At 40.3% G+C, this 144,179-nt stretch overlaps 2 protein-coding genes across 2 annotated transcripts; both read left to right on the top strand.

The window, feature by feature from the left end:
* The first annotated feature begins 53,177 nt into the window (after window positions 1-53,177).
* On the top strand, window positions 53,178-54,463 carry LOC124612420 (SOSS complex subunit B homolog). The gene is made up of 2 exons (XM_047140625.1): window positions 53,178-53,287; window positions 53,482-54,463. Exon 2 carries the CDS (start codon window positions 53,650-53,652, stop codon window positions 54,265-54,267), a length of 618 nt encoding a protein of 205 aa, XP_046996581.1. The 5' UTR covers window positions 53,178-53,287; window positions 53,482-53,649; the 3' UTR covers window positions 54,268-54,463.
* A 155-nt stretch (window positions 54,464-54,618) lies between these two features.
* Window positions 54,619-141,575, top strand: LOC124612419 (solute carrier family 35 member C2). The gene is made up of 7 exons (XM_047140624.1): window positions 54,619-55,417; window positions 61,413-61,627; window positions 82,207-82,279; window positions 105,683-105,801; window positions 111,233-111,366; window positions 122,849-123,024; window positions 141,107-141,575. The coding sequence occupies exons 1-7, from the start codon at window positions 55,271-55,273 to the stop codon at window positions 141,419-141,421; spliced, it is 1,179 nt and encodes a 392-aa protein (XP_046996580.1). The 5' UTR covers window positions 54,619-55,270; the 3' UTR covers window positions 141,422-141,575.
* The last annotated feature ends 2,604 nt before the right edge of the window (window positions 141,576-144,179 follow it).

Genomic DNA, 144,179 nt, shown 5'->3' with positions numbered 1-144,179 from the left:
GGAAAGAGGTTTATCCGATTCGCAAGGTTTTGTAGAGTAGATATACGACATGGAAACCTTGCCTGCCGCTTACGAACCGCCGAACTTCAGCACGTGGTAAACTTAATTACGAGTTGACTATTCAGAAATTAGACATTAAACCAAGCACAAATGTAAAAAAATTTAATGGTGCAATACCAGAATGATTTTCCCACCACAAAATAAAATGAACTCGACAAGGCAGAAACCTCCCAACCATTTCAACTTACACGTGGTCCGTTCAGAAACAAACCGTTACAAACATTTCCTCTATGCTCACGAAAAAACTGATATTTTACTGAAATTATAACACACGAAACAATTAAACTGGTAATATGAAAGCCTATTGCAGTGCAGTAGTAGACTAGTAGGATCATCGGTTACCAAACATGAAGTACAAGACAAAAACGAAGATAGAACAGCATCTTCTACGAAAACATTGGAAATAAGAACAATAAAAAATCACACTTGCTCGAAAACACTACTATTCTCACCTTCACCCGAAGTTATACTGACTAGCTTTTCGTAAACATATTCCCTGCTGGAAATTCCACACCATGGTGTAAGAAAGGAACAAAGCAACTTCCGCACTTTTAATTTCAACCACCACCATCACCGATATTTTTAACAAAATAATTATGCTACATTCCGAAAATACATAACTACACACGCTTCAGTTAAGCTAATTCGACCTACTTCATATCAGCAGAAACTTTCTCTAGGAGCTACGACCTGTACTCACCAACCGCCAGCTGCAGTGTGTCCTTTCTCCACCGAGCTCCGCTTAACTACCGGTGCAACGGTAGCTACCAAAGGGGTAGGCTTCCGCCGCCAACCTGACGGACAAACCAACCTCAGACTAAAAGGTAAACCTCTCTGTCCAGGTACTGAGATCCTGTGCTACCCTCCAAACGAGAAACAAACATCACCTACTCCTAGCAGACGACAACCAACTCAGCGCCCCCCCCCCCCCCTCCCCACACACACACACACACACACACACACACACAAAAGAAACCCGAAACCACTCGTATAAGCACTCATTCAGTCACATTCGTGCACACAGAGGGTGGAGTGAAAGGAAAAACGTAATAAGTACAGGTCATGATTTCCTATGGAACATTAAAAAAACATCATATCATTTAATAAGGTTTAGTTTGGTTGCTCAGTCTTTCTGGGAGAATTAATAAATTAAACCGCAATCAGGCGGTGAACAGAATAGGATACACAGAATCCAGTGAGACAAGCGTCTTATGAAACGACTCCACAGAGACGTTTCAAACTCAACGGAAATGCCGCTGCTCTCGGTCGTTAAGAGGAGGCCGACGGACACTACGTTGTCCACGATGAGAGGTAATTCCTGAGATTTGGTATTCTCGACACACTCCTGACAATGTGGATCTCAAATATTGAATTCCCTAACGATTTCGTAAATAGAATGTCTTATACGTCTAGCCTCAATTAACATTCCGCGTTCACATTCTGTTAACTCTTATTGTGCAGTCATAATTACGTCACAAACCTTTACACATGAATCACCTGAGTACAAACGACAGCTCCTGCAATGCACTGTTCTTTTATATCTTATGTACGCGGTGCTACCGCCGCCTTTATATGTGCATATCGCTATCCCGTGACTTTTGTCATCTCAGTGTATTAATGTGCTCAGCAGTTGCGTTTCCCACAGGTGAATAGTATTTACATTTCGAAGAAAAGCGGAAGAAAAATAAAAGAAAAAAATGTTCAAATGTCTGTGAATTCCTAAGGGACCAAACTGCTTACGTCATTGGTCCCTAGACTTACACACTACTTAAAGTAACTTATGCTAAGAACAACACACACCCATGACCGAGGAAGGACTCGAGCCTCCGGCGGGAGTGGCCGCGCAGTCCGTGACATGACGCCTCTAACCGCGCGGCTACAAAGAAAAAGAAAATGTACATGGGTGAAGCCGTAGCCTTCACGGCGAGATGCAAAAAGCATCCAACAACATATTTTACGCGAGCTGTAAGGAAGGAAGCAGGTTGGGTTAAACGTCTCGTCGACATCGAGTTCATTAGAGACAGAGCTGAAGCTCGGATTATGTCAAGGATGGGGAAAGAAATTGGCGGTTCCCCTTCAAAGGAACCATCCTGGCATTTGCCTGGAGCGATTTAGGGAAATCACAGAAAACCTAAATCTGTAAGGCCGAATGCGTGTTTGAACTATAGTCCTCCCGAAAGCGAGTGCAGTGTGCTAACCACTGTGACACCTCACTTGGTCGTAAGCTGTAAGTAGACGGAGTAAATTCGTGTGAAAATTGCTTGCGAACGGACGAGAACACATTTCTACATGTGCTCAAGAAAGTGGCTCCTCATACCATGAAGCAGAACACACATATCACAATTGCTGTATCCGTAACAGACAAACTTGACAAACTTACCGTAACACTGCAGTTTCTTGCAACAAGAGAAAATTGTTCTAGTTTACAGTGTAACGCTCGAATACCTTATTGCACATCGACGAAAATTATACCAGAAACGTATGAAGCTATTTACAGAGCATATATCTGAAAGCATATGAGTGTTTAGTACGTACTATAGCCATTGAAAAATAATTTTATTAGTACGAAAGTTGTAGATTTTTTTTATATATCCTGGGGTACATCCTGGACGTACTTCACGCCTATTTTTTTTTTTTTTTTTTTTTTTGTAGCTCTCGGTTTCTCTTATTACTTTTTTGTGTTCGGGATGCAGCAAGTTATGCAGCACTTGATCTGCCCTCGTACATTTCTGTCAGTTTCTTTGTAGATGCGACGCACCATGTAAATTTCGAAGACATATTGATAAACATTAGATATCTGGAAGCTGCAGCGATGCTAGCGCTCCAAGCGGCTACATTTGCCCTTGCAGTAAACAGAAGACGAACGCTTTCTTTTATCAAATCTAAGGCGCGGCACTACCTTTGATCTAAGAAAATTTAACCAAACCTAATTTTGACAAAGTGCCTTATTACGCTACCGAATTTTATTTGGAAAAGAAACTTCGTCTAAGAAAATTTGATAGTGTAATGCCGACGTTAACACGGCAACACAAGTGGCTGCGTTTGGGATGATGCTGTGGCTGGGAGGCACGGTCTGCTGATGAATGGCGTCGCATTATGTTCAGCAATAAATAGCGGTTCTCCACTGACCTGGGTAGCCATCATCGGTGAGTATGGCGCCGACCTATAGAGAGGCCCTATTCTTCCAATGTTTTGGAGAGGTACATCGGTGTTACTCCCAGTATTTTGTTGTGCGGAGCTATCGAGATCGGGGTGGTAGTGACTGAAGGAACTCTGACAGCACAACAGTACGTCACGAGCCTCCTGCTTCCTTACGTATTGCTCCTATGCGACAGTATCGCGGTGCCATTTTTAACAGGAGAATGATCATCCACTCATGGCTGATGGCTGTGTGAACTATGTGCGTGATATTCAGGTTCTGCCATGGCCAGCAAGATCCCCAGCTCTGTTCCCAATAGGAAATGTGTGAGATCAGTCTGGACGTCAACTCCGGTACAGTACCACTATACAGGATATCATGCACCGATTACAACAGGTATAGGCCAGCTTGCCTCAGGAGAGGATACACCGGCTTTATGACACCGTTCCGAACCGAATCAGTGTATGCATGCAGACTAGACAGGGTGCAATTTCGTACTGGTAAGTGGGCTCGTACAACCAGGCCCTCTGCAAAAAATGGTTCAAATGGCTCTAAGCACTATGGGACTTAACATCTGAGGTCATCAGTCCCCTAGACTTAGAACTAATTAACCCAAACTAACCTAAGGACATCACACACATCCACGCCCGAGGCAGGATTCGAACCTGCGACCGTAGCAGCAGCGCGGTTCCAGACTGAAGCGCCTAGAACCGCTCGTTCACAGCGGCCGGCAAGCCCTCTGCAAATATGTAATCACTTAAATAACATCACATACGATACCAACCCGTGAAATTTCATTTCTTATATGAATACGATATATCTGTTCTTTCAGATATGTCGCAGTGGTTAACGGACCTGCCTACTAAGCAGGAGAGCCCGTGTTCGAATCCCGGTCCGGTACACATTTTCACTTGTCGCCGCTGATTCCGAGTAATGTCCCAGTGCAGCTTGTAAGGGGTTCATTACTATTCGCTAGCGCACTTGAGCAGATGTAATTTCGATGGATTGCTCACGCGCTGCCTGCGATATGGAATATCTATGCTACAATAGAATCGCAGGTCGAACAATGTTGGCAGTTAAGTCGAGTTTAGTAGCTCGCAGAGAGGAGTCGTGTTTTGTAGCTCGCGCAGGGCACTTGAGTTCTGGAGTTGGGCCGGTCGAGCAGAACGATGGCAGACTTTGTTACCGCGTGCATATGTTAATTGCCACAACTGATTTAACCACAATTGTAATGTTAAAGTCCTATGTAATTCCTCACAGAAAAGTTTCAATAATAACTTTTGTTCTGGAGAAAACTTTTGCCAGTCATTTATCTGAGTTTAAATATTTTACGAATTTTTCTTGTGCATGCTCATGTTGATTAAGCAAAAGAAAATCAGTTGTTTTCCTATAAATGAAAATCTAGTGGCCAGCATTGCACTGGACTGTGCCAAAAATTTCTTGTAGGAGCAGATATATAGACAGCGTTATCCGACAACATCATTGCGAGGTAAGAATTTTTCGGTTTATTCATGATGATTTCACAGGGCCATGACGCAGCGCTGCTGACGTCAAAACTTATTAATCTCGATATACTGTCAGTCTTTAATGGAAAGTCACATTAAAACTTGAAATTTTATTATTCGAAAGAATCTTTTTTTATTGGGAGCTTAAACGTGGTTTTTCCTGTTGGGAGGTTAACTAAATGTGACTATTATAGATATTTTTTCTGTTGGGAGGTTACAAGCTGACAGTAGTTATCCCTTCTTTTTCCTTTCCTTTCTCCCCCTGTTCACCTTCAATTTGCATATAATGTATCATAGCTATAGATTCTGCGTAGTGGCTGTCTTTCGGACATGTCCGAAATGCTGATTCACGAGTAGCCTTCCGAACTGTTTTCTTGGGGCTACACGTCAAAGACTCTCTCACTCGTTCAAATCGTTCTTCAGTCACTCTTGGTAGTCCTGTGCTCTTCCCTTTGTGAATGCAGCCGGTGTCTTCAAACTCATGACACCATCTACGGATGCTATTATCACTTGGAGGAGTAGAATAGAACTCACCCTGAAAGGCAGGTTGCCATGAACCAGCAGGCTCAGCCATTGCAAAATGTAAAACACAAAAAAATTCTTTCCACTAGCCGCCATCTTTGGAGCTAGTGCTTTCTAACGGAAAATATGTCCGAAAATGGACTGTGCGGCTGGTCCCAGCGGACGGCGGAGGTTCGAGTCCTTCCTCGGGCATGGGTGTGTGTGTTTGTCCTTAGGATAATTTAGGTTAAGTAGTGTGTAAGCTTAGGGACTGATGACCTTAGCAGTTAAGTCCCATAAGATTTCACACACATTTGAACATTTATGTCCGAAAGAACAGACACCACGCATTTATATAATTAGTCTAGCTGAGCAACGGATCCACCTTCCTCTCTTCGGATGCACAGATACGTTCGACCTCCTGCGGGAATCTCAGAGAAGCGAACATGGAGGAAGCGGATAGGTGACGCTCGATGAACATGTGGATCAGTGTCAGGCGTGCAGAGATAGTCGGCACAGTTGCGATAGCACCGTGTTCCGGATGGCGCAGTGGTTACCGCACGGGCTTCGTCACCAGGAGATCCTGCGTTCGAATCCCGGTCTGGTACAGATTTTCACTGGTCGCCGCTGATTCCGCCTAACGTCCCGCCGCAGCTGACAGCAGTGACCCCTTTCATTTACTTTCTCCCCCTACCCATCTTCAAATTACTTATAAAGTTTCATTTTTGTTTCCTCCTCCTGTTCTGAGTGCTTAACTTTTTTTGTCAACAGTATATAAGTAAATATCTTGTTCTGCATTATTGTTATCTCACTGAAAGCTACACTCCTGGAAATGGAAAAAAGAACACATTGACACCGGTGTGTCAGACCCACCATACTTGCTCCGGACACTGCGAGAGGGCTGTACGAGCAATGATCACACGCACGGCACAGCGGACACACCAGGAACCGCGGTGTTGGCCGTCGAATGGCGCTAGCTGCGCAGCATTTGTGCACCGCCGCCGTCAGTGTCAGCCAGTTTGCCGTGGCATTCGGAGCTCCATCGCAGTCTTTAACACTAGTAGCATGCCGCGACAGCGTGGACGTGAACCGTATGTGCAGTTGACGGACTTTGAGCGAGGGCGTATAGTGGGCATGCGGGAGGCCGGGTGGACGTACCGCCGAATTGCTCAACACGTGGGGCGTGAGGTCTCCACAGTACATCGATGTTGTCGCCAGTGGTCGGCGGAAGGTGCACGTGCCCGTCGACCTGGGACCGGACCGCAGCGACGCACGGATGCACGCCAAGACCGTAGGATCCTACGCAGTGCCGTAGGGGACCGCACCGCCACTTCCCAGCAAATTAGGGACACTGTTGCTCCTGGGGTATCGGCGAGGACCATTCGCAACCGTCTCCATGAAGCTGGGCTACGGTCCCGCACACCGTTAGGCCGTCTTCCGCTCACGCCCCAACATCGTGCAGCCCGCCTCCAGTGGTGTCGCGACAGGCGTGAATGGAGGGACGAATGGAGACGTGTCGTCTTCAGCGATGAGAGTCGCTTCTGCCTTGGTGCCAATGATGGTCGTATGCGTGTTTGGCGCCGTGCAGGTGAGCGCCACAATCAGGACTGCATACGACCGAGGCACACAGGGCCAACACCCGGCATCATGGTGTGGGGAGCGATCTCCTACACTGGCCGCACACCACTGGTGATCGTCGAGGGGACACTGAATAGTGCACGGTACATCCAAACCGTCATCGAACCCATCGTTCTACCATTCCTAGACCGGCAAGGGAACTTGCTGTTCCAACAGGACAATGCACGTCCGCATGTATCCCGTGCCACCCAACGTGCTCTATAAGGTGTAAGTCAACTACCCTGGCCAGCAAGATCTCCGGATCTGTCCCCCATTGAGCATGTTTGGGACTGGATGAAGCGTCGTCTCACGCGGTCTGCACGTCCAGCACGAACGCTGGTCCAACTGAGGCGCCAGGTGGAAATGGCATGGCAAGCCGTTCCACAGGACTACATCCAGCATCTCTACGATCGTCTCCATGGGAGAATAGCAGCCTGCATTGCTGCGAAAGGTGGATACACACTGTACTAGTGCCGACATTGTGCATGCTCTGTTGCCTGTGTCTATGTGCCTGTGGTTCTGTCAGTGTGATCATGTGATGTATCTGATCCCAGGAATGTGTCAATAAAGTTTCCCCTTCCTGGGACAATGAATTCACGGTGTTCTTATTTCAATTTCCAGGAGTGTATTTGATTTCATAGTTCGATACTTCACGCAATCCGTTTCATATTTGAGGTGACCATTGTAATGCAGTAACATGAATGTAAAATCTCAATGATTATATTCTCCTATTGGTCCAAATGTCTGCAAAAAAATTAATATCAAAGTTTTAAGACTTTGTAGCACTTATTACATTCAAGTCACAATTACAAATAATACCTCAAATGAAAGAGCAACTAAAAACGTTTTTCTTACAAGTGTCGGATCCTGAGCACCAAGACAAGAAACACCAGTTACAGTTGTTTCACTGAGAAAGAAAGGCCCGTCAACTTTCCACCAGGATGGAGAATAAAAAAAAAAAGAAAACATTCAATTTAGTTGGAGTCTCGTTGCAGTTCTATCATCCCGTGGGGATTTGCAGATCCCGGATGCCCTCATTGTGTGTATTCACATTTGCACTTAGGCTACGTGAAATGTCGACTCTTCACTCAAGGCAACACGGTCCAGAAAATCTTCACCCCTTGCAGTAGCATTTCATTTGCGAAGTAGGCACGTATACTCTAGTCTGTAGACTTTAGAGTTTGTAACAGCTGCAGACGGTAAGGACGTAGTTGTAAGCGTCGCCCTAAAATTCTCCACACAGACATGACTGGAAATGCTAATTCAGTAGTAGCCTTCAGAACTGATTTCTTGGGGAACACGCGTGAAAGACTCTCTCACTCATTCAAAACGTTCTTGAGTCACTCTCGGTCGTCTTGTACTCTTGCCTTTGCAAAGACAGCCCATGTCTTCAAACTGATGACACCATCCGCAGATGCTACTATCACTTGGAGGATTACAATGGAACTCAACCTGGAAGGCACGTTGCAAACTGTAAAACACAAGAAATTGTTTCCACTAGTCGCCATCTTTACAGCTAGTGCTTTCTAAAGGAACACAGGAAACGGTACATGTGCATGTGCACAAGTATACAAACACAACTGTTTGACTTGCTCTTTCATTTGATGCATTATTTATAAGTTTAATTTAATAAATGCTACAAAACTTTAAAACCCCGATATTCATTTTATAACACCCGTTGCGATAACAGAGCTGGCAGCTGTGCAGTCTCAACGGTCTTGCCGAAGTGGTAACACCGGTTCCCGTCAGATCACCGAAGTTAGGCGCTGTCGGCCTTGGCTAGAACATGGTTGGGTGACCGTCCTGTCTGCTGAGCGCTACTGCCAAGCAGGGTGCACTCACGCTTGTGAGGCCAATTGAGGAGCTGCTTAATTGGGAAGTAGCTGCTCCGGTCACGAAAACTGACAATCTCCGGGAGAATATCCGCATCCAGTGACGCCTGTGACTGAGGATGACATGGCGGTCAGTCGGTGCCGCTGGGCCTCCAAGGCCTGTTCGGACGAGTTTAGTTTTTTAGTGATGCAATCTCTCCATAAAATTATCCCAACTTAGTCTGCATCTCTTTTTGATAAAGGATATTGAAACTGTTCGACCTCGCCACAGTACTCGTATTTAGCTATTTACATGTTACGTGAAACATTTATCATCAAATATATCCCGATTAAAACAAACACATATTCCTCTGTTTGAGTATTTGAAGGAAACCGTCGCAAAAGTCGCGTTTACCAATAACTACGCTGTACCGGTATATCAATAGTTCCCGCTATGTATCAGGTATTTGCCAGACTTATCACCCTACTAACACCTGGTAAGTCTCCCCGACCAATCTCTGCTGAGCCTGGGAAATGTAAACATCGCGGAGCACTGCGACTGCTAGCGAGAGATTAGCTCGCCGTGCAGCTCTACATCGCCAAGTGGTGCAGAGGCACAAGTCTGTATCATAACACCTTCACAACTCTAGCTCGCCTCCGTTTCAAATGAGAGGGGACGGACAAGACGCTGTCTACGACGCGCACCCAGCTGCAGACGTCGCTGTTTCCACACTCGTGAAGTCTAGCTGCAACACAGAAGTAGCAGAACCTCTTCCATACTGGTGGTGGCGATGGTGGTGTTTTAGAACACCACTTCCAGATGGAACCACCACGTCACTAACTGTAAGTAACGCGCCAGCTGCAGTAGAAGTGCCTTCCACCATCCCTTACTGCAACAAAGCCATTATCCGACCCATCCTTTCAATCGCCACGTTGCTTGCGTATCTGCTGCATCCAGTTCCTGTCCTTCCCTCCAAACCCCTCAACGCCACTCAGTCCAACGCGCTTGCCGCATCCGCTTACCGTCTATTTTTCGAATCCTTTACCAGCTATCGAATTCCTCCTTTCGCTTGTGCCGTTTTTCCTGCGGATACGCAGGGTCCCCATGGTTAATCGGATGTGGCAATGTTAGTTGAAGGGGTGGCCGGATGCCCTTCCTATCGCCACCCCTTACCCCCCGGGAAGGAATTAATGTACCCTAACTGTCTGCGACTAGTGTAATCCATGGAATAGTGCGAAAGTGTTCAGATGTCTGCGAGCCGTGTAACTGAGGCGGGTCGTGGGGACCGGCCCGGTATTCACCTAGGGGGATGTGGAAAACCGCATAAAAACCACATCCAAGCTGGCCGACACACCGGCCGTCGTCGTTAATCCGCCGGTCGGATTCGATCCGGGGCCGGGGCGCCTACCCGAGTCCAGGAAGCAGCGCGTTAGCGCGCTCGGCTAACCTGGCGGGTCAACTATCGAATTCCTCCCTCGTCTCCTAATTTATATTTCCATCCCCATGTATTTTACACATTCCGAAAACTTCAGTCGCTTCCTTTAGATTTACCAATCATGCTACGAAACCAATACCAACACATCTCACCGAACCTACGCCGACACACCCTCAGTGTTGTTGATGTAGTCTTAAGTCCTACGACTCGTTTGATGCAGCTCTCCAAGCCACGTCTCGATGCGTAAGCTTTTCATCTCTGCATGACTACTGTAGCCTACTTCCTCTTGTACCTTGTTACTACAGACAAGCCTTAGCCTACAATTTTTAACTCCTACACTTCCCTCCATAACCAAACTGAGTTTTCCTTGATACCACACGACATGGCCTACCAGCTATTTTCTTCTATTAGCAAAATAGTGCCATTATGCACATTTCTCCCCACTTATAATCATTATGTACTCGGTCACACAGTTACCTTTCTACGAAAATTGTGAAACACTTCTACGACTTTTAGTGTATCGTTTCCGAATCTAATTCCCTCAGCATCCCCTGATTCCATTATACTACATTCCACGACCTCGTTTTACGTTTGTTGTTGTTCATCTTATGATCTCTTTCCTTAACACTTTACAACCTATTTAAGTGCTCTTCCAAGTCCTTTGCTGTCCCTGACAGAATTGCTGTGCCATCCACAAACATCAAAGTTTATATTTCTTCTCCCTTAACCTTAATTTCTTTCCTAAGTATCTTCTTGGTTTTCTTACTACTTTTACAATGTACGTGTGGAATAACGTGGGTGATATGCTAAAACCCTGAAGGCCATCTAAGCTGCTGCTTGTTTTCATGTCCTCAGCCTGTTGTAAATGGCTCTGAGCACTATGGGACTTAACAGCTGTGGTCATCAGTCCCCTAGAACTTAGAACTACTTAAACCTAACTAACCTAAGGACATCACACACATCCATGCCCGAGGCAGGATTCGAACCTGCGACCGTAGTAGTCGCACGGTTCCGGAGAGAGAGCTGGTGTTCATTCATCCGCTCCAGTCCGGAACCGCGGGACTGCTACGGTCGCAGGTTCGAATCCTGCCTCGGCATGGATGTGTGTGATGTCCTTAGGTTAGTTCGGTTTAAGTAGTTCTAAGTTCAAGGGAACTGCTGAGCTGAGATGTTAAGTCCCATAGTGCACAGAGCCATTTGAACCATTTGTTTCTTCATCTCCCCGGAACCCAATCTGACTCTCTCCCACTGTCTGCTCTTCAAACGCAACTTCCGCAGCCTCCTTCTCCTAGACAGCGAAATTCGATATAACTTTTATCTTTCCCAGCATATCAATTTGAATTTGAACAAAGGTAATGGAATGTAGTCGGATTAAATGTGGGCCTGCAGGGGGAATGGCATGAGGAAGTTGAGATGCTTACGGCAGTAGACGTGTTTTGATATTTGGACAGCAAAATAAGTGACTACGATTGAAGTAAAGAGAAATCACAACGCAGACTAGAAATAGCAAGAAAAACGTTTCTCAAAACGAGAACTATTTTATCATCTTCTGTACTACTATACAAACACAAGTCGTTGCTTATCGTTGTTACCATAACTCCCGAAAAGGTCTTGACCAATCTACTTCAAATTTTTACCCGTTACTCTAATAAACGCTCGGACGGACACAGTCTATACATTTTTAATACACAGAGTGCATAAGTTTATAAACAATGTATAACTGGGAAACACTGATAACAAAAATTTCCGTGTGCTATCTATTTGTTAACAATGTACAGGTTTTCTGTTAAAACCGACTGCGACAAAGAAAATCTTGTGCGGTGCCCTGAAGAAACGTGGTTTTGCTTTCCTCTCACAGTCAGTTTTAACTACAACAGGACGGCATGTAAACTATTAAACAAATTTCTTCTTTCATATATATTCTTCTCACTATATGTATTTTTAAACAAAAATTGTATGCACAAAAATATGCCGTTTGTTTTTCAATTCGCAGTCAGTTTTCACAGAAAAGAGGAAAGTTTATTTATGGCTTATTGGCTTATGATTAGAATACTACTACGGAATCTGAATTAGCAGTAACAATCAACAAGGCTCAAGTCAGAAGAGGAGGAACCCGAGATGGACAGAGAAAGGGGGGGGGGGGAGGCGGTGGAGGAAATGGACATAGAGAGCGGGATAGAGAAGACAGACAGAGAGTGGGGAGGATGATATGGAGGGAGACAGTGAGTGGAGGTGGAAAGAGAGAGGGGAGAGAAAGTGGTGGACAGAGAGAGGAGATGAGGAGGACCTTCCCACATACCAACACACCAATTCCAATTTCACCCCATCCATTATAACATCCTCCTGTTCTCACTTTATCCTGTCGCAGTGTAGATCATACAACTTAGCACAGTGATGTCAAGTGGTTTATTTATCTTACAAAGAAAACCAACCTTTTTTATTTACGTAAAAGATAACAACCATATTTAATATCTTCAATGCGGAATCATCTTTTTGATCATTTTAAAAATTGTTTAAATATTTTCTTATTCTGTAAACGCTTTAAATGCTATCGATTGAAGATCGGCATAGCACCGCTGCCAGGCGAAATAAATTATTGTTATTCTGGTCTCCAGTCCGAAGAATATGATGAGGCAGCGCTCTGCTCTACACTCTCCGGTGAAAGCCTCTTCATCTACAAGACAGCCCTGCAATTCACACTGAAGTGCATGGCAGTGGGTTCATCGACCCACTTTCACGCTGTTTGTCTACGAATCCGCTCTCTAATAGGACGCGGGAAAAACGAACACCTCAGTCTTTCCGTGCGAGCTCTAGATCCATTTCTCGCTATGCATGTGAACCCAGCAAATTATTTTGGCATTCGGAGGAGAAAACTGAAGACTGAAATTTCGTGAAAAAATTCTCTCCACAACGAAAAACGCCGTTGTTTCAAAGGTTGCCACTCCCACACACGTGTCATATGAGTGACACTCCTGTTTCGCGATGATACAAAACGAGGTGCCCTTCCTTGATATTTTTCGATGTCCTCGTGAATCACATATGGTGAGCATCCCACACCGCACAACAGTACTGTAGCAGAGGACGAACAAGCATAGAGTAGCCACTCTCTTTAGCGAATACGTCGCATCTTCTACGTGTTTTGCCAATAAAATGCAGTGTTTGTTTCGCTCTTCCCTTAGTATGATCTGTGTGACCGTTCCAGTGTAAACTGTTCGTAACTGTAATCCTTAGATGTTTAGCTGAACTGACAGCCTTTAGAGTTATGTGATTTTATGTGTAACCGAAATTTAACGGATTCCTTTTAGTACTCATATGGATGACATCACACTTTTCGTTATTTAAGGTTCAATTACTACTTTCACACCATACAGGTGCCTTGTCTTAATCATTTTGCAATTTGTTTTGATCTTCTGATGAGTTTACTACAAGGTAAATGACAGCAGCATCTGCAAACAATCTAAGATGGCTGTTCAGATTGTTCCAATAAATCATTTGTATAGATTAGGAACAACAGAGGACATAAACACTTCTTTATGGAATCCTCCACCAGTTTGCAGGTCTCCACATACAATTTTTAACATCTACACTTCCCCTGCCCCCTTACCAATCTGACGGCTCCTTGAAGCCTCATGATGCCTCCTCCCTTCTTTTAGTCGAGTTGTGCCATGAAAGTCTTTTCCTTACCAGTTCGATTCAGGATCCTTTCATTAATTATGTAATCTATCCGTCTAATCTTCACCATTCTTGTATACCACCACATTTGAAAAACTGCTATTCTCGTGTTGTCTATGCTACTTGCTACTTATCGTCCACGTTTCGTATCCACATAAGGCTACACGCCAAACAAATACTTTCAGAAAATATTTCCCATCACTTATGCAGAGAGTGAGTCATGTAAGACGTAACACCTTTTATTTCGTGACAGTTCCAGATACCGAAACGAGATTTTCGGCAAATGATAGTACGTTAAGAGACATGTACCTTTGTATGTGATAAAGAGTCGTAACTTTTTTATCGATCGAGGTACTGAAGCAAGCATGGTTTTTTTTGAATGGAAGCGTAGTCGGCCGCTGTGGCCGAGCGGTTCTAGGCGCTTCAGTCCGGAACCGCGCTGCTGCTACGGTCGCAGGTTCGAATCCTGCCTCGGGCATGGGTGTGTGTGATGTCCTTAGGTTAGTTAGGTTTAGGTAGTTCTAAGTCTAGGGGACTGATGACCTCAGATGTTAGGTCCCATAGTGCTTAGAGCCATTTGAACCATTTTTTGAATGGAAGCGTATGCTTTTCGTAACTGCATTCAATAGTTCTTGCAAAGACAATTACAGTGCTGTAGCGCTCTTTAATATTAACGTTGAAACCTCTCGCCGAAGAATACGAGAAACGTACTAAAATTGGAAAGCAATGCGACTGGAGTCGGCTACGATTGGAGTTGGCTGTTGCGGTGGGCTGATGGCAACCTCCGTCGTTATACGCAGCGAGACAGGCCTACATTACTAACAAGGGGAAGGCCTCAGACACGGCTAACCGATTCGGCTCAAATTTGGCAGGTCGCTTGTGTACAACCTAAAACGAATGAATCTAAGATATTTTGGGTCAACACCCCCGCATTTTTGAGAAAATCACCCCTGAAGGCTATGACAAGCAATCGACTCAAAATTGGCGGGATCAATACATAATTGTAAATAGAGCATTTATCATCATCAGGTATGGGGTCCGAAAACACATGCTTTTCCAGAAATCGAGGTAAGAAACTTTTACAACTGCCGCTTCTGTACCCTTATGGTGAACGCTTTTCGCTGATAGCACCTATAGCGCAACGGCTAAGGTAACTGGCTGGGACTAAGCTAACCCGGTTTCGAATCTCGAAGAAACCTAGCGGATGTTCTTTTTTTCGTTTGTATTTTTCCCTATCCCAATTGATAGGGATAGGAGGGCTAATAAGGTAAGTAAATCAATAAGGAATGATAATAATAAGGTAGGCAAATAAACTTCTCAAACCTCCTGGGATAGTAAACAAATAAAATGTTACTCCAGGTCACTTTACAACGGCTCTTCCAGTCACTGTTGCGTGTCCTCACTTTTCTTTGAACAACTAGATGGATGGTACTTGTCATATAAACATTCGAAACAAATATACTCACGGCACCAAGAACATCTAATGAATGCAACCTTTCGACAGCTACACTGTTCCTTCCGAAGAGTCGGCGGAAAACAGACTTGGTTTACATTTAAAAATATATCTTTTTCGGGAATTAATTTTGATGCGTACCACGCATACGATATCATTGCCTGAAAAATTGGTGCTGAAAGTTGGTTATGAATTATGCTGTGAATAGTTATTGTATCCGTACGGTTGTGCAATTCCCGCTGCGTTTCCAGAAGCACACTGCAATTCTGAAGCCTGGAAATAAAGTTTTTAACCTTGCTATAGAAATAAACATAACACGGCTGGCACGCACGTGTGCAGTTTGGCTGTATTACTTTTACTGTGCACGTCGGCTGACCCTCGCCATCTATAAACATTGTGTCGTATATTGTAGTATTAATTTCTTCACTCCAGGAATCCAATATTAGACAAAACTTGTTATCAGGAACGTATGGTTTTAAAACATTCTCAAGAAATGTTCTGTAAATCGAATTCGTCAGTTTTCCGGATTTGGAGCAGGTAATGTAAACATTTTTCAACGAGTCGGTTAAGCGATTGACCTCTTCTATAACCCGAGGACCAAATGTAACTTTCGTTTCTTGTAAACACAGGAAAACCTTAGGCAACACTTTTCCAGACGCTGTGATGGCATATGGAGCCCGTACGAATGTGATAGTTTGTTTTTACTACCAACTGCGACAAGGGTTCGTTTTTTTCCCTCATGCGATAACGTGCGTCGAATGTTCACCCGATACTCGCATCCTGTTTGATCGGTGTTGATCACATAATCACGATTAAAACCGGTCATAAGTGACGCCGTTTGCGTACTGAAAAGAGCCGCCACTTTCTGTACATCTTCTATATTTTGTACCTCCTTATGAGAGACGTATTTAGTGACGCGCCGTTGACGAATTTTATACTCCGATTTGAAATTTCTTGCCCAAGATAATGATGCAGCAAACGTAAAATCTTTGTTGGCCTTATACTGAAGTGCTGCACCTGCAGCCCACTCCTGAAGTATTCTCGTTGTTACATTCTCGTTACGACAACGAGATTCGATAAATCGGTCGTATTTCCACTTATTTATAGCCTGGTATTTGTCGTACCTTGTCCCTCCTTTAAAGATATCAGTTTCCCACAATTTCAAGTCCTTCTTCCTTTTCAGTGCTGTTGTTGCTCCATTCTTTTGCAGTGTTTGTAAGTTCCAATTTGGATGATTTCTGGCTAGCGCTACCGCCTTTACTTTTACTTCAAGGGGTATAGCGTCGTAGTTCAGTGGTTTAGTAACCGGTTCGTAATACTCATCGGCAACAGATGAAGCACATATTCCCAGTGACGTGGAGATTTCCAAAGTGTTATGACCATTTTGCGATTCACTAGTAGGGATATCTTCCACTGAATCATCTTCCGCTTCGTCTTCATGGTATAGTACTTCAGTATCAACAAAAGTCATTTCGTTCGTCAGCTCCAAAAATCGCTCGACGATAGCCGAGAAACAGAACTGCCTGCTTCCGGTAGTGCATTGATAATGCATCTGTCTTGCAACACTTTTACAAACCAAAACACAGCGTCGGTAACTTCCCGCTTGCCATCGTTTGTGACAGGCTCCCAACTATGTATTACAGCGCTAGTCGAAGGGTGTACATCCTCCATTATTCAGATTATGCACCTCAAAGACATGACACAACAAACAATAACTAGTTACTATGGCATAAACAGACGAGCTAATTACTCAAACTACATACAGTACTCGTCATGTGTTACTTCCGGAAGAACACTGTATTCATTCACAAAACGCATTTCATTCGGCGCATTAACGATGGAAAAACCACTACAAGTATCCGCGAGGTTCGCGGCAGCCTAATGACGGAAAACAACTCTTTCCGCTTGACTCCTATAAGGGTCGTGCTGGACACCTTCACTCTACCAGGTTCACAACTATGATACGAAGCAGAGGCAACCGGGACAACATCTCTCTCCGCTTGCATTCTGTCCCGTGCCTCGCTGTAAACAAGCGTCGCGCGGTTGGCTATCTGTGATCCCTCGTGAGGAATTCGCAGCACTCGGAGTTGTTTTCATGTGACAAGGCTTAAAAGTTTAATACTTTACTAACTCACGGCGTTAGGGAAACTAGTTTGCCTACCTTATTATTATCATTCCTTATTGATTTACTTTCCTTATTAACCCTCATATCCATATCAATTGAGACATGGAAAAATACAAACGAAAAGAATAACATCCACTAGGTTTCTTCGAGATCCGAACCCGGGTCCTTCGATTCCCAGCCAGTTACCTTGGCCGTTGCGCAATTTTTTTATTTTCTAATTTTGTTCGTTTTCGTTCGTTTCATCTGCTCGGTGCGGACGTCGCAAGACACCCGTTTCAGTTCGTCGTTGATCCATTAACTCAGGTTTTTTATTACAGAGGGCAACTAACCCTCTGACCGAACACGCTAAGTTACCGTGCCGGCGTTATCGGCACTGTCGGCGAAAAGCTTTTACCATGTGGGTACAGAAGCGACAGTTGTAAAAGTTTCTTTCCTCGATTTCTGGAAAAGTTTGCGTTTGCGGACCCCATATCTGATGATGAAAAATGCTCTATTTACAATTATCTACCGATCCCTCCAATTTTGAGTCGATTGATCGTCATAAACTGTAGGGTGATTTTCTCAAAAACGCGGGGATGTTGACCCAAAATATCTTAGAGTCCTTCGTTTTAGGTTGTACACAAGCGACCTGCCAAATCTGAGCCGAGTGGGTTGGCCGTGTCTGAGGCCTTCCCCTTGTAAGATAAATCCTCATTTTCTTTACGACATAGATACAGGGTCAGCTATGATTTTTGTTTATGGAACTACGGCATATGCTTTCTTCTGGCCACCAGATGGGGCGTAGGAAGACTATTTCAGATGTGTGTATGTTGCCGAGTTTTCGTGGAAACACGTACAGTTACGTCGTCCAGTTGTCGATTTAAACCCTCCCGGTTGCTGCTTATTTGTCAAAGGCGAAACATAAACGTCGAAGGTTCATACATCATAAAGGTAAACAGCACTATTCACGAAAAAGGAACTACTGTATTAACTTTCTTAGACTGGAAAAAACAAAAATTATTTCTGATCTGTCTTTGCCTGAAGAACATGAATGCTTCTTAAAGGCAGAACACATACTGTCGAACGAAGGAGTCTATAGATACTACTCAAAATTGTGATTACACCCAACACACTTTAAACAAACTAAACATTTTGTTCAGAATGACTCACAGCACCCACAAAACAAATACTCTTCTCAACGAAAAGTATTTTTACACTTTAATTAAGCATGTGCTCACACTGTTTATCATACACTGCAAGACATATTTGCAGATGCCGTTCGATGGATGAAGAGATGAAAGTACCCTACTGGCCATTAAAACTGCTACACCAAGAAGAAATGCAGATGATAAACGGGTATTCATCGGACAAATATATTATACTAGAACTGACATGTGATTACATTTTCACACATTTTAGGTGCACAGATCCTGAGAGATCAGTACCCAGAACAACCACCTCTGGCCGTAATAACGGCCTTGATACGCCTGGGCATTGAGTCAAACAGAGCTTGGATGGGGTGTACAGGTACAGCTGCCCATGCAGCTTCAACACGATACCACAGTTCATCAAGAGTAGTGACTGGCGTATTCTGACGAGCCAGTTGCTCGGCCACCATTGACCAGACGTTTTCAATTGGTGAGAGATCTGGAGAATGCGCTGACCAGGGCAGTAGTCCAACATTTTCTGTATCCATAAAGGCCCGTACAGGACCTGCAACATGCGGTCGTGCGTTATCCTGCTGAAACGTAGGGTTTCGCAGGGATCGAATGAAGGGTAGAGCCAAGGCTCGTAACACATCTGAAATGTAACGTCCACTGTTCAAAGTGCCGTCAACAAGACGTGACCGAGACGTGTAACCAATGGCACCCCATACCATCACGCCGGGTGATACGCCAGTACGGCGATTACGAATACACACTTCCAATGTGCGTTCACTGCGATGTCGCCAAACACGGATGCGACCATCGTGATGCTGTAAACAGGACCTGGATTCATCCGAAAAAATGACGTTTTGCCATTCGTGGACCCAGGTTCGTCGTTGAGTACACCATCACAGGTGCTCCTGTCTGTGATGCAGCGTCAAGGGTAACCGCAGCCATGGTCTCCGAGCTGATAGTCCATGCTGCTGCAAACGACGACGAACTGTTCGTGCAGATGGTTGTTGTCTTGCAAACGTCCCCATCTGTTGACTCAGGGATCGAGACGTGGCTGCACGATCCGTTACAGCCATGCGGATAAGATGCCTGTCATCTCGACTGCTAGTGATAACGAGGCCGTTGGGATCCAGCACGGCGTTCCGTATTACCCTCCTGCGCCCACCGATTCCATATTCTGCTAACAGTCATTGTATCTCTACCAACGCGAGCAGCAATGACGTGAAACGATAAACCGCAATCGCGATAGGCTACAATCCGACCTTTGTCAAAGTCGGAAACGTGATGGTACGCATTTCTCCTCCTTACACGATGCATCACAACAACGTTTCACCAGGCAACGCCGGTCAACGGCTGTTTGTGTATGAGAAATCGGTTGGAAACTTTCCTCATGTCAGCACGTTGTAGGTGTCGCCACCGGCGTCAACCTTGTGTGAATGCTGTGAAAAGCTAATCATTTGCATATCACAGCATTTTCTTCCTGTCGGTTAAATTTCGCGTCAATAGCACGTCATCTTCGTGGTGGAGCAATTTTAATGGCCAGTAGTGTACACTGGATGCTGTTACGTGTTGTGGCGGTTCGATAGTAAATACCGTCTGGCGCTTCATTATTGAGTGTTTCTTTCAGTGCTCCCCATAGAAAGAAATCAAGAGGAATCAAATCAGGCGACCTTGCCTGTCATTGTACTGCGGAATTCCGTCGTATTCACGATTAGAAAACTTTTCATTCAGCATTTGCGTTGCATTTCGCGAAGAGTGAGTTGTGCAGCCGTCTTGTTGGAAACCACGGATACTGTCGTTTATATAGTGGTACCTCTTCCAGAAGAATGGGTAGAAAGTTGGTAAGAAGTGTGCATACGCATTTCCATTGAACACCTCCGGAACGAAGTAATGTCCTACAATGGAATTTCCTATGATGACGCAGCACATTTTACACTATACGGTCGCTGGTGCTGTACTCCATAATGCCAACGTCCAGTAGTGCATGTTACCTGAATTGACATTACCGTTGTTCTTAAATATTGCTTCATCGATAAAGAGCGCAAGTTGGAGAAATGTAGGGTCATCTCCCAGGCGTTGCGGAGCAAACTGACAATATTCTGTTCGACGTTCGAAGTCACGTTCTCCGAGTGCCTGATGTGACAAATGATAAGGTGGAATTTATGTCGATGCGAGATGCGAATGACAAACGTCTGGCTAATCCCACATTTCTTGGCGAAATGTGTCGTGCCACCAATCGGACTGATAAGTGTCATAGCCAGATCAGCTTGTTCACGTGGTCTGTCACTCGCAGTCTTCGTCCTCGGCCTCTGACTTTGAAGCTGCCTGTTCGCACTAGTGACCTAATAATTCGGGCAAGTGTGTGGTGCGATGGACAGTTACGACCAGAATAGACATCCCTATACCGCCGGACCGTTTCGGCAGAGTTTTTTTTTTACCTTCGCCGTATTAAAGTAACATCTCCTCATTAGTGTACATGTCTGAGTGCAAGGAATGTTGAAGCAGAAATGACCTGCCAATACACGACATAATTCCTGCTAGTTCTGCAGTACAGACAAGTAAACAATCGAAGGACTTCATACAACTCCGTAGCGTGGCATGAGAATGTAACGTAATATCCGATTCGGGCCCACTTGTCTTTCAACTTTAGAATATTTCTCGGATTGTTTTGCCAAAAGCTTCAACCTGAAAATTAACAAACGTTATATCACTGAACTCGTCTTTTCAAACGCTTTCGGATGTCATTTAAAAGTATGTCAGTATGTCATTTTATTTTTAAAAAAGTCATATTTTCTTCAGTATCACAATCGATAGAAGAGTCAAGAATCTTTATCACGTACCAAAGTATGTGCCCTTTTGCGCACTAATGTTTGCCGAAATCTCATTACTATATCCGGATTAGTTTACGAAACAAATGGGGTGTTACATCTTACATGACTGACCCTCTATAAATCCGATGTTAACCGTTTTCTCTTTGTCTCAAAACTGTCGTTACTGTTGCCAGTTTACTTTACTTCTGACACTCCCAGTAATGGTAAAACATTTCTACTACTTCTAGTGTTTTGTTTCTTTGCGAAATTCCCGCAGCAGATTTAGTTCGACAATGTCCCATTACCCTTCTTTTGCCTTTGTTGGTACACTACTGACGAAAAAAAAGCAGAATAAGTGTCAATCGCAGCAGCGCGTAAATTTACCAGAGTACTAACGATATTAAAGAAAGACAGAGCTCCAGCTACCGCGGCTAGAAATACATGTAGCAACCATGTCAGTTAATGAATACAAAGTAAGTGCATATTACCATTTATTAAAGTACAATGGTTGGTAAACAAACTGGGGGGATTGCAGGATCGAAAGAGTGACATGGAAAGGTACTAGGCACACAGTCACAGCTCTTAACGTCCCCTGTTCACCTGTACGCCAATTCTCAAGATGCAACCACATAATTTCCAACTACCTTTAATTAAATCTGGGATAGTTAATATTCATTGAAATTCAATGTAGCAAGAATGGGGGTGAAAGCTTACGAATTTGCTCTGTAATGCACACTGTGAAGAATGCAATGTACTGAGTGCTGTTGGAGCAGAAATTACGACACTACTCTGAACAACTGGCAATGGGGCTTAATGTCGAAAATCGAGTTCGGTCCTGTCAGCAGATTACGTTGCAATTGATGCATTGAAACTAGTGGCTCTATCTATATATAGCTGCTATGAGCTCAAGTTGTTGCTAAGAGCAGCAGGTTGTTCTTGACAGTACAGAATAAATATTCATTTCCAACTATAGCTCTTGTCTCGAAGTATTCAATTTAGGTACATCTGCCACCTGTATCATTTTAAACACATAGGTTAGCTACACCGTGTACAGAAGTAGTAATTCAGAACACTATAAGACTTTTCCCAGTGACACATGGTAAAAAAATCCATGTTTGTCTTCCCAATTTAAAGTGTTGCGTTGTGTTAATAGAAATACCAGGTGTAACAGTATGAAATGAGAGTTAAGACACAAATGTGTCGACAGGCAACATTTGTTGTGAACGAGCCTTAATTTTTTTTTGTTTGGTTGGTATGACATCTGTCAAAGAGATTTAGTATACATCAAGTCATGGGACAAACAACAGCATATGTTTTCATCGTGTTAACAATGTCGAATTTTTTACCAGAAAGTGATGATTTGCGGAAAGCATTAATTTTTTGTTTTCACTTGAAAAAAGTGCTGCAGAGTCGCATCTAATGCTTGTCGAGGCATATGGTGATCACGCTCTGTCAGAAGCAACATGCAAAAGATGGTTTCAACGGTTCAGAAATAATGATTTTGATGTAAGAAATGAAGAACGAGGAAGACCACCAAAAAAGTTCGAAGCCGCCGAATTGCAAGCAATATTGGATGAAGATGATACTTCGAGTCGGAAGCAAATGGCAGCAAAGATAAATGTTGCACAACAAACAATTTCTGACCGTTTCAAAGCTATGGGAACAATCGAAAGGTGTGGAAAACGAATTGAATGAATTGAATGAAAGACACATGGAAAACCGAAAAATCATTTGCTAAATTTTGCTTCAAAGACTTGAAAGAAAATCAATTTTGCATCGAATTGTTACTGGTGATGAAAAATGGATTTATTTTAAGAATCCTAAACGGGAAAAATCATGGGTTAATCCGGGACAACCATCAACATCGACTGGAAAACCTGATCGATTCGACAAGAAGACAACGCTCTGAGTTTGGTGGGATCAGAAAGGTGTGGCGTATCATGAGCTTCTAAAACCCGGTGAAACTGTGAATACTAATAGCTACAGACAACAAATGATCAATTTGAACTATGCATTGATTGGAAAAAACCAGAATAGGCCAGAAGACATGGCAAAGTAATTTTTTTACATGACAATGCACCTGCACGCAAAGCAAAATTGGTTCAGGATACAATCAAAACATTTGGCTAGGAGCTGCTACCCCACCCGCCGTATTCACCAGACTTGGCCCCTTCCGACTACCATTTGTTTTCATCAATGGGACACGCACTGGCTGAGGAACACTTCGATTCCTACGAAGAAGTCGAAAATTGGGTGTCTGATTGGTTTGCTTCAATAGACGAACATTTCTATTGGCGTAGTGTCCACTAATTGCCAGAAATGTGGTCAAAATGTATAGCCAGCACTGGTCAGTACTTTGAATAAAATGTTTTTACTTTTCAATTCAAAATTGGTCTGCCTCTGATTTATCTTTAAAATGTTAGTGAACTTCATGAACTACTTTATAAATAACAGACGAGTTCACTGGCCACAAAACTTCGTACATTAACAAAATAAAATCAGAATAAGTAAAATAAAACTGTTTGTATTAAGAAGAGAGGGAGGAAGATTAAGATTTAAAATCCCGTCAACATCGAGGTCATTAGAGACGGAACACAAGCTTGTATAGTTTCAAGGATGAGGAAAGAAATTAGCCATGCCCTGTCAAATGAACCATCCCGGGTTTTGGCTGGAGCGAATCATGGAAATCATAGAAAACCCAAATTAGGATGGCAGGTTTGAACCGTCGTCCCCCCGAATGCGAGTCCAGTGAGCTAACCGCTGTGTCAACCTCTCTCGGTGTGTACATATGGAGGTTTGATACAAACAAATAAGGTGAAATATCTTTAACTGCCATATTGTAAATAACCACCAGAGTTCTTGAAAACTTATATTACTTTCGTCTCTTTCCTCTAAACTAATAACAAAGCGTCTGGTTGTCTCCCGTTCATTCAGAAAGCTATACAAATGAAAATACAACACTGTTTTGTACGCCTGATATGCAGCTGTCCCTAATTTACAATCACTTACTTTTTTTCTTTTCAAATTTAACAAGATGGAAATCATATGCAGCGTGTCGTTTCGCTTTATCGCATTACACCTCTGATTTGATATTCCACGGGTAACGTTGACTTTCATAAGCGCGAATAGTATTCCAGCAATTCTCGGTTTATATATTCCAGATCGCTCGATATAATCGCTACGAAAACTCACAAATGAAGCCTCCCTATTGTTAGCACACAGGGTCAAGAATGCACACATTAGTATGCTTGCGTAAGCTCGTATATCTGAAATTTGATTAAGCGTCAAGAGCCTGTACAGTCCTGATGCGTAAGCAATTTCTTTTTTGCTCAAGCATGCTTACGCAAAAAAATTCGATCATGTACGCAGTTGCGTGTGTAGCCCGCTCAACAAACCTGGGTACTTGTTCGACTTCAAATTATGTGAAAATCAGTTCCTGTTTCTTTCATGCACTGTTTCTTTTGTATAAGAGTAACTGTTTTCTAGTTTATCACAGTTAATGCAGAATACTTTCTAAACAATTTTCAATCATGTTGAACAAATTAGGGTGTATTGATGATTATAAAAAAGAATAATAAAAAGTCTTATGCACAAGATTTTCTAAAACGCTTCTTCAAATTCAGGTACCAGTTCAATCTTATCATACACATGTTAAGGAGATCAAATTTTTACCTTATATGTCTGATACGACAGCCGCGATGCTACTTCTATTTAATTCCGCTCTAAGTGAATCGTAAAGCAGAAACACATTATTACAACCTACATTTTAATTACTAAATTACTTTTTCTAATTAAAATATACAGTTTTCTATAATCTTGTTGAAACAGCAGTAATGTTTAGGTCTACTAGAAAGGTACAGACAAGTGCAAGTTACAGAAAAAATTAGTACAATACTTTAGAAACTTAAGGAGGTGCGTATCTAAATTCTGAAAAATATAAAGTGCAGGAAATTGGGAATTAATATTTGAGTCATACTAAATTGTACCCCAGAATCATAGTCTTTACCCCGTTGGATTTGTGTACCTTCAAGCTTCCTCTTGCATTCATTTATCTCTTACTGCTTCTTTGATAAATGTATATTAATTATGTTTATGTTTATGTCTATGTACCTTGGGAAAAGTAACTATTAAATTCCTTTTTTGTACCATGAGGTTACTAGGGAGGTTTTACATGAATTAATATATAATTGCTTAAGATAAATTATATCTGCCTTGCAATAAAATTATATACTTAATTCATCATTATATGTAAAGTTCTGGAAAACATTTTGATATAATTTCATAACCCTTTACTGATTATCGAAGTATCTTCTTTGAGAAAGGGAAGTGGCAATACGTAAACACTGTGATGGTGTTGACTACCTGAAAGAAACGGAACAACAATTTGGTAGGAACGGTTTAGAATCCACTAAAATCAGCATGACCGTTAACATAAAAATCTGAATCATCAGGGGGTGAGCAGTGTGGGACTTTCTTCCTTGAAGAACAGATACATAGAGGCCTCTCAGCAGTATGGACTGCTTTGGTTGTAAAGTGGGTACCCTTTTTCTTCTAACAAATTTCTTGATACGTGTCATCGTTAGTATTTATTGCTCACTAATGAATTACCATTTCATCAAAAACGTAAAGCACTTTGACAAGAAACTTCCAGCAGGTTGTAAACGAAACACGTCAAAGCCAAAATAAAGAGGAGCAGGGGATGATCTTTTACAGATGCTGGAAACCAATGTCGTTACGAACATGTACAATGTACGCCCTAACAGAATCGGTGCAACAAAAAGGTTCGACTATTCCATCAGTAAAAGGCACACAGTGGTCTTAATCAACCGCTTCAAACGGAAGACTCTTAGTTCACCATAACCTAGAATTTCACGTAAGGTAAGTTGGCTTTGATGTATTGTAAGGCACTGTCTGTTGCAACATAAAATGACTTGAAATAATCTGTCTGTTTTCATACCAGTCATTTCACTCATGTTTACCTTACAGCTCTCATTGCACGATTCAAGTTTTGAGAAACTATATCTAGCATTATCCACTTTTATTGAAAGTCAGAAACAGTGTTATTCACAGTGACGTAATACTGTTCTGTAGTGGACAGCTTTCACTTAGTAATTCCACCAAATGTCACGCGAGAAATGTGCTTAACTTATTTGTAGCACCTATTAAAAGTGCGGTAACTCAATGAAAAAACGGAATCAAAATTCCTCGATTCGGATTACTACTTTGTGCAAAACAGTTAAAGGACCACTTTTTCGAAACCCCGTAATTGTCTCCCATTGCGACACATGAGTTTTAAATTTTGATGAAAGGCGTCTGCTATCTCCGTCTGTACCTGCTCAAAAGCAATGGCGCCCTGCGACGTCATCCTCTTTCCCAGTGACACTCCATGTGGTTGGTAGGCTCCTATGGGACCAAACTGCTGAGGTGACTGGTCCCCAGGCTTACACACTACTTAATCTAACTTAAACTAACTTACGCTAAGGAAACACACACCCAGACCCGAGGGAGGACTCGAACCTCCGATGGGGGAAACCTCGCGATTCGTGGCAAGGCGCCATAGACCGCGCAGCTACCCCTCGAGGCGGTGACACTTCATACAGCAAAGTGTCGACACACGCGAAAAATAAAAAAAAAAAAGCAAGGGCTCAGAAGTTCACGTGAGGTGTACTGTGGTTAATGATGGAACACTGGCACCAAATTTCACCACAATTCTGCTCAGCGTCTCCGTGGATGCGTGACACGATGGAAAGGTCACCGCACCCCCTCTTAACCCCCCTCCCCTTTTCACCCCTTCATCTGGCACGTCCGTGATGAAGGTCAGAACCGCGACGCCCAGAGTGGAAATCATGCGGTTTTCTTATGGGTGGGCGAGGAAAACGTGTAAGACACCCTGCCGCTTAGAATCAACAGTGGGTGGCATAAAGTGCGTCAGTGAAACTACCCCCTTCCCTTGGGAGGTTGATTTCCATACATTTCGCAGTCTTAAACGACACGATGTGTAACAAAAGGACGACACTATTCACCAACTTTGAGTTCTTGACCACCTTTGACACTGGTCACCGCCCTTGAACGATCCAACCCTTCTCTAAGGACGTCTTAGTCATGTAAACTCACTGAACGTGATCACACACCTCTGGAGTGCAGTGCGACCGAATCTTTTACTCTCGTGTATTGCGTTGAACCACTAGGGACCATTCAAAACTATTCGACGACATTGAACGTGCCCTGAAACAGCAAGGGAAACAGCAAGGGTGTTTATGCTTTTTCAGTCCTCCTGTTTCGCGCCTTCCTGTGGTGTGACCACTGGGGGAAGGGGGACATTGACCCAAGCCTGAATAAAACGGCAAAGGGTCCTCTCTAGGACCCCCTCAATAGAAACACCTTCAGTGACACCCCACTTCCTTTGTTGAACAATTTAAAAATGTACGTGTACAGAGACAACCTGTCCGGTAGTCAGGCGCTTGTAGATAGGCAACACCTTCAACACCCCTACATTTTCAAATACCCACTAACAGGTACAAGAGTTGCAGCATAGCCTGCGTACGCACACCTAGGACTCTCATCATGAATGTCTCTGTACAGGAACATTTTTAAGGTGCTCAACAAAGGTGAGCCTGTGGCGCTAGGTTGTCTTACAGGGACCCTTTGCCGCTACGTTCACGCATGTGTCAATGTGGGAACACTCCGTGATCACGTCACAAGAGGGTGCGAAACGGGAGATTTGAAAAAAGCATAAAAACCCTTTTCTGCATCAGATCACAGTCAAATTTAATCGAATGGTTTTGAACAGTCCCTAGTGGTTCCACCCTGCACACCAGAGTAAAAATTCGCTCTTTCTTCAGTCAAAAGAGATTTGATTCGTTCAATGCAGCTGCTGCCCCACGATGCCCTAATAGAAGAGATGAATAGCACTGCGAACTGTCGTTTTCGACCGCTAAATGTGTGGGAATCAACGTTTCACGGGAAGGGGCCGTTTCATTGACGCACGTTATGCCATTGTTTGAGGCCTTGCCTCGTCGATTTTGAGGCGCAGTGTGCCTGAAATGTTTTCCTTGGCCACCCATAAGAAAACTGCGTGATTTTAACGCTGAACGTCGCAGCTCTGACCTCCAACGCGGAGGCGTCAAAAGAAGGGGTGAAATTTGTGTAAGATGCGGTGTGGCGATCTTCCCATCGCGTGACAAGTCCACGGTGGCGTTGTTCAGAATTATGGTGAAATTTGGTGCCAATGTGACATCATTAACCCACATTACAGCTCACATGAACTTCTGATAGTGTTCTTTTTTTTCGCATGTTTCGACACCTTGCTGTTTGAAGTGTCACTGCCGGCCGGGATGGCCGAGCGGTTCTAGGCGCTACAGTCTGGAACCGCGCGACCGCTACGGTCGCAGGTTCGAATCCTGCCTCGGGCACGGATGCGTCTGATGTCCTTAGGTTAGTTAGGTATAAGTAGTTCTAAGTTCTAGGGGACTGATGCCCTCAGAAGTTAAGTCCCATAGTGCTCAGAGCCATTTGAAGAGTCACTGAGCCCGAGGGTGACGTCTCAGGGCGCCACGTTTTTACACTACCACAGAGGAGCGTTGTAGGCACCTTTTTTTGAACCAAATTCCAAACTTTTGCTCTCAGTGGGAGACAATTACAGGGTTTTGAAAAAGCGATCCTACAATTGTGTTGTGCAGTATACTTTCACCTAAATGATGATTTTGTAATTAATTTTAACTCATTAAAGCATCAATATTACTTCCAAAAAGCTTTGCTCTAGCAAAGTCCAATTTCTGATTTCTACTCCCCTGATCAAACGCAACTATTTAATTTGTATAACATCATTCAGTGTAATTCTTATTTGTGCCATTTTAGTGTCCCTTGTTTCTGTATATTTTTAGCCCTTCTACCCTCAAGTCAACCTGGTTGAATCAACATTTATATACACAGTTTGCATGGGAACAAAACTGGCCATCAATGAGGAACCCAGGTTTTCTTTTCATGCACTGAATTTTAGATAAAAATAGTCTTCAAAGTAATACAGAATTCCGTAAAAGATACTTCGAAGTAAAAGACATATACTAGGACAACTAGCTTGGTTGACGCCGTAACAACGAAATCGTGAGCTATCGTTGAAAAGTAGCTGCCTCAGATGAAGGTGGGCTGGGAGTATCAGAAGTGACAGGCATTAGTGGTTGATCTGACAGTAGATGGCACATTGTTTTAATTGTGAGTAATGGAATGTTGGCAGCACTAGCAGCCATATTTGATTGATTCAGATAATTGTTTTATTTTTGCTGGAAATTAACAATAAACAAACATTCTATAAATTTATAGTTTGTTATTCAAACCTTTAGTATTATTAAATTATTAATGAAAATGGGCAACACGTGCAAATAACAAATAAACATATGCAAATAAAAATACAAAACTGGGTTATATTACTCTAGTCCTAATTTGATTATTGGCATTCCTCTTTTTCTAGATTTTTTTGCGTGGTATCTTTCACAGTGCTCATTCCATTGTTCACACATTCAGCCTTCATTCGGCTAGTGGACTCACTTTGTTGGCATAACTTTAGGTGAAAACAGTGTATTGCGTATCGTGTTACTGCATGTTGCAGTTCGTAGTTTGCCTGCTTCCTTTCTACTCTCATTATGGCGTCGGTTGACTAGAAGCCGGCCGGCCGGTGTGGCCGTGCGGTTCTAAGCGCGTCAGTTTGGAACCGCGTGACCGCTACGGTCGCAGGTTCGAATCCTGCCTCGGGCATGGATGTGTGTGATGTTCTTAGGTTAGTTAGGTTTAAGTAGTTCTAAGTTCTAGGGGACTGATGACCTCAGTAGTTAAGTCCCATAGTGCTCAGAGCCATTTGAACCATTTTGAACTAGAAGCCGTTCCAGATAGAGTTGTGTTTTTTTGTGAGTATTTGGCGTGTGCTTTCGCAGACTTTGGTGTTTGGCAGGAGAACCTTCATTCTGATGCCTTCTGTGCAGACGTTTTCTTTCGTTAAGACGCAAGTCACTCTAGAAGGAGCTGTCTTCCCGATGCCAAGGACTTGTTTCATATAGAAGAACTCTTTCTCTAATGCTATGAGCTCACTGACTTTTAGTATGTCCCAGATTATGAGAACCCCGTAAATTGCTAATGGTGCTACGGCCGTTTTAAATAGTGTCACTGCCGTTTTATTGAGAGTTTTTGAGGCTGTTGGGTCTTGTGAAATGCTTTTATTGATACTGCTAGTCTTTCTGTTACACGGGTGTTGAATGAGGTCAGTGTTGTTTGCGGAACAACTCCGAGATATTTGTACACTGGTACCACTTCTAGTTGTTTATTTTAAAGGGCCACTGTGTCTTTCGGTGAGAGTCTACCACCTCTTTTGAAAATCATCTCTTTGGTTTTGCTGTGGCTTATTTGTAGATTATTTTCCAGAGTCCTTGACGTGAGTGTCTGTAGTACCTTTTGTAGCTCTTCTTTGTTTTCTGCACCTATTACCATGTCATCCGCATTAAGTACGACTCTTGCTGAGTTGTTCGTAATGTTCGTAATGATTTTTGTGATATCTTCTGTCATGCTGTGGAAGTGTTGGACTGTTTGGAACTCATTGTAGTATTCCTTTTTTTTATTTGTTAAGTTCCTTGATACGGCGGACTCATCAGGTATTTGGATGTGGTTGTATCGCAGGCTGTCTAAAAGTACTTTTTTAATTTGGTGTGTATCACTAATAAACAGTCTGAGTGTTTTTCTTCCAATAGCGTCAAATGCTTTGCTATAGGCTGTGAGTCGTGGCGTGCTCCTGTAATCCAAGCTACTGGGAGGCCGTTGAGTGGGAGAGATCCTGTAAGTCATCTGCGTATTCGGTCGTTTCCTGAGCTCAGAGGCGTCCGTGTTGCCTTCATCGTGCTCTGGACCAGCGACGATGGCATTGCGGGGAATTTCGGCGAGTATCGCTCCCGAAGTTAGAGAAGAGGGTCCCAAATCCTCGGGAAACCGAAACAATGGATAAATGATTCCTGGGAAACCTCAATATACCCTCACACATAATAGAGCAGTAGAAGTGTAATTCAGGACAAAACGACATCAACCAAATTGAACAGTCTCATTAATACGACCACCTGTCACGAGCCTGAATAACCACCTTTTGCGTACAGGAAGGGGGTCAGTGAGGTTATGGAAGGTACCAACAGGGATATGGAGGCATGCTGACTCCAGTGCTGTCGGCAACTGCAATAGGTTTCTCGGTTGAGGATACATAGCACGAATAGCCCCACTGAGGTGGGCTCACAGATTCTGATTGGACTTACATCCGGAGAGTTTGATGGTCAGCGGATATGGTAGACACAATGCGGTCATCGTCGAACCACGCACATACTGAACAAAACCGCCACAGAGACTCGGTATGATTCAAGAGGCCTTTAAGGAAGAAGGCATGTCCCGTGCAATGGTTTTCACGTGGCACACGACCACTCTGGTAGGCCATCACCAAGCCGAACGGACCACAATGTGGAGAGAGTACGGGAACTTTTAAACAATGACCGTCGTCTTAGTGTGAGCGCTCCGCCGCCTGAGGGATCGAGTTCGCCGCATCCGCCCGGCGATCAAGGGCGATTGGATCCTCCACCACGACAACGGGCCCTCTCACACGTCGAGCGCCGCCGCTGAAGTTTTGGTCAAGTTCAACGTGACTAAACTGCCGCAGCCACCCTACAGCCCCAACTTGGCTTCAAGTGACTTTTTCCTCTTCCCCTGAATCAAGACACGCCTAAAAGGGAAGCGATTCGACTCCATCGACGCCATCCAGCAGGCTTCGACGACAGCCCTTGACAACATGACGCCCGAGGCCTTCCAGAAGGGCTACGAACAGTGGAAGAAATAAATTCCTAGCTCTGAGTTAAGTGTTGAAACTTTTGAATCACACCCTATACACTGCAAGCTGTGTGATATGTTGCATTGTTCGCTGGTAGAGGCCATTGTGCTGCGGAAAAGCAAATTTCATTCAAGGATGGGCGTGATCCCCAAAGATAGATACATGTTTGTGTTGATCCATTGTACCTTCCATAATGACGAGATTACCCAAGGAGTGCCACGAAAACTTTCCCCAGACCATAACTCAAGCAGGGTGTTTTCTTTCAGTCGTTTCACCGGTACACGGCAACGGTCGCCTGTCTCATGAAGCATGAAATGTAATTCATCTGGAAAGGCCGCATTTCGCCACTCAGGCGACGTCCAGTTGCGGTATTGGACTGCAAATTCCAGCCTTCATTACTGGAACGAGAGTCAGTATGGGTGCATGAACGAGGCGCCAGCTTCGGATCCCATACGCAGCAACATTCGCTGAACGATCGTTGAGGAGACTGTTCGTAGCCCCTGGGAGCTCAGTTGCTCAACTGTTGCACATCTGTTCACTCTTACACATCTCCACAGCTGACGGTCACCACTGTCATCTATGGCCTGCCACAATTGCCTCGGCGCCGTTTTTGGATAGCGCTGTCTTGCCATGCACGGTATATTTTAACCCTGGTGTCACGCAAACAGTTAAGGAACTTGGCCGTTTCGGAACTGCTTCCACACTTGGCCAGAAAGCCAATGATCATACCCTTTTGGACATCAGATAAATAGCTCCGTTTCCGCATTACAACAAACGTACTTTTTTCCACGTCCTCCTGGCATGCTTTGTATACCCTCCACTGCTAATGCTGCCACCTGCCGTCTTTGAGTGGTTATTGCACGTTGACCTTGAACATCGATGGTGGTCACATTAATGTGATGGGACCATGTCAGCTAAGAACATCCAGAGTAGGTGTGGAATTGGTATCTAAGAATGGGGGCTCGATTAAATGCCAGAGGATAAACTTAGGTAGGTATCAATCTCTATTAAAAATATCAAATACACTTGTCTCTAAGCAATTGCCGAAAGATAATAAAAAGCTCACAAACTTCTGTACCTACTCATATGATACATAAGTACGGTGTTTTTAGGACGTGCCACACCTGAACATGGGCCACTGACAAGCCACTTAAAGCAACCACGTGACTTACACTTTACTGAGTCGTGCAGTAGTGGCCAACTGCCAGCCACTGACAGTTGTTTCTTGAGTGCGACATCCTCACTGTGTTTCTTGTTCTGTTTTGTAGGAGCATGCAACCTTTGTCAAACGTGGCTATCCCCGTGTCGGCAATACTGTCCCCCACAATTGATGTCGGTGAACAGATAGACTTGGTCTTGCTAGACTTCAGAAAAGATTTCATCAGTGTACTATATCGTCAACTAATAACTAAGATACGATTATGCGAAGTATCTCTGCAAAATATCTTCGCAGATACGTGATTGTCTCGAGGATTTTTAGACTCATAGAACCCAGTAGCCTACGTTACGCTCGACGACGAATCTGCAACAGGTGCGAAAGTAACATTTGGTATCTTCGAAGTCAACGTAATAGCACAGTGATCTTAATATAAATAAACATACCGTACTATCTGACAGTCAGCAGCGCTATCAGATTTGTTGCTGATAATTCAGTTGTGCACAGGAATAAATCATCGTTAGACGGTCGTAAGGAAATACGCAGAGATTTGGACAACCTCCCCACTTCGTGTAATGAGTGTTAACTCCCTTTAACGTGGTGTAAATGCAATGCAGGCTCGGTGAATGGGGAGGAGGGGGGGGGGCAACTATGCCACCTCACAAAGTGGCAGTTTTCTGGGGTCGGCAATATATTATACTTTAATATGGTCCAAAAAGATAAATTAAACAAGACAGTGGATGTTTTGGTTACATGAAGAAGTGTGAGAATAAGCTGGAAGTACAAATCATGAATAAAATCTTGTGTCTTTTTGGAAATTATCTACGGTATTGTGGAACAGATGAGAAATGAAGCGCTGGCTCAAGTTTGGGTACGTCTTTCAAAACACTAAAGCGTGCTAGTGGCAGCGTTGCCAACTGAACAGAAATGTACCTATGTCAACTTGAAAGGTCCTACAGAACCGAGAAACTTATAATAAAGAAATAAAGATAAATGTCAGAGTATGATGACCTAACAGTTCCTCTACAACAACCTTAAACACCTACAGCAGTATCGCTGAGAAAAATACTTTGTGATAAATAAGTAAAGAATAAGTAAAGTGGCCGAGCGGTTCTAGGCGCTACAGTCAGGAACCGCGCGACCCTCGGGCATGGATGTGTGTGATGTCCTTAGGTTAGTTAGGTTTAAGTAGTTCTAAGTTCTAGGGGACTGATGACCTCAGATGTTAAGTCCCATAGAGCTCAGAGCCAATAAGCAAAATATGCACTGGCTGTCACACACCATTGTTTTTTCAAACCAGACATGGAGACTGGCCGGCGTTTACACGTGGAAAGATGCGCGCAATCCTTCCCCTATCACTCCCTCTCCATTGGATCTACCATTAATACCATTTACACTGCTCTTCCTCTTGCCACGCTCCTGTAAATTAATTTTTTCTGTATTGTCTATAACTTCTTTTTAAGTTTTCCCGCATTCCCCTTTCTTTATCGTTGTTGGAACCGTAATCAGCAGATATTAATAATAAGCTCATATGGGAGAAACGTATCAAAGCTCATTTTGGAACGGAAGCAGCTCAACTGCACTGCACGAACGTTATCCAGTTCCGACGTGTCCCAACAACTTTATTTAACTTTTAACTCTTAATTTTCTCTGCAACAAATATAAATGCTTTCAAGCCTGCTTCTTTTGAGCCATAAATAGAGCTCGTGGCATGTCAGAGGCCACGCCGTTTTTCCTTTATGTACTTCGGACACACTAAACAGGCAGTGGCGATCTATACACTTCTTTCAACAGATTTATATATATGTCATTCATTGTCCTGCTAGGTTCCGCTTTGGTCAGCGGAAGTACCACCGATATCAAAGACTTTGCAGTACTCAGCTGTGGTGACTGCAAAAGGTCTCACGCCGCACGCCCCCTCCTGCTCAGGGAAAGAGAAAAAGTGAACACACTTTAGCTACATATTCTGCGAGTGACAAAAATTAATTCTGGTTGATGTAATTAATTTTGGATTTATAACTCAAAATGTATTACACAGTAAACGTTTCATTTCTGTTTCGCTGATTAGTGATACCTGGCTCTGGTCCTACAGACATATTCACGTCAAAAAGACTTACAAGTGGGTGAAGTAAGTGTGATGTGTGAAAATCATGGATGAAGGACGTTGTGAAAGAGGTTGACTGTATCTGAAAAGACAAGGAGGGGTGTGGGCTGGTCGCTGCTTGAATTTTTCGCTCGGATAGGCAAAATCCCTGTGCTCTGTCGTTGGTAAACGTGAAATGATACCCATAACAAAGATGAAGATATCGTTGTCGTCCGATTACAGAATTAGCAAGGAATTTGTTCAAAATGGTTCAAGTGGCTCTGAGCACTATGGGACTTAACTGCTAAGGTCATCAGTCCCCTAGAACTTAGAACTACTTAAACCTAACTAACCTAAGGACATCACACACATCCATTCCCGGGGCAGGATTCGAACCTGCGACCGTAGCGGTCGCGCGGTTCCAGACTGTAGCGCCTAGAACTCTGCCACCCCGGCCGGTCAAGGAACTTTTAGAACAAGTAACATACTTTGGTCTCCAAAATTAAAGCAACAAACCGTTATTTCATACAAATTGTCAATCAGATGTCCGTACTATCGTCTTCTGCACGGAAGATGGCATTCCAATCAACGGGCAACCATGCCAACGCTGATGTCAAGGTAGCTGTGAAAGGAGGTAGTGTTTGCCGGGTTGCCCCACATCTACGATCGCTGTGTACATTCGCAGACAGTGCAGTATGGCACAGAGAAGATACCTACCAGACTTTCTGCGATGGAGGGCCATGGAAAGAAAGGAAGCAGGACAGTCGCAAACTGATGTGACACGACGGCTTACTGTGAATCGTTCTGTTGCTTCTCGGATGTGACGGCAGTTTATAGAGACCGAAACTGTATCCCGAAGACCAGGGTAGGGCCGACTACGTGTGACTTCAGAAGAGAGGACAATTACTTGGCTCTAAGAGCACGACAGTACTGCCTTAGTACTGCACAGCAACTGACGTGTGAGCTGCCAGCATCCACTGGACGTGTTGTACCGAGGCAAAACGGTGTGCAGAAGACTTGGCAGAATGGCCTTTGTTGCCGGTGACTTGCTGTATGTCTACAGCTGACGCGTCTTCACAGAAGGGAACGTCTAGGGTGGAGTCATCAACATTCCACCTGGACGCTCGGACAGTGGACCAATGTTGTTTTCATAGATGAGTCCCGATTTAGTCCGGAGCGTGATTCTCGATGGATTCGCATCTGAAGGGGACGTGGAACACGATTTCGGGACCCAAACATTGTGGAAAGAGACCGATATTGAGGAGGATCCCTAATGGTGTGGGCAGAAATTATGTTTACCACTCGAAGTCCTCTTCACGAAATTGTACAGGTGAATCGGCTGGGTTTAACTGCTGTCAGGTATCGTGACAATGGGACCTCATCTACGGTTGCTGCGAGGTGCTGTGGGCCCAGATGTCGTACTGATGGACGATAATGCTCGACCTCATAGAGCACAGGTGGCTGATGTTTTCTCGGAAATGGTAAACGTTGCACGCATGGCGTGGTATGCTCGCTCTCCTGATTTGAATCCCACAGAGCATGTCTGGGGAGCACCAGGGACACGGCTTGCATCACGGCATCATCCACCAGCCACTCTCCAAGACTGTGAACAGCTCTGCACGAACAATGGGCGTTGTTTGATTACATCATTCACAACATGCCCCATTGTTGTCAGGCCTATATTGCTACCAGAGGTGGTCACACCCCACACTGAGCACAATTAACCAGTTGTCGGAATTCTTGTGCAAATCCGTTATGTTGGAAGAAACGAAGAACATTTTTGTCTACCGTTATGCATGTTGCGGTTGTTTACGTTCTGCATTCGTTACATTGTTTCTACTTTAGTATCACCTGTTCACACTGTTTTGTGGCAAAATAAACGCAACCTTGTAAAATTTCCGTTTGTTGCTTTAATTTTGGACACTAGAGTAGTTTAAATGTTTAGGGAATAATACCACGAAGCAAAATGAAATGAGACAAAGACCTAGAATCAGACGCACGGGAAACAAATGAAGGACTAAGATTTGTTGGAAGGATTCTGGAGAAGTACGTTGCACATGTAAATAGTACTACAGAGAATAAGCTTGTGGGATCGATTCCAGAATGCTGCTCCAGGTAATGTGTACAAAGTAGGCAACGAACTCAGAACCATGCTGCTATGATTGTTAACAGGTCGGTACTGAAAGTACGAAAGTACGTAACAGACATGCTCTGGGAACTTGAGAAAATACTCGCGAAACCCAGTGGAATAAAATAAGTAATTTACTACATCTAATCAGCCAGCAATTAAAAACACTTTCTGATCAGACATTAAAAACAGTTTATTACGGGATAATTTTTGCACAAATTAGTAATGGGGCAGAGATATGGGGGGAGTGCTGCTAACAAACATTTTAACAGAATATTAACCCTGTAGAAAATAGGAGTCAGAATTATCTTTTCAAAAGCATACAGAGACTCCTGCAGGGAAATAATTGTAAATCATAAATACCTCACCGTCAACTCACTGTATCTTTACAGATTATTATACTTTTTGCGACACATAGAAACAAATCGACCAAGTGCTGTGATATGCATGTCTATAATATAAGGAAGACTGCTACTACAGAGAAATAACTGTGCTAAAAACAACAGACCATACTCCATGCATTAATGCCCATATGTGGTATAATAAACTGCCAAGCTCTATTAGGTGTCACAAAGGTAACTTATTTAAAGCGAAATTGAAGTTATTCTTGACTGATCAGTGCTTATACTCTTTGAGTGAATATTAATATTAAACTAAATCGAAATGTCTGTACATTTAGTCATTTAAAATCGGAACATAAGTAATAATTATGTCGTACTATCCAATTCTGTTGTCTCTACTAGGTGCGCTGATATTTGTACCATGTATATGGTATCACTTATGCATACATAAAATGTATTTGCTCTCTGTTTGTACACAACTTGTAAACTCTGTCGTCTTATTAAGTACACATACACAGGGTGGCGTAGTTAAAAGTAGCCTGCCTACCCTCTGATTGGGAATGTCATATTTCGATTTCTGAAATGGAGTAAACAGCTACAACAGGGGACAGTTTTATGCAGTAATCAATTGTTAGCATTATTCTGTCAGTATTTCAGTTTATTTCATGTGTGAAGTTAGACGTTACTCTTTGTGGTCTGCAAAATGACCTTCTCGATAGAAGAAAGAACTGAAATTGTGGAAGCATATTAAAAACTAGTTCGATTGAGGAAACTCGCGAATTTTTTTGGGGTCAAGTATCCGAATAGAGGACTACCAGCAGAGAGAACAATATAGTGTCTGTATAAAAATTAGAGTACCTATAGATAGATCTGTGCAAAATGAAAAACGACGAAGAATTCCTTCAACTCGCACACCAAAATTATTACAGACATTCACCGAAAAATTATTCGGAGCCAAAAGAAGTCTACTCCTGAATTGGCCCTACAGGCGAATGTAAGTAGGGGAAGTTGCAAGCGGATATTGAAATGTCTTAATACGAAGCCATATCGTGTCACGGTTGTGCAGCTCTTGTATTACTGAAGGACAGTCAGATTCGTGCAGGTCACGTGGCTTTTGAATAACACCAACGATGCTTTGTTAGACCCTTTCCATTACGTTATGAGTGTTGAAGCATGGTTTCGTTTTTCCGGTCATGTGAATTCACAGAACACGAGGTACTAGGCAACGGAAACTTTAACACTGTGTGTCAGCGACCACTCCATGATGGACAAATCGGCGTTTGGTGCGGTGTAACAGAAACGCACATCATTGTACCAACAGTATTTTACCTTGCCCTCAACACTGCTGCATTTATAGAGATTTTTGACTTATTTTGTGCTCAACTCATTGAATATGAAAGATAATTCTGCTTCCTCCAGTAAGATGGGGCAGTATGCCACATGTCTAAAGTACGATCCTAGAACGAGTCTATGGTGTCTTCACTGAGGGGTGAAACATTTATGGCCACCACGTTCACCGGATCTAACAAAATGTGATCTTCTTGCGGAGACTCTTGAAGAGGAAGGTCTAGGAAACAAATCCACCACAATAGTGGAACTGAAAGACAACATCAGCCCTAAAGTAGCCACTATCAATTTCCGAACTTTGCGGCGGGTCTATCTGAATATGCTTAGATGTGCGCAGCTGTGTATTGATGTTGCAGGGGATCACTTTAAATATCATCTATAAATGTATTTTTCATTCTAAATAAATGATATGTTCATTTTAGCTCTTCGTTTCCGCAATTTCATTGCATTTCCTTACACGGGCTACTTCTGTCTGCGCCTCCCTCCACAGGGTGTTACAAAAAGGTACGGCCAAACTTTCAGGAAACATTCCTCACACACAAAGAAAGAAAATGTGTTATATGGACATGTGTCCGGAAACGCTTACTTTCCATGTTGGAGCTCATTTTATTACTTCTCTTCAAATCACATTAATCATGGAATGGAAACACACAGCAACAGAACGTACCAGCGTGACTTCTAACACTTTGTTACAGGAAATGACCAAAATGTCCTCCGTTAGCGAGGATACATGCATCCACCCTCCGTAGCATGGAATCCCTGATGCGCTGATGCAGCCCTGGAGAATGGCGTAGTGTATCACAGCCGTCCACAATACGAGCACGAAGAGTCTACATTTGGTACCGGGGTTGCGTAGACAAGAGCTTTCAAATGCCCCCATAAATGAAAGTCAAGAGGGTTGAGGTCAGGAGAGCGTAGAGGCCATGGAATTGGTCCGCCTCTACCAATCCATCGGTCACCGAATCTGTTGTTGAGAAGCGTACGAACACTTCGACTGAAATGTGCAGGAGCTCCATCGTGCATGAACCACATGTTGTGTCGTACTTGTAAAGGCACATGTTCTAGCAGCTCAGGTAGAGTATCCCGTATGAAATCATGATAACGTGCTCCATTGAGCGTAGGTGGAAGAACATGGGGCCCAATCAAGACTCACCAATGCCTGCCCAAACGTTCACAGAAAATCTGTGTTGATGACGTGATTGCACAATTGCGTGCGGATTCTCGTCAGCCCATACATGTTGATTGTGAAAATTTACAATTTGATCACGTTGGAATGAAGCCTCATCCGTAAAGAGAAAATTTGCACTGAAATGAGGATTGACAAATTGTTGGATGAACCATTCGCAGAAGTGTACCCGTGGAGGCCAATCAGCTGCTGATAGTGCCTGCACACGCTGTACATGATACGGGAACAACTGGTTCTCCCGTAGCACTCTCCATACAGTGACGTGGTCAACGTTACCTTGTACAGCAGCAACTTCTCTGACGCTGACATTAGGGTTTTCGTCAACTGCACGAAGAATTGCCTCGTCCATTGCAGGTGCCCTCGTCGTTCTAGGTTTTCCCTAGTCGCGAGTCATAGGCTGGAATGTTCCGCGCTCCCTAACACGCCGATCAATTGCTTCGAACGTCGCGACACCTTCGTTCTGGAAATCTGTCTCGATACAAACGTACCGCGCCACGGCTATTGCCCCGTGCTAATCCATACATCAAATGGGCATCTGTCAACTCCGCATTTGTAAACATTGCACTGACTGCAAAACCACGTTCGTGATGAACACTAACCTGTTGATGCTACGTACTGATGTGCTTGATGCTAATACTGTAGAGCAATGAGTCGCAGGTCAACACAAGCACCGAAGTCAACATTACCTTCCTTCAATTGGGCCAACTGGCGGTGAATCTAGGAAATACAGTACATACTGACGAAACTAAAATGAGCTCTAACATGGAAATTAAGCGTTTCCGGACACATGTCCACATAACATCTTTTCTTTATTTGTGTGTGAGGAATGTTTCCTGAAAGTTTGGCCGTACCCTTTTGTAACATCCTCTATATGTATCGTGCAGGCCTGCATGCAGTCACTTATACATATATAAACTGCATCTGCTCTGTTTGTGCGGAACTTGTAATAAATTGCTATGACGCCTACAAAAGTCATGAGTGGTGGTCCATGCAAAAAATAGAATAAATAAAATAAAACTAAATAAAAAAATTCAAAGAACGATGAGCGACAGTTATGTAGCGATAATCGTTTATCTCATTTTGGGATAATGATAATAAAATAATCATAAACATTTGTCCACATTGCACTTTATATTCTCTAGGGATCATGAGAATAAAATAATAGCTAATATTGGTGTGAATTGTAGTTCACTTTACAATGGTTTGTGGATTAAGCATGTAGATGTAATGAACGTAACTTATTGTTGACCAACATCGGATCTACCAACTGCTACCATATATGGCATTCGCCTCTTGTAAGCCTATGAAACCAAACTTGAAAATATGACTATACTGGCTAATCAGACTTTGACAGAACAAACAGTTTACCAGAAAGTGGAATCCAACAAGTTTATAAGGATCTGGGTACTCTGAGGTAGCTGGATTAGAAAAGTCTGCCGGCCGTTGTGGCCGAGCGGTTCTAGGCCCTTCAGTCTGGAACCGCGCGACCGCTACGCTCGTAGGTTCGAATCCTGCCTCGGGCATGGATATGTGTAACGTCGTTAGGTTAGTTAGATTTAAGTAGTTCTAAGTTCTAGGGGACTGATGACCTCAGATGTTAAATCTCATAGTGCTCAGGACCATTTGAACCATTAGAGAAGCCTATGGATGTTTCATTCCCTTATATATTTTAAACAGGGGTCTTCCTGTCTATATATTTACAGTATACTAATTTACAGGAATTTGACGGCCATACCACATAAAGTAGCGTCGGCACAAGCAGATCTCCAACAGTAGCAATGATCTTGGCACGGCTGCTTCGTGCGTGTGCCTCTGCCAATCATGTAACGTGATTTTGAATAAGTCTCTATGATAACGCCACTATGTTGTTGCAGCTCTGTAGACGATATTGTTTTCGCTTGCAACCAATTGCGCTTCATAGTTGAAAGCTTTCAGGAGTCTGTTTTGACCAACTGCACCTCAGTTCCACATTGAACTGTGTATTTTTTCATCCAGCTTGTTGAATTTTTATTCGAAACTAGCTTAGCGCTCGTTGCTTCGCTCGCGTAGACTGTATAGTATGCGCATTTTTTGTTTGTTTTGTTTTTCTTTAATCGATTTTTTGTGTGTTCACAAATTGCAGTATCGTCTAAACTTTTAACACTAATTAAGGCCATAGAAGCATGGGCTTTTTCTTATCCACTTCTGACAGAAAAGCGCATCTGGTAGCTGGAGTCAGAGGTCTTCGTTAATCTTGCCTTTTGAGTTGTTCAAAAAAATGTTCAAATGTATGTGAAATCTTATGGAACTTAACTGCTAAGGTCATCAGCCCCTAAGCTTACACACTACTTAACCTAAATTATTCTAAGAACAAACACACACACCCATGCCCGAGGGAGGACTCGAACCTCCGCCGGGACCAGCCGCACAGTCCATGACTGCAGCGCCTAGACCGCTCGGCTAATCCCACGCGGCATTTGAGTTGTTATGATGATATTTCCATAGAAAATTTCATCCCTTAGTAGGGGTTCATTTTCCAAGTATTTTTTATTTCTAACGGAGAAGACAAATACCAGTTTTAATATATGAAGCTTTAAAAATGCTTCAGTAGTACTTTAATAATGATGTGTCTCCAAAAAAAAACTTTCACCCACTATTTTACCCCCTTAGTAGTTGAATTTCCAAACGTGCGGGAACTCACTTTTTTTATTTCTGACTGAGAACCCAAATACCAATTTCTGTAGTACTAGCTTCAAAGTTGCCTTAACGCCACATATCTTCAAAAAGTCTTTCATCTCCTAATTCATCGCCTTAGGAGTGGTATTTCGAACAATCCCTTCCTAACGATACCTACAGTGTAAGATCCACACTCTCTCGAAATTTCAAGTTTCTATCCTTGGCGGTTTGGACTGGGCGATGAAGAGTCAGTTCAGTCTGGGCATATTTCACATCCTCAGCGGCTGAATTTCTAAAAACAGTGAAACGCGTATATTTTCATTTCTAACCGAGAGCCAAATACCAATTTTCAAAGATCTAACTTTAAAAATGCTTTCAAAATAAATTATTTTTGTGAAACATTTCACCCTCTATTTCATTCCGTTAAGAGGTTGAATTTACAAAAACAGAGAAATACCTTTTTTTAAATTTCTAACAAAGGAACCAAGTATAAAATTTTCATAGGTTTAGCTTCAAAAATGCTTGCATAATGAAATATGTTCACAAAACATTTCATCCCCTATTTTACTCCCTTGCGGGATGAATTTCCAAAAGCATGGAAACACGCATTTTCTAATTTGAAACCAAGATGTCAAGTGCCAATTTTCATAGATGTAGCTTAAAATTCTTCATTAGTTCTTTAATAATGATTTATTTTTTTTAAAAAATTTGACTCACTATTTCACCCCCATAGGGGTTAAATTTCCAGAAATGCTGAAACATGTATTTATTTACTTCTGTCCGAGAAACTACAGTAAAATTTGCTCAGATCTGTACGTGTACAACTCGGAAATCTGCCCAAACCATACAAGTATTTCAGTTCCGACGCATTCAGTGCACTTTTATACGCTGATTTTTTTGCCTAACGCGGAAACTGAAAGCAAACCTTAGAACATACTTAATAAAAATGGCTCTGAGCACTGTGGGACTTAACTTCTGAGGTCATGTCTCCTAGAACTACATAAACCTAACTAACCTAAGGACATCACACACATCCATGCCCGAGGCAGGACTCGAACCTGCGACCTTAGCGGTCGCGCGGTTCCAGATTGTAGCGCCTGTCATTTTCTCACACTTCTTGTTCTGTTCCTGAATCATGACCGTTTTCATGAACAGAATCCTCAGTCTCTGAGTCAGCACTATTACCAGCCTGTAGCGCCTAGAACCGCTCGGCCACTAAGGCCGGCCATACTTAATAATTCACTGTATAATGCGGAAAAGAGCTTATACAGTACTGCTGTGTTACAGTTCATTAGTTATTCACGACTCTACAAGGACGTTACTTTTAACACGTCTGTTACGCGGCGCAAAACCAAGAAAAGAGGTCCAGCGCGGCGCTGGTGGTGTGGACTGAGCTCTGCGCAACAACGAATAAGTTACGCTCAGTGTCGGCACAGTACAACAAAGGAAACAGTTCGTTCGTCGGCACTCTGCTTGTTGGCTTTGTCTTTCTCCTCACTGTTGACGCACGGCGGCGCATATAGGAACATTGTTGCGCATCTACCAACAGTCTGCTGCAATGTGCACAGTGAAAGAGGTGGGTATTGTTCTGTTAAACAACGGTTTTGCCCGGCAAGGTCATTATTTTCTGCCAGTTTCAGTTGACTAGTAGCACTTTAAGAGAGACAGTAACATGATGTCAAACAAACGGTATGTGTCGTCAATTCTTAACGAAAAGATTAAAGTAATCAAGACGAGTGTGAAATACAAACTCTCTGTGAGCAAAATTATGTTGCGTCTCAAATGCGGTAAAACACAAATTTATAAGACTGTAACCCCTCGTTAGTCGCGCGAAAATTCGTGACCGTCACTCGCGCGCATGACTGGTGTCATCCACAAAGCAAGCGGTCTATTTGTATATGGTTCAAATGGCTCTGAGCACTATGGGACTCAACATCTATGGTCATCAGTCTCTATTTGTATACTTTGAACGGTCTTTATGACTGGTATTATGATTTTTTATTAAATCTAAATATAATACATTTAATATTTGTACATAGTATAATATATTCTAACGTTTGAAACAATTTGACCATTCGAAGAACAATATCTTCAGCAGAATTATTGGCATTACATGGCCCCTCTTGTTGCTGTTCTAAATTCAAAGTGTAAGCTGTTTTTACACCAACTAAAGCAAACACTTTTAACCCATACTTTGCTGGTTTGCTAGGAATATATTTCCTGAACGGGCCGTTTCCTCTAAATGCCAAAAGCTGTTCGTCAACAGTAAGATATTAACTAGATGAAAAATATTTTTGGCCATTGTTCGTGAATAGTTCAAGTACCACTCTGATAGCTCTGATAGCAGCCAACTTGTCAATCTCTCTGCCAACACCTCTACCACGGATATTATCAAACCTCAGACATCTCAACAGAAACCTTAATCGGTTTCCACTTATGCATAAATAACACGATTCAAGTCCGTTTCCCTTTGAGTTCTCCCACAATTTCGATATACTCTTCCTAGAACATCTGAAAGATCCTCATAAATATAACAAAGCAATGAAAGCTCTAATCTCTATCGCATCTGTTTCTTTAGCGTCCGTTTCCCTAGAGAAGTTACCACGAACTTAATTGATGTATATATTAGGGCATGTTGCGATAATGCTTATTATGTTTTCATCGAAGAACAAATTCAGAATTTCTATTTCTGTGTTTTTATACGAGCTTGACTTTTTGGTCCAGGAAAACGCGTAACAAAATTACTAGATCTCCTTTTAACACTGGTAGGATATTCACTTTTCCTCCGTTTAGTTATTCCATCTTTCCCTAAAAACAGCATCCTCTTGAGTTACTTCTTCCTGTGATTCATATTCTCATTTTCTGACACTTCTTGTTCTGTTCCTGAATCATGACCGTTTTCATGAACAGAATCCTCAGTCTCTGAGTCAGCACTATTACTGTGAGCATCTTCATCACTCAGCTCATTGAACCATTCCAACCATACATTAGGGTCTCTGCAGAGGGGTATCTGTTGAGAGGCCAGACAAACATGTGGTTCCTGAAGAGGGGCAGCAGCCTTTTCAGTAGTTGCAGGGGCAACAGTCTGGATGATTGACTGATCTGGCCTTGTAACATTAACCAAAACGGCCTTGCTGTGCTGGTACTGCGAACGGCTGAAAGCAAGGGGAAACTACAGCCGTAATTTTTCCCGAGGACATGCAGCTTTACTGTATGATTAAATGATGATGGCGTCCTCTTGGGTAAAATATTCCGGAGGTAAAATAGTCCCCCATTCGGATCTCCGGGCGGGGACTACTCAAGAGGACATCGTTATCAGGAGAAAGAAAACTGGCATTCTACGGATCGGAGCGTGGAATGTCAGATCCCTTAATCGGGCAGGTAGGTTAGAAAACTTAAAAAGGGAAATGGATAGGTTAAAGTTAGATATAGTGGGAATTAGTGAAGTTCGGTGGCAGGAGGAACAAGACTTTTGGTCAGGTGATTACAGGGTTATAAATACAAAATCAAATAGGGGTAATGCAGGAGTAGGTTTAATAATGAATAAAAAATAGGAGTGCGGGTTAGCTACTACAAACAGCATAGTGAACGAATTATTGTGGCCAAGATAGACACAAAGCCCATGCCTACTACAGTAGTACAAGTTTATATGCCAACTAGCTCTGCAGATGATGAAGAAATTGATGAAATGTATGACGAGATAAAAGAAATTATTCAGGTAGTGAAGGGAGACGAAAATTTAATAGTCATGGGTGACTGGAATTCGTCAGTAGGAAAAGGGAGAGAAGGAAACATAGTAGGTGAATATGGATTGGGGGGAAGAAATGAAAGAGGAAGCCACCTTGTAGAATTTTGCACAGAGCATAACTTAATCACAGCTAACACTTGGTTCAAGAATCATAAAAGAAGGTTGTATACCTGGAAGAATCCTGGAGATACTAAAAGGTATCAGATAGATTATGGTAAGACAGAGATTTAGAATTAAGACAGAGATTTAGAAACCAGGTTTTAAATTGTAAGACATTTCCAGGGGCAGATGTGGATTCTGACCACAATCTATTGGTTATGAACTGCAGATTGAAACTGAAGAAACTGCATAAAGGTGGGAATTTAAGGAGATGGGACCTGGATAAACTTAAAGAACCAGAGGTTGTAGAGAGTTTCAGGGAGAGCATAAGGGAACAATTGACAGGAATGGGGAAAAGAAATACAGTAGAAGAAGAATGGGTAGCTCTGAGGGATGAAGTAGTGAAGGCAGCAGAGGATCAAGTAGGTAAAAAGACGAGGGCTCATAGAAATCCTTGGGTAACAGAAGAAATATTGAATTTAATTGATGAAAGGAGAAAATATAAAAATGCAGTAAATGAAGCAGGCAAAAAGGAATACAAACGTCTCAAAAATGAGATCGACAGGAAGTGCAAAATGGCTAAGCAGGGATGGCTAGAGGACAAATGTAAGGATGTAGAGGCTTGTCTCACTAGGGGTAAGATAGATACTGCCTACAGGAAAATTAAAGAGACCTTTGGAGAGAAGAGAACCACTTGTATGAATATCAAGAGTTCAGATGGCAACCCAGTTCTAAGCAAAGAAGGGAAGGCAGAAAGGTGGAAGGAGTATATAGAGGGTTTATACAAGGGCGATGTACTTGAGGACAATATTATGGTAATGGAAGAGGATGTAGATGAAGATGAAATGGGAGATAAGATACTGCGTGAAGAGTTTGACAGAGCACTGAAAGACCTGAGTCGAAACAAGGCCCCGGGAGTAGACAACATTCCATTAGAACTACTGATGGCCTTGGGAGAGCCAGTCATGACAAAACTCTACCATCTGGTGAGCAAGATGTATGAGACAGGCGAAAGACCCACAGACTTCAAGAAGAATATAATAATTCCAATCCCAAAGAAAGCAGGTGTTGACAGATGTGAAAATTACCGAACTTTCAGTTTAATAAGTCACAGCTGCAAAATACTAACGCGAATTCTTTACAGACGAATGGAAAAACTGGTAGAAGCGGACCTCGGGGAAGATCAGTTTGGATTCCGTAGAAATGTTGGAACACGTAAGGCAATACTAACCTTACGACTTATCTTAGAAGAAAGATTAAGAAAAGGCAAACCTACGTTTCTAGCATTTGTAGACTTAGAGAAAGCTTTTGACAATGTTGACTGGAATACTCTCTTTCAAATTCTGAAGGAGGCAGGGGTAAAATACAGGGAGCGAAAGGCTATTTACAATTTGTACAGAAACCAGATGGCAGTTATAAGAGTCGAGGGGCATGAAAGGGAAGCAGTGGTTGGGAAAGGAGTGAGACACGGTTGTAGCCTCTCCCCGATGTTATTCAATCTGTATATTGAGCAAGCAGTAAAGGAAACAAAAGAAAAATTCGGAGTAGGTATTAAAATCCATGGAGAAGAAATAAAAACTTTAAGATTCGCCGATGACATTGTAATTCTGTCAGAGACAGCAAAGGACTTGGAAGAGCAGTTGAACGGAATGGACAGTGTCTTGAAAGGAGGATATAAGATGAACACCAACAAAAGCAAAACGAGGATAATGGAATGTAGTCAAATTAAATCGGGTGATGCTGAGGGGATTAGATTAGGAAATGAGACACTTAAAGTAGTAAAGGAGTTTTGCTATTTAGGGAGTAAAATAACTGATGATGGTCGAAGTAGAGAGGATATAAAATGTAGACAGGCAATGGCAAGGAAATCGTTTCTGAAGAAGAGAAATTTGTTAACATCGAGTATAGATTTAAGTGTCAGGAAGTCGTTTCTGAAAGTATTTGTATGGAGTGTAGCCATGTATGGAAGTGAAACATAGACGATAACCAGTTTGGACAAGAAGAGGATAGAAGCTTTCGAAATGTGGTGCTACAGAAGAATGCTGAAGATAAGGTGGGTAGATCACGTAACTAATGAGGAGGTATTGAATAGGATTGGGGAGAAGAGAAGTTTGTGGCACAACTTGGCTAGAAGAAGGGATCGGTTAGTAGGACATGTTTTGAGGCATCAAGGGATCACAAATTTATCATTGGAGGGCAGCGTGGAGGGTAAAAATCGTAGAGGGAGACCAAGAGATGACTACACTAAGCAGATTCAGAAGGATGTAGGTTGCAGTAGGTACTGGGAGATGAAGAAGCTTGCACAGGATAGAGTAGCATGGGGAGCTGCATCAAACCAGTCTCAGGACTGAAGACCACAACAACAACAACTAAACTCTGTCCGAGGTTTTTTGCATTTGACATTTCTTCCACGATTTAAAAATAAAGAGAATACTAGGTAACATGGAAGGTAACTCCAATCAGTTTCAATGCGTCTAAATTTACGCATATGAAAGATCGATTGAATCTAGGAAAGCAATAAAGTAATACAGACTTAATTTGCTTCAGATTGTGGCAGCAGAGCTCGCGCAGATGACAAGTGTCCTCCAGACTATAATAATATTTCATAAACAATGTATCTTTCGTAGCTGAAAGCCAACAATGATTGGAGCTAACAGCCGGAGAGTTAACAGAAAGGCACTGAAAATGGCACGAACTCAATCCAGCCCTGTCGTTGATAATTGCACGGGAAAGTCATGTGGATGACGAGTGTCATCCGCGCGAGCAACGGAGGGTTAGAAAATAAGGATAAGATTTGGAACGAGTGTATGAAAGGAACTGGCAGATCAAAAGAAAGGCGAAGAAGCCCGGAAATGAAGAAATTAACGAAATAGTGTGGGAATGGTTTGTATGTGGGCGGACAAACAACTCACCTTTATCTTGACCCATGTTTGCAGAGTGAGGCTCAGAAAGTCGCTAAAGAGCGTGGAATTACGGAGTTCAAGGCATTCACAGGATGGGTCTACAGTTTCAAAGCTAGGCACAACATTGTGTGGGATGAAGTGTGTGGGGAAGCTAAAGATGTACAGGAAAGTGTTGCAACAGAATGGAAGACAGTACTGTCCAACTTAATTGTGAATTATGACCCGAAAGACGTGTTCAGTGAAGATGAAAGTGGACTATTTTATCGCGGGCTGCCTTCAAAATCGCTAGCAATTCGAGGTGAAAAGTGCACCGGTGGAAAAATGTCCAAGGAAAGACTCACTGTAGTGCTGTGTGGAAACATGTTAGGCGAAATGGAGAAGCCACTGGTGATTGTAAGGGCGGCAAACCCGCTTTGTTTTAAACCATAGACGTCAGTAAGCTTCCAGTCACATGGCGAAGCAATAAAAAGGGGCGGATGGTGAGTAGTCTTATGGAAGAAAGGCTGGGCGCTTTCAATGCCAAAATGAAAAAAGGAAATCGCCTAGTTCTCCTTTTCCTAGACAATGCAACCTGATATCCGAAAGTAACGTTATCAAACGTGAAATTGGCTTGGTTCTATCCAGGTTCAACCAGCCTCACACAACCCGTGGACTAGGGGGTTATTTACACATTCAAGTGTCATTATAGGCGATTACTGATGCAGTCTCTTACTCTTAGTGTTGAAGAAGCCGAAAGTGCGTTTGCTCTTACACGGTCAGTTTCTGTCGCAGATGCAGTAAATTGGATTGGCTTGGCAGTAAAGGAAATAAAACCCGAAACTGTCACCAAGCGCTTCAACAAAGCGGGGTTTGGGGGCCAAGAAGAAGACGCTTCTGTGGCCGTCGAAGTTCAAGAAAATGCAGCAGCAGTTGCTGAATTAACGAAAATTCGAAATATTTCATATAGTGCAGATGAGTACATTCGAAGTGATGACTTTCAATCAGTTCACTCCACTTTCACTTCAGCAACAGATTTAATAGAAATCTGTATCACAGAGGATGACGAATAAGAAACAAAGGAAGAAGAAGAGGATCAAAATGATGTCACTAGAAAAATTAATACGCCTGTAGAAGCCATTGCATGCATAAACGATGTTGTGCAATTTGCAGCACACATAAATTCTCCAAACTTGGAACCATTTCCTTCCTTGACATGAGGCAAAAAAAAAGTGAAATGTAAAGAATATGAACATGGGAATAGTATGCATGTACATACAATAATAAACGAATTTTAAGCTCGAAGAAAAATATAGAAATGTCGTGTTAGTCATCAATTTGTGTAGTAGTCCAGTGTTCCATTGTTCAATATGCAGTAAATGAACATCTACTGTACTGAAGTGAAGGTACATTTAAAAAATTTTACCGTACTTTTGTGCGTGATTCCTGGCAAACTTTACTTAGCCCAGTAGGTTTTGTGTAATCCGGAAACTTATACAATCTGGAAAATTATTTTAGTCCCAGGCGATTCCGTTCTGAGCAAGTTTTACTGTACCAATTTTCGTAGATCTAGATTCAAAATTGCTGTAATAGCGACGTATTTTTAAAAATCCTTTCATCCCCTATTACATTCCCTTACGGGTGGAATTTCGAAAAATCCCTTCTTTAACGACGCGTACACTATAGGATCAACACCTACTGCAAATTGCTCGTGTCTGTCCTTAGTGGTTTGGGCTGGGCGGCAATGTCAGTGAACGAGTCAGTCAGTCGGGACATTGTCTTTTATATATAGAGATTGTGGAGCTGGCGTGATACAAATCACATAGTCCACATACCTAGTACAACACTACATAATTTGCCAAAGGCTCAAATTTAAAGAATTCTGTTTCAGATCTCTCCATATAGATTTCTGACAACAGTGAAGACAGTAGGAATCCATTGTTAGACCATCTGTTTGACAGGTTGCATATGTTTTGAAAAATAGAGCAGTTCTGCTGTAAAAGCAGGTTTACAGCATCTATAATGTTTACTTGCTCATTCGGATTAATGTGTTGTGTAGTTGGGCGTTGTGCTACTCTATCAATGTACTCACCCCTTTACAGGGTACATCAAATGAAAATAGTTTTAACCGAAATGTTAAGCTGCTCTAACCATTGTCCCAGCTATCTTTAATACTGAATGTGACTTTGAAATTAAATTAAAAAAAAAAAAAGAATTTCTTGTTATCTTATTAGCATTTGGTGCTATAAGATGCACTGAGGCATGAACGGCTGCAGCTATTGGACGGCCTGGAAAGATGTCTTAATGGTGGTATATGTCTTTTAACTGACAGTGTTGTATGAGGGTTCGGTAATAACGGGAGGCGCACGAAAAACCGGCCCCGGGTGCATACTGCTCGTCAATTACCAACGAATTGTCGCCCACCATGAGCAGATACAATAACAAATACATAAACATGTAATAATTAGATAATGAAGAAATAACAAATAAACTAAAGCAAAGGTCTGAAATTTATTGAATTGATGATAATTGGCGGGCGACAATTAGCAGTCTAATACTCGGGGCCGCTTTTCCGTGCGCCACGCTGTATCAGAGCCTTTCTATTTTGGAGAAAATATTGGTACACTTGACCGATAGTCCTTTTGCTTAATCAGACATCGCTGTGGTCCTTTTCTCTAGTTCTAGAATTTTATGAATTTAAAAAAGTCTTATACTTTCATCATGTACACTGTTTGATCCAATAACATCAGTGTTCCCTCATCGTCTCTCTCTCTGTATGTGGCTTCGTAAGCTGATTGGTCAGATACAACACGGCGCCTTGAAAGTTCAGCATTCTTCACGCAGAAGCGGAGATTAATGCGGTACTTTAGCTCAAAATGTTTAACATTTCCTGTGTTTCACTGAGCTTACAAGATACACAGGAAGTCTAAAGTATTGCGGTAATGGAAATACAGCAATAACGAGATTAAAAAATTATTTCAATGCATCGCAAAAACGGTCTCGGTGGTGGGTTCAAATGGCTCTGAGCACTATGGGACTTAACTACCCTCCAAGCAAATCACTCTACGTGTGGTTGAGAATAGAGCGAACGAGTCAGTTTTAATCGTCAAATACGTGCACGTAACAAAGAAAAGCATTTGCTTTTTCAAGTTACTGTAAGTAGTTTTTTAACAAGACGTAAGCAATATGCTCACACAGTCGTTAAATTCTGTTTTTGATTGCAATTAAACATGTAGTGCCGAGCTTAAAATTTTTAGTTTAATTCAGTTCCGTTATTTAAGTGGAAATTCCCACACTACGAAGTACTCAACTGCCCGGCGACTAATGAGCGTGCAGCAGTGCGTGCGCTTGCGACGTTCCGCACGAGGACAACACACGAACGCTGCCGACCTTTTCCGAACTTACTGCTGTATTGCACGGAGCAGCCAATCATGCGCCAGTTCGTTGCTGACCGTCGTGGAGTTCGGATAGCGCGGCATGTGAAAAGGCAGGGAAGACGCGAAACTTGTGGCTCTAAGATAAGACTTGAAAATGAAGTGACATCGGACATTTAGGTGATTACGATCGCTCTATCACAGTGTCGTAGTGCATTTTTAGAAGTTCTTACTGATATTAAAAAAACTAATGTACAGTAAAAACACGTTTTTACGCGGGTTGATTTTAAAATGTGATAAACAGTGTACACAAGTCTAAATTTTCCCCCTTTTGTGGCTTCGATAAAACTGAATACTTTCTGTACTTGTTTCAGCCCGTGCCCCCAGAGGAGATTTCCAGTAACAGCCATGTGCTTCTCGTTGTAAACGTGTTGCAAATCGGAGAAAAACCTGTGGAACAAAACTGCTACGTGTGGTGACTGGTGTACGGATTAGCGTGTTTGAGTTTCATAGGGAACAAGTGTTATGCTGAACTAGTGACAATGGAATTTATACAGATTAAAGACATAAGGCCAGGTATGAAAAATTTAAACGTTGTGTTTATTGTCCTCGAAGTTGGTCATACTACCGTCACAAAGGAGAATCGTGAAGTGCGAACATTCAAAGTTGCGGATGCCACTGCCTGTGTTAACGTATCCGTGTGGGATGAGCCTGGACAGCTGATCGCTGCTGGAGACATTATTCGACTGATAAAAGGTTATGCCTCGGTGTGGCGTAATTGTTTAACCCTGTACTCAGGAAAGAATGGGGAGGTGCAGAAAATAGGTGAGTTTTGTATGGTGTTTAATGAACAGCTAAATATGAGCGAACCAAATCCAGCATTGACCTCACAGCTGGTAAATCAAAATTCTGCATCTCAGAATAACAACATGAACAACTCGAATAGTGCAAACAGCAGTAATGGCGGGTTAATAAACAGGCATTCTGCATCTGCTCAGGCACAACCTACACCTCAGATGAACTCAGTGGCCCCTGCTAAAAGCACCTCATCCAGTTCAAGGTTTTCAAACGAGCAGACTAGCAATAACAAATCTCAGGGCAAGGGCAATCAGAGAGGGAAGGGGAGCCACAGAAACGGTTCTCGAGGGGAAAGAAGATAATACAGACCACAGAATTCCTGGACCTTTGCCTGACAATAGACTGACAAACCATTTGTAACTGTGAAATCATTAACATGAATTGTAAATTGCCTTCAGTGTACAGGTAGATGATAAATGCATCTACTACTGTAGTAATAATTTCGCAAATTAATTGTACATTAATCGAAAAAAATTCAATATATTTAGCTAAACGAAACTTTTACGTTCACAACCATTTCATTTTGTTTCCCCTGTCCTTTTATTTACCTACGTCACCTTCAACATGTAAACTCGTAATTAAATGTAGCTCTTTATGTTGTGTGTGTCACATACGTATCATGTTCCTGACGAATAGCTTGAAAGGCACATTGCAATTTACGCAGTTTTCCGCCATGTTGATAGCAGGATGAAGAACCACTTGTTTGCCATCAAAAACTTTCACGATTATTAATACTTAAAACTTGAGATACGCGAAATATTTTACTAGCAGTGAAAGGTTTCTATTATAGAGCATTGTGCTTTTAATCGACGTTGTACCGTGCGCAACACGTCCCACGCTCCACATACGACCGCCATAGTGCTGTACCGATGATGAGAATTCTTAAATAAGAAAGAGGATACAGATGTGAAACAGTTACCAGAAAAATATTTACTTTATATTTTTTAAACATTTTCAGAAGCTCAGTTGGTCGATACTCGTGTAAAAGAAGTCATTAATTTGTTTGTACTACTTCCGGTTAACAGTATGGCTGTCAGTGTGTTGTGACGTACGCGATAATGCTTGCAGAAAGCAAGGTGATAGATAGGCGGACCTGTCCGCAAAGACATGCTTGGTTCGTATGTTTTATTTGCAGCGAGGTGATTTCTGTATTGCAAGATTTATTTTAGGAGAAGGTTTTTTTAAAGCGTCGTTAAATCACTTTCTATCTGTCACGCTGTCTTAAGAGCATGAAAATTAGGCTGTTTACGAAAGTTGGTTATGCCCAAGTTGGCTGTTGAAGCTGTATGAGAGAATAACCAGGAAATGATGATGTTTAACGTGTACGAGGGACATAGTGCAAAGTTTTTTAATGCTGGTTGCTGCTGGGTTGCCTGTAAAACACTGTTACTTATTTCTGTGTATTTCGCATTTTCCATTGGGCTAACGTTTTATCAGCGATCTATTTTACAGGTAAAGATGTTAAGCATTTCCTGTAGGTTTTGTTACTATCTCATTTAAAGTTTGTTGGATCATTTGAGCAGGTAGTAACGATCGCTATTCATAAGATTTATAGTAATAGTTCCGTTTACTTAAACAAGTGTCAGATTGCTCCAGCGATGTCATATGTTTGCCGAATATTATTTACCAGATGACACCAAGTATAATGACACACATTTATTTGTTAAAATGTGATATTTCCTCATAGCTTTTGTTAAAAGGGACCATGTGTGAAACTGTCACACCATCTTGGAGAAAATGTGGAAGTAACATTTTCAGAACTGCGTGATTGAAAAATAATTCTGTGGAATTTTCATACGCTTATGTATTGTTAGTACAAATGTTTGACTATTTTGTAATAACTGAACCATTGTACATTAAGAAATGACTTGTGATTATAGTATTAATAAAGCTATTTTTATGCCATCTTGTGATTCAGATAAAAACTTTGTCAATTACACTTCATTCATAAATGAATGCACCTGGATCTTTAGTTTTGCTTCAGCCCTCTTTCCATGTCCTCCATATTAAAGAAAATGTCTGTAAAAAAGATCTATCATCTTGAAATGTGCTATTGGACCTGAAATTAGTGCTGTTGTAACACAAGACTTTTTACACAAATAAATAGTCATAGGTGGGAGTGATGCCTTTTAGTTACTAGAATAACAAGATTTTCTTTTATTGGTGCTATAAGCTTGGTGATAATGAGTTACAATTTAATGGCTTTTGGAGAAAAGGTGGGAGGCTTAAGATATGTTTCAGTTGTTTATCATGGCATATTTTTTTGTGATCGTGCATTTTCGCGGGTCTGCTAATTTTAAATTTTTGAAAGGTGGAACTCTGTGTGTGTGTGTGTGTGTGTGTGTGTGTGTGTGTGTGTGTTGTACTCATGTGGGACGGTTGCTTTGTTATCAGTAGGTTTTGAAAGGTGGGGACTAGTGTAGCAGGGGATACAACCCGTCGGCTTTGGACAATGACGTCACAAGTGGCCAATCGAGAAGTGATTCTTCTTAGTGTTGTAGCTTCCTTCAGTGGCTGATAAGTGTTTTTTGGCTTTTTTTAAAAAAAATCTCACGAGATAGAATAAACAGATCCACTTTACTAAGCAATCAGTAAAAAAACGAAACTGAAACATAACAGCAAAAGCGAAAATGGTAAACTGCTCTCTGGCGACTTGTGACGTCATTGTCCAAAGCCGACGGGTTGTATCCCCTGCTGCACTAGACCCGAAAGGTGGAACTGTGTGTGTGTGTGTGTGTGTGTGTGTGTGTGTGTGTGTTTTTGTACTCACATGGGACATGTGGGAGGATTGCTTTGTTATCAGTAGGCATAATGTTAGATCTTCTTTAATGAATTCTTGCTTGGATTACTTGAATTGGCTGAAAAATTACTCCAGAGGTCAGCAGCCATGTTTATAACCTTTTACTATGTGAGCTATGCACTTACCCTCTCCATCAAAGCAATTCTGTACGGCAGGAAATCTAAGACAGATTGTTAATGAGTTTAATGACACATGTATTTGCACCTTCCCTGATGTTATACTGTCGTTGGTCTGTGGTAAGTTTTACAGGCAGAATAGTTGCAACTTCTTGTTCCAAAAAAGTCTGTTATTGTATCTTTAAGATGCTTAAATCCATCAGAAGCACCAGAGCCTGTTGCCTTGCCTAACAGATTCAAGAAGACTTTGATGTGATAACTTACCTTTAGAAGCTGAAAATGTTTAATACTACCAATAGAGACACGTAAGTGACGACATCGTCCTAGCTCTTGGAACTGTTAACTTCTTTCTCGGGGAGAGGAGAGGGGTAGAATGGGAAGATGGTCACCGATACCCCAGGATGAGAAGGACCCACCTATAGTCAAAGCAAAGCTAGGATATTGTCATCACTTTTACTTAAGTGTGTGTGTGTGTGTGTGTGTGTGTGTGTGTGTGTGCATGCATGCCAGCATTAGTAAACAATTCACCATCTGAAGGTAGATATTGGCTTGCAATTCTGCATCTTTTTCATTAGTTTTCTCGACAAATTTCCTTTTACGCAGATATTGTGGCTAACATTATTTTCACAGATTCTGATTTTATGAAGATGAGTTCTTCAGAAACAAACAGAATATTTGGACACACTAACTGTGGCTATTGCTGGAAATGTGACTGATTTACACTCAAAAAATTTGAAGGAAAAACACCTGCTGTGTCACAAGACATTAAGCATTGCAGGCCCTGAAGATCCATCTTGTTTTCAGATGATTGGCAAATAATTTCATCATTCCTTGTGCTTCAGTTCCCAGTGGTCCTCTTATACAAATAATTTAGTTAGGTGGTGAAACAGTTCTGACGAAAATGAAAATTTATACAAAAAGTTACTGCTTCATACTCATTTGTACAGGCTTGATGCATGGATGATTTACCTTCTATAAAGGCATATTTTGCTCTGTGGGTGTATGGGGTTGAAAGCATTGCACTTTATAATGAAAGAAAAAGCTTTACTGGAGGCAGGTGTTTTTTCTTTGTATTTTATGAAATTTTGATAACTTCAATCAACTCATAAGAATCTTCCACAACAGCTAGAATGTAATCAATATGAGTCACTGTGTTCTTTGGGAAAACTAAGTGCATCATGTTTTCTTTGAAGCTGCCCTACTTAGGAATGCTTCAATGTTGTCCACACATTGTAAAGTCAATTATTTCTACTTTTCATGGTTAGTGTGAAACTTGTTTATATTGTACTCTCAGCTGAGGTGATGGTATCCAGAGTGAAACAGCTGTGAACCAAAAACATCACGTCTTAACAGGTCTTTCATCTGGGACCAACAGGAACTGGAGAAAGGGGAGTGCTGGCAAAGGCTACAGTTTGGAGGACAAATCTTGCAGAAAAACTGGCTCGTTGAAGGCAGTGCACAAGCCAGAGATGAATGAAGATTAGTGTTCTGAATATTATCGATTCAGGTAGCTAAGACTGTTCTATGAAACAAGATTGTTTACTGTTATTTTGGAAAGGAAAGCAGGTAGATAAAAGTAGAGCAAAAATAGGGAAGAAGGACAAATGAAGCATGATGGAAATATGCATTATTGTGATAATTTCTGAGTTTATTTACTGTGTTTACTGACTTTCCCGTGATCCCACAACACAACTCTTTGTTAGGCTTCATCTGGTTGTGGCTGTCATTGCCTGGTGGCCAAAGTTATCTTCTTTTGATCATCATTCAACAGTTTCTCATTTCTTCTTCTTGTTTCATGTGTGCTGGAAAAGTAACTGATTTAAAATGATTACTTTACCACTAAAAGTATCATATTTGATTGATTACATCCATATGGACTTCAGCAGTCTGAGCAACTATTTTTGAGATTGTTGCTATCACCCAGTCACTTAAGCCCCCTGCAATTGAGCAGCTGTACCTTTTTTTTTTCCATCGCTTAATGTTCTGTAATTTGAACATCTGTCCATAGAATTGGTGGTTTAATTTAACAGTGTGGTATGATTACGGAGTTTGTTGTCTCAGAAACATGAAAGTTGCGAACAGATTACTTTCTTGTTGCACCAGAATCCCGGACATTCTTCATGAAGCACTACATAAATTAAGGGTACATTTTCAGTTACATGAATGTAATCAGTTCAGTGTAAAGTATATTTTAATGATTCTCATTTTGATTACTACAAGAACACTCACTGATAAGGAAATGCTACCTGTGGTAGTACTACAATAAATACTGACATGCATACCTTTAGAAAACAATAACATCAAATGCGTATTGAACTGTTGGCATATAATCTATAACTGTATGATTGTTTTGTCTTGAGATGCACACGTTAAACAGGTGGCTAACGCATTATCATGACTAATGCATCACATAGAAATGGCAACAATGACAGCTTCATTGTTTTGCTGGCATCATCTTAATGCCAATTATCACAACCAGTTATGTAACTGTAGTGCCACATTTTTATGCTGTAAAGCCATTAAAACGTAGGTTTAATGCAATTTTGGAGCATTCAACATTGATAACACACAAACAAGTTTATAATTATCATTCTTGGGTGACAATATTTCATGCATGGTATGGAACTATTTCAGGTAACAAATTATCAGAAGGAAGTGCACATGAAGAGTTATTCATTTCTGACATAACTGTCGATGTGCTTGTCATAGGATTCATCCATTAGCCGCTTTATGCTCCAGTATAGAGCACAAAGCATAATTCTTTCTCCTGAAAAAAAAAAAGAAGGAAAGAAAGGTTGGATGGTAAAGAAATGACTTCCACATTTTTAAAAATTTGTATCACTGTAAACTGCAAACCTATTGCACCCAATAAGTTTATTAAATAATTGCCTTTCATACAAGAAGTCTAGACAAAGGTATATTCATCTGACTGCTCTCAGAAATAACCTTAAATACAAGAAACTTCATAATTAGTCAGTGGGCTAAACACAAAAAGGAGTAAAAGTGTGGATTGTTGCAGATTAAACTAAGTATTCTAATGTGCACAGAATCAAAGTCTGATAAGCAAATAAAAGTTTAGTCAGAGCTGTACATTTTCTTGTAGTGTAATATTTATCTGTGGCTGTCTCTTCAGTATTTAACTTAAGGTGAAATATTATTTGTAGATTTTAAATAAACATGTCTTCAAGGAAGACTAACCCCACCACCAGGCACATACATTTTTTCATCCACTTCAAAAGTTTTTCAAACAGTTTTTATGTGGAATAAAACAAATGAAACTTTGCAGGAAAGGAAAAGGTAAAAAAGTTCCAACAGTTGAAAATAATTTGGCAATTTCAAGCAATTTTACTTGCTGTTTCAAGTTACTACATAAAATATTTTAGATATATGTCGCATGTGGAATGGATAGAACTAGGTATTTACTTTGAATTACATTGCCACAACTTGCTTTGGTTATTACATTAGGTAGTATCAGGGATTATATCTCCCTCATCCAATTTATTTCCTGTAAACCTATGGCTCATTCACACCCACCCACCCTGGTCAGATTTTCACATGTGGTTTCCTGTGTAAACTCAGGCACAAAGTGAAATTTGTAGACTGAACAAGATTTGCAATCTCTGGAAATCATATGACATGAATTTTACTTTTGTTTAGATGTGCAATAGCAATGTGAGAAGAAAAAGTAATTATAGAATTTTGTAATATCCTAAGTAGTTTTTCATTATGTCATGGAACATTTACTGATGGCAGAGGTACATACCTGCTCAGTAGTGTAGCATTCCTCTTCACCATTTGTAGGCTGCTCAGAAGAGGCCATACCAAACTACTTCACAAAAACTGAATTTTAGCACCAAAGTTATGTGGCATTTTGTACAAACATTGTGATTTTTCTCTAGCTTTGCACACTGTATTAGATGACAGGCAATCTTGTGAGACCTTTACCTCAACAATTCCTGTCTGACACAAACTGTGACTCAGTTTTCCAAGAAATTTTTATGTTGAGAGTACTTTCTCTGCATTTCTTTGTACATTTTAAAGGAAGATAATGTGCTATTTTGATATGTTGTGTAAACACCCACATACTCTTGTGTAACTTCCTTTCTGTAAATAATAAAAATCAGTTACAAGTGCATCATGCATGTCTGTGATATGTGTGTTGAAAAGTTTGAAATTAGTCTTGTAATAGCTTTTTAAATGAGTTTGGTATGTAGTTGCTTGCATTTTAATATTCTTACTGCCAGATTTTTTTGCATACAGGCAATTCCTTAAGTAAAATTCAGGCTTTTGATATTTTTGCCGATCACTGTTCATGGGTGCACCAGAGAAACATTTTGTTTGAAGAATGCACCAAACTGCCACATGGCAGTAAAAGACTAAATTATGGAAAAGGACAGGACAATTGCTTTACTTTCCACTTATAAAAAATGTTTTTTACTGTGTGTTTTGCCATGTAGTATACCATAATCTGTGTTGTTTTGATTGCAGCAAAAATTAATTTTGACTTTATATTAAATAAAAATTATTGCAGGTGCTCAACTTTCCCCTGTCAGTGGTTGTAAGCCATCTGGTAATAAAATTCCTTTTGGCATGGATTTCACGGTATTTATGGCAGTGTTACACATCACGGCCAAGGATTACACTTAACTGGACTTTATATATAACAAAATTATGCCCTACTGGAGTTGCAAGTGGACTGGATATAGCATTTTCAAACTGGGGTCTGTCCCTAATTACTGTGTCTTTGTAAGTGTAGTTCTTAGCATGCACTATTACTGTATCGTATTTTTACTTTATGCAGTGGAACAAAACTTTCATGTATGTACACGAACACATTTTATTGATATTGAGATGTGTGGGAAAGGTTGATAATTGTTTGTAGGAAATATGGTGCACATGTCGAAACTTCTGTATTTTTAGACACACATTTACTCCAGAACACACTTTAAAAAATTAATTAGACTAAAGGAGGTTGTTATATTTCAGGTTGTGCCAACAGGCATAATCATTTTCATCTTTTCTTTTTCGTATGTTGACCTCTGCTATTAAGTTGTCGTAAAATTCATTCTTCATTCAGTTGGTGAGTACCTTGTTTGTTAACTGTTTAGATGTTTAATAGTACATTTTATCATTTTGACTTGGCTGTGGATTCGTGATGGGATGTTGTAAATAATTACTCAAGAAACACATGTGTTTCACAAAATGTTATTTTATTCTACATGTTGTTGGTTTTAGATTAAAAGCCCATTTTCTAGTCTTACTCCTTCAACTAATTTGTTAACATCTTCTGGTGTGCTATGAATCAACAATCTACAACTTCCATAGAAATTAAGAGGTATCTCTAAATACACCAAGCTCTTCTAATACACAACAAAGAAAAAAACAAACTTTTATGAGATGTTGGAGTACTGTCTAATATATTACATATTTACAGGGGGAATATAGACTTTCTCACAATACAACATTGATAATGGGATGCTATTTGCTACACAGCAGAGAGTAAAGGTTGTTTCAGTAATTCAGTGTAATGCCCACAATATTTAAGGCTGGAGTTTTGGGTAGGCATTATATAAGTGTGTGGTGGTAGGGGGGAGATCAACTTGGTTTCTCTTAGCCATTTTGGTAGTATCCAGAAGGGGTAATTAAGGAAAATGTGTTGGGCCATTCAGTAGCAGTTCTGTGTAGCTCTTCATCTATATCTGCATGACAACTGTGCAATTCACACTTAAATGCCTGACAGAGAGTTCATTGAATGACTTTTTTATTCTGTTCTGTTCCACACTCTAACAGTGCGCAGGGAAAACAAAACTTAAATCTCTCTGTGCAAGCTCTAATTTCACTTACTTTATTACAGTGATAATTTTTCATTTGGAGGAGAAAGTTGATGATTGAAATTTCGACATGCTTGTCCCTGTTTTGCAGTAATACAAAACAAACTGCCTTTCTTCAAACTTTTAAGATGTCCTCTGTCAATGCAGTCTGGCAAGGATCCAATACTGCACAGCATTACTCTAGCAGAGAATGGGCAAACAGTGTAGGCAGTCTCTTTAGCAGACTTGTTGCATCTTCCTAAGTGTTCTGCCTATGAAACACACCCTTTGGTTCGCCTTTCCCATGACATTATCCATGGGATTGTCCCAATTTAAGTTTATTGTAATTGTAATTCCTGGGTATTTAATTGAATTGGCAGCCTTTAGATTTGTGTGATTTATCGTGTAAACAAAATTTTAACAGATTTCTTTTGTTACTCATGTGGATGACATCACACTTTTCCCTAGTCAGAGTACATTGCCACTTTTTGCACCACACGGATATCGTGTGTATGTACTTTTGCAGTTGGTTTTGATATTCTGATCACATTGTTAGAAGGTATAAGACAGCATAATCTGCAAACAATCTAAGAGGGCTGCTTGGATTTTCTCCAAAATTGTTTATATAGATTAGGAACTAGGGCTATAGTACTTCATTGGGGAACACCAGATATCACTTCTGTTTTACTCATTGTCTTTCCATCAGTTGCTACAAACTGTGACTTTCGTGACAGGAAATGATTAATCTAGTCGCCCAACTTAGATGATACTCCATAGGCACACAATTTGATTAGAAACTACTTGTGAGGAACAGTTTCAAAAGCATTCTGGAAATCTAAAAATATGGAACCAGTTTGAGATCAATAGCACTCATTACTTCATGAGAATATATAGATAGTTGTGTTTCACAAGAGCGGTTTTTTCTGAAACTGTCTGACTATATGTAAACAGATCATTTTCTTTGAGGTAGTGGATAAGGTTCAAACATTGTGTTATGTCCCAGAATTCTACTGAAAATTAACATCAGAGATAGTGGTCTAAGCATTTGTGTGACCTGTTCAACTTTCCAGTCTTTAGGTACTGATCTTTCATCAGATGAGTGACTGCTAACTATGGAGCTATTATATCAGCATACTCTGAAAGGAACCTGACTGGTATACGCTCTGGACAGGAGGCCGTACCTCTCATTATCATCACTATGGCACATTGAAGGTATTAATTGTCATTTGCTACAGATGCCCTTTACATGCAGCTGGAATCTCTTTGGATTTTCTGTCTGATTTCTAAACAGAGTTTCATTGTAGAAACTATTAAAAGCACATCACATTTAAATCTGTACTAAATTTCCAGCTACCTTAAAACTTTGCCAGTCTTTGGGATTTTGAATTTTTTTTTTTTAATTTGGCATGCTGCTTTTGTTGCTTCTGTAACAATGTTCTGACCTATTTTGTGTACCACAGTAAATCAGTTCCATCTCTTAGTAATTGATTTGGTATAAAACTCACAATTGCTGTTGATAGTATTTCTTTGAATTCACTCCACATCTGGTCTGTGCTTACATAGTCAGTTCATAAGGAATGGAGACTGTCTCTTAGGAAGGCATCAGTTGCATTTTTATATAATTTTTGAAATATATATATTTTGCATTTATTTTTGGTGGGTTTGGATGTTCTGGTATGCAGCGTCGCTACAATGAACTTCTAGTCACTAATTTCTGTACGCATCATGATGCTCCCTATTTGCACAGGATAATTTTTTGCAAAGAAGTCAGGTGTGTTTTTGCAACCATTTACACTTTGAGTGGACTCCTGGACTAATTGCTAAAAATAATTGTCAGAGAAAGCATTTAGTACAATTTCAGACATTTTATGCTTACCACCAGCATATTCGTGTAGTATGTAAAGAAATATGAATGTTTTAGTTGGACCACTTTTTTCGCTTTGTGATAGACGGCACTGTAATAGTCACAAACATATGGCCCACAATTTTAGATGAACGGTTGGTAACAGGTAGGTTTTTAAAATTAAAATACAGAACATAGGTACGTTTGAACATTTTATTTCAGTTGTTCCAATGTGATACATGTACCTTTGTGAACGTATCATTTCTGAGAATGCATGCTGTTGCAACGTGATTACCTGTAAATGCCACATTAATGCAATGAAGCCTCAAAGTGATGTCTGTCAACTTCAGTGAATTTGGCAATACGTGTAACGACATTCCTCTCAACAGCGAGTAGTTTGCCTTCCGTAATGTTCGCACATGCATTGACAATGCGCTGACGCATGTTGTCAGGCGCTTTCGGTGGATCACTATAGCAAATATCCTTCAACTTTCCCCACAGAAAGAAATCCGGGGACGTCAGATCCGGTGAACGTGCGGGCCATGGTATGGTGCTTCGACGACCAATCCACCTGTCATGAAATATGCTATTCAATACCCCTTCAACCCCACGCGAGCTATGTTCCGGACATCCATCGTGTTACAGTGAAACATCTTGTAGTAACATTGGTAGAACATTACATAGGAAATCAGCATACATTGCAACATTTAGATTGCCATCAATAAAATGGGGGCCAATTATCCTTCCCCCCCTAATGCCACACCATACATTAACCCTCCAAGGTCTCTGATATTCCACTTGTCGCAGCCATCATATATTTTCCTTTGCCCAATAGTGCATATTATGCCAGTTTACGTTACTGCTGTTGGTGAATGACGCTTTCGCGCTAAATAGAACGTGTGCAAAAAATCTGTCATCATCCCGTAATTTCTCTTGTGCCTAGTGGCAGAACTGTACATGACGTTCATAGTCGTCACCATGCAATTCCTGGTGCATAGAAATATGGTACAGGTGCAATCGATGTTGGTGTAGCATTCTCAACACCAATGTTTTTGAGATTCCCAATTTGTCTGCTACTGATGTGCGGATTAGCCGCGACAGCTAAAACACCTACTTGGGCAGCATCATTTGTTGCTGGTTGTGGTTGATGTTTCTCATGTGGCTGAACACTTCCTGTTTCCTTAAATAATGTAACTATCTGGCGAACGGTTCGGACACGTGGATGATGTCGTCCAGGATACCGAGCAGCATACATAGCACATGCCCGTTGGGCATTTTGATCACAATAGCCATACATCAACATTATATCGACCTTTTCCGCAATTGGTAAACGGTCAATTTTAACATGGATAATGTATCATGAAGCAAATACTGTCCGCACTGGCGGAATGTTACGTGGTATCATATACTTAAATGTTTGTGACTAATACAGCGCCATCTATCACAAAGCGAAAAAAGTGATCCAACTAAAATATTCATATTTCTTTACGTACTACACGAATACGTAATAAAAAATGGGGGTTCCTATTTTAAAAAACGCAGTTGATATCCGTTTGGCCTATGGCAGCGCCATCTGATAGGCCAATCATAGTGCCATCTGATTTCCCCCTTCAAGCTAGACGAGTTTTCGTTCTTTGTAGTTTTTTCGTTTGATGCTTATTTCGTGAGATAGTAACTATATCATCTGAGTACAAAAATGAACCAATTATTAATTTATTCCTATTGTCAAGTATAACTTCTACCAATAGTAATTCATAGGAAGTACTTACTTCAAATCTCACTTCAAGATAAACTACTTCTAAGAGCAACAGAAACGCTACCACCAACTGTATTTAATCTATCCTTTCTGAACACCATTAAGTCATTTGGAAAAATTTTGGCTTAGCTTATCTCTGGCTTTAGCCAGCTGTCCGCACCGATAGAGAGATTAGAGCCCACACACAGGCATACCGACAATCCTTCTTTCCACGAACAATACGAGACTGGAATAGAAGGGAGAACCGATAGAGGTACTCAAGGTACCCTCCGCCACACACCGTCAGGTGGCTTGCGGAGTATGGATGTAGATGTAGATGTAGATAATGATTTGAGCTTCAGTGTTTTAGTGACTTTAGCTTTGGTTCTTTTGCAACACAGCTGTGGCATTTTACAACTATAATATCATACATGTTTACTAGACATTGTTTTTTCTTGTTTTGGTCCATACTATCTCCAAAATAAGAACAGCAAAGAGCTTGCAGTAGAAGAGATGTTTTACAATATTGAAGAAGACATGCACTCTAGAACCAGTGTTTAGTAGACTATATTTCTTGTTTTGGTGTAAGGTCCTGTCCACTAAGTCTGTAAACGGAATTTATTTACATATTGTACAACTGCACAATACATGAGGTGTTGAGGAACCTATCTTCAAAGTCTATAAAGGGGATTTAGTTATACCTGTATAATTTGTGTTGAACACATTATCTGTAAATACTGTGAAAATTATCAAAACAGATGTAGGCCGTTGTGTAGTGGATTTTCATTCATTCACTCATTGCTCATGACTGGCTGATAATTTTCAGCAGAGAGTATTTTATAGACAGACAGACTGACTGACTGAGAAACATATTACATCTGCGTTCATACTACATTTACCATGTTACATTACACCAAGGCTTAAATACAGTGTACAGGGTGTTTAAAAAAGTGACACTCATTCCTCCAGGAGGTAGTATTGGTCGGCACTAGAAGAAAAGGTCGCATAATTAAATGTCTGGAAACCAATACCTGCTTAGATATGGGCTTTTTTTAGCTGTGGCAAGTAGTGTGTTATATTTGATAGCACAGATGACAAGGATTGTGAGAGATGGCATAACAAATTACCACAATACGCATATATGGACAGATGCAAATTCTTGAGAAATCCTGGAAGAGAGGCATCAGCATTGCTTCATTACCAATGTAGGGACAGAAATTGTTGACAACTTACTCATGTCTGTGCAGAAAGTTTAGGCACAATCGGGCGCCAATCCATTTTCTGGACTGTGCAACAGTACCTCGCCACAACATTTCATATGAGGAAATATGATAGCAGGGCCGCAGCATTAACCAGACCTGAGTCCCTGGATTTCTGGCTATGGGGACATTTAAAGCCATTTCTGTTTGGCCAATCCATCGGCAAGAGTAACACCTTCATCACTGATACGCCTTTCAGGGTACTTGCACTTCCCTTGATTCTTTGCTTGATTATGCACATCTATTAATCATTGCACTGCACTGAATATACTGCAAAGAACTGCTGAAGGATATGTCAGGATACTAGGTAACCAAATGCAGCACTGCCTGTAGGGTCTACTTCTACAAAACAGGCAGATGGGAATGAGACGACAAATTGGCCTACACTTCAGCACACATAGGTTTTGCGATGAATCATTAAGGGAACTTTTCTTGTAGTCTTGACCAATTTTTAAATTTTAATTCCACTTATTCCTTGATTGGGTTTGGTAGCTTGTTGAGAGAGAGAGAGAGAGTATATTATCATAAGGTTGTGCCATACAAGAACTTGTCTGCTGAACTATTTGGGTGGTATTTTTGCTATACATCTCACTTCTTTTTTCGGGATTAAAAATAATCTTTTTAAGAAGCTAGCTTGTGCACTTCCCCGTATGTTCGATGAGTGGGATGGTTATGGGAACTTGAATCCATAATACATTGTTCTGAGAACTTTATCATTCACAACTTTTACGGTTTTGTGTATAAGGAAGAACACTCTGCTCTCTGTTTATTTTTTCACATAGTGCATCTGTGTGTTCCCCCATCCCCCTAAGTTAAATGCTTATCTATAATGGTTCTTAAAATGTTCATGGTGCTTAGTCCCTTATTTGCCTCTCTATTTATTTGAATACTTAAATTATACATTTCACTTTGTTTGATCTGAAACATTACGTACATTGTTTTAGAATGATTTATAAAAATATTGTTTTGTATTAGATTCTGATTTTGTTTTCAGTGTTCAGGAGTGCTTCCTTTCAAATCTCATTATTTGTTTTAGCAACACAGATAATTATTATGTCATCAGCATACATTGTAAGTTTCTGATTTATATAGTCTGGGAAATCAGTTTTGTTGGCGATAAATAGTATTTGTCCAAGTATGAATACGGAACCTTGGGGCACAAAGTGTCTGACAGTTTGTATGTAACTCAGATATGTACTTTATTACATTCCCCCCCCCCCCCCCCCCCCCCCCACTATTAAATCTGATATCTGTGCAATGTTTCATATTCCTAATGTATGATTTGACTGAGTCATAACATTTCCCCAGAATCCCATACTGATATAGTTTCTCAATTATCTGTGAATGATTCAGTACTTTAGACATTCCGTGAAGATCCCACAGGTCTTTTGTTCCCTGTCATGTGAATTGAGAATATGACCAGTTAAATCTGTTGATGTCATGTTGTGACACTTGTAGTATTTTAAATTTGGTTGTAATATTTACAGTTTCTTCATTTCATAGATTTTTTTCAAGGGCGGAGATCAAAGCTATTGGCTTGTAGTTTTCTAATTCACCTCTGTTTCGTTTCTTAAATAGTGGCTTTAATTTGCCTACTTTTAACAAATGTGGAAAATTACCTTCCCCTACTGCAGCATAAACACAAGTGCTACTGGTTTTTGTAGACTTTCCCCACGTTCCTTTATGAGATGTGATGTAACACCATCCAAGCCAGATAAATGTTTGACTTTTATTTGGTTTATTAGGTATGAAACTTCTTTATCAGTTGCTGGGATGAATATAATGATATGGTTTATATGTGAAATTGGTAGCATTGTTCTTATTTCATCTTCAACAATTTCAAAATATCAGTAGCCATTTGTTGGCAGAACATGTAACATAATAATAATAATTAAATAAATTAAAAACCTAGTCCCATTTAGTGTCTGCATCATTGTCCACATATACTGTTTCCTCTCTTAACATCTTTTTAATAGAATAATGTTTTGTTAGTTAACCTGTCCTTTCTGCTCCCATACCTTGTGTTCAGTCCCATCAGTCTTTATGTTAATTTCTATCATGATTGCAAAATGGTCTGCTTGTGTGGGGTTTATTATCCGGGTGTCATAGTAGCATGAAGATCTATTTGTTATATGTGATCAATAGAATTTCACTGTGCTTAGTTACTACAGTGGTTTTATCGTTTTTTGTAAGTATGCTGTAAGTCCAGGGTTGTCTGCTTTTTTTCTCGTCTCTATGTTCAAATCCCCAATAATTATTTAATAAACATATTTCTTTGAAAACTCTTTGTGTTGTACCACCCAGCTATTCAAAGAATATTGGTACAGTTCTAGTAAACAACATGTCTTCCCTGCAATTTTTATTTCCATTATTTTGGAGCTCATTTCTCCAGAATATTTTGTGATATTTTGGATGGCTTAAGTTGATTCATAGCTGTAGAAAATAGGAGCCCCACCATCTTTATGCAATGTGTTGCAAAAACTAGTTATATTTGTATAATTCTTCAATTTTTGGAAGGAAATTTCCACCATTTGACAGTTAATTGTTCATTTATTGTACACAATCATGTTTTCAGGCTTTTTGCCATTCTCAAGTGCATGTTAAAATGTTAAAATATATCTGAACTGAACTGTCTGTGACATTTCATGGTTGAAAAAACATATTTTTGGTCTTACAGAGGAGTGTCCAAGATACATAATAAGGCTGACATCGTGCACAATGGGAAACCATTAACATACATTGTGGTGTACTTAACAGCAATATATTAACTATATTATGAAGAGTATAGTCGTTACTCACCATGAAGCGGAATGGTGAATTGCAGATAAGAGACAGCAAAAAGACTGTCACAAAATGAGCTTTCGGCCAGTAAGGCCTTTGTCAAAAATTGACAAAACACACACACACACACACGGAGAGGCAACCGGGTGGGGGTAAGGAGGAGATTGTGACGGGGAGAGGGAAGGATAGCAGGGTAGGGGTGAGGAATGGTAAAGTGCTGCTAGTGGTAGTGTGCAGGGACAAGGTGGAGAGAGTGTAGGGCAGCTAAGTGTAGATGGGAGGTTAGGCAGAGGGTGGGAGAGGAGGGGTAAGTGGAAAAGGAGAGAAGTAAAAAGACTGAGGGCTATGTAGTGGTGGAATGGGAACAGTGAAGGTGATAGATGAGTAAAGACAATGACTAACAGAGATTAAGGCCAGGAGGGTTACCGGAAAGTAGGATATATTGCAGGGAGAGATCCCACCTGTGCAATTCAGAAAAGCTATTGTTGGTTGAAAGAATTCAGATTCCCCAGGCTGTGAAGCAGTCATTGAAATGAAGAATGTCATGTAGGGTGGTGTGCTCAGCAAGAGGTTGGTCCCATTGTTTCTTGGTCACAGTTTGTTGGTGGCCATTCATACAGATAGACGGCTTGTTGGTTGTCATGCCCATGTAGAATGCAGCACAGTGGTTGCAGCTTAGCTTGTAGATCACACACCGACTGGGTTCACAGGTAGCCCTTAGCCCCGCCCTTGATGGGATAGGGGATGTTTGTGACTGGACTGTATTAGGTGGTGGTGGGAGGATGTATGAGACAGGTGTTGCATATAGGTCTGTTACAAGGATATGAGCAATGAGACAAGGGGTAGGGAGCAGAAATTCACAAGGATATTGTGTAGGTTTGGTGGACGCCAGTCTACCACTGGGGGGGGGGGGGGGATAGTGGTTAGCACATTTCTCATTTCAGGGCATGACGAGAAGTAGTTGAAACCCTGGCGAAGAATGTAATTCAATTGCTAAAGTCCTTGGTGGTACTAAGCCATGACGGAATGCTCTTGTGTGGGCGAATAGTTGGACTTTGGGAAGTGTTGGGTGACTGGATAGATAGGGCACAGCAGATCCGTTTTTGTACAAGGCTGGGAGGATAATTACAGTCTGTAAAGGCCTCAGTGAGACCCTCAGTATATTTCGAGAGGGATTGATCCTCACTGCAGATGCAACAGTCTTAAGTGGCTAGGCTGTATGTAAGGGACTTTTTGGTATGGAATGGGTGGCAACTGTTGAAGTGGAGGAGTTATTGCTGGGTGATTGGTAGGTTTGATCCGGACAGAGGAACGGATGTAGTCATCCTTGAGGTGGAGGTCAACATCTAGGAAGGTGGCTCATTGGTTTGTCTAGGACCAAGTAAAGCGAAGGGGGGAGAAGGTGTTGAGGTTCTGGAGGGATGTGGATAGGGTGTCCTCACCCTTGATCCAAATCATGGAGATGTCATCACTGAATCTGAACCAGGTGAGGGGTTTAGGTTTCTGGGTGTTTAAGGAAGGATTCCTGTAGATGCCCCGCAAACAGGTTGGCATAGGCTGGTGCCATGCGGGTGCCCATAGTCCTGTCCTGGATTTGGTTGTTGGTAATGCCCTCAAAGGAGGAGTAATTGTGGGTGAGGATATAGTTGGTCATGGTGACTAGGAAGTAGGTTGTTGGTTTGGAATCTGTCGGATGTTGGGAAAGGTAGTGTTCAATAACAGTAAGGCCATGGGCATTAGGGATGTTAGTGTAAAGGGAGATGGCATCAATAGTGATGAGCAAGGCACCATGTGAAAAAGGAACAGGAACTGTGGGGAGTCGATGGAGGAAATTGTTGGTATCTTTTATATTTATATAGAAGGGAGGTTACAGGTAATAGACTGGAGGTGTTGGTTTACAGGAGCAAAGCTTCTCTCAGTGGGGGCACAGGAACTGGCCACAATGGGGCATCCTTGGGTAGTTGGATTTATGGGCTTTATGAAGCGTGAGAAGGTATGAGTGCAGGTAGCGGTGAGAAGGGAGATGGACTCTGGGGAGAGGTTTTGGGATGGGCCTGAAGACTCGAGGAGAGACTGGAGATACTGCTGGATTATTGGAACTGGGTCCCTGTGGAAGGGTTTGTCGGTGAATGAATCTGACAGCTGGTGGAGTCCTTCTGCCAGCTAATTGTTGCAGTTCAAGACAACAGCGCTGGAGCCTTTGTCGGCAGGTCAGATTATAAGTTCAGGATCAGTTTGTAGTTGGTGGAGTGCAGTTCTTTTTGCGGATGTAAGGTTAGTTTGCATGTTGAGGGATTTTGGGAATGATGAAGCGGCAGAGTTCACGGTTAAGAAATTCTGGAAAGTTAACAGTGGATGATTTGGAGGCAGTAGGGGTGGATCACGTTTCTCTGGAGGAGTGAACTCAGTCTGACACAGTTCAACATTGATCTTTGGTTGAGTCTGATTGGTAGGGTTGATGGCGAAAAAGTGAGCAAGTCAGTAACGCGTTGGTCCATCTCTTGCCCTTATGCAAGCAGTTATTCAGCTTGGCATTCATTGATAGAGTTATTGGATAGCACCCTGACAGATAATATGCCAAGTTTTGCCCAATTGGTACATTAGATTGTCAAAATCCAGAGCTGGTTGGAGCACCCTGACCATAATGCTCCAAATGTTCTCAGTTGGGGAGAGCTCTGGCAACCTTGCTAACCAAGATACGGTTTACCAAACACAAAGGCAAGCGTTACATACTAAGCCATGTTCAGGCAGTCATTATCTTGCTTAAATGTAAGCCCAGGATGGCTGATGGTGAAGGGCAACAAAATGTGATGTAGAGTATCGTCAAAGTACTGCTGTGCTGTAGCGTGCCACAGACAACAACCACAGGGGTCCTGCTGTGAAAAAAGATAACAACCCAGTTCATGAGTAATGGTTGTCATGCTGTATGACTGGTGACGGTCAAGTTGGTATCCCACAACCGTCCGGGTTTCTCCAGACATACCTTTGCTGCTCATCAGGTCTCAATTCGTAGCGCAACTCATCACTGAAGACAATTCTACTCCAGTCAGTGAGATTCCAGACCATAGGCATGTCTGGAGACTCCCTGAGCAATGATGGGATACCCACCTGACTGTCGTAGGCCACACAACCCGACAACCAGAAGTGGTCATCTAAGGTGCCATTTCTTTTCATAGCTGGACCTAGGACCCCTTTGGTTGTCATCCACAGCACTCTTTAACAGCACAACGGTACGTTGATGATTTTCTATACACCATTTTGTTGCTCTTCACGGCTAGCTGTCTTGGGCTTGTATTTCAGCTAGATAATGCCGCCAAATATGGTGACAGTTCGTGCTACTTGCCAAATACTACCTAAGCCAGCATCATCTCCATATCTCTCCCCAGCTGAGTATGTTTTGAACATTGTGGGCGGGGAACTCCAACCAGCTTGGGATTTTGACGATCCAGTGCACCAATTGGACTGAATATGGCACAGTATCCATCAGGAGGACGTCCAACAACTGTCAATGAACGCCAAGCCGAACAACTGCTTGTATAAGGACCAATGGTGGACAATGCGTTATCGGCTTGCTCAATTTATGAAGCTTCTTCTCTTGAAATAAATCATCAATTTATTCTCAATTTGTGTGGTTTTTTTTTAACGTTCTGATTTCCATCCCATTTGAATAACTTGTCCTTGTTGTGTCTTTTTTTTGTGTCTTGGAATGTATGTTGAACAAGGCTATGGAAACACTTTAGATGCATTTTAGAACTCATTTCGTACAACTATATGTAGTGTGTCTATCATGGCAAACACACAGGGAGAGAAGGTGAAAGCAAACCACACCCAACTCACATCTGGATAAGTTGGGTGTTACGTTAACTGCAGAACAGTATGCAATACTCCACAGAAATGAAATGTTTCCAAACCCATTTCCATATAACATATTCTCTGCTTCTCTACTTTTTTGTGTGTGCACCATGTATGTGTATCATTTCTTTCTGTTGTACTGTGAATTTTTCTGGCAGAAACTTTGCAACATGTTGCCAATCTTATTTGTCAGTGTATATATAGGTTTTCTCAGTGTGATTAATCATGTGCACAATATTTTGGTGAACAACCAGTTGTCTTCTTCAGGTGTTGCAAGTAACACTTTTATGCATACTTGCTACCTAGGCTCCAACCAGAAGAAGATGAACGATTTACCCCTCGAAATATTGTGCATAAATTGTAACACCACCCAGAAGCACACCACCACCAATGAATGAATACAGTTTCTGTTTGTAAAGATAAGTGATTTTTTTAAAGTGGAAAATGACAAGTTACATTTTTGAGTTCGCATTAAACTGCTGGTCCCTCTATAACTGACTGGGTTAGTCAGTTCAGAGGTTGTGGGGAGGCAGGGGCATACCATCCCCAACAAAGAATGTGTCTGGTAAAACACCATGGTGTTCAAACTAAGCTTTGGATTGAGGACTTCTGCCATTATACTGACACTGTTGTCACTGTTTCAACATCATGATAGTTAATCCGTGTGTGCTTGCAGATAGGACACAAAACGTTATATTAATTATTTATTTGGCTCTATATTTGCAGGATTATACAGCATACAAAAAATATTGGGCCAATTCTCAAAAGCTACACACATTTCTTTTACACTAAATTTCTCAACAAGAATAATTAATTAGTTACATATTCTATAAATACTATTTTTTCTTCTGGTGTTCTAATAATGTTCACCATTTTTTTTTTTTTTAACTTCAATTGATTGTTTGCAACAAACTTCATAAGGGAATAAATATACTGTGAAGCAGTAGTCACAGTGCCCAACTACTCAAACAGATGTCTGCAAGATGATAGTGGGTGAGCACACATGTTATTCTTACAGCATGTTTTTGAGCAGTGAAGACTTTCTTGCTTAAAGAGGAGTTACTGCGGAACATCATTCCGTATGACATAGTTGATATATTCTGCATATTTTCATTCAACAAACTGATTTGCCTCTCCCCAGATTTGCAATGTAGCGGAACTAAGTTGTTTTAGAAGTTCCAAAAAGCTGTTCTTCCAGTTTAAATTCTCATCAGTATGGACATCTAAAAATTTCAAAATTTCCACCCTTATTATTATATCCTGATCCAGCGGCAAGGAAAGGGTTTCTGAAGAAGAGAAATTTGGTAACATCGAGTATAGATTTAAGTGCCAGAAAGTCATTTTTGAAAGTATTTGTATGGAGTTAGCCATGTATGGAAGTGGAACATGGACGATAAATACTTTGGACAAGAAGAGAATAGAAGCTTTCGAAATGTGGTGCTACAGAAGAATGCGGAAGATTATAAGGGTAGATCACATAAGTAATGAGGAGATATTGAGTAGAATTGGGGAGAAGAGAAATTTGTGGCATAACCTGACTAGAAGAAGGGATCGGTTGGTAGGACATGTTCTGAGGCATCAAGGGATCACCAATTTAGTATTGGAGGGCAGTGTGTAGGGTAAAAACTGTAGAGGGAGACCAAAAGATGAATGCACTAAGCAGATTCAGAAGGATGTAGGCTGCAGTAGGTACTGGGAGATGAAGAAGCTTGCACAGGATGGAGGAGCATGGAGAGCTGCATCAAACCAGTCTCTGGACTGAAGACCACAACAACAACAACGTTATTATTTCTTCACAGTGTGGTACACTTATCATTGGTGTAGTACCTCAGATGTACAGTACTGAATATGTTGCATCTTTTTGAAAATGAGAGTGAGGTCATTCACAGAAAACCAGTCAGTGATACTTGTAAGAACATTTTTACCATGTCTTCTGTTGCTGTGTGTATGCTTGGATTGATAACAGTACTAGTGTCATCTGCAAAATCAACTAATTCCCTTTGTTATATACTAGCCAGAAGCTTTTTTTACATATATTAAGAACAATAGCGGACTTAAGACTGAGCCCTGGGGATTTCTCCCTAAGAAGAAGACACTCCTCTGATTACATTTGTTGAACTACTATGTAAAACTTTCTGCATTCTTTTGGTTAGATATGACATTTCCATTGGTTGGCTGTACCATCAATCCCATAAATCTCCGATTTATCTAGGGAATGCAGTGTTCACACAGTCAAATATCTTAGATAAGTCACATAAAATAGCAACCAGTGGTTTTTTGTTATTTAATGCTTGTAAAATTTCATGAAGTGAACATGTAAATAGTGTTCTCAGTTGAGCAACTCTTCTGAATTCCAACATATGATTTACTGAGGGCATGCTCATGTGCCATACATTTCTTTTTTTGAGTCATCAGTTTCTGACTCGTTTGGTGCAGCGTGCAACGAATTCCTCTCCTGTGTCAACCTTTCCACCTCAGAGTAGCAATTGCAACGTACATGATCAGTTATCTGCTGGATGTATTCCAGTCTGTGTCTTCCTTTACAGCTTTTACCCTCTGTAGTTCTGATATGCTAAAAAATGCATAATAATCTATTATTACAAAATAATGTTATGTTTTTTCCTTCCAAGGTCTCCCTAACTTTGTTGCATTACCAAGTATTCCTATACCTATTGTTAAATTTGTTCAGTGTCCATAACTGCTCTCTCTCTCTCTCTCTCTGCAGATTTTAATTGTGCATTATATAGTTTGATAGTTTCAGAAATAATGTTGTTTGTGTCTGTTGTACAAGTACTTGAATTTTTTATGTTGTATATCTGCTAGGTACAGATTCATTTGAGGTGGTGCAAGTTGTGTTATTGTCTAGTTTCTTCTTTATATTAATTATGTTCTGTAATATGGAAGTGGAAGGATCTTATTTTTTTAAAGTGGTTACTGAAATGAAGTTCTTTGATCTACTCTTTCCATTGGTTTGATGCAGCTTCCACCAACACAAGCATCTGTATTCGAGCACTTAAAACATTCTAAGGAATTTTTTCCCACCAGTGTGCAAGTTTTTCACACAGTAACACAACTATGAAAAAGTGTTTTTTTGTTTTGTTCATAAACAAGCTGTGCAGATGGAATGTTCATAAGGTGTATTACGTTTTAGAGGAGTCACTCTGGAAATTTGTGGTATGGTTACAAGTTACAGTGGTGTCAGTAACTCAAAACAATTGTGTGTTGAATGTGATGAAACTTACTCGGTTGACATGTTCCACATCCACGAGGATCTCCTCAGCACGGATCTATGGAACGAAAAAATAATCTAATCTAATCTAATCTGGAGAACATATGAAACAGCATAAATAAAAGTTGTGTATCATCTTGTGTCTTATCAACTATACCTTTCTTTAGTAAAGTTGTACACATGGAAGAATCCTGGAAATACTAGAAGGTATCAGATAGATTATATAATGGTAAAACAGAGATTTAGGAACCAGGTATTAAATTGTAACACATTTCCAGGGGCAGATGTGGACTCTGACCACAATGTATAGATGTGTAGATTAAAACTGAAGAAACTGCAAAAAGGTGGGAATTTAAGGAGGTGGTATCTGGACAAACTGATTAAACCAGAGGTTGTACAGAGCTTCAGGGAGAGCATAAGGGAACAATTGTCACAAAGGGGGGAAAGAAATACAGTAGAAGAAGAATGGGTAGCTCTGAGGGATGAAGTAGTGAAGGCAGCAGAGGATCAAGTAGGTAAAAAGACGAGGGCTAGTAGAAATCCTTGGGTAACAGAAGAAATATTGAATTTAATTGATGAAAGGAGAAAAGTTAAAATGTGGTAAATGAAGCAGGCAAAAAGGAATACAAACGTCTCAAAAGTGAGATTGACAGGAAGTGCAAAATGGCTAATCAGGGATGGCTAGAGGACAAACGTAAGGATGTAGAGGCTTATCTCACTAGGGGTAAGATAGATACTGCCTACAGGAAAATTAAAGAGACCTTTGGAGAAAAGAGAACCACTCATATGAATGTCAAGAGCTCAGATGGAAACCCAGTTCTAGGCAAAGAAGAGAAAGCAGAAAAGTGGAAGGAGTATATAGAGGGTCTATACAAGGGCGACGTACTTGAGGACAATATTCTGGAAATGGAAGAGAATGTAGATGAAGACGAAATGGGAAATACAATACCGCGTGAAGAGTTTGACAGAGCACTGAAAGACCTTAATCGAAACAAGGCCCCAGGAGTAGACAACATTCCATTAGAACTAGTGATGGCCTTGGGAGAAATTCTACAACACTTCATTGAGACCAATGCTTGAGATTGTCAGGTAGCAGTTTCTGGTGAACAGAAACTGTCGGTATCCACACGGTGATGCTCTTTTTATGTCAGCCTCATCCAGAAGTGGCGCATGCACTACTGAGTTGCATGAATATGGAAAACGGCAGGACATCCAGAGCCCTGTACCAGGAGCTGAAATGTTTCCTGCTGTGTGTGTGGGCAGAGATAATGATGGTTTTGCTGCTGCTGAGCAACACCGTAGCTGGGAACCAAACCAAAATTGATTGTTATATAAATCCTTTGTTGTTCTGTGGTGAAGCTACAGTTCAAAATTTTTGTTTCCTCTTTATCAAATTGCAAGAAGCATAGGATTCCATGTGGTACTTAGTCGGATCCCAAGTCCCTTTCTACAGAGTTATTTGCCATGCGAATGTGTATTGCCTCCTGTGTTACATAGTCCCAGAAGGGTGAAAGTCAGGCTATAATTTTTGTCTTCTCATATATTATTTGGTTTCCTTTGCACAATTTATCTGGTTGGCCCAGGCGAGTATGACAGTGATTTTCATCACATGGATCTTAAACTGCACGACATGTGGCCAAATGTAAATCATTCAACACTTACATGAAATGTTGTAATTGCCATATTTCCTAATCCTGAGATCATCTATGAGATGACCCAACAAATTCCTCAGTTTTGCAGGAGGATGAAGGAGACGACATATTTCATGTCTGTTGAGGACTCTTCACTTCTTGTTGAAAAATTGCCATTATTTTTCTTTCTTTTTTTTCTGCTCCATTGCTTGTTATAAGTTTTCATTTTTGGTGGATGATGTCCATGATAAAATTCTATGATGTAAAAAGTTTTGAAAGTGGGAGAGCTACAGATAGTACTAAAAACCTCTGAGAGTGGGTTGTAAGTCATGCCTGGATGGCTTAGTCCATAATAGAAGTGCCTAAAAAATTCAAGGTTCCAAGCAGTTTTCATTTGTCGGAAGTTTCAAAACAGTGCACATTCTGCTTCAGAGTGAAATCTTTTATATGTATTGATTGTCATCAATATATGACTGCCTGCTAAGTGTTCACATAAACAACTTAAAAATATAAGTACACAATAGTTACCATGTGTTTTATACACACACACACACACACACACACACACACACACACACACGCACACACAATACTGATTGAAAAACTGTTTGTTGGGTAGGAGTTGTCAGGCAAATATAATTTTAATAATGTTTGTATTGTAGACAATAGCAACTATTACTAGCCTTTACTTATTTAGTTGTGTCCATAGTAGCTAAGTCTAAAGAGCATGACTTATGACTTATGAAATATTTATTTGTGTTATACTGCTGTTACTTGTCACATTGTGTTCTTGTTCTATTATAACTGAATGCATGGGTATTTCTTCTTGTGTGTGGATGCTCAGCTCAATTATACTTATGTATGTTTGAATTCATTATATGGCATACTGAATTTTTGATGCAACAACAAACATAATCAATTTTTGACAAAATAATGTCAATGGATAGGAAGAAATCTATACACGAAGTGGCGACATAGAATGCATATAAAAGATAGTTATTCTTGTGCAAGCTTTTGGAGCCAGCAGAAAGGTAGAAAAGGGGCAAGGAGAGGTGTGAAGGAAAATGACAAGAGGTTTAGGAAAGGGGGTAGGTTTTGGAAAAGTTACCCAGAACCGCAGGTCATGGGAGACTTACCAGACAGGATGAGAAGGAAAGACTTTTCCAACTGATTGAGTCTTTCAATTTCATCCCATCTGGTAAGTCTCCCCTGACCCACGATTGTGGGTGACTTCAGAAATCTACCCCTTCTCCTAACCCTCTCCTGGCTCCAAGTTTGCATAAGTATAAACTTCATGAAAGGTGTGTGTTCCAGCACCACTTGGTAAGTAGACTTTCTTTTTCTGTCCAGTTACATTGAATTTTTGGTGTGTACTGTTTCTTAGCACCAGTTTCAAATTAGCTCACTACTTACTTAGTAACAAGTGAAGCGTATAAATTCATCACATTTTTTCCCCATATTGTCTAGACATGTTTATTGGCAATATGAATAAGAGATTACATCTTATAATGTGAAAGTAGTTAGAAATTTTTTTGACCTATCATTTTGTCTTGTTCTCTTTGCTTGTAAACCTGATGAGAATGTTTGAAGAATAACACAATTTTATGGGAAAATGACTATGTTACAGATGTTATTAAAAGTGGCCATATAATATTAATTACTGATGCATGTGCTCAAACACAAATTGTAACCCTAGCTGAGAAACTAGAGCAATACATTGTTAAATTTCTATCTGAAATTTGAAAATTGTGAGAGTGTCAGTTCTGTAATCAGCATCATTAAAGAAAAGTTTCATAAGAAACTGTCACATGGAGATAAATAAAGGTGCCCCACAATGCCTTCGAAATCACTTGTCTGTGAAAACACTGATCCAAGACAGTCATGGTGGTATTGTTGGCTCTATGTGCCAAAGCACTGTCCTGCGGAAATAACGTGTGCTGTTACTGATTTTGAAATACAGTATATACAGTGTTTACACCATCTGTATGTAGTGCTCACTGTTCATTGAGCCATTAGAGAATGTGATGAAGATATGCCAAAGTGACATTGAATACCAAGCACCCACTTTTTGTGGAAGCAGAGGGAACTCGTGCAGCAGATGGGGGTTCCCCATAATTCAGATGCATCAGTTCTTTGCATACACATATCGATCAAGGTGGAACCTTCTGACCCAACCAATCATTAAGTTTTTCCCAATGTTGAGTTAAAGATGACATAAACTATTGAAGAAAGTTACATGTTTTCCATTGTCTTTAGAAAACAACTCATGAAGAGCACAAATCCTGTAGAGATACACTTCCACAATGATGTGTGGGCACCATAGATGGAGAGACCAGGCTGGCTAGCCAGACGTCTCACATTCATTTTCTGTGGCTTGCACCTGTATCAACATTTTCGATGTGGGCACCTTTGGCTGCAGTTCCCACATTTACTGTCTCCTGTAACTTGCCATACAGCTGCTTGATGGTGGATTTGTTTGGTAGATATTTACCATACTTTTTTCCTTGTGAAGATGTTCTGAGTCCCGGCTTATCTAACATGTGGTAACGAATATGCTCTGCTCTAATGCATCATGTTTCTTCCTCAATTAAACAAGGAATATACATGCAATAAAAAAAGAAAGATTCTTCCACAAGGCTGCATTGCTTTTTGAACACATTTCTTGTTATATACAGGCCCTCCATTTCTCTGTGGATGGCATATTTCACATGTACTGTAGTATCTTAGGTCATGGAAGCTGATAGATGAGTTGAGTGATTCTTGCTTAAAAAAGTTGGAGCAGCCCAAAAAGAAAGTAAGCATGTGTCTTAGAACAGTCATTCTTGTGACACTTTCCCTATTTAACTTTTCATATACTCAGTCTTTCCTATGTGCCGCTGCCAATCTCTGTTTGTGCTATTCTGGCCTACTGCATTTCAGATAAAGATTTAATAATCTTTTTTTTATTTATTTTTTAGTTTACCAATTAGAAATGCTTCATTTCATTTGTTACATTAAACAAAACTTCAAAATGCTTGCAGATTTCATGCATTCAGCACATATTGTATAGCCTTCATGGGATGCTTGATATCACTGCTACTGAAACTTCAGTTACATGTGTAACCTCATTATACTGTTTTTATGTATTTGTCCATTGTTATCTTCTATGCAGTGGTGGTAATACTATTGCTTTTCCTTTTTTGCAGGTATACAATGACAAAGTCAACCACTATACTTTTTATTTTAGGATTTGCACTCCTCTTCCGATTAGAGAGTAAGGTAATTATCTTTATAATAATTGAAACATGATGAAAATTACAAATAAGACTAAGGGAAATTATTTCATACAAATAGTTTAGATTTGGTGTTTGCTTATGTAATGACTTGAAACAAATTCTTCACATAGTATTTCTCTTGTGGTAATGTTCCTACATGCAACTTCTGATGCTGTTTGAGTTTCTGAGACTGCCGATACTTTTTTTTATATCATGGAAAGCATATTCAGCTTATTCGATCTTTCACTTTCTTATTTATCCATTTACTGAAGAATGAAGTTGGCATATCTGTGATTGTGTAAGCACTTCTATAAAGAAGAAAGTAAGTTATGTTTGCCCCAAGAGTAAACATATTACTTTTGCTCTCAAAAAGAACTTATGGATTTTTATGCATCTTGTTCCTTACAGAATTTATCTTGTGATTTCAAAATAATATTCCTGTTAAAAGTTTTAATACTTGATAGTGGCATGTAATTTTGAAAATAATTATCCTCCTTTCATTACTGATCAGGCTATTTTCAATAGATATTTAGTCGAAACTGAAGACTAAACAGTATTAACAAGACAATGCACAACCTTATCATCGACTATAACAAAAGGGAAACATTTATTATTTTATTAATAGCTGCTAATTTTTTAAGCAACTGTAATATGCAGCATATATTTCAGAATAAAATTCAGTCAGTTGCACAGATATTTTTGTTTTGCCTTACATTTCTCAACAAATTGTCATCTTCAGAAGCCTACAAAATTAGGGATATTATAAATCATTGGACCGTGGCCATACATTTATGTAAAGACTAAGAAGTGTATTACAGAAACTTACTTAGTGTTAGTTTAGCAGATGTCAGTATCTTCTTCACAGGAGCATGACAAGTCCAATGTCACCAAGTTGCTCTTTATACGTAATGCAAACAGAACACAGCATGTTGTTATCAATGGAGAGACGTCTACAGACGTTAAAGTAACCTCTGGCGTGCCACAGGGGAGTGTTATGGGACCATTGCTTTTCACAATATATATAAATGACCTAGTAGATAGTGTCAGAAGTTCCATGCGGCTTTTCGCGGATGATGCTGTAGTATACAGAGAAGTTGCAGCATTAGAAAATTGTAGCGAAATGCAGGAAGATCTGCAGCGGATAGGCACTTGATGCAGGGAGTGGCAACTGACCCTTAACATAGACAAATGTAATGTATTGCGAATACATAGAAAGAAGGATCCTTTATTGTATGATTATATGATAGCGGAACAAACACTGGTAGCAGTTACTTCTGTAAAATATCTGGGAGTATCAGTGCAGAACGATTTGAAGTGGAATGATCATATAAAAAATTAATTGTTGGTAAGGCGGGTACCAGGTTGAGATTCATTGGGAGAGTCCTTAGAAAATGTAGTCCATCAACAAATGAGGTGGCTTACAAAACACTCGTTCGACCTATACTTGAGTATTGCTCATCAGTGTGGGATCTGTACCAGATCGGGTTGACGGAGGAGATAGAGAAGATCCAAAGAAGAGCGGCATGTTTCGTCGCAGGGTTATTTGGTAACTGTGATAGCGTTACGGATATGTTTAGCAAACTCAAGTGGCAGACTCTGCAAGAGAGGCACTCTGCATCGCGGTGTAGCTTGCTCACCACGTTTCGAGAGGGTGCGTTTCTGGATGAGGTATCGAATATATTGCTTCCCCCTACTTATACCTCCTGAGGAGATCGCGAATGTAAAATTAGAGATATTCGAGTGTGCACGGAGGCTTTCAGACAGTCGTTCTTCCCGCGAACCATACACAACTGGAACAGAAAAGGGAGGTAATGACAGTGGCACGTAAAGTGCCCTCTGCCACACACCGTTGGGTGGCTTGCGGAGTATAAATGTAGATGTAGATGTAGAGAAACCTCCAGTTGACAAATTTCTCAAACCTGTGGTATATAAAATATAATGTAATATATGTCAAAGTCTTTATATAGGACAGACAGGGAGGACATTTTTTAGGAGCCAGTTTCATGAGCAGTTGCTCAACAAAGGTAGCGAGAATAATGTATATCAACTTTTGCATAACATCTCAACATCAAGAAACACCCTTCTCCTTCCAACCCTGTTTAACATGGAAATTGTGCATTTAGTTGACAAGGGCTCAAAATGAATCTTTCAAAATAATTTGAATTGTATAAACATTCCTACCTAAATTAAAAAGATTAGTTGAATGATCAGCTGCATTGGAAAAAGGACACGATTTTGATTGTACAGCATCTCTTATAAAATGTGGAAATTACCCATACCTTTTAGGTTATGTATAATTTCCTTATATACCTTAAGGGCATGGATCGAGCGACCAACCGTCCAACAAATTGGATGTGTATAGGTATTTTGGCCTGCCTACTGACTGACTTTTTGTGTCTGGCTGTTGATTGGGTATGACCACCCGGCAACCGACCTCACACCTACCACTTCACATGATAAGTTGTGCCGAGTGTAGCACTTTCATGCCAGCTTTCCAGAAAAAGTTCATCTTTTGTCACAGCGCATGAGATTTAATGCTGTTCTAATATGCATGACTGAGTGTGAAGTGAACAAAACTTTAATGGCAGTTTTTGGAGAAATTTAAAGACTGCAGATGTTTGTATGACACATTGCGTGAGGGGAACAGAAGGTCAATGGGCTTTTATTCATAAATTATATGACTTTTACTCTCCTGTGTGGTGCATGAAACCATTTTTTTAAACAAATCCATTATGATTTCATATACCACGTAGAGAGAGTAAAAGTTATATATTTTACTAGTAAAAGTCCATTGCACTTCGGTAATTCGATTTTTAGGTTTTATTTCCAATACTTAACTGAAATTAAATCTAAAAATGGAGAGTCAGATAGATTAGATTTTAGATTTCATTTCTGATGCATATCGGGAATAAAATGTGAAAACCAAAATATAGACAGTCTATTTACTTTTATTCATGCAATCTATTAGCCTCATTTTCAAAAATGTTGAAGAAATCCAGCCATTATCCAAGCCTTCTGCTGTGAATAGCATAGTACAGAATTAATTAATTAATTATTTTATTTATTTATGTATTTTTTGCAGTTGTGGCAGCTGATATACGCTTAATTTTCTTTGTATGTGTTGTCTTATTTATTAGATGATGTGTGCCACCACCATTTGTAGTATTTCTTCTTCTGGTTTGGCAAACTCCAGTTTTTGTTTCTGTGTAAAGCCAAGTGGAATCTCATTCAACACAACCTCATGAACTTCCTATAAACAATTTGCCACCAGTGGTAGGAACAGGACGATGATGTAATCACTGAATTCAGTCGGTCGGGACGTGTGTAGACTGCCATGAAATTGGTCAGTTGATAAATTGGTGTGTGTGTGTGTGTGTGTGTGTGTGTGTGTGTGTGTGTGTGCGTAGGGGCCTTTAGCATATACTTTTTATATGCTTTTATATATGTTCTTTGCTGCTGACACAACTACTTGACATGTACATAGATTTATGATTTATCTATTGTAAATTACCAGTATGTCGATCTGTGTTTACAGTAATCATATAAAATATGTACAGATTAACATGACATGGCATTCTGCTTCTGTAAAGAAGATATTGACATCTGCTAAACCAATATTAAGTAAGTTTCTGTAATACAGAAAACTGTAGGGCCGGAGTTTAATGATATTATAATATCCCTATTTTTTAAGGCTTCTGAAAAGACAATTTGTTGAAACCGGTACAGCTAAATAAAAATATCAGTACAAATGAATTTTATTCTGAAATAGAGAAAGATCAGACTGAAACAAGAGGATAGATGAACTGAGTTTTACAACCACTGATTTCTTTTCAACTACTCAAAAGAAGGAAAGATAAAGACAAACTTAAAAAAATATTATATAGATTGTGGTGTTCAGCCCTTCAAAATTATTTGCCAAAGATGATGAGATTATACTTGAAGGTACCTACAAAAAGTGAAAATGATTGGGAAGAATGAATATTTGCAAATCAGATAGTCCAAGGGTATCTCTGAAGTGGGGAAATGAGCTACAACAAAGAGAAATGAATAACAGTTGAATGAAAAGAAATACTTTTAGTAGAACATATAAGATAAATAATCAGCAAAGCATAAGGGAATGGAGAGAGAGAGAGAGAGAGGTATTAGTTGACAGTACTATTATGAGAAAAGGATGAATAGAAACATTGCTTGCAGAACGAAGTATGCAGTAATAAATACTGTTGTGTTGATTCCAGTCATGTAGTTGTGAAAGTTTTCCACATTTCTGCTGTTAATAGTATGTGATTGTTTAAAATATGAAACAGTTTCCCATGTCTGTAATTTGATCATGTTTCTACATTGATACACATCTATGTAACCGTAGGATTATGGCCAGTCAGTTTAATTAAATCTCTTAGTTTGAACCTTATATTTTGTGGTTAATTGGTGTATTTCATTAAATCGCTTAGTTTAAATCTTATACTATGTGGTTAACAAATGAACCTGTATGGAGAATGGTGGAGTAGGTATACATATCAAGTTAAAACGTTAGAGTGTATGTGATGTATGTTCAGATTGCTTGTATAGCAGGTCCTTGTACAGTCTAGTGCCGTGGTATCTTGGTACTAAACAGGCAGCATTTGAGACACTATTGTGCTGAATTCAGCCAAAAGCATCTTGCTTTGGGGAGATATTATGGAATATCTTTAAGTCAGGAAAAAGGTAGTTACTGCGCAAGATTTTTACTTTTATGTGAAATGCTGAAGGAATGTATTTGCATCACATCACAAACTGAACAAGTACACTATTGTACTTATCACAAAGTCCACAGATTGTTAAATTACAAGGGGACAGAATTAATGGCATGTAATCACCTGTGGGAGACAAACTTCCAGTGGTCTTGATAGGCAAATTGAAAGTAGAAATAACTGGGCATTTATTGACAGTATTGGACTTTGACCCCTTAAAGGTAAATAGTAGCCAGCTCTTCTGTCTCCTTGTAATGTTATAGTTTTTTAAGTGAATTTACCTTTTCATACAAAGTCAAAAGATTTCCATGTCTTATGTTTCACCCACTTAGTTGTATATTTGCTCAATACACAGGTATCAGATTCTGTCTCTTCTGTGATGGAATTCCTATTTTCTATAATTGTTCACACATTGGTCATCAACACAATGTTTCTTACTGCAGATATGGTAATAGAAACTCCATAAACAAAGAACTTCTGCCTACGGAGATTCAAGTAGTAGTAGTAATGAAAATCCCTGTAGGTGATTTTCACTTAATCTGAATATGTACAGGGGTATCCTGTTTTTGCAATGTTGGTACAGGTACTATTCACAATTGTGTAGTGAGCTGCATTCAGTGTAGTAGTTATGGAGAGTAGTAGGATGACTTCAGTACCTCTTTCACCTTTCAGCTTGGCACTGTTGTAGTACTTCATTGCTTTGAAATAACAGAGATACAAATTATGTATCCTATCACTGATCCCTTCTTTTAGTCCTGTTGTACCAAAATTCCCCCCTCCCCAGTTCGGTTTTGTACCACCTCATTAGTTATTTGTTCTACTCTCCAGTGTTTTTCTATAACACCACATTTCAGAAGTCTCTTTTCTCTTCTTCTATTTATTGGCCACATTTTACTGCCACCCATTTTACACTCCAGACAAATACATTGGAAAAAGACTTCTTTACATTTCATTTTATATTTGAAATTAACAAATTTTCTTTTTCAGCAATGGCTTTTCTTGCTATTTGCAGTCTGCATTTTGTGTGCCATCATCAATTATTTTGCTTGAGCCATCATCAGTCATTTTGTTCCTGCAATAACAAAATTCAGCCACTACTTCTAGTGTCTCAGTTTGTAATGTAATTCCCTCAGCTTGTCTGATTTAATACTACTATGTTCCATTACCCTTGTTTTACTTATGTTGATTTTCATCTTATAACATCTTTTTGAGGTACTATCCATTCTGTTCAGCTTATCTTCAGAGACCTTTATTGTGTGTGACAGAATTGCAGGCAGTGTTATCAGTAAACCTTACAGATTTTATTTCTTCTGTCTGAGCTTTTATTCCCTTTCCAAATATATCCTTGGTTTATTTTACTGCTTGCTCAGCATACAGATGGAATAACATGAAGGATATTGTACGACCTTGCTTTACTTTCTACTCAGCTAGTGCTTCCCTTTCACGTTATTCGATGCTTGTATTTATTTGTTTGTTCATTTATTTATTTAGCAGGTTCCATGGGACCATGCGAACCATAGCTGCTTGGTCAAGGAATGAATCAGTATGTTGTTTACAGAATACTGATTAGAAAACTGTAAATGAAAGAATTAATGAATCATGAAAGAAAAGTAAGAGATTATACAAATAAGAAACACATTACAAACAAAAGTTCTCATATACTGCGAGAAATAGGAGTATGTTGTAAGGAAGATTTCTGACTTTGTTTTGAGTTTTGGGATTTAACGCTCAATTTTTCAGTTATGATTGAAGCCTATTGAAATTTCAACTTGCTGGATAGTTAAAAACATTCTGTGCCATCCTTAAGGAACTGTTATCCAAATTAATATCTTGTCTGTCTTGTATTCACTGAGTGAATGTATCTGTTTTTTGTGAATGAATCAGTGTTGTCAGTAACAAATCCTATGATGGAATATGTGGCAGAGTTAAAATTCAAAGTCAACTGAAGTTTGCGAATTGACACTGCATATTAGTCTGACTGCCCTTTTTTGGGGCAGAAAAATTTTTGGTAAGTGCACAGAGTTGCCAAAGAATATAGCACCATATGAGAGAATAAAGTGAAAGTAAGCAGAGTGAACAAGCCTTCACATTTCAGCATCAGAGACAGAGGAGATCGTTCATATTTTGAAGACAACATTTAGTTTCTGCACATGATCTTGACTGTGATACTTCCAAGAAAAATGTAGGATGGAGTAATGACATATTATGAAAAAGGATAGACTGCTACTCACCTTATAGTGGAGGTGTTGCGTTACAGACAGACACAACAAAAAGACTGCTAAGCAAGTAAACTTTTGACCAAATGGCCTCCTCCTGATGTAGACAAAACACACACACACATACACATGCACGCGCACGCTTCGGTGGCTGGTTGTGTGTAATTGCTTTAATGTGTGTGTGTTGTCTACCTCAGAAGAAGGCCTTTTGGCTGAAAGCTTAAAAAGTCTTCTATCCATTCTTAGTTCTGAGAATTTGAAATGGTTGAATTTACTGACTGTTTGGTTAGCTTATGACAGCAAAATTTCAATTTTTCAATAGTCCTGTATAATTGCAGTCTATTTTCTGTACAAGTAACAGGAAACCGTTTGCTCCCTATATTTACTTGTGCTACGTTCAGAATTTCAAACAGTGTGTCCCAGTTAACACTGTCAAAAGCTTTCTCAAAATCTACAAATGCTATAACTTAAACTTAGTTTTGTCCTTCTTAAACCTACCTTCTAAGATAAGTTGTAGAGTTGGTATTGCCTCACTTGTTCATGTATTTCTCCAGAACCCAAACAGATATTTTCCAAAGTGGGCTTCCATCAGTCTTTCCTTTCTTCTGTAAATAACTCTTGTCAGTATTTTGCAACCATGACTTATTAATCTGATGGTTCATTAATATTCACAACTGTCAGCAGCTGGAATTATTACATTCTTCCTGAAGTCTGAAAATATTTTGCCTGTCTCATATATCCTGGACATCAGGTTAGATAGTTCTGATATGGCGGGCTCTCCCAAGAATCTAAATAATTCTGAAGGAATATCATCTACTCCAGGCACATTCTTTCCACTTATGTCTTCCAATGCTCTGTCAAATTTGGCTTATAAAATCACATCTACCGTCTCATCTTATTTACTTCCTCTTTTGTTTTTATAGTATTGTCTTCAGGTTTGTTTCACCCCTAGCTTTCTTTCCTCACCTATTCTGTCTGTCCATTTTAGCTTACAATATGTTTCTATATAACCATTTTTCAAAAATGTCTTCTTTCTTTTTGACTGTCAGTGATTTGCTGCCATACAATATTACACTCCTGATGAAACACTTACCAATCCTGTGTCATAGTGTTTTTGGTACTCGTTGTTTTGTCATCAAACATTTCACCTTTTCAGAAACTCGTGTAACCATAGATATTCTGCTCTTTATTTACTCCAGGCAGCGTCCGTTTTTTTCTCCAAACTTTCCAAGTACTAGGACTTTATTAGTTCCAAGGTCTTTTCTTCCAATGCTAGTGTTATGAATCATTCATGTTTTCCAATTCTCGAGACTTTGATATTTAATGTGTTTGTTCTTGTTCCCTACTCTTTTTCCCTAGTTTTATTATCCTCTCCTCCATAAATTGTAGTTCTTACACTAATTCTACCAACATGGCTTGATTATCTGCATAATTAATTGCCTATATCCTTTTTCCTCCATTTGTTACATCTCACGCTTTTCTGATGCTTTTTGTTGTATAATCAACATTGACATAGTTCTGCAACACAGAAGTCATGAACTTGGGGTCTGTTTTACTATGCATGCCATCTGGATACTCTTTCCCAAGACTGGTTTCCCAGAAATTTGTAACATACAGTGTGTATAGGTCTTATCAATCACCTAGCCTCAAATTGTGGTAATTTTTCCTGTCCTGTTCTTCTTGTTTGTCTTTCCATTTCATTTCTTTGTTTTATGTTTTTCTACCATTTTGCTTGTGCTTGGTCTACCTCCCCTCCTCTTGTCTTGTTTACAGCACATTGCCACCCGTCTATGGTTTGCCTGATTTGCACAATACTATGTATGTTGGTTCAATATTCACTGGTTTTTCAAATCTCAGCCAGTACAGACAATTCTGTCCTCCTACCCACCTTCTCTGGTGAGTTCTCTTTTCCCGGTAATCTGAGTGATTTTTTCTGCTTTGCTAAGTCTTTACCATTATCTTTTCCTTCAAACCTTATCTCTCCTGCGGAACAGGCCCATGTTCAAAAAATTAGCAAATTTACACTATTCTAACTAGCACCTCACTCCAGCTTGCACTTGTAGCAGTAAGTATTTACTGCCAGACAACTTGTCTGGTGTAGTGCTAATAAATTATGTTGTTGTTGTTGTTGTTGTGGTCTTCAGTCCAGAGACTGGTTTGATGCAGCTCTCCACTCTGCTCTATCCTGTGCAAGCCTCTTCATCTCCTAGTAATTGCTGCAACCCACGACCTCCTGAATCTGCTTAGTGTATTCATCCCCAGGTCTCCCTCTACAATTTTTACCCCCCACACTTCCCTCCAGTACTAAATTGGTGATCCCTTGATGCCTCAGAACATGTCCTACGAAGCGGTCCCTTCTTTTAGTCAAGTTGTGCCCCTAAATTCCTCTTCTCCCCAATTCTATTCAGTACCTCCTCATTAGTTACATGATCTACCCATCTAATCTTCAGCATTCTTCTGTTGCACTACATTTCAAAAGCTTCTATTCTCTTCTTATCTAAACTATTTATGGTCCCTGTTTCACTTCCATACATGGCTACATTCCACACAAACACTTTCAGAATCGTCTTCCTGACACTTAAATCTATACTCGATGTTATCAAATTTCTCTTCTTCTGAAACACTTTCCTTGCCATTGCCAGTTTACGTTTTATATCCTCTCTACTTCAGCCATCATCAGTTATTTTGCTGTCCAAATAACAAAACTCATCTACTAATTTAAGTCTTTCATTTCCCAATTCAATTCCCTCAGCATCACCTGATTTGATTTGAATATAGTCCATTATCCTTGTTTTGCTTTTGTTGATGTTCATCTTATATCCTCCTTTCAAGACATTGTCCATTCTGTTCAACTGCTGTTCCAGGTCCTTTGCTGTCTCTGACAGAATTACAATGCCATCAGCAAACCTCAAAGTTTTTATTTCTTCACCATGGACTTTAATACCTACTCCAAATTTTTCTTTTGTTTTCTTTACTGCTTGCTCAGTATACAGATTGAATAACGTCAGGGACAGGCTACAACCCTGCCTCACTCCCTTCCCAGCCACTGTTTCTTTTTCATGCCCCTCAACTCTTACAACTGCCATCTGGTTTCTGTACAAATTGTAAATAGCCTTCCGCTCCCTGTACTTGATCCCTGCCACCTTCAGAATTTGAAAGAGAGTTTCCAATCAACATTGTCAAAAGCTTTTTCTAAGTCTACAAATGCTAGAAATGGAGGTTTGCTTTTCCGTAACCTATCTTGTAAGATAAGTCGTAGGGTTAGTAATGCCTCGCGTGTTCCAACATTTCTACGGAATCCAAATGGATCTTCCACGAGGTCAGCTTTACCAGTGTTTCCATTTATCTGTAAAATATTCACATTATTATTTTGCAACAATGACTTATTAAACTGATAGTTTGGTAATTTTCACATCTGTCAACACCTGCTTTCTTTGGGATTGGAATTATTACATTCTTCTTTGAGTCTGAGGGTATTTCACGTGTCTCATACATCTTGTTCACCAGGTGGTAGAGTTTTGTCATGGCTGGTTCTCCCAAGGCTATCAGCAGTTCTTATGGAATATTGTCTACTCCCGGGACCTTGTTTTGACTTAGATCTTTCAGCTCTCTGTCGAATTCCTCATGCAGTATCATATCTCCCATTTCATCTTCCTGTACATCCTCTTCCATTTCCATAATATTGTCCTCAAGTACATTGCCCTTGTATAGACCCTCTATATACTCCTTCCACCTTTCTGGTTTCTCTTCTTTGCTTAGAACTGGTTTTCCATCTCATCTCTTGATATTCATACAGATGGTTCTCTTTTCTCCAAAGATCTCTCTAATTTTCCTGTAGGCAGTATCTATCTTGCCCCTAGTGATATATGCCTCTACATCCTTACATTTGTCCTCTAACCGTCCCTGCTTAGCCATTTTGCACTTTCCTTCGATCTCATTTTTGAGACGTTTTTATTTCTTATATTTTCTCCATTCATCAATTAAATTCAATATCTCTTCTGTTACCCAAGGATTTCTACTAGCCCTCATCTTTTTACCTACTTGATCCTCTGCTGCCTTCACTATTTCATCTCTCAAAGCTACTCATTCTCCTTCTACTGTATTTCTTTCCTCCATTCTTGTCAATTGTTCCCTAATGCTCCCTCTGAAAACCTCCACAACCTCCGGTTTTTTCAGTTTATCCAGGTGTCATCTCCTTAAATTGGCACCTTTTTGCAGTTTTTTCAGTTTTAATCTCAGTTCATAACCAATAAATTGTGGTCAGAGTCTGCTTCTGCCCCTGGAAATGTCTTGCAACTTAAAACCTGGTCCCTAAATCTCTGTCTTACCATTGTATAATCTATCTGAAACCTTCCAGTGTCTCCAGGCCTCTTCCACGTATACAACCTTTTTTCCTGATTCTTAAACCAAGTGTTAGCTATGGTTATGTTGTGCTCTGTGCAAAATTCTGCCAGATGGATTCCTCTTTCATTCCTTACCCCCATTCCATATTCACATACTACTTTTCCTTCTCTTCCTTCTCCTACTATCAAATCCCATGACTATTAAATTTTTGTCTCCCTTCACTATCTGAATTATTTCTTTTATCGCATCGTACATTTCTTCTAGCTCTTCATCATCTGCAGAGCTAGTTGGCATATAAACTTGTACTGCTGTGGTAGGCAGGTTGTCCTCTTCAAATGGATTTCTTATCCATAGCAGTTCATCAGGAATTCTTGGAAAGTAATACCTACAATAAGAAATCAATATTAAGTAACACTCGTGAATAAGCAAAGAACTATCAGTGGGATTAATGTGAAACTGGCATAGATTATCATCCTGCAGTACCGCTGTGCTGTAATGGTGCATCACGCAAAGATACACAGTGGTGTTCGGCCATTGTGCATAATGCCTGCCCACGCCATACAGATGACATTTACAATCATTCTGTGGCATGTGACATGTTACCCTCGCTCTTCACACTGACTATAAGCCAGAATCACTTGCCAGGGTGAAGTGGGACTTATCAGAGAACATCACTTTGGACCACTGTTGCTGACCCCAGCCAGTATGCGCCCTTTGCCAGTGAACTCTTTCTTAACTATGTCATGGGTTAAGTGGAATGCATTTAACAGGCTTCTGAGCATACAAACCAGCCTGATTTAATTGCCGTGTAATGGTTCTGGTAAAGACACTTGCACTGGTAGCAGTCGTGAGGTCTGCAGTGATCTGCCTAGGAGTGAGATGTGTGTTCCTTAAAGTATCGATCTTCTTGCAGTGTGGTGGTCCATCTGTGACCACTGGCATGCTTTCACATAGCATTTCATTTTCTGCAACCTTTTTTAATCATGAGATGATGCTTTTGGACGAACCCATTACTGTAGCTACAATAGGGACGCTTTGATTGGCTTCAAGCCCTCCAACTGTTCGTCCACAATTGTAAGCACTCATATTATGTATTACAGCCATGGTGCCGTACCACACAAGAAGTCACACTAATCACTTCCATGACAACCTTCATCAAACACTGTACTGCATGAACTGTTGAACGCTTATAGAGCATTTATGCACAGGCTTCTCTGCAGGTAACACTTGCTGCCCTTTATATTTCCTTTCAACACTGGTCAATTGTTCTGTAGCAATTGTTGAGCAGTGTGTTTTGATCCTGATTTGCATGTTGCTTCATACATAAACTAAAAACCTTTTCTTATCAGACATAGATTGCTGCCATCCCACTAATGGATGTATTCTGAAACAAAAAACTAAATCGAACAAGAATATAGGGAAAAATAGATTACTACTTGCCATAAATATAACATGCAAAGTTGCAGATACGCACAGTTGCGACACTTGCACATTAGCTTTTGGCCTCAGCCTTTATCTGAGAAAGAGAAACACACACCATTCATTCACACAAGCAAGCACACCATACGCACACGACTGCCAATTCCAGCAAGTAGGCCAGAATGTAACTATACATGGGATGCAACCAGCAGTCTGGAGGTGGCGTGGAAGGAGAAGGGGAAGGGAAAGGGATAGGGATAGGGATAGGGATAGCAATGTACGTATTGGGGAAGAGATGAGTGCCATCAGGCAGAATGTGCAGCAACTAGAATGTCAAGAGACGCAGTGTCAGGAGATTGTGGGGCAGGGAGGTGAGGAAAATTGGATGGAAAAGGAGAGGAGTGGGGAAAGATGGGTAGGTGCATTAGCAGAGAGTGGTAAGCAAAGAGGGTGGGAGACAAGACTGAGGAGGATGTGATAGGACAGAGGGTGTGGAAACTGTAAGGTGGAGGGTGTGGGGGCAGTATGTTACTGTAGGTTGAGGCTGGAATAATTACGGGAGCGGAGAATGTGTTGTAAGGATATTTCCCATATGTGCAGTTCAGAAAAGTTGATGGTGGAGAGAGGATCCAGATGGCTCAGATAGTGAAGCGGCCATTGACATCAAGAATGTTATATTCAGCTGCATGTTGTGCCACATGGTAGTCTAATCTTCTCGTGGCCACAGTTTGGTGGTGGCCATTCATCCTAATGTACAGCTAGTTGGTAGTCATACTAATATAAAAACCGGTGCAGTGATTGCAGCAGAGCTGGTAAATGACGTGGCTGCTTTCACAGGTGGCCTGGCCCGTGATGAGACAGGATAAACCTGTGACAGTACTGGAGTAGTAAGTGCTAGGTGGGTGTGTTGGGCAGGACTTGTACCTCAGTCTTTGACAGGAATGTGATCCTTATGGGAAGGGGTTGGGATTGAGAGTGGCAGAGGGATGGACTAGGATGTTGTGGAAGTTGGGTGAGTGCTGGAATACAACTTTAGGAGGAGTGGGAAAGATCTCAGGTAGGTTGCCCCTCATTGCAGGGCGTGATGATAGGTAATCAAAGCCCTAGCGAAGGATGTGGTTCAGTTGTTCCAGTCTGAGGTGGTAATGGGTGATGAAGAGGGCACTCCTTTGTGGCTAGTTCTAGGGGATGGTGGGAGGATTGAGGTTGTGAGGGGGAATGGCACAGGATATATGTCTGGGAGATAGTGACTGTCTGTGAAGGCCTTCTTGAGACCTTCAGCATACTGCGAAAAAGAGTTCTTGTCAGGTGCCACCCCTGGGTGGCTAGGCTGTATGGGAGGGATTTTTTGGTGTGAAAGGGATGGCAGCTGTCGAAATCCTGGTACTGTTGGTGGTTGATGGTTTAATGTGGACAGAGGTGCAGATGGAAACATCAGAGTGCCCATGGCTGTGCAGCAGATTTATTAGTATACCTTCCTATCAAAGGAGAAGTAGTTGTGGGTTAGGATAAAGGTAGTAAGGTCTATGAGGAATGATGTAGTGGTGGCCTGAAGGACATTGGGAAAGGTAGTGTTCAGCAGCAATAAGACCTTGGGCATGAGAGGTGTTGGTGTATAGGGAGGTGGCATCAACAGTACTGAGTGGTATCCGGGAGATAAAGGGGTGGGGATGGTGGAGAGTCAGTGAAGGAAGTGGTTGGTATCTTTTAGGTGGGAAGGTATATTATGAGCAATTGGTTGGAGGTGTTGGTCAATGAGTGCGGAAATTCTTTCAATGGGGGCACAATAAGCAGCCACAATGGGGCGTCCAGGATTGATGGGTGTGGCACCATCTTTTGCCAGCCTGCTAATAAGCTGTGTGAGGAGACATTCCTTGCCTCCCAAACCCCCAGCCTAGTTCAGGTTCATTGATGATACCTTCCTGATGTGGACTCAAGGGCAAGCCACCCTATCTTCATTCCTTCAGAAACTGAACATCTTCTCTCCATCTGCTTCACGTGGTCCTCCTCAACCCAATGTGCTACCTTTCTAGATGTTGACCTCTTCCACTTTGATGGCTCCATCTGCATCTCTGTCCACATTAAACCCATCAACCACCAACAGTGCCTACATTTTGTTACCTGTAATGACAAGAACTCCTTTGTCCAGCAAGCTGAGGGCGTAACCAACACCTTCACAGACAGGCGCTATCCTCCAGAACTAGTCTGCAAACACATCTCCTGTGCCATCTCTGCTGACAACCCTAGTCATCTCACCAACCCCAAGAACCAGCCATCACCCAATATCACACCGGACTGGAGCAACTGAACCACATCCTTCACCAGGGCTTTGATTACCTATCGTCATGTCCTGAAATGAGGGACATCTTACCCAAGATCCTCCTCACTCTTCTTAAAGTGGTTTTTGGTCACCCACCCAACCTCCACAACATCCTAGTCCATCCCTATGCCATTTCAAAACCTAACCCCTTGCCACAAGCATCATAAACCTGTCGAAGGCCCAGGTGCAAGACCTGCCTAATCTACACACCCAGCACTTCGTACCCCAGTCCTGTCACAGGTTTATCTTACCCCATCAGGGATGAAAGTAGCTATGTCATTTAACAGCTCTGCTCCAACCATTGTACTGCTTTTCATATTGGTATGATTACCAACCAGCTATCCACTAGGGTGAATGGCCACCGCCAAACTGTGGCAAGTTCAACGTAAACTACCATGTGGCACAACATGCAGCTGAACATAACATGCTTGATGTCAATGGCTGCTTCACTACCCGAGCCATCTGGATCCTCCCCTCCACCATCAACTTTTTTAAACTGTGCAGATGGGAGTCATCCTTACAACATACTGTCTCCTCCTATAATTATCCCAGCCTCAATCTGCACTAACATGCTTTCCCCACACCCTCCACAGAACAGTTTCCATGCCATGTGTCCTATCACCTCCTCCCCAGTCTTGTTTACCACTCCCTTTGGTTGCCACCCTCTGTCAACACACCCACCCATCTTTCTCTGTTCCTCTCTCGTTTCACTCAATTTTCCCAGCTCCCTACCCCACAATCTCATGATGCATATGATGGCATTCTAGTTGCTGCACACTACCTCAGACAGCAATCCTCTTGTTCCCCACCCGTACACTGCCATCTTTTCCCCTTCCCCATCCCATCCAGATTACTGCTTCCATCCCACATGGTAGTTGCAGTCTGGTCCAAGTTGCCGGAATTGGTGGTCATGTGTGTGTCAAGTGTGCTTGCTTGTGTGAATGTGCATTGTGTGTTTCTCTTTTTCCCGTGAAGGCTTCTGTGTAAGTTTCTTTTAATTGTGTCTGTCTGCAACTTAGCATGTTACCTTTGTGGTAAGTAGCAATCTATCTTTTCCTACATGGAGTTACTTCTTTCTTTGGTAAATTGAGGAGATAACAGAGCAACAATTTTCTAAAGCCGGAGAATAATTGTTTATTTTTTATTGCCTCTGGCAGCTTATCATTTATGTGATTCTCACTTCATCCTCGTATAACTGATTTTGCTGTGCCTGTGGCTTAGTTCAGAGCTGCATAATTACAGTTTAGAATGATTGTATTATGCGTTGATGAATTCAGTATTTTTGAAAGTCTTTTATCATACCACTTATGATCCTTTTGTGAAATAATCTGTTTTCGTATTTACTTTGATCATAAACTTTTATAAATAATGTACTTTTCAGAATGAGATTTTCACTCTGCAGCGGAGTGTGCGCTGATATGAAACTTCCTGGCAGATTAAAACTGTGTGCCCGACCGAGACTTGAACTCGGGACCTTTGCCTTTTGCGGGCAAGTGCTCTACCATCTGAGCCACCGAAGCACGACTCACGCCCGGTACTCACAGCTTTACTTCTGCCAGTATCTCGTCTCCTACCTTCCAAACTTTACAGAAGCTCTCCTGCGAACCTTGCAGAACTAGCACTCCTGAAAGAAAGGATATTGTGGAGACATGGCTTAGCCACAGCCTGGGGGATGTTTCCAGAATGAGATTTTCACTCTGCAGCGGAGTGCTAGTTCTGCAAGGTTCGCAGGAGAGCTTCTGTAAAGTTTGGAAGGTAGGAGACGAGATACTGGCAGAAGTAAAGCTGTGAGTACCGGGCGTGAGTCGTGCTTCGGTAGCTCAGATGGTAGAGCACTTGCCCGCGAATGGCAAAGGTCCCGAGTTCGAGTCTCAGTCGGGCACACAGTTTTAATCCGCCAGGAAGTTTCAATGTACTTTTGTTTGCTAAAATCTGACATTATGTCAATATTCTGCAGGGAAAATGTTGACATTTGGTGTCCTGCTCACAAAATGCCCCCGGTAATGCAATGATTTAAGTCTTGGCAGTAATCACATAGTGTCTTAAAAATTTTTATTCCTTAATAAATGATACTGTATGTACATTTTCCTTCCTGGATGCATGCCTGATAATGAACTTCTTAACAGTTGTTATACTTTTAGTTGTTTCAGTGTGTTTTTAATTTTATGCCAGTCCACGAGACATAAAGCAGTAAAAGGTTCAAAATGGCAGCTTTTATTTTGTTGGTTGCTATATAAAATCAACTTTTCATAGTTCCAGTTTGACCGTAAGAGTAAAATTAACCTCTTTTTTATGTTAGCCATAGTAGCTTTTCTTGGTCACTGAGACGGTGAATCCACATTTTGCATCACAGCTTCATTTTCAGGACTTCAGGTGGCCATTGAAAACCAACATGTCTGCTGCATAAGTAACATAAGGAAGCCCAGGTTGGAATATCAACAAAACACACACACACACACACACACACACACACACACACACACACACACACACAAAAGCAAGCATGCTTCAAGCACATTCCATTCTGAGCTGCTGGAGCTGGAGTTGTGATTTTTGAGGTGTCTAGTGTGTCGGTAAACTGAAGAGTGAGCGAGCGAGTCCCCACTCTGCCTACCCCTCTACGTCAGAAGGTGCTTCTGCAGGCTGTTTCACAATGTGGTACTGGTCCTGCCATGGCGCATGCTTTAAATCTGTGGCGATGGCATGTACAGATTCGTCCCAGCAGCGTTTATTTCAGATAAATGCGTTAAGGCCATAAGGAACACAATAGACTGGTAGCTTCTTCGGAAACACAACATTATAGAGTAAATAATATTAACATAGGAACAGAAGTCAGGATTCTGCTACAAACGAAGAACCGAAAACCTGTTCATGTGAATGTATGTTCCTCTACTGCTGTTTGTAAAATGAACCCCATATAGTGCAATCAACCTATAGAATTTAAGGTTTGTTATTACTTTTTATTACTACTTAAAGTTAGGAGTTTTCTTTGAAGGGCTGTGTTGAAACAGAAGAATTCTTGCAACACGAAGAGTTTTTAAAAAGTAACGAGAAATTAATAATTTCGCTTGTTGTATTAGTCCAGTTCGCACTACTTTGTTTGTCACTCTCTTCGTAAACATGTCTGAAAAGTACCTGTACAATGTGAAGCATATTGGGTATTTAGTCTATTGTCGGCTGTCAAAATTGTTACATGTGTTTTGGTAATATCAATGATTATTTTTTTTGTATACAGGGTGTTACAAAAAGGTACAGCCAAACTTTCAGGAAACATTCCTCTCACACAAATAAAGAAAATATGTTATATGGACATGTGTCCGGAAACGCTTAATTTCCATGTTACAGCTCATTTTAGTTTCGTCATTCCAATGTGATCAAATTGTAAATTTTCACAATCAACATGTGTGGGCTGACTAGAATCCGCACGCAATTGTGTAATCACATCATCAACACAGATTTTCTGTGAATGTTTGGGCAGGCATTGTTGGTGATGTCTTGATTGGGCCCACCTACGCTCAATGGAGCACGTTATCATGATTTCATATGGGATACTCTACCTGTGCTGCTAGAACATGTGCCTTTACAAGTACGACACAACATGTGGTTCATGCACGATGGAGCTCTTGCACATTTCAGTTGAAGTGTTTGTACGCTTCTCAACAACAGATTGGTGACCAATGGATTGGTAGAGGCGGACCAATTCCATGGCCTCCACACTCTCCTGACCTCAACCCTCTTGACTTTCATTTATGGGGGCATTTGAAAGCTCTTGTCTACGCAACCCCGGTACCAAATGTAGAGACTCTTCGTGCTCGTATTGTGGACGACTGTGTTACAATACGCCATTCTCCAGGGCTGCAGCAGCGCATCAGGGATTCCATGCGATGGAGGGTGGTTGCATGTAGCCTCGCTAACGGAGGACATTTTGAACATTTCCTGTAACAAAGTGTTAGAAGTCACGCTGGTATGTTCTGTTGTTGTGTGTTTCCATTCCATGATTAATGTGATTTGAAGAGAAGTAATAAAATGAGCTCTAACATGGAAAGTAAGCGTTTCCGGACACATGTCCACATAACATATTTTCTTTCTTTGTGTGTGAGGAATGTTTCCTGAAAGTTTGGCCGTACCTTTTTGTAACACCCTGTATAGATTAGAGAATCTGTATTAAATTTTCTTATAAGAACAGAATAAAGTGCATCAAATTCTTAGAAACATTAAACATTGCTTGTGGTGAGTCTGCTATGAGTAAAACAACAGGTTACAAGTGGTGGAAACATTGCAAAACAGACCTTAAAGGGCAGTGGCTTTACAAACATAGATGAGATTAAAAATGTGTCCTTAAGATAGCATTAAACTATCCCAGGGAAACAGTTCCATAAGTGTTTCGTGAATTGGAAAAACACTGGCATAAATGTGTAGTCTGTAATTGGGAATGTTTTAAATAGTAACCAAGATAGAGATTTAGTGATAGAATATATTCAAATGCTACTGTCCCATAAGCACATTCTATTAGCAAAAAGTTAATTAATTTTTGCATGAAGTTCTTAAATTATTGCTGTTTTTGTACAACTAGTGATAAAGATATTTATTGCTTTGGACCATATTTGACTGCATTTATCTTCGAAAACTGTTTATCACTTTTACTACCATGTAGTACATTCCTACCAAGAGAAAATTTGTAGTGTATGGACAAAGGTTTGAAAGCATACATATCACATTTTTTAAGAAATGATTCATGGTCATGGTTTGAAAGCATACATACGGTATTTTTTTAAGAAATTATTCATTGCCTGTTTACATACATCATATTGTAGAGGTCATCATCAACAGTGTCACTGTCATTATTGTCAACATTGTCACTATTTAAATTAATAACTAGGGCGTCTAGTAGGCCTATGTCATCAGTAATCCCATCCTTATTCCAGTACTTTCTTTCAAGTTTCTCTATGTAGAGGCAGTATGCACTCCAGTCATTATGACTTATAGTTTCAAAACCTGTAACAATTGGGACTAGTGTTTCTATATGCATTTTTTTGGTTACTGTAAAATTTAGTTTGCAATCAGAAACGAAAACTCAGAAAATTGCTACATACCTTCTTTCACCAACTGCAATAACTTCGTCATACAAATATCTTCAAGAATATTTCTTCCTCTGATGAAATATTTAAGTTTTTCCCATGCCAATTCAATTGGATTTAAGTCACAGTTACATGGTGTGTCCATGAGCTTCAGGTATTTTATTAGTTTCAAATACTTTGTCTTCCGGCTTATGTTGTTTCAGTAAATCAAATAATTTGGTTTTCTCACTGACAAATCAGCTTCCACCTTACTTTTTAATAACCAATCAATCATTTCCCTTTTATTCGAGAACCTATTTGCAGCTTTGTTATGCTTGTTCTTGTGATGTCAAATGTTGTCCATAACAGTAACACAGTCAGGTGGCTGATGTGGAATTAGTCAATACTGAATTTGAAAAATTTTTGTAGTTTATTTGCCCATGGTAGACCCTTGTTGCATATCCCGCTTTATACACTCCTGGAAATTGAAATAAGAACACCGTGAATTCATTGTCCCAGGAAGGGGAAACTTTATTGACACATTCCTGGGGTCAGATATATCACATGATCACACTGACAGAACCACAGGCACATAGACACAGGCAACAGAGCATGCACAATGTCGGCACTAGTACAGTGTATATCAACCTTTCGCAGCAATGCAGGCTGCTATTCTCCCATGGAGACGATCGTAGAGATGCTGGATGTAGTCCTGTGGAACGGCTTGCCATGCCATTTCCACCTGGCGCCTCAGTTGGACCAGCGTTCGTGCTGGACGTGCAGACCGCGTGAGACGACGCTTCATCCAGTCCCAAACATGCTCAATGGGGGACAGATCCGGAGATCTTGCTGGCCAGGGTAGTTGACTTACACCTTCTAGAGCACGTTGGGTGGCACGGGATACATGCGGACGTGCATTGTCCTGTTGGAACAGCAAGTTCCCTTGCCGGTCTAGGAATGGTAGAACGATGGGTTCGATGACGGTTTGGATGTACCGTGCACTATTCAGTGTCCCCTCGACGATCACCAGTGGTGTACGGCCAGTGTAGGAGATCGCTCCCCACACCATGATGCCGGGTGTTGGCCCTGTGTGCCTCGGTCGTATGCAGTCCTGATTGTGGCGCTCACCTGCACGGCGCCAAACACGCATACGACCATCATTGGCACCAAGGCAGAAGCGACTCTCATCGCTGAAGACGACACGTCTCCATTCGTCCCTCCATTCACGCCTGTCGCGACACCACTGGAGGCGGGCTGCACGATGTTGGGGCGTGAGCGGAAGACGGCCTAACGGTGTGCGGGACCGTAGCCCAGCTTCATGGAGACGGTTGCGAATGAGCCTCGCCGATACCCCAGGAGCAACAGTGTCCCTAATTTGCTGGGAAGTGGCGGTGCGGCCCCCTACGGCACTGCGTAGGATCCTACGGTCTTGGCGTGCATCCGTGCGTCGCTGCGGTCCGGTCCCAGGTCGACGGGCACGTGCACCTTCCGCCGACCACTGGCGACAACATCGATGTACTGTGGAGACCTCACGCCCCACGTGTTGAGCAATTTGGCGGTACGTCCACCCGGCCTCCCGCATGCCCACTATACGCCCTCGCTCAAAGTCCGTCAACTGCACATACGGTTCACGTCCACGCTGTCGCGGCATGCTACCAGTGTTAAAGACTGCGATGGAGCTCCGTAATCCACGGCAAACTGGCTGACACTGACGGCGGCGGTGCACAAATGCTGCGCAGCTAGCGCCATTCGACGGCCAACACCGCGGTTCCTGGTGTGTCCGCTGTGCCGTGCGTGTGATCATTGCTTGTACAGCCCTCTCGCAGTGTCCGGAGCAAATATGGTGGGTCTGACACACCGGTGTCAATGTGTTCTTTTTTCCATTTCCAGGAGTGTAAATTAACAGTGCGTTGGATAAAAGCCCATCTGTCGATCCAGTATTGACCACAATAATCCTATTGCATCTGCTAACAGTGTCCATAAAGCCATCAATGTCAGGACCCTGCTAACATTTGCTGTAAGTAATGTTGTTGTCCGCCTAAGTTTCATTGATATAAAAGAAATTTCTGCCTCGCCCCCTTAATTTTCTCACTTGGATCAGCACTTATATCGCCCGTCAATTATATCCTTTCTCTCTACCAGAATCTTTTGTTTACTTACAGATTTTTTCCAGGTAAATTCCATTTCAAGCAGTGTTGTGTAAAACATCCTTCTGCTGAAAAAAAATGGATTTTTTGTTTTATGGCAGTAAGCAATTTTCGTAATGTTGGCACTATTTTTTGATTTATGTTAAAGTCCTCCATCATTTGTCGAATGACCAATTTTGTGAAACTGCCTATAAAGATGGGTTTTGTCCCAAAATTACTAGTTTTCCTTTGTGATTTATTTTCGTGTTCCTTTCTTATGCTTTGTATTATAGTGGTGAGGCTGATATCTGCATAAATTGCAGCCCTTTAATTGGGCAGGTAATATTAGTCAACAATTCTTTTTGTGGCACATCTTTAACACACACTGTAATAACATTAGAGGCGATCGAACGCTCGTTACTCCACACACAGCTCCTCTTCTTCGTATTCTGCACATTTTGTTGCAAAGCAGGACGATTATCCATAGCTTCCGGATATCGAAATATATCAGTATGTACACAAAGTTAACTGACTGATGCTGGCAAATAAGATCACACTAACAGAATCGACGCATATCATTGCATGCTGATCTACACCAGAAAACAGGTAATGGGCAACTGATTTTGGGTGCCCCTGTAGGCCAGTGACAGGGTTTTTCCAGGAAAGGCCACTTTCCCCACCAAAAGCACTGCTTGCCCTTGAGTTTACAGACTGACTATACTTGCTTGGGTGAATGAATTTGTGTGTGTGTGTGTGTGTGTGTGTGTCACCTCAATGTCACCTCAAATGTCATTTGCAAGCAAGGGGTTACATTCATGCATTTTCATCATGTTGACATTACAATGAAGGCCCCTCAGAAGTCATTTGCAGCCCTGAAGATAGAGTTGTGTTTTGATATCTACATTGGCTAAAATGATCCAATTTAATGACAGTATACAGATGTTATGAGTAATTTTCCAGTAAAGAAATCATAATTAAAAATCTGGCTGTGATGATCTGAATTTTGATACTTCTTAATTACTGTGTATCAGAATTTTGTAGTTTATTTTTTTTTCTTTTCCTAAATGATGAGGCTTTTCTATTATTAATGGCAAGAAAAAGGAACGTAAAAAAGTATATTCACTATAAAATGATGACTCTTAAGAACGCGTGTGTGCTTCTCACTCCTCTAATGCAAACATTGTTCTTTATGTTTCAGTCTTGGTCTTTGGTTGCAATAGTTTTGATGATATCAAGTGGTTTATTTCTTTTTACATATAAAGCCACTCAGTTCAGCTTGGAAGGTTTCATGATCACTTTGCTTGCTTCATTCATGAGGTTCGTAAAAAACAGATTTTTCTATCTTATAAATGATTCTTACAGTAGCTTTGGATGCATTTTTGCAACAGTCTTGGTGCTATTCTTTTGTCACCTGTTAAAAACGTCTTTTTAAAAAAATATATACATAGAAAATGGTAATCGAAATTAATTTCAACTGGAGACCCTGCTCTCAACATAAATATAACAGTTTGTTGGTAATATTTTCATAAAACAAGTAGCACATCAGTGATTGTATAGAAAATTTCACTTGAGAAAAACAAAATTATGAGACATAGTTGTTGGCCATTACTTCAGGAGGCAAAAATTTTAGCACTACCAATAATGTAAGAAAAGATAGATTGCTACTTACAGTAAAGATAACATGGTAAGTTTCAGACAGGCACAATTAAAAGACACTTACACATAAACTTTCAGCCAAAGCCTTCATTCACACAAGCAAGCACACCTCACACACACATGACCACCAACTCCGGCACCATAGTCTAGAATGCCATGTGTGTGTTTCCCTTTTTCTGATGAAAGCTGTTTCCAAAAGCTTGCGTGGAAGTGTCTTTTAATAGTGCCTATTTACAACATAGCATGTTATCTTTACGGTAAGTAGTAATATATCTTTTCCTACAATGTTGATATTCCTACCTGGAATAATACTAGTATACACATATAAAAATAAAAGGAACTATTCTAACTTTTGTTCCTATTAGTTCCTTCCGCAGGGGGAAAGGAAGACGTGCTGGCTAAGGCGAAAGAGGAGGAGCGGGCCACTCAGACAACAAGTGGGTCCCTCTCATCCTGTGACCTGAGTGACATCCTCTTTAGTAATGAAATTTTCACTCTGCAGTGGAGTGTGCACTGAAATGAAACTTTCTGGCAGGTTAAAACTGTGTGCCAGACCGAGACTCTAACTGGGGACCTCTGCCTCTCGGGGGCAAGTGCTCATCTGAGCTACCCAAGCACGACTCACACCCTGCCCTCACAGCTTTACTTCTGCCAGTACCTCGTCTCCTACCTTCCAAACTTCACAGAGGCTCTCCTGCGATGCTGTAGAACATTCTCTCTCTCTCTCTCTTTCTCTCTCTCTCTCTCTCTCGGCTATGAAAACTACTAAAGTTTTCAGCAGGACTAAAAATTTCACCTCCTGGAGGTACATATTGGCCAAAAATTCAGTCTCATAATTTTATAGCACATTATTAATATCAAAGATGGCCACAAAAGAGTTAATAGCAGGTATGGAGATAATCCATGAAGTTCAAGAAAAGCAGAAAATTTACCACTTTCAACTTTGGAGGAAGATGTATCCAAGTTACCATGTGTGCAAGTACCATTGATATGCTCCCCAATTTTGATGAGGTTCTAAAATGATTTTAATTGTTCTCATTTCTTTGCAGAAACAATGATTGTAGATCTCCTTTTCATTCTATTATACTGTGTCCCCCTGCACCTGAATTGTAGATGAGATAGCTCTCCCACTTAATTCCTAAATGGCCGCAGTTCCTCCAAACTTTTCCTCTCTTTTGCTAGACGACAAGGACATGTGGTTTCAGATGGTTGTGTTTGTGTTGTCTTCTGTTGTTGTCTGTATCTATTACTCTCTGGTAAGTGGAAGTTCTTTAATTTTTATGTGATTGTAATTTCAATTTGGAGATCCTTTTCTTTACCAACACTTATCAATTTCTACTACTACTACTACTACTACTACTACTACTTCTACTTCTACTACTGTTGTTGTTGTTATTATTATTATTATTATTGTAAGTACCTATTAATTGCATTTTTGCACCATTACGGCAGTTATTATGTTGATTTTGAACTGAGAAAGGTGGCGTAGTGGTTAACACAGAATGGAGCTAATTCCTCACACAGTCATCTCGATTTAAATTTTTCATGAGTTTCCAAAAGCATTTAATGCAAATTCTGAGATGTTTGCTGTGAAAAGGCACACCCACTTTCTTTCCTATCCCCTTCTCTGAGCTTGTGTTCCTCTCTAATGACCTTATTGCCACTATGTACCAGGCCATGCCTGAACTCCGAACCTTGCCTTTTGCAGGAGATTGAAGCTGTGAGGGCACTATTTACTTCCACATCAAAGGGACAAGGATGTAATGTACATAAAAATGCAGCATAAGAACTGTTCACATTCAGAAGCACTCATGTCTGGGCTGAGGTTGCTAGGAGCACTGCTCTGTCAGGGCTTAGCACAGTGCAGGTGATCATGGAACTTCAGGCCATGAAAGGCTGGTGTATCACAGGTTGGAATGTTGGCTGGATGCCCTAATGATGTATGAGTTCATAAGAGATTGGTGTATGAGCCAGCAGAGAGAATGTTGGCAGTAGTGTACTGAGGAAACTCAGGCAATAGCTTCATGCCACAGGGCATACCAATCTCTCTCTGCACTTGCACCTAATGTCTCAAAGTTTAATTAAATACAGTATAGTATGGGCTCTGGAAACCAACTAGTTATTTGGTGAACATCGGGATCTGAAGATAGGTCAGTAAATTTGAGAAAGAAAACAAGTAAGATCAAATTGAATATAGTAATGTTATTACATGTGCATTGAGAAAAACAAGATGAACTAAAATTAAAAATTAAAATCAAGACATATATTTTTATTAGAGAGGAACACAATTATTATTCCTTTCGTGTGTGTGTGTGTGTGTGTGTGAGTGAGGGGGGGGGGGTGTTGTAGTCAGATGTAAATTTCATTGTAAACAAGAACTTTAGGTAGAATAGCAATCCTGGTTTTGAAAGTAAACAAGCTGAATTCTGATCATTAGCTGGAAGACATATGTGGAGAGTTACAGAACTAGATAAATTACAGCAAATCCCACTACACGGTGATAATGGGAGACTTTAATGCAAGTTTAGGACAGACTAGATAATGATTTTTCATTATGAAACTCTGGGAATGATAATGGAATAACTTAGGCCATACATTATTTGAACGTGCTATTAGCTTGTCATGTGTTTTACCTGCATAAACTTCTACTGTGTCTCATCTGTCTCAAATGCTTTTATAATTTCAGCCATTTTACCTGTTACACATTAGCAACAAAATTCTTTCTATTAATTTGTTGTGACAATCACACTGAAATGCCTTCGTAATGTCAACAACAAATCCTAGTCTGCTAGTGTTGTTGTTACTGGAGCTACAAACCTCACTGTTGCTGTGCTGGGAAATCTGCACTTTCTAAACTCATACTGTGCCTCATGTAGAATTTTTTATCTATAAATATTTGACAGCTCTGCACTTTCTGCCAGCAGGTTCTAGACTGTAAGTTTTTCCACTTTTTGAGAGGCAATGGTTCTCGCCACTTTTATTTTAGGTACATCACAATTTTTGCTATAAGAAGGGTGGCGTTGGCTTCACATTTAGTCAACTAAATACTTACTTTCATAATGAATTTTTGGTTCTTCATTCAGTGCTTTTAATGACAGTTTTTTTAGTTACATTAATTATGATGTGTCAATTTGCACAAAGTAATTAAGTGTGTGGATGTAATTTATTAAAACAAGACATTTTTAATGGTTCTGATCATCGATTTGCTGCACATTTTGCCTTTCATCAAATTTGGCACTTTCTATGTGTATTATCAATGTTAAATTTATGTTACATTTGTAACATAAATTATTTTATTTATACACTAATGTAGTGATACATTCTTGTATTTAATGTAGCTTTTTCTGCAATTCTAAAGCGAAAACATAAAATTAAAAAAAAAAAATCAGTCTAATAAATGAGATCTAAAAGCACATTGAAATAGCCCTTATGAATCAGTTGTAGAAAGTAGTGCATAGCTAGTAATAAAATGAAATAGTGTACAGTCTCTAGAATGTAGGCTCCTTCAAAGGCTCTTTAAAGAGAGAAAGAAACAGAAGTAGACAGGAAAAGTGTAAAAAAATGAACAAAACTGTATGACATTCTAGTGTAAAGTACGAGGGATATCCACAAAGTACATTACGTTTTGGAATTAAAAATAAATAAAGAATTGGAAATTTTTTTTATTATATACAGATGAAAGCCACACTTCAATACTACTTTTCTACATAGTTGCCATTTAAATTAAGGCACTTATCGTAGCGATGGACGAGCTTGGAAATTCCTTCGTCGTAAAATTCGGCCGCCTGCGCCTTCAACCTCGTGGTTACCTCTTCTTGAAGCTGTGCATCGTCATCAAAACGCTGCATAGCCAACCACTTCTTCATTGCTGGGAATAAGTGGAAGTCGCTCGGTGCCAGGTCGGGACTGTATGCGGATGAGGAAACAACTCCCACTTGAAAGATTCGAGAACTTCACGAGTGCATTTGCCGTGTGGGCCCGGGCGTTGTCGTGAATCAGCAAGATCTTTGAGCCCAACTTTCCCCTGTGCTTGTTTTGTATTGCTCTTCTGAGGTTGTGCAGAGTTTGGCAATACCTTTGAGAGTTTATTGTAGTGCCTCTTTCCAGGAAATCCACGAAAATCACACCTTTTCTGTCCCAAAAGACAGTCATTAAGTGGTTGAAGGCGCAAGCGGCCGAATTTTACGACGAAGGAATTTCCAAGCTCGTCCATCGCTATGATAAGTGCCTTAATTTAAATGACAACTATGTAGAAAAGTAGTATTTAAGTGTGGCTTCCATCTGTATATAATAAAAAAAAATTCCAATTCTTTATTTATTTTTAATTCCAAAACGTAATGTACCATGTGGATAGCCCTCGTATAAATCATGCACAGTAAAGTTCTGTGAGGATATAAAACGCTTGGACAAGAAACAGAAATCAAACCAAAAATATAATATCAAACAATGGAAAGTCCCTGTTGGAATAACAACATTATGGAAAGAATAGGTTACCACTCACCACATAGAGAAGTCCGTGTGTTGCAGACAGACACAGTGAAAAACAATGCTATAAATAGTTCACCTTTCAGACAAAGTCCTTCTTCAGAAATAGAAAACTCCCATAAGAACAACTCACACACCGAAATGACCACTGTCTCTGGTTGCTAAGACCTGACTGCACTACCAAACTGGCACACACTTGTGCATATTTGTATGAGTTTCCTACTACTGAAGTATGACTTTGCCCAAAAACTGAAATAGTTCTAACATTCTTTTTCATTGTGCCTGTCTGCAACTCGATGTTTCCGCTATGTGCTGAGTCATGATCTACCTTTTCAAAAATGAAATATGTATGATTTTAGTATTTTTGATTGTCTCAGCCAGACCTGCTTCAGTGTGTGTCGTTGGCAACCACAAATGTTTTCTTGCCTGCAAGTACTTATTTGTTTTTTGTGTTTACTCCTTCTGTGCAGTAAGAGGCAAAGAAATTTGGAATGATTATTTCAAGACTGAAATCACATGCTAAACAGTAACTCAGGAATGCCTCATTTGTATTGCATAACTGTCAATAAAGATAAGTTACTTCAAAGTGTATTATTTAATCTTTCAGTGGCCTTCGCTGGACATTAGCTCAGCTTATCATGCAGAAATCAGAATTAGGTCTGTCAAATCCAGTGGACATGGTATACCATGTACAGCCTTGGATGATTGTGTCTGTTCTACCATTTGCAGTGGCTTTTGAAGGTAATTCACAAATGCATAAAAAAACTACCATTATGATACTACTTGTTAATTTTATGAGTTTTCTTGTGAACGTAAAGGTAGCTGCTATAAAAATGTATCAGCAAAAAGTCGTATAAAATTAAGTCTTTTTCCTTCATTACAGTCACTTTTGAGAATAACTCTCTACCCAATTTGTAATGATGTTCTCAGATATATTTGTTTTTGTGGGCTTCAGTCATTCCAATTACATGTAAAAACTTTACTTCACCTGTCCCAAAATGTCATTCTTTCATATTCTTACTGTCTTTTCTATAGAGCCAGGAAGAAGTAGAGGGAGGGGGGAGGACAGCCATCTGGAAACCCATAGATACTGTAATAGCAACTTGACACACAAGTTCATGCCTTGTCAAGGTGATGCCATTTTCTTTCTGCATGGGCTGAAATGACCTTTACTGAAAGCTTTCAGCAAGTGAGATGAGGTCATGTAGTCCACAAAGGCAGCTGTCCACATTTGTGTCCCATTCTAAGACACTGGTTTAAACTTGTTAAAATGGGATGCTTATCAAAAGGTTGTTGCTGCAATTTGCATGAAACTCTATGAGGCAAAGCAGCCATTTGGATGCACTTTAATAACTTTCAAATGTCTTGGCCACACTTTTTATAATTTCCAAAATTTCCTTTGCGTTTTGACATTCAGCCATTTTCAAAGACTATAAAATATGAGAGTTGCCCAGAAAGTAATCAACCACATATTTTTTCTTCAACAATTCCTTCTTGAACGTAATGATAATTACACTCACGAAAGAATGGTGTTCTATCTACACACCCTATTTTTCCACGTAATCTCCATCCTGTTCTATGGCCTTCCTCCAGCGCGTAACAAGGGTATGTATGCCCTGTCAGTACAAATCCTGGCTTGTGGAGCCAGTGCTTCACTGTGTGAATCACATCCTCATCGTCCTTAAAATGTCTTCCACGAATGGCATCCTTTCATAGCCCAAACAAGTGGAAGTCCGAAGGGGCTAGCTCAGGTGTGTCCACTGTAGGTGGTGTCCCTGACGACTGCAAATTGTGGAGATCCACCGAACCGCCTTCTGATGATCTCACCCTCCATGCCCAGTGACTAACTGTACTTCTGTCGACAGCAGATGTCCCTAGACTTTGCACAAGCATTTGTGAATATTCCCCCACTTTCTTTCTCTGCAGTGAGAAATTCAATGATGGCACGTTGCTTGTAACATACAACCCTTACACACACCTTTTTGGAGCTGTCCTGCAGCTACACTATTAGTCGGAAGTGACGGATACTTGGCTGTCTCAGGAGACTTCAAATAATACATAAGTAATGTTTCGTATTTGTAGCATTGTTTTTGGCTAAGAAAAAAAATTCTGTGCATTACTTTCTGGGCAACCCTCATACAATACAAAAATGATTTCAAAAGATATGGAAGTATGTTACAGTTTGCCATTGGTTAGAGACACAATATAGTGAGTGGAATATGCTCTTTTAGCTGAAGTACAGGACGAAAATATACTTCAACAAAACACATTTATTCCAGAGAATTCTACCAAAATATGCAACATCCACGATAGCAGCCAGGATTAAATAGTCTACAAAGTAACAAGGGTTAGAATTGAAATAACAGTTGCATGTAGACTAAGGGACATGTATAGGAGAGAACTAGTTCATTTAGCTACAAAACCATATTCTGCTCAGTGTATGATGTACAATTTTGGTAGACATTTTTGGAAAGCAGTGATCAATAAATTGTTATATTTTGACTAAAGTTCAGTCTTGATCACGTCATGTATGTTTTAATGATACAGGTGACCGGTTTCGGTTCTTTCTACAAAACCATCATCAGACCTGTGGATAAATTTTAAGAAATACTAGATACCAATCTTTAAATAAGATGAAAGTGTCTAATGATGTCAAACTTTAACAAGATAAAATAAAATTAATTATACCCTGGCTCCTTTATGATGGTACGTTTCTTTTGCCATGGGTATAACTAGTCTTATATTTTAAAAAACAAAAGAGTAGATGCTTGTATTATAAAATTTCGTCAAAAAGGTCGTAATAATATTTTTCACGAAAATCTAATTGTTCATTGAGCAGCATTGATGATTTGGTTTTCAAATGAGCATATATCTCGATTTCTTCTAGGATATTCATAACTAAGCCTTTATTTGCATAATGAAGAACTTGTAAATTCTGTTGTACTGTCCCCTCCGCCTGATTATTGAATGCTACATGATGACCAAATACGGACTTTGTTCGTGAGGTACCCGACGTATGTTCTTTGTACCTTACTGCAAAATTTCGACCTGTTTGGCCGATATATATTTTCTCACAGTCTCTACATTGGATCTTGTACACTCCTGATCTGGTAGATTTTCCGTTATCTTTACTTACAGTATGTCTTAATTTTTGTTGTAAAGTATTGTTAGTTGTTAAATGCTATTGTTATTCCAGAATTTTTGAATAAATTAGTAATTCTATCTGATATGTTTCCCATATATGTCATCTTCATATATTTTGGATTACCTATTAGTGGAGTACTTTGTGATTGTTGTACTTTATTAAAAATGATATCTACCTGTCGTGTGTCAAAAGAGTTTGTTTTTGCAATTTGTTTTAAGATGGTCATTTCCTTTTTGATCTCATTAGTTTCTAGTGGTAATTTTAGTATTCGGTGTATCATAGACTTAAAAAATGCTTTTTTATACTTGTCAGGATGACATGATGTGGCATTAATAATAACATCAGTGGTTGTAGGTTTCCTGTATATGGTGAATAAATGTTTCCCATTGTTATTAGTTATAGTGAGATCTAGGTAGTTAATAGATTTTCGATTTTCATGCTCAACTGTAAATTGTAACTTTGGATGCATAGAGTTTAATTTTATAGCAAGTTTCTCAATTTCATCTTTTGAACCATTATAAAGCAATAATGTATCGTCTACATATCGCTTGTAATATATGATTTTATTTGCAATATCAGGGTTATTTTTCAGGAATTGCATCTCAATGTGGTTCACGAAAATGTCTGCAACTGTCCCAGCTAAAGAATTACCCATTGCTAAGCCATCTTTCTGACAATAGATTTTAGTATTAAAAGAGAAATAATTGTAATCTAAAGTGCATTCAAGCAGTTCTATAAATTCGATTATTTCTTCTTTAGTCATATTTTTGTATTGTATTAAGTTATCCCTAATTATATTAATCGTCTCATTAATGGGTATATTTGTATATAAATTTTTAATATCTAATGAGGCGAAACTTGCACTAGTTGGAATGTCTATATTGTGGATTTGTTGTGCTAGTTCATAACTGTTTTTGATACTGAAATTGCTGTCATATGTATAGAATGCTTTCAAAATTTTATTAAGTTTCATATTTAGTTTATATGAAGGACTACTTTTGTAGTTGACAATAGGTCGTATAGATTTCTCTTTTTTATGCAGTTTAATCTGTGATCATAATTTAGGTATTTGGGGATTCATATTTTTCATCATATTCTTTTCTTCAGGGGTCAAGAGGTGATTATTTTCATCGATCAATTTCTTGATCTTTAGCTGGAACTTTGGAGTGGGATCTTTAGTTACTTCAACGATCCCATTTTCATTAAAAAATGAGTGTGTTTTAAATATATAATCGTCTTCTTTCATAATAACAAGGGTATTTCCTTTATCGGCCTTTACCGCAATTGCTTTCTCTGCTAGTAGTTTATTATTGATATTTTTAAGTGTTTTATGTTCAGTTTTTTATGCAGTTTATTTTTCTCTTTTAAAATTAAATCCTTCCTTTTTAGGGCTATCTTGCATGCTTTGGGTTTATTTACTTTCGATATTTTGCTTGTTGCTATAACATCAGCAATTATGTGTTTAACATTCGTATTATTTAGTGGGGGAGTTAAGTTATATTTTAAGCCTTTGTCAAGAAGTGATATTTCGGACTTTGTGAACTGAATGTCTGTAAGATTCATTGTCCTTGGATAAAATTGATGTATATTGTTGACCTTTTCTAAAAGCTTATTTTGTTGTTTAGCTACGAGTAAATCAATTTTTCTCTTATGTCTTTGGGTAATCGCTTTACGTAAAAAGTCTATTTTCTCATCAATGCTGCTTAGTAAAATAGAAAAAATCAAGGGTGAGAGTTCATTACTTAAAAGATCTTTTATCTTAAAAGCTTCTCTAATTTCAGATTTAATCCATAAAATACTACTCTTTTGTTGTACATATGTTACATTACTAGATTTGGATTGGATATTGATTCTAGCATATTTTGGTATGATATGTTCCATGAGGCAAGTTTTATTAAATTTGATTTACATACCAAGTTTCATAATTTTGGTTCTAATATTTCTAAACCTTTTGTAATTTCCAATTGCCTGACTAGACAAATATTGTACAATTTTGGTAGACATTTTTGGAAAGCAGTGATCAATAAATTGTTATATTTTGACTAAAGTTCAGTCTTGATCACGTCATGTATATTTTAATGATACAGGTGACCGGTTTCGGTTCTTTCTACAAAACCATCATCAGACCTGTGGATAAATTTTAAGAAATACTAGATACCAATCTTTAAATAAGATGAAAGTGTCTAATGATGTCAAACTTTAATAAGATAAAATAAAATTAATTATACCCTGGCTCCTTTATGATGGTACGATTCTTTTTCCATGGGTATAACTAGTCTTATATTTTAAAAAACAAAAGAGTAGATGCTTTTATTATAAAATTTCGTCAAAAAGGTCGTAATAATATTTTTCGCGAAAATTTAATTGTTCAATGAGCTTTTAGAAAAGGTCAACAATATACATCAATTTTATCCGAGGACAATGAATCTTACAGATATTCAGTTCACAAAGTCCGAAATATCACTTCTTGACAAAGGCTTAAAATATAACTTAACTCCCCCACTAAATAATACGAATGTTAAACACATAATTGCTGATGTTATAGCAACAAGCAAAATATCGAAAGTAAATAAACCCAAAGCATGCAAGATAGCCCTAAAAAGGAAGGATTTAATTTTAAAAGAGAAAAATAAACTGCATAAAAAACTGAACATAAAACACTTAAAAATATCAATAATAAACTACTAGCAGAGAAAGCAATTGCGGTAAAGGCCGATAAAGGAAATACCCTTGTTATTATGAAAGAAGACGATTATATATTTAAAACACTCTCATTTTTTAATGAAAATGGGATCGTTGAAGTAACTAAAGATCCCACTCCAAAGTTCCAGCTAAAGATCAAGAAATTGATCGATGAAAATAATCACCTCTTGACCCCTGAAGAAAAGAATATGATGAAAAATATGAATCCCCAAATACCTAAATTAAGATCACAGATTAAACTGCATAAAAAAGAGAAATCTATACGACCTATTGTCAACTACAAAAGAAGTCCTTCATATAAACTAAATATGAAACTTAATAAAATTTTGAAAGCATTCTATACATATGACAGCAATTTCAGTATCAAAAACAGTTATGAACTAGCACAACAAATCCACAACATAGACATTCCAACTAGTGCAAGTTTCGCCTCATTAGATATTAAAAATTTATATACAAATATATCCATTAATGAGACGATTAATATAATTAGGGATAACTTAATACAATACAAAAATATGACTAAAGAAGAAATAATCGAATTTATAGAACTGCTTGAATGCACTTTAGATTACAATTATTTCTCTTTTAATACTAAAATCTATTGTCAGAAAGATGGCTTAGCAATGGGTAATTCTTTAGCTGGGACAGTTGCAGACATTTTCGTGAACCACATTGAGATGCAATTCCTGAAAAATAACCCTGATATCGCAAATAAAATCATATATTACAAGCGATATGTAGACGATACATTATTGCTTTATAATGGTTCAAAAGATGAAATTGAGAAACTTGTTATAAAATTAAACTCTATGCATCCAAAGTTACAATTTACAGTTGAGCATGAAAATCGAAAATCTATTAACTACCTAGATCTCACTATAACTAATAACAATGGGAAACATTTATTCACCATATACAGGAAACCTACAACCACTGATGTTATTATTAATGCCACATCATGTCATCCTGACAAGTATAAAAAAGCATTTTTTAAGTCTGTGATACACCGAATACTAAAATTACCACTAGAAACTAATGAAATCAAAAAGGAAATGACCATCTTAAAACAAATTGCAAAAACAAACTCTTTTGAGACACGACAGGTAGATATCATTTTTAATAAAGTACAACAATCACAAAGTACTCCACTAATAGGTAATCCAAAATATATGAAGATGACATATATGGGAAACATATCAGATAGAATTACTAATTTATTCAAAAATTCTGGAATAACAATAGCATTTACAACTAACAATACTTTACAACAAAAATTAAGACATACTGTAAGTAAAGATAATGGAAAATCTACCAGATCAGGAGTGTACAAGATCCAATGTAGAGACTGTGAGAAAATATATATCGGCCAAACAGGTCGAAATTTTGCAGTAAGGTACAAAGAACATACGTCGGGTACCTCACGAACAAAGTCCGTATTTGGTCATCATGTAGCATTCAATAATCATGGTGAGGGGACAGTACAACAGAATTTACAAGTTCTTCATTATGCAAATAAAGGCTTACTTATGAATATCCTAGAAGAAATCGAGATATATGCTCATTTGAAAACCAAATCATCAAAGCTGCTCAATGAACAATTAGATTTTCGTGAAAAATATTATTACGACCTTTTTGACGAAATTTTATAATACAAGCATCTACTCTTTTGTTTTTTAAAATATAAGACTAGTTATACCCATGGCAAAAGAAACGTACCATCATAAAGGAGCCAGGGTATAATTAATTTTATTTTATCTTGTTAAAGTTTGACATCATTAGACACTTTCATCTTATTTAAAGATTGGTATCTAGTATTTCTTAAAATTTATCCACAGGTCTGATGATGGTTTTGTAGAAAGAACCGAAACCGGTCACCTGTATCATTAAAACATACATGACGTGATCAAGACTGAACTTTAGTCAAAATATAACAGTGTATGATGCCTTGATGAAATGTGACCTATTTTCATATCTTGTGTGTTGTACTTATAGCTTGTGAAAATGATGGAATGTCAAAACATGTAAGGCGATTTTGGAAATAATAAAAAGTATGGTCAAGATACCAGAAAGTTATAGAAGGTGTTGGTCAGGAAGAGCCATTCAAAATGTCCCAGATATAAGGAGAAACGGAAATTGCTTCCAGTGGTTTATTTGAGATTTCATCACAATGTCACTATCCGATGTCTACTCATACCTTCTTTCAGAATTTGAGAACCATCTTCTCCAGCCAGTTGTAAGGTAACACAGAGTTTAAGATGGACTCTGAGCCAGGATGAAATTCGTCATTTTTCATTTTAACAAATCATCATCAGAACCAATAACAGGCAAAAAAAAATTGCAGGGTTGACTGAGAATTCAACCTTGTAACTTTCAAATCTATTGTCCAACGCTCACTATTAAGTTATCGTTGGTGAGTCCTGAAACAACATACACTATGTCATCAAAAGTACCCGGACACCCCCAAAAACATACGTTTTTCATATTAGGTGCATTGCGCTGCCACCTACTGCCACGTACTCCATATCAGCAACCTCAGTAGCCATTAGACATTGTGAGAGAGCTCCGCAGAACTCAAGGACTTCTAACGTGGTCAGATGATTGGGTGTCACTTGCGTCATACGTCTGTACGCAAGATTTCCACACTCCTAAACATCCCTAGGTCCACCGTTTCCGATGTGATAGTGAAGTGGAAATGCGAAGGGACACGTACAGCACAAAAGCGTACAGGCTGACCTTGTGTGTTGACTCACAGAGACCGCCGACAGTTGAAGGGGGTCATAATGTGTAATAGGCACACATCTAACCAGACCGTCACACAGGAATTCCAAACTGCATCAGGATTGATGGCAAGTACTATGACAGTTTGGTGGAAGGTGAGAAAACTTGGTTTTCATGGTCAAGTGGCTGCTCATAAGCCAGACGTCATGCCGGTAAATGCCAAATGACGCCTCGCTTGCTGTTAGTGTAAAGATTGGATGATTGAACAGTGGGAAAACATTGTGTGGAGTGACAAATCACGGTACACAATGTGGCGATCCAGTGGCAAGGTGTGTGTACGGCGAATGCCCGGTGAATGTCATCTGCCAGCGTGTGTAGTGCCAACAGTAAAATTCGGAGGCGGTGGTGTTATGGTGTGGTCGTGTTTTTCATGGAGGGGGCTTGCACCCCTTGTTGTTTTGCGTGACACTATCACAGCACAGTCCTACATTGATGTTTTAAGCACCTTCTTGCTTCCCACTATTGAAGAACAATTCGCGGGTGGTGATTGCATCTTTCAACACAATCAAGCACCTATTCATAATGCACGGCTTGTGGTGGAGTGGTTACATGACAGTAACATTCCTGTAATGGAGTGGCCTGCACAGAGTCCTGACCTGAATCCTATAGGACACCTTTGGGATGTTTTGGAACGTCAGCTTTAGGCCAGGCCTCACCAACCGACATTGGTACCTCTTCTCAGTGCAGCACTCCATGAAGAATGGGCTGCCATTCCCCAAGAAACCTTCCATCACCTGATTGAACATATGCCTGTGAGAGTGGAAGCTGTCATGAAGGCAAAAGGTGGGCCAGCACCATATTGAATTTCAGCATTGCTGATGGAGGGCGTGATGAACTTGTAAGTCATTTTCAGCCAGCTGTCCAGATACTTTTGATCACATAGTGTATTAACAGTATGGAAGACTGGTAATGAGTACTTCAAGTATGCAACAGAAAATATGTTTACTGCTGTTTAAACTGGATTTCCCTAATGGGAAAATGTTACAGAGAAACTTGTATGGAAGATTGAAGGTGAAGTGAATCCAGTCAGTCCAGATCATCCAAAAATGTGACAGTTGTATGTAGGCAGATCATCTGAAAGACAAATAGAGGAAAACATCCAGGGCCCAGGTAAAATCCATGAACTGGCTACACACAAGGGCCCAGTGTCAAATGTTTGCAAATTTAAGGGCATTATTGGCTGTTCGATATCATTGCCATGATTGGAGAAAGTGTTCTCATGGATACAAGTGCTAAAAGATGGGGTGTAAATGGCACCTTGCATATGTTTATGTTTGCTTACTCAAACACAAACAAAGTGCCACTCACACCCCACCACTTACTTCTTCACTCTCTAATTTGAGTGAACAGCCTATGATTAACATTTACTGTGATACATATGGTAAACGTTTTAGTTAGCTCTTCTGTTGAAAGACTAGTTTGTTGCAGCTCTCCACACTACTCTATCCTGTGCAAGCCTCTTCATCTCCAAATAACTGCTGCAAACCACACCAATTTGAACCTGCTTACTGTATTTGTCTCTGTGTCTCCCACTACAATTTTTTCCTACCAAACTTTGCTCTAATACTAAGTTGACGATTTCTTGATGTCTCAGAATGTCTCCTGTCAAACAATCCCTTCTATTAGAAAAACTGTACCACAGATTTCTTTTCTCCCCAATTCTATTCAGCACCTCTTTATTAGTTATGCAATCTACCCATCTGATCTTCTGGACCACCACATTTCGAATGCTTCTATTCTCTTCTTTTCTAGACTGCTTATCGTTCATGTTTCAGTTCCGTAATAGGCTACATTCCAGACAAATCTACTTTCCTGACAAATACCTTTAGAAAAGACTTCCTAACACTTATGTTTTTATCCACTGTTAACAAATTCCTCTTTTTCAGGAATGCTTTCCATGCTGTAGTCAGTCTGCATTTTATATCCTCTCTACTTTGGGCATCCTTTGTTATTTTACTGCCCAAATAACAAACCTCATCTACTACTTTTGGTTTCCCTCAGCATCACCTGATATAATTTGCATGTACTCCATTACCTGTGTTTTACTTTTCTTGATATTCACCTTATAATCTCTTTTTGAGGCACTATCCGTACCATTCAACTGTTCATCCAAATCTTTTGCCATCTTTGACACAATTATTTCTTCTCTCTGATCTTTAATTCTCTTTCCAAATCCTTCCTTGGTTCCCTTTACTGCTTGATCAAGTGTGCAGGTTGAATAACATCAGGGAAAGATTACAACCCTACCTCACACTCTTCTCAACCACTGCTTTCCTTTCATGTCCGTCAACTCTTATAACTGCCGTCTGGTTTCTGTACAATTAACCCTGCTACCTACAGAATTTGAAAGAATGTATTCCAGTCAACAGTGCCAGAAGCTTGTTGTAAGTCTACAAATGCTATAAATACGGGTTTGGATCTTTTGTAACCTATGTTCTAAGGTAAGTCAAAAGGTGAGAATTGTGTCACATGTTCCAATATTTCTCCAGAACCCAGACTGCCCTTCACCAAGGTTGGGTTTTATCATTTCCATTATTCTGTAAACATTTGTGTAAGGATTTTGCAACTATGTTTTGTTAAACTGATAGTTCCAGGGGCATTGTTACCACTTAGGTCTTTCAGTGTTCTGTCCAATTCTTCTCACATCTGCCACCTCATCTTCATCTATCTCGTCTTCCTATTCTTAAATTTGCGTCGTAGTATGCACTCAGTTTTTGGAGGAAGGCCTCAGAAAAAAGTCTGAAATGTTGGATACCTACATACTGAAATAATGACACAGTGCCAGAACACAAGAACATCAATACTATTTGTGTTTAAATTCACAGGAGTTATATGTCCCTGAAAAGTTGGGGTAAATATGGACTTTAGTCTTACACCATTAACAAATCCACATGTATAGGCAGTTGCACGCATTGTTCATCTTACTGTTTGCAAAATTATTTTAATGTATTTCATACAGCATAAAATCTGAAAAATTTAAAACTGGAGGGCTGATGCTGAAATATTTTCCAACTGAATACCTGACAAAAACTTCTTGCCAAGGCCAGTTTCAAGCATGTCGCTATTTAGTAGCATTACAGATCATCCTGACTACTGCATCCTCTTTACAATCCAGGTCTATTATTTTACAACTTTCAAATAACACCCCCCCCCCTCCCCCATAAACCACACACACACACACACACACACACACACACACACACACACACACACACACACAGAGCTTCGAATGTGCAAAGATGTGTGTGACTGGGTTTGTGACTTTTGTTAGTGCTTCAAGAATTTTTTCAAGGAGAAGCTTAATTGTTCTGCTTCCAAAGCATAAATGTTTTGATGATTGTGTGAACTACTTTTGAGGTGACAAATCTTTTATATCTATTCGATGCATACTCAACTGCCTTGATATTGTACTCATAATTTATTTTTGCTTGTTTGAAACTTTACTATGAATATTCGCACTAAAACCTAGAAAAACATTATATTTTATAAACAGTACTTCTTATTTGGTTATGAAGCTGGTGCAGTGATATCAGATGTGATCTTGCATTTTACATTCTTTATTAGCTTATTATGTAGTGTTTTTATTTTCTGCAGGTCATAGCATAGCAAGCAGCTGTCACACATTCCGATATCATAGTGCCGGCCAAATTCTTCATTCTGCAGGTATTGTTCTGTTTGGAGCAATCCTTGGGTATCTGATGGAAATTGCAGAATTTTTAGTAGTTTGCCAAACATCAAGTCTTACTTTATCTATTGCTGGGATTGTCAAGGTAAGTTGGCCCCTTTTTCTGTTCTGCTTGTTTCATTGATGGCTGTGTGAAAGTTTACTGTATATCTGTGTACTGTTTTTACCAAGCATGTACTTACATTACACCTCAGAGTTGGGCAAATTGGATGTAAAACTAAATTAAGTTCACCAAATTTTTGAAGAGTGAAATATGAGGGGTGTTTGAAAAGTCTGTGCAAAAATAAAAACTACTTACGTTTTTGGGGTAAACCTTTTTTATTTTTCGACGTAGTCTCCTTTTAGACTTATACGCTTCATCCAACACTGTTCTAATAATTTGTTGATCCCTTCCGAATAACAGGAATTGTCCAAGTCTGCGAAACAGATATTAGTTGCTGCAATCGCCTCCTCATTTGAATAAAATCTTTGTCCTGCCAGCCATTTCTTCAAATTTGGGAACAAATAGTAGTCCGAGGGAGCCAAGTCTGGAGAATAGGGGGAATGTGAAACGAGTTGGAATACTATTTCCATTAATTTTGCAACAACTGCTGAGGTGTGTGCTGTTGCATTGTGGTGATAGAAAAAGACTTTTTTGAGGTCCAATCGCTGGAGTTTTTCTTGCAGATTGGTTTTCAAATGGTCCAATAATGATGAATAATATGCACATGTAATAGTTTTACCCTTTTCCAGATAGTCGATGAGGATTATCCCTTGCGAATCCCAAAAGACAGTCGCCATAACCTTTTCGGCCGAAGGAACGGTCTTCGCCTTTTTTGGCGCAGGTTCTCCCTTGGTAACCCATTGTTTAGATTGTTGTTTGGTCCTAAATGACCAGGCACAGCTCACCATTTCCCCTCTCCTAAACTTCATATAATCATCTCTATTGTTCATTACTTCCCACACTGCCTGTTCCTACATATTCCCATTTTCCTGTATTCATTAAGTTCTTTTGATTTATTGAAGTTGTCTATTTACTCCATATAGACTAGTTTCAATTGTTAAGGCTTTCTTTTAACCGGTACTTGTATTACTGCCCATGTTTAATACCTCTTGTAGTTGTCTCATCAAATATTGTTTTTTTTATTTTATTTTACTTTGTTCATTTATTTAATGCAAACTGTTACATAGCCACAGTTTTGAATATAATGTCAGTGTTTCCTGTTTGATCCTTTTGTATTTGTATATTGTTCAGCCTTTTTACCTTTTAAAAGTGCAGTAGCGCCACACTCTCAAAGATTGCATTTACTGTATGTTCCCTCAAACTCCATTTTCCTGCATTTATTTATTTCTGTTTCTGTTTATCTTATTGATATTGCTTAAGTTCCTTATGTATTCTGTAGTTACATTGATAATTGTTTCTTGTTTTAATTGGTTTATGTATCACTCTCCATGTTTTATACCTCCTGAAGCAGCCTTGCCAAGCACTAATTTCATTTTATTTTGTTATTTTTGTTTATTAATAGAAACTGTTATGAAGGCATGCTGTTCCTATTTTGTGTTAAAGATTTTTCCTGTCTACTCCATTTTTATTTATTTACTGTTCAATTTTTTACTTTTTCAATGCATTGCCACCACAGTCAAAGATGTTACTTACTGTATGTCTCTGCTTCAATCTAGACGTGTAACTTCTATTCCAATGTTGTTTACAAACATTGTAACTTCTTTGGTGAAAATACTTAGTAAATGTCTGAAGATGGTCTTGTAAGCCAAAAACTGGTTAACACAATAAAAGTAATACTGTAGAACAAAAGCAAACTGATGCTTTTCATTTATTAGAAATATTGTTAGTTACAAATGACATAAATAAATATATGTATTCTGAAACCTGCTGCCAAAATACAAGTTTTTGAAGAGGCGTCTACGAGATGCTGTAGAACTAACACCAGTCACAATTCTTATAACACACTTGAGTCATGGTACACAGCAACAAAAAACATGCAAATCGTAGAAACTTAATATGTACTTTGTATTAACAATAAACAATCATTATTCTCCTTAATACTCTCTCTCTGTCTCTCTTACTGCATCTCCTCTATATTCCTCTACTATTGACTAAGTTGACTGTTGTGCATGTAAGACTTGTTGGTCCACTGCTTAGTTGGTCTTTAATGTGGTCATATGTCACCTGATTCAAACAGGAGAGCTGTTTTTGCAACAGAATTGTCTTGTTTCATGATAACCATAGAGGCTTTTGTTAGCGAAACCAATACTGTGAAATGAATTGAAATCTTAACAATGAAATCCATCTAGTTTCTTTCCAATAACATTTTTAATTCGCCATTGTGTATTTCCAAGCAATTTCATCATCAGGTTTTCAGTTATTACCTAAGGACATTCATTGCAATGTCGACATATCAAGAATGCATATCTGCAAATTTTTCTGATTCCTATTGTATGTGCCATCACAGTGAAATGGCTTCTGCAGTGAAGCAACATGTGAAGGTTACTTCATTGTGATACAACAGAAAACAACAAACTGTTCAGGTATTCATTTCTTGTGTTGACTTCACAATAAAAGTTGTTCAATAAAAACTGAAGCTTTGATGATGAAGCTGTGTTTCAAAATATGTATTGGCATAGTAAAAGCGCTACTGTAAAGACACCAGGCACATTTGATTAGTAAGTTTTCTACAAAGTTGTGTTGCCTTCTCATTACGTAATTGTGACAGGAAAGCAAACCTTCCCTAACTTCATCCCTAATTAGAGTAGCACCAAATCTTTGTCAAACATCCTCTTTTCTTATGTGGTCACTCTGAGTCAGTCCAAGAGCCCAGCAAAGTTTGATGAAAATTTGGAATGACTTCTGCAATTGTAGCTAAATTGTAAGTAAAGTGATCTGCTGCTTCCTGACTTACACTGTATGATCAAAATTCCAGGCACTCATTAGTGGATATCAGTGTAGTGTGTGTCTCAATCCTTTGCCCTCATGATGGCTTGAACTCTGCCAGGGAGCACTTCCAGTGAGGTGTCTTGAATGTCCAGGGAGGAATGGCAGCCCATGCTTCCTCAAGAGCTGAAACTAGAGAAGCAGTGATGTCAGACACTGGAGCCTGGGTTCAAGACACTGTTCTAACTTACCCCAAAGGTGTTCCATGGGGTTCACGGTGGGACTGTGAGTGGACAAGTTCATTTCAGGAATATTAATATCCATCAAGTGGTGTGTCACAGATGTTGCTTTATGACAGAATGCATTGTCACATTAATGCAAACAAGCATTGCCTCTGAACTGTTCTTGTACTGTACACAGTACTCATTGCTGTATAATGTGTTCATATCCTTCTGCATGTAGTATTTTCTTGAATGCAGTTAGGGAATCGCACCTTAACCACAAAAAACATCCCCATACCGTACACCACACCCTCTATAATTCACTATTGGCATTCCACCTTCGCTGTGCATGATGGTCCATGTCCATCGTGCATGAGGTCTGCCCAGTCTTGGCTTAGCTGTGGTTGTTCCTTCACATTTTCACTTAACAGTCACATCACCAACAGATGATGTGGGCTGCATTATAATGGTTGAAACATCACTGGTGGATCTGTTACTCAGGTGACATTTTAAGACCAATCCACATTTGAAGTTAATGAGCTCTCCTGGCTGATCCATTCTGACGTGGGTCCACCTCTCATGACATATTGTGGTTAATTTTGCATTATGTGGGGCATCTGTATACTTTTGGTCAGATAGTGTGTAGCTGATGTTTTACTCTAATGGTAACTTAATATTTTCTTGATTACATTCGAATGTTTTAAAAAAATAATTGCCTACATGTGTAAACATAGAGTCCCATTTGTACATTACTAACTGTTGTGCAGCTTTAGTTGAACACTCAGGAATACCCATGGAAAGTTGGATTAATTGTGGCTTGTCATCAAGTTTCAACACTTGCAGTAAGTTGTGTAGATTGTTTGCACATTTGTAGGAAGCTCCTGATGTAACGACTGCTAGGAGTAGCTGAATCAATAGAAATTAGATGATACTGAGTGGTATTGATTGTTTTCTGGTTGCTGCCAATGTTAGCTGGCAGACGAACACTGTTTTTGTGGTGTTTATTTCTACAAAACCTGAAGTAACATGCACAATTAACAATCACTGAAATGTAGCGCACATCAGGTTGGCACATTTTAGAAGCATTACACACTCTGTCACCTGCTAGCCAGAGGGGTAATGACCAGAATCTGTTCAATAATAGTCGTTGCATTTCGGTTTCTACTGATTCCACTACCTGCATGCATTCTATGCCATTTTCTCTTGTGGTGGGGTGGCCAGAGTGATCCTTCACATTCACTAAACTTGTAGGCATGAAATTGATGTACCACTGGCGTATTGACGGCCAATTAGGAAGGTCCATTGCAACTGACTATCAACTTCGATAGGAATAAACCTCTCAACACACTGCAACCCTCCCGCCTCCTCAGTTCTGTTGTAATTGAAATTTTTTGAAAACAGCCACAAGTCGCACAAGCTTAGTTTTAACAGTCGCTCGCCTTGCAGGCAATGCCTACTCTTGCAAAGGTTGTAATTGCACTGCATTCTTGATATCACAAGCCACATACACACAAAACAGCTTTACGAGTTTGTGAATGGCAGTATTCCATAAGCTGATTCGTACAATTCATCGGCTCTGCTCATTTATTTTTGAGGCATTTTTCTATTTGATTTGCATTCTCCCTTAAGTGTTATGTATGCAGTGATACCACACATTTTGAAGATCATACTGGCTATTGCAGCAGCTGCGTTGCTGAGTTCCATGTAAATTGTGTGTGTGTGGGGGGGGGGGGGGGGGGGGGGGGGGCTGGCACGCACATGCGCACTCAATTGAGCACGCGTGTTAGTTATATTTTTACCATAAACTGAATGAGATACCAGTTGCTTTCCACAGGACATGGGAACATGTTATGTGCAGGAAAGGAATCGCAACATAAAGTTCATACTCAAAGAGGGTGTGGAATGAATGCAACAGTTTTATATTAACTTTTTTCTATCTTAATAGTGTTACCTTCTTTCAGATTTGTATTTACATGTTATAGATAATCCTGCCCCCCATGAACCATGGACCTTGCCATTGGTGGGGAGGCTTGCGTGCCTCAACGATACAGATAGCTGTACCGTAGGTGCAACCACAGCGGAGGGGTATCTATTGAGAGGCCAGACAAACGTGTGGGTCTTGAAGAGGGGCAGCAGCCTTTTCAGTAGTTGCAGGGGCAACAGTCTGGATGATTGACTGATCTTGCCTTGTAACACTAACCAGAATGCTCTTGCTGTTCTGGTACTGTAAACAGCTGAAAGCAAGGGGAAACTACAGCCGTAATTTTTCCCGAGGGCATGCAGCTTTACTGTATGATTAAATGATGATGGCATCCTCTTGGGTAAAATATTCTGGAGGTAAAATAGTCCCCCATTCGGATCTCCGGGTGGGGTCTACTCAAGAGGACGTCGTTATCAGGAGAAAGAAAACTGGCGTTTTATGGATCGGAGCGTGGAATGTCAGATTGCTTAATCGGGCAGGTAGGTTAGAAAATTTAAAAAGGGAAATGGATAGGTTAAAGTTATATATAGTGGGAATTAGTGAAGTTCAGTGGCAGGAGGAACAAGACTTTTGGTCAGGTGAATACAGGGTTATAAATACAAAATCAAATAGGGGTAATGCAGGAGTAGATTTAATAATGAATAAAGAAATAGGAGTATGGGTAAGCTACTATAAACAGCGTAGTGAACGCATTATTGTGGCCAAGATAGACACGAAGCCCATGCCTACTACAGTAGTACAAGTTTGTATGCCAACTAGATCTGCAGATGACGAAGAAATTGATGAAATGTATGATGAGATAAAAGAAATTATTCGGTAGTGAAGGGAGACAAAAATTTAATAGTCATGGGTTACTGGAATGCGACAGTAGGAAAAGGGAGAAAAGGAAACATAGTAGGTGAATATGGACTGGGCTAAGAAAATGAAAGAGGAAGCCGCCTGGTAGAATTTTGCGCAGAGCACAACTTAATCATAGCTAACATTTGGTTCAAGAATCACGAAAGAAGGTTGTATACATGGAAGAACCCTGGAGATACTAGAAGATATCAGATAGATTATATAATGGAAAGACAGAGATTTAGGATGCAGGTTCTAAATTGTAAGACATTTCCAGGGGCAGATGTGGACTCTGACTACAATCTATTGGTTATGAACTGTAGATTAAAACTGAAGAAACTGCAAAAAGGTGGGAATTTAAAGAGATGGCACCTGGATAAACTGAAAGAACCAGAGGTTGTACAGGGTTTCAGGGAGAGCATAAGGGAACAATTGACAGGAATGGGGGAAAGAAATACAGTAGAAGAAGAATGGGTGGCTTTTGAGGGATGAAATAGTGAAGGCAGCAGAGGATCAGATAGGTAAAAAGACGACGGCTAGTAGAAACCCTTGGGTAACTGAAGAAATATTGAATTTAATTGATGAAAGGAGGAAATATAAAAATGCAGTAAATGAAGCAGGCAAAAAGGAATACAAACGTCTCAAAAATGAGATCGACAGGAAGTGCAAAATGGCTAAGCAGGGATGGCTAGAGGACAGATGCAAGGATGTAGAGGCTTATCTCACTAGGGGTAAGATAGATACTGCCTACAGGAAAGTTAGAGAGACCTTTGGATAAAGGAGAACCACTTGCATGAATATCAAGAGCTTTGATGGAAATCCAGTGCTAAGCAAAGAAGGGAAAGCAGAAAGGTGGAAGGAGTATATAGAGGGTCTATACAAGGGCGATGTACTTGAAGACAATATTAAGGAAATGGAAGTGGATGTAGATGAAGATGCAATGGGAGATATGATACTGCGTGTAGAGTTTGACAGAGCACTGAAAGACCTGAGTCGAAACAAGGCCCCCAGAATAGACAACATTCCATTAGAACTACTGACAGCCTTGGGACAGCCAGTCCTAACAAAACTTAACCATCTGGTGAGCAAGATGTATGAGACAGGCGAAATACCCTCAGACTTCAAGAAGAATATAATAATTCCAATCCCAAAGAAAGCAGGTGTTGACAGATGTGAAAATTATCTAACTATCAGTTTAATAACTCACAGCTGCAAAATACTAACGCAAATTCTTTACAGACAAATGGAAAAACTGATAGAAGCCGACCTTGGGGAAGATCAGTTTGGATTCCGTAGAAATGTTGAAACACGTGAGGCAATACTGACCCTAAGACTTATCTTAGAAGAAAGATTAAGGAAAGGCAAACCTATGTTTCTAGCATTTGTAGATTTAGAGAAAGCTTTTGACAACGTTGATTGGAATACTCTCTTTCAAATTATGAAGGTGGCAGGGGTAAAATACAGGGAGCGAAAGGGTATTTACAATTTGTACAGAAACCAGATGGCAGTTATAAAGAGTCAAGGGGTATGAAAGGGAAGCAGTGGTTGGGAAGGGAGTGATACAGGGTTGTAGCCTCTCCCCAATGTTATTCAATCTGTATATTGAGTAAGCAGTAAAGGAAACAAAAGAAAAGTTCTGAGTAGGTATTAAAATCCATGAAGAAGAAATAAAAACTTTGAGGTTCGCCAATGACATTGTAATTCTGTCAGAGACAGCAAAGGACTTGGAAGAGCAGTTGAACGGAATGGATAGTGTCTTGAATGGAGGGTATAAGATGAACATCAACAAAAGCAAAACGAGGATAATGGAATGTAGTCGAATTAAGTTGGGTGATGCTGAGGGAATTAGATTAGGAAATGAGACACTTATAGTAGTGAAGGAGTTTTGCTATTTGGGGAGCAAAATAACTGATGATGGTCTAAGTAGAGAGGATATAAAATGTATACTGGCAATGGCAAAGAAAGCATTTCTGAAGAAGGAAAATATGTTAACTTCAAGTATAGATATAAATGTTAGGAAGTCGTTTCTGAAAGTATTTGTATGGTGTGTAGCCATGTATGGAAGTGAAACGTGGACGATAAATAGTTTAGACAAGAAGAGAATAGAAGCTTTCCAAATGTGGTGCTACAGAAGAGTGCTGAAGATTAGATGGGTAGATCACATAACTAATAAGGAGGTATTGAATAGAATTTGGGAGAAGAGGAGCTTGTGGCACAACTTGACTAGAAGAAGGGATCGGTTGGTAGGACATGTTCTGAGACATCAAGGGATCACCAATTTAGTATTGGAGGGCAGCGTGGAGGGTAAAAATTGTAGAAGGAGACCAAGAGATGAATACACTAAGCAGATTCAGAAGGATGTAGGCTGCAGTAGGTACTGGGAGTAGAAGAAGCTTGCACAGGATAGAGTAGCATGGAGAGCTGCATCAAGCCAGTCTCAGGACTGAAGACCACAACAACAACAGATAATCCTCATAGTATATATTACACTGATCAGCCACAACATCATGACACTGTCCACTGCAACGTTGGATGCTGTCTGGTGGCGTTGTGGGCACAAGATGTGGTAACAAAAGTATGTAAGCAGAGCAGAGACAGATGGGGGAGTCACCCTAGTGATGGTATGGGGTGCAAATGGGGAAATCTTTTGAAATAAATGGCTTCGACAAAGGTTTGATTATTATTATTATTATTATTATGCACAGCCTGCGAATGAGTATCTTGAAAGCAGTGAAGCTGATTGAATATTCATGTGCTCCTGTCATGAGCATCTACAGAAATAAGTAGGACAGTGAAACTACCACTAGGCACTGAATGGCTGGACATCTACGACTCTTCACAGAACGTGGAGTTTGCAGGCTCATCTGCTCTGTAAAGTAGGATAATAGTGATCTGAGGCATGTCTGCCAAAAAAGCACAATGCCGATGCACACACAAGTGTTTTTGGAGTACACTGTTCATCGTACATTGTGAATATGGAGCTCCGCAGCAGACCACACCTGTGAGTTCACACGTTGACACGACGACATTATCATTTATAATTGCAGTGGGCATGGAACTATCGAGATTTGACCATTGATCAATGGAAATGTGTTGACTCCTTGAGTGAATCACACTTTTGCTACATTAGGTCACTGGTCATCTCCAGAAATGCCATCATCAAGATGAACAGCAGCGTGAAATGTGCAGTGTGCCAAGGACGCAGGCTGCTGGGAGCAGTACTATGCTATGGGAGACATTCTCCTGTGCTAGCATGGGACCTGTGGTAGTAGTCAAAGACACACTGACAGCTGCGAACCAACTGCATCCCTTCATTCCTGATGTCATCCCTGACAGTGCTGCCATCTTTCAGCAGTATAATTTTCCGTGTCTCTGAGCCAAAACTGTGGCTGGAGGAGCATTATAGTGAACTCACGTTGATGTCTCGACTACCAAATTCACCTGATGTAAAGCTTATGGAGCCCATATGGGTCGCTATAAAGCTGTTGACAAACGGACTGTACAGCAGAATGTTGAGCATTGAGAGTGCCCAGTTTCTGAAGTCATAGCATAGAATAGCATGTTTGGGAGTCTTCCCGAACGTGCAGGGCAATATCTGGCAGGTCAGATATTCAGAGCGTGCGTCTGAGCGTTGACCAATGAGTTGGCACAACACCACCTACGTCACATGCATGCCATCTCCCTTCAGCACAGAGTTTTGAGGTGCCATATTGGCATTCATTTCAAGCCTACACATATATATGACGTTTCTGAACGCCACCGAATCACTCAAAAACCCATTGTTAACTGTGTGATTCGTTGGGAAAAAAAAATGAGAAACATGTTATTCGTGGCAAAAGTATTATTGTAACTTGCGTGTTATGAGAGTATGCCATTTGAAGGCAATGACACACTGAGGACCCACCAAAAATGCATTTTTCTTGCTACAATTTGCTATAATTAAATTTCAATTAGTAACATAGCTACAATTAAAGCTTTTAGCAAGTGGCAATATATTAGAATTGGCTTTATGAGATTTGTTGTCAGTTTAGCATAGCGAGTAGCGTTACAGACTTTTATCAAAATGCATGAAGTGCCGATTGTTCACGTCTAAAACATTTTTTTTTTTTTTCCCTGACATGCACGTAATAGGTTCTGACACATACTATAGTATTTGATGTTATGTAAATGTGAGTTTACCCTTTTTTGAGTTGTGAGTTTGTTTGATTGGCTTGATCTACAGGACAGCTTGCGCTACTTGTATAACGATATTTTGCTTCTTTTTCTTTTACGTTTCATAATTCACATGTTGCAAAAATTCTGCTACTGGGTAGGAACATTGATCAAGTAAGAATGGCCTTAGGGTTTTACTAAAATGTGGGAATGGTGAAATAATGCTTATCTTATGTGGGGAACTATTGAAAAATTTATATCGCACTGTTTGTAATATAACTTTTATAAGCCTGTGTCCTTACTTATTGGACATGGTACATTTCTTTCCATCTTGAAACATGTACGTGGGTAATTGAAGTTTTTATTTGTGTATATTACATATAGAACAACGTGACTAGCCTATGGGCAATGGAGGAAATGTGCATTTTGATAGAGTTAATGTGGGAATTTTACATGCACCTGTTTAGTAAACAGTGTGATTTACGAGTTAGAAACATCCTGCAAGTGCCGCTGGAGTGCGTTGTTATCGGGTATGGCACGTTTGGGCCCATGTACCGTATGCACAAGTCGCATCGTTCCTGAGTGTTCAGCAGCACATTGAACTCTGTATGCTCAATGTTGACGTTCAATAGCACGGTCTGTGTGCCGATGGCTTAAGGCTCCATTACCGCATACACAAATCGGCAGCCAGTTATGTAAGCCAATTACATGACCTGTGCGTAGACATCTAATGCCACATACCTCCACAAACCTACCAACAAACTGTTGGACCCTGGTACGCAGAATCAATGATGTATTTCATTCTAAAGATGGACAAACAAGTGGTCATAATGTTTTGGTTCATCAGTGTAATTCTCCCATGACTTTCTTCAGCGTTACGTTACTATTTTATATAGAAACTGCAACCTGTCACTGTTCCCTCAAAAGAGTGATTTATTTAGTATGAAGGCAAATGACAAATGAAACAGAATAGTGTGAATTCTTGACCTTTTTATGTTGATAAGGAGCTGAACTGAAAGTAACATTTTATAGATCTTAAATGATCCTATTTTGTTGAACGAATGTCTAATTGCATCATATCCTGGGACAACTTTTCATTGAGGAAGAACACATTTGTTGCACCAAAGCATATAATAAGGATTATGTGTGCCCTCAAGATCCTCTTGCAGATAGTTCTTTAAACAGTTTGACTTACGGACAATGGCCTCACAGTATGTTTATTCCATTGTGAAGTTCGTTACCAACAGTCAGTTGCAGTCTGAAAACAACTTTAACATTCATAATTGTTATACTAGACCAAGAAATGACTCATCTGTAGTGTGACCAAAAATAAAGGAGGGTGAGGTATTCAGCTAAAAAAATCTTGTCCATTTACCCAGTGATGGGAAGAGTCTAATACATAGGGTGAACATTAAAAAAACTGACAAACTGCAGTGATGGATTCCAACCAGAAATGGAGGAAAAAAGATCCTATGAACATGGGTCCAGAAATGGAGGGTGAGCGTGCAATGACACCAAGTCATCCCAGAACATAGTACAGAGGTGCATCGAACCACATCACAACAGGTCTTCAATGTGGCCTCCAAGGGATGCAGTGCGTGCATTCACATATTGCATCGTGGATTGCTGCACTCTTTCGCTTGTTCCAACCTCTCTCCGAATAGAATCACAAGTGTCATGAACATGTCGTTGAAGGGTCTGCACATCAGATGCCCGTAGAGGTAAAAATACAGGAAGTTTAAGTCCGGTTTTCTAGCAGGCCTTGCTACAGGGTCTCTGTGTCCTATCCAACGTCTGGGGAAAATGTTGTTGAGATGTCGGCAAACTATAATCCAGAAGTAGGGTGGTGCTCCATCATGTATAACCTGTCGCAATGCCAAAGGAATGTACTCAAGCAGCTCAGGTAGAGTATTCTGCAGAAAGTTCAGGCACATTCCTCCGTCATGGGGTTGTGGAATAATAAACCAGTCCAGGTATGTGGTCACCAAGAATCCTTGCCCACACATTGACTCTGAACTGGTGCTTATGAGATACCTCATGAAGATTGTCTGTAGCCCACAGAAGATGATTATGCAGATTGATAGTGCCAGTTCTGGTAAAGGCTGCTTTGTCGATAAAGAGGACAGATGACAGAAATTCCATAATCATAATGGTCTGGTCCCAATACCATCGACAAAAACCTTTCCATAGATGGAAGTCCACTGCTGATAATCCTTGTTCTCATTGCAGGTGATGGGATAAGAGCAGTTGTCATGCAAGATACACATAATTGTACTTCAGCTTGCACCTTGTTGGTAGACCACTTGCCTGGAGCTTGTACTAGGGTTTGTCTCAATATCCTGTAGAACCCAGTCCTTCAGAACTGGTGTACTCTCAGTCCACCACCCCTCTGCCTGTTCGTCTGCCTGAAAGGAACCATGATCATACAAATGTCCAAAAAGTGCTTGAAATGTTGTGTGATGTGGTTGGTATTTGTGAGGGTACTTGTTTTGGTGTAGCTGTGCGGCCTTTCAACTGTTTCCATCTGCCTGGCCATATACAAACAACATCTCGGTTTGTTCTCGACATAAGTACTGGACCATTCTGCTGCTTACAGTGCGCTGCCTCAATCACACAACTTGCAACACACAAGGAACAAATGGCACATGATCAGAGAAACTTTCATCCTTCAGTGTGATCTACCGTGGCAACGATGCATTTCCGGACATGTGTTCATTGGACCCTTTTTCCTCTGTTTCTATTGAGGAGTGCAACCCTGCAGTTTGTTGGTTTTATTAATGTTCACCCCCATGTAATAAACTCAACTTCAAACACAATCTGAAATCAGGTAGCTTAAGATATTTATAAAAGACATTTACCATATTTTTCACTGAGAGTCAGTACAAGTGGTAGTCAGAAAGTTTCAATAACCATTCTGAAAAAAATAAAGTTGTGAACATTAAACTTGGTGATGCCTGCTGATCCTCCTCTACACATCCACCATTCAGCACAACACATTTTCCCTGACAATGGATGACTTGGCAGAGACCTTCGTTGTGGAAACCTGCATTTTGACTGTTTGGGAAACATTCCAAATTGAAAGTCACCTCGTCATCATTCTGCAAATGCCTGCTACATGATGGTTTCTTCAGCTGAGCAGTGAGGTAGAAGTCACTGGGCTCCGTGTCAGGAGAATAGGAAATTAAGCAAAATTTATAGTCCAAAGAAGCAGTGTGTGTGACTGTGTCCCGTGCAGAACGAGTTGCACTGATACGGAGGAAAATGTCACATGGGACAGCTTCCTGTGACACTTCTTTGCCATGACAGCGTCTTGTAATCTCACCAGGAGGTTCCAGTGACAGTTAGCCCCCTTAAGAGCATAATCTGTTGCCACCACACTATAAGCCCCACCCACCCAAAAAAAAAAAAAAAAAAAAAAACCACTCAGCATCTCCTACTGTAACAGTGGTTGGACTTCGTCTTTTCTAGTGGTGGTAAATTCAAGTTTCCACTGACTGCTTTGCTCCTTTGTCTTGGAACAGTAATACACCCAGCACTCACCTTTAGTGAGCTGGCAGAAAAATTAAGACATACGGATTGGCCCATACAGCTGCAATATTTCTGCTGCTGCTTGGATTTGTTGGGCTTTCTGGATGGATCTGTGCAATCACGAAACCCACTAGCTGGTGATTTTTTCCATATTCATAATGTCATGCAAGATGTTGAAAACTGGTCCATGGCTGATTTTAACTTTTTCTTCTATTGCCAGTCTTTGGCCACCAGGGCCTCCACATCTCTTGTGAAACCTGGTCCTCCACAGTGAAATGGTCTGCCACTTTGTTTTTCTTCATTCAGGCTTAGTTTCTACACTGGAAATGCCTGCACCTGTTAACCACTGTGTCATGTGATGATGCATTGCTGCCATACACTTCCACCAACTCAGCATGACCTGTTGCTATGTTGCCCACCTTAAAATACTGGACACTAATTGCCGCACAATACTCCACTGTATCAGTAGTCTGCTCCATGTTTTAACTTATCTGGAAGTGTACTGTTTCTGTAGCGCAGGGATTTCAATGTGTACCATGACTACAGACATGTAAAGTGTACCTGCAAAGAAACAAACAAAGAAATTACTTACATAACTATTTTGGAGGTGATAATTAAAACTGTATCCTTCCTGCTCACACTGTAATTGGAAAGTAACTAACACATTCGATAAAACAACAATAATCGCAATTGGCTCCATGGAACATGCAAATAAGTGACTAACCAACTAAATAACCACAACTATTTTTAAGCTTGACTCCATCTTCAGTCAGTAATTTACATTTCATGTTCAAACTAAATACAGACTGATTATGTTTTATTTTAGGAAAATAACATACTTCCTCACCTGAAACAAAATGCAGTTTGAAAGGAAATGTAGGCTCCTGCTTGAAGATGGACTTAAGTCTGAAATTTATTGTCCTTAATGAGTCATTCATTTGGTGAAATTGTAACTTGTAATGAACAATATCATTATGCTTCCAAATAGTCTTTGTAATTATAAATACTTACAGAATTTTGCAGACTTGGACAAACTAATGTTGTTGTCTGTTTGCCCATAGAAACATTTTGAGTGAAGGTAAACTCACAATAATGAACAGGCCCCATTCTTGTTTTGACTGTAAATAAGCATGTGAAAGTGTTCACCATTAGCTTAGCTATCCATTAGTGTTGTTTGGCGAATAATGTTGGCGTGGTATACCTGATCTTCAGATTAAATTTCCCAAATTAGAACTGTGTTATGGTTTAGGAGGTTAACATTGCAGGTTAGCATCAAGCTTTACTATAGTTAACTGCTGCATCTGAAGATCTGGGACAAGCTTCACAACTCTTAGTTGAACCAACATGCATAGATATTTTATGTTGTTGTTGTGGGTGATGGTCTTCAGTGTGATAAAGGTCATAATGCCAATCTGTCCTGTGCAAGCCTCTTCACCTCTGTGTAACTACTCCAACCTACATCCATTTCAACCTGCATACTGTTGTTGAGCCATGGTCTCGCTTCACACTATTCCTTTGTGCCAATGTATGTGTCCCATCAACATAAGGGGTGTGTTCAAAAAGAAATTGACATTTTGAAATAGCGCACCAACCAGCAGAGAGAGTGCGGTGTGGGTACTGAGTGCAGCAAGCAACAGGCTTAGACAACAGCCTGTCATTTGCCTCATGTCTCTCGGGCAGTTAGCAAGCTAACCACAGCCGCTGAAGTAAGCAATTGTACAGTCTGCTTATTGGATTATTTCAGTGAAGGAGCTTGAAGAACAACATGTATGTGTGAAATTCTGCTACAAACTTGGCAAAACTTTCGCAGAGACATTTCAAATGCTTAGCCAAGACATATTGGAAGGACTGTACGATTCGCACACAGTGCTATGAGTGGTTTAAACGTTTTGAACCAGGCAGAATGTCGGCCTGTGACGATTCTAAGTCTGAATGTCCTAGCACATCAATAAATGATGGCCATGTATATTTCATTTGTGCTGTGACTCGCAGAAATTGTCGTTTAAGTGTCTGGGAAGTTGCTGAGGAGGTGGGCATCAGTGTAGGGTCATGCCATCAAAGTTTGAGTGAAAAACTTGAATGCAATGTTGACTGAAGATCAGAACCAGACCCATGTTGAAATGTGTGAGGAACTGCTTGCCACTGTTAGTGTAAATGAAAACTTTCTTAAGAACATCATAAAAGGCGATCAGACGTGGATGTATGGCTGTGATGCTGAAACAAAGATGTAGTCATCACAGTGGGTGGACAAGGGGTCACCTCGTCCAAAAAAAGCACACGAGTCGGTCAGAGAGCAAAGTGATGTTGGCTGTGTTTTTTGACTACAAAGACATTATCCATCATGAATTTGAGCCACATGGTCAGATGCTAAACAAGGAAGTCTACCAGGGAATCCTGTGCCCAGGAAGAGGCGTGACTTGTGGGAAGACCAGAGTTGGATGTTGCATCATGACAATGTGCCCACTCACGCGTCACTCCTTGTCTGCAGCTATGTAGAAAAGTACCACATTCCGTAGTGCCCCATCCACCGTATTCTCCAGATCTAGCCCTAGCAGGCTTTTTCCTGTTTCCCAAACTGAAAAACACATTGAAAGGACATTGTTTCCAAACCATAGAGGAGATACAGGACAATGAGATGGGAAACTTGTGCGCCATCCCACAAAATGTGTTCCAAGAGGTGTTCCAAAACTGGAAGAAATGATGGGAATGGAATATTGCCAAAATAGAGGGTACTATTTTGTTCTTAAAATGTTGTACAATAAACAATAAATCATGTACAGCAAAAGTTCAGTTTCTTTTTGAACACACCATGTATCTCCTCATTTAGTCAGGATGTGCCATAAAGACCTACCCTACTCAACTCAGTTTCTTACCTTTTTCATTGGTTATCAGTTCTAATCATCTATTCTTCACCATTCCTCTGCAACACCACATTTCAAAAGCATTTGTACTCTTCTTGGTTGTCCTACAAGGGTCGTCCAATAAATAGTGATTGAAAAAAAGAAAAAGAAAGAAATTACACCCATTAGCATACATAGGGAAACATCTTTTGAGATGCTGCAAATTTCTGCACCTTTTTCAGTTACAGTCAGTGTCAGAGCTGTACTGTCAAAATGTCATCTACTCGAGACACTCTTTACAAGCAAATATGATGTAATTGAACAGTTAGTTGCAAAAAAAGAAGCCTGGGGAGCATCTGTAAACATTTGCATGTAGTGTATGAAATATTTGAATGTGGTGTATGATAATGATGTAGTTGTAGGAGTACTGATGAATGATGGGTACAGAGATCTCATGTATCATGAAATGCAGAAACTGAGCTGCGTGATCAGCCATGTTAAGGACGGCTTGTCACAGCCTCACATCCAGCTCTCACGACTTGGTGAATTACAAGAATGCCATTATTTGTGTAGACTGGCAAATCACAACTTGACAGTTGGCTCTACAGCTGTTTGTGAGCATTGGAACATGTTTCCATGTTTGATCTGACAAGAATCAAAAAGAAATTGTGTTTCAACATGACAATGCATGTCCACATGCAACTCTCACAATCCAGGCACATATCAAATGGCTCTGAGCACTATGGGACTTAACATCTGAGGTCACCAGTCCCCTAGAACTTAGAACTACTTAAACCTAAGTAACCTAAGGACATCACACACAGCCATGCCCGAGGCAGGATTTGAACCTGCGACCGTAGTGGTCGCGCGGTTCCAGACTGTAGCGCCTGGAACCGCTCAGCCACCCCGGCCGGCCAGGCACATATCGCCAGATTGGGTCAGACATTATCTCATCTACATGGTAGCCCAGACCCTCAGGCTTCCATCTGTTTGGGCTACTTATGCTTTCTCTTTCAAGGTGGTGAGGCCATTATTCATGAAGTGAAACAATGGGTAAGGACACAGGACAAGCTTTTACTGCCAGGGAATACATGCTCTTACACAATGCTTGCAGAATGCTATAAAACGTGATGGTGAATATGTTGACAAACAGTACATGTAAAAGGAATGTTGACTGATATTGTCACCAAATTCTAACTCCTAAGAGTAAATATATTCGGAGAAAAAAATTGTGGCACATTATTTGTTGAACGACACTCTCCACATGTCACTTGCAGGCAAGGCAACACTCCAAACACTTTCGGTAGTGAGGTTCGAGTCCTCCCTCGGGCATGGGTGTGTGTGTTTGTCCTTAGGATAATTTAGGTTAAGTAGTGTGTAAGCTTAGGGACTGATGACCTTAGCAGTTAAGTCCTGTAAGATTTCACACACGTTTCTTTTTTTTAGAAGTGACTTTCCAAGACTTAATATTCTGTATTAGTCAAAAATAATAAGAGTTTTCTGAAATAACTCCAGACCTAAAAGTGACATTTTATTACACAAGATACATCTTCCCATGAAACCTCTGCTCCCAGAAAAGCTGGTTTTGTAATTGCTTTGCACGTTTTAAGTATACAGACTTTACTGTGAAAAAGTAGCACTTGTTATGATATGGGATTTAAGATGGTGTCATGCTTTCATGCAAAGTGGTTGGTTTTTCATATTTTTTATTTGTCTACAACTCATTTCACACTTTTCAGGAAGCGATGACGCTGTTGCTGGCCATATTGTTGGTTGGTGACCGCATGAGTCCTGTGAACTTTGTCGGCCTGCTGTTGTGCATGGCAGGTATAATGGTCCACACTTTGGGCCGCACATCGGCGGCTCTACACTCCAGTGGTAACAGGCAGGATGAATACCAACTTACTGACAAGCTGCCCCTGCTGTCTGCAGAGGGTGAGACCCATGTAAAATTCCTGGTCCATGAAACCAGTAGCAGTGAAGATGAGAGTGGTGATGACTCAAACCAAGTGCTCTTCAGTATAAAGCAGAGGAGGGACAACCCTGTGAGATAACCATTTCTGCTGCTGGTGCAGCAGTACGTCTGTCTGTATTTTACAGACATGTGATTTTATATGAGTATTGTTTGCATTTAAAAAGACATGATCTCTCTTTTATACCAAGTGTACATTCTTTTTAGTTGGAATAAAGAGTTTATATACAAAGTAAGTAAACAAATTTCTACTTTACTGAACTTGGGCTTACATCTGTTATATACAGGGCATGTAACAAATTTTGCTACTTGAGAGGGCGCTCGTGAAAAATCAACGATCATAGGACAATGAAACTTTGTGGAAACATTTGTAAGGACATATGAAAGAGAAATAATAAATAAACCATTGAAACAAACACATTTTACTTTTCAAATGAGAGGGTGGCAATTGTTAATTGTGTACCTTGTTTACATTCCTGGTTACAAATGTTGCCCAATATGATGACCATCCACAACTACCTGTAACCTCACTAGAAATACCACTTCAAAATTGTTCAAAGTATTTTTCAGACAGTGGACCATGGAATGTTTAGTTGTCATGACTCAGCTTGTGAAATGCATGAAGATCGCATGTTGCATCTAGCATTCTCAGCCATGGCAACAGTAATTTCTTCAACAGTTTGTGATGTGATTGGCCCTCAGCCTCTTACAGGAACAATTCTCAACTCGAACTTCCGAATAATGTTCTTCAATCCTGGTGCAGGAAGAGGACCTCTCTGTATACCTTTAATACATCGATACTTGCAAGGATCAGCAGCACTATTAGTGTAGTTTTGATAAAACAGCTTTATGAATAAAGCCCTCCTCCTCTTGTCCGCACCCATGTTGACTACCTGCAACTGTAACACACACTTATACTCGTGTTTCAACTCTATGTCACTGGACCAGTACTGGCACCTAAAAGCAAGTCATGACACTAACACAACTAACAATGTGAATCCTGCAGCACACAGTCCCATTCCTACAAAATGTGGTAAATAGTTTTTCTTCTTCATTCACTCAAATAGTGAAAATTTAATTATAACCACCCTGTATTTTGGCGCTTAAGAGCACCAGCTGGTCTTAACCAAAGTGGACAAATAAAGAAGTGGGGAGGTCAGAGATATGGTTGGGATTAAGACAACACTACTAGAGCAAGTCAGAATATCAAAACTTGAATGGCTGGGGTACATGTCCAGGGTGGAACGAACACGGAAAGCTGGAGTAAAATTGGTGATAGAAGTTGAAGGAACTCGGCATGTAAGAAGTCCAAGTACATGCTGGGTGGACAGCATGAAATGGACACTGCATTTAGAAAAAGAATGCTGGACAATGTCATGAACAGTAGATTTTTGTGACTTTTATGAGTTCCTAATCAGGAGTGAATTGTATAATTTTGTCTGTGTGCTTTGATAGTTTAGTTTCTTGAGTTTCTGTGTGTTAATTTAATATCTGATAGACACAGTTCTCACATTTTCGTTTGCATCAGAAAGTAAACTGATTTTGTGACATGTTACAAGTTTCTAATCGGATGAATTATTTAATTTCATCTGAATGCTTTGGTAGTTCGGTTTTTGAATCTCTGCATATTAATCTAATTTATTACATACAGTTCTTGCATTTTCGTCAAGGTCTACAGTAGAGTTCCGTAGCACATGTCAGTAGTCCGTTTGTCTTGTCTTTAGTATGGATAGTGACTGTGACTGTTGTTGCAGATGTGAACCGTGTTGATGACACTTCACTCTCAGCTCTATGCTGTAATGGCTTCGACTACACAGCTCGAAGCTGCAGTGGATGGACATCACTGTTGTGGGCCAACCGTGGGGATCCAATGGACGTCCAGGACATCCGAGTCTTCCGAATAGTCCGCATTGGTGGCCAGCCCAGTTACTGCTTGCACTAAGGTTGACCCTTCACTCATGGTCAAGTTGGAGGTCACCTTGGGGCATGACAGGTGGCGAAAGACTTCCCAGGGGACTGCACATAAGGCCTCTCCTCTTAGTTTGACAAACAGGTTCCAGGTCCTGTATGTGGCTGATGCTGTCGCTCAGCCTGCAAGATCCAGGCATTGACAGAGGATGGGATTATTGGTAGTTGGGAGCTCCAATGTTAGGCACGTTATGCCCTTAGGGAAAGGGCTTCCAAAAAGGGGAAGAAAGCCAATGTGTACACTGCCTGCATACCAGGTGTAGTCATTCCGGACATGGAACGGGTCCTTCCAGATGCCATTAAGAGCACAGGGTGCAGCCAGCTGCAGGTGGTGGCTCACGCTACCATTGATGTGTAACACTTTGGATCGGAAGAGATTCTCTCTGGTCTTGAGCAGCTAACAGAAGTGGTAAAGGCTGCCAGTCTTGCTTGCAAGATGAAAGCAGAGCTCACCATTTGCAGCATAGTCGACAGGACCGATTGTGGACCTCTGGTACAGAGCCGAGTGGAGGGTCTAAATCAGGGGCTCAGACAGCTCCGTGACAGTGTAGGCTGCAGACTCCTCGACTTGCACCATAGCGTGGTTGGGTTTTGGGCTCCGCTGAATAGGTCAGGAGTCCGCTACACACAGGAAGCTGCTGCACAGGTAGCAGGGGTTCTATGGTGTGGACTGGGCATTTTTTTGGGTTAGAGGGTCGTGGAGAAATACAAAAAGGGCTTTAGTCTCCGAGGTTGCGGGCCGATCGCAGGAAGAATGTAGTTACAGGAACCATTGGTATAACAATTGTAAATTGTTGTAGGTGTGTTGGGAAAGTACCAAAGCTCCAAGTGCTAATGGTAACCACTGATGCTCAAATTTTTATAGGCACTGA

Source organism: Schistocerca americana, chromosome 4 (genome assembly GCF_021461395.2).
Source record: "Schistocerca americana isolate TAMUIC-IGC-003095 chromosome 4, iqSchAmer2.1, whole genome shotgun sequence".
NCBI classification, from domain to species: domain Eukaryota; kingdom Metazoa; phylum Arthropoda; class Insecta; order Orthoptera; family Acrididae; genus Schistocerca; species Schistocerca americana.
The sequence above is the reverse complement of the archived record's forward strand: the minus strand, read 5'-3'. Positions and strand labels throughout refer to the sequence as shown.

Coding starts and splice junctions, on each gene's coding strand:
- LOC124612419 (XM_047140624.1), top strand. CDS start 55,271: ATGATGATGTTTAACGTGTACGAGGGACATAGTGCAAAGTTTTTTAAT. Junction 82,280..105,682: donor TCTTCCGATTAGAGAGTAAG/GTAATTATCTTT, acceptor TTTATGTTTCAG/TCTTGGTCTTTGGTTGCAAT. Junction 105,802..111,232: donor TTGCTTGCTTCATTCATGAG/GTTCGTAAAAAA, acceptor TTAATCTTTCAG/TGGCCTTCGCTGGACATTAG.
- LOC124612420 (XM_047140625.1), top strand. CDS start 53,650: ATGGAATTTATACAGATTAAAGACATAAGGCCAGGTATGAAAAATTTA.